We start from the raw sequence: 144,179 nt of genomic DNA on the forward strand, positions 1-144,179 counted from the left end.
GTATGTACATTGTGTACAATTTATGAAAAGCATAACCTAATTTGTTCAGCAGTTAACAAAATCTTAAGGGAAAAAGTGGACTGACGGCCGGACGAATGACAGACAAGCAAACTTAATTCTTCTTTGTATTACAGACAAACAAAAAAAACAGTTTTCTCTGAAAAACCTATATCGCTTAATATTGGTATAGTCTATCTACACGTTATAAGAACATAATAGGAACATTTCACCATGTAGCTCCCTAACTATACGTAGCACAGGATCCGTTCTTATATTTCCAAAAACTAGAGTTCATAACGGTTCTAACGATATGCATAAGAATTTTCTTTCTACTATTAACACAAGCCGCGCAATTTGAATTTTAAAAATGTCCGCATTTTTTTGCACACCCTTTATGTACTTAAAGGGCGAATATAGGTTGAATATAATATGGGCTCAAAAAAAACGTGCAATTCCATAGATTATAAGTAACTTTAGGATATTGACATATCCAAATGTATAAGTCTGTTATAGCTTAAAACCTGAACATTCTCAGGATAAATTTATGTAATAAGTGTGGTTCCCTAAGAACTCCAAACACCCTAGCATCACACAAGGCTTCGGTTTAAGGTTGAATCAAAAAGCTTTCGTTAAATGATAGTCGTAATAAAAGTGGAAACCAGTTATCAATCTATTTTTTTGTATTGTGGATTGTTTCTTCCTTGACAATATTCCCCAACAAAGTTTAAAGTATATGAATTTTATTTTTTTTTAAAAACCTTTACAGGAGAAATTTTATTTCATGTAAGTATGAAAATTGTATGGTAATTGTTATAATTAATTTAAAGAGGACAAAAATAATAGGTGAATAGTGTTTTTTTTTCTTATATTTTTTTCTGGAGAAAATCTGGCGATCGGTGCGTTTGTGTGTGTGTGTTGAAAAATGCGTACTAGGGTAATTATATCATCAAGAATTAAACATTGATCTTTATACAGAAAAAAAAACTTTAAAACGTATTATTTACCCTAGTAATTACTCCGGACGCAAATTGACGCAAATTATTTTATGCTTTTTAAAAAATCAATAAAATAGTATATAATATAAAAAAAATAAACACTTTAATTATCAATTAAGATGCATGCCAATGTAATAATCAATTAAACTTAAGAAAACTAGTCAAAAAAAGTCTTGTAAAGGGGTAAAATAAACGATTTTGTTGACTTTCTCATTTATCATATATTGAAGTAAAAGCAAAAATTGCAAAATCTACTTAAGGATTTTTTTGATTTTTTAAATTTAACATAGATATTTTAAAAGTATGTAATGGCACCTTTCATATAAGCTCATATCATATTGAAACTATATTCGCCCTTTAAGGATATACTTTTTTTAAAAAGTATATTCACTTTTAGTTTAATGCTGTAGAAAAAAATAAAGTCTAAATCACCCAGGATAATATAAAATACCTTTGAAATCATTTTTAAAGGGCGAATATAGGTTGAATATAATATGGGCTCAAAAAAACCGTGCAATTCCATAGATTATAAGTAACTTTAAGATATTGACATATCCAAATGTATAAGTCTGTTATAGCTTAAAACCTGAACATTCTCAGGATAAATTTATGTAATAAGTGTGGTTCCCTAAGAACTCCAAACACCCTAGCATCACACAAGGCTTCGATTTAAGGTTGAATTAAAAAGCTTTCGTTAAATGATAGTCGTAATAAAAGTGGAAACCAGTTATCAATCTTTTTTTTTGTATTGTGGATTGTTTCTTCCTTGACAATATTCCCCAACAAAGTGTAAAGTATATGAATTTTATTTTAAAAAAAAACCTTTACAGGAGAAATTTTATTTCATGTAAGTATGAAAATTATATGGTAATTGTTATAATTAATTTAAAGAGGACAAAAATAATAGGTGAATGTGTTTTTTTTTCTTATATTTTTTTCTGGAGAAAATCTGGCGATCGGTGCGTTTGTGTGTGTGTGTTGAAAAATGCGTACTAGGGTAATTATATCATCAAGAATTAATCATTGATCTTTATACAGAAAAAAAAACTTTAAAACATATTATTTACCCTAGTAATTACTCCGGACGCAAATTGACGCAAATTATTTTATGCTTTTTAAAAAATCAATAAAATAGTATATAATATAAAAAAAATAAACACTTTAATTATCAATTAAGATGCATGCCAATGTAATAGTCAATTAAACTTAAGAAAAATAGTCAAAAAAGTCTTGTAAAGGGCTAAAATAAACGATTTTGTTGACTTTCTCATTTATCATATGTTGAAGTAAAAGCAAAAATTGCAAAATCTACTTAAGGATTTTTTTGATTTTTTAAATTTAACATAGATATTTTAAAAGTATGTAATGGCACCTTTCATATAAGCTCATATCATATTGAAACTATATTCGCCCTTTAATGAGTTACAAATAAAATACTTTTCTAAAGAATAGTACTTATTAATATTTTATAAAATTTCTTTTTAAAAAACTAATACTTTATATAACAACATAAATAATAATTTTACAAAAGACATATTAAATTTCAAATTTATACTAAAGTAACAGGATGTTTGTGTGTCTGTGTGTTTGTTTGTACCTAAGGATATCGCTAACCGATCGGGTTCTCCTTAACAGTGTAGCTTCTCATAGGTCCCAGGAAGGTTTATAACTATTTTGGGGGAGGGTACCACCCAATAATAAATCGAAATTATTATTTTAAGTATAGAGACTCCTACGTAACATTGCGAGGTATCGTGGAAAGAGACTCTTACGCAACATATCGTAGAAACTTGAATTTAGAGGCTTCTAGGGGCGTAGCCGCTAGTTAATCATAAAACTGAAAAGGATATGACTGCTTTAATGAAATTAGGGCCTCTGTAAGGTGAGGGGTGAGGAGGGGGTCAGAAAATAATCTAAAATGGCCTAAAGCCATCAAAGGAGCTATAGAAAGCTTCCCAAATATGTAAAAATTATTAAGATTAATGAATGAATTCAATTATTTTTTTTATACAAAAAAATTACATAATCTAAAACAAATGAATGTTTTTAACACACATATTTAAAAGAATTTATATTAAATTTTCTAATTGTGTAATGTGCATAAGGTTTCTTGCGCAGCTACATTATAGTTACTAAACTATCTGTACGTCCGTCGGTCTATCAGTCCGTCCATCTCTATGTATCAGGGAATGGCTGATGAATCTAAAGTTCATGTTTAGCTATCTATAGCGTTGGGCACAAGAACCTATCTTATTTTGAATAATTTCAAAGATTTTGGGTACTAGAAGAAATTAGAAAATGTCTATGTAATTATTCTTCTACTTATTGACATGATCGTCCTTGTAATCTTCCTAATATAATCTTAACTATAAGCCTGTATAATTATATGTATGAACATCATGTGTCATTAAACTCTTTGTGCTAACAACAGATTTAAATAGAGATTAGTATTAGATGGTTTAAAATATTCTGTAGATTATAATCGTTTGAAAAATACTAGCTTGGAACCAGCCAATTAAAATTTAATTAAAGGACCCTAAGAGTTTGAGTCTACGAATGAGATAACGTGGTTATAAAACTTTGGCCCCAAGTTTAAAGTCCATTTTTCGCACTCTTACTGGTTAATTGAGTTTGATGTGATTATTAGCCAATTAGGGGAGGTCTTTAAAAAGATGGCTAAAACGGCGGATTGTTGATTTACTGGAGACAGCTGCGGCTGCAGATTACCTTAAAAGTGTGATTCGACTGCAGTTACTCTGTAAATATGTAAATTGATACGATTTTCCAACATCAAACTAGATAATAAAAAAGATTTTTAATAATAGTTGTTGCACTCAAACCTATTACGTAATCACTAAACCCTTTCCCCCCCACCCTTTCAATTTAAAAAAGAAAATATATTTCTGTATGCAAGACCTTTACTGACCTAACCTAAAATAAGCACCAAAAAGTTTGTTTGTTGTCCAGATGCAATATGAGGGAAGCTACATATAAAATTGCTATACTTTCTATATAATTGTAACTCTTATATTCAGCCAATCTGTGCTAGCCAGCTAGCTAGCTAGGTTCTGGGCCCTACCTCAAACTTTAATCTTAATTTTCATTCTTTCAACTTGACAAATTTATGCAAGATTAATGTATGCTTGTAAGAATTTGTACTGTATGAATCTAGGTTTAATTCATATACAAGTTTACAAGACTTTATTGGGGTATATTAGCTGGTATAATCTTATAATCTCATTTTTAGTCGTTGCCTCATTACCAAATTGATTATTTTCACCTGATTAATAATTATTGGGACTACTATAACATATTAGGACCAGATCTTTTGTGATAGGTCCCGAGGCACTAAAATTTTAACAATTGCAGACAATCAACCTAATATATTATAAAACCTAAACAAATAAAACATATTTTGTCCAATATAAATTTTAATCGATACCAAAACCGACGTTTTTTGTGTGGAAGTCCTAATTGTGCATGGTAATGAGTTGCGCCTGTTTGGGGATAAGGTATTGACCCTATTATTAAATTAATGTCGCGCACCTGACACAGCTGCAGTAGGCACAACTTTTTTATCTATTTAGATATAACACGGTTTGGGCAGAGAATCAGACATTCGGCGGTTTTAATACACTAGTTCCCAAAGTTGTATAACAATATTTTTTATTCGTCAACTTTACAACTTTGGGGACTTTTGTTCATCCTCACTGGGGTTGTACATCAATTTATCGGCCATTGTCATATCCATTTAGATCTCTGGTTAAATAAAGAACTTTACCATATGTATACTACAGAAGAAAAAATACTTCCGTATAAAATGTTTGTCTTTTATTTTATGCTAAAAATAGAGTATGTAGATTTTATTGCCAAAGAAATAGTACTAAAAGGATCGGCAGCCATAATAGAGTAAAACACTAGAGGGGAGAGGATTTAAATAAATGTATGTCCCCATCCCAAGGACCATGTGCCGACTATCAATTGGGCCTTTAAAAAATCAAATACTATTGTCGGGAATATTAACACATTCAAGTAGCAGAAAACAATTTTCTAGCAGACGAGAAAGGTACTTGGAAAAGGGAGACAGGTTGTTATATGTATATATACATCTATACTATAGATCTGTTGCAGCCATAACTAGCCGCACAATTTTACATAATACTATCAAGGTGTTCAGCCGCGAATATTCTGCATAACCCATTGACCGTCTTATTTTCGTTTAAAGAAGCTACTGCGGCCGCTAGATTAGATATCAGCTGCCATAATGTTACATCTAACCGCAGTTGCCAAGCCCTGCTGGTATCTTTAAAATAGCTTTTTTAAACATAAGGAAAAACTTGGTATACAATACACAATACACATACTATAAATACAACTGTAATAAAAATGCAATAAGATTAGATTAAGTACTTGAAGAAAGGAATATCACTTCCACAAATAGAACCACTGAAATTGAAAATTTTTCTTTAAGTCTTTTTTAAAAATATTAAGTTACTTTTCCCCTGTTTACCATTACTTTTTAACTTTTGAATGACACAATAAAGACCTATCGATAGTGTAATGCTTTTGTAAAATCGATATATTATTACTTGGATATTGCATCAGATTTTCATGTACTCTAATAAAATGTTACTCACAGCTGGCTAAAATTACTTAACCTCACATATACCTCCTTTATTCTATCCTCTATCCTTCTACTTGATGAACGAACTGAACAATAAATAAGGCTCATTAGCAACTAAAATTGGCGACAAATTTTCCCTCGGCAATATATTCACGTATTCTATATCCATCTAGTAAAAGAATGACATTAGATTTAAAATATAAACGTTTAATTCAATATTCAATAGTAAATAGATTGATAATGCGGCCATAGAAGATTTAAGAATGATAATACGCCACTGCAAACCAAATGTGTTGTTGAAGCAGAGAATTTTGATGATGAAAGGCAACAATGTATAAAATTTAATACCCCCAAACTCTTGAAATTAAGTATGTGACGTCAGTGTGAGGTCTATTCCAGGAATATAGTGACTAATGGAAACAATAATAAGCGAAAACAATTTTATAGGGTGACTGACTGTCTATCTGTTTGTATCTGTGTCTGTAACTTAAGATCTCGATAATTGATGTTTTTTACGGAGAAGGCTATAACTATTTTGGGGAGGGGTTCCTTACACTCTATAAAAGTAAACCTGTTGAACCATACTACCCTCAATTTACTATTCACCCCCGCCCCCTTCTCCCCTCATTCAAATACCCCTATAAGCCTCTATAATAAAGGATACTATAAATAACATAAGGTTATTTTTTCTGTACGCTAGGAATTCTCTAACCACTGAACCAAATGAGCTCTCCAAATTAGGTAAGATTTACATAGTTCCTAGCTTTTTGTTGTTTTCTGTTCCTCTTTCCTCTTAGGGGCGAAGTAAACTATTATTGTATTACTTTTCAATATTAAATGTGAAATTGTTGTTCTTGTTTTTTCTATCCTTATACCATGAATGGATTCCTAGACAAAAATAGACTTTAGTTTGCGTATGTTACTTCATGATTGATAGAGTTCTGCTGCTTACCAAAATGAAAAATTATGCTTTAAATATTCATTAACTTAAAGGAAAAAAACATATTGTTGAAAAATAAAAGTGCAACAAGAATGATTATGATAATGGCAGTAATGGGTAAGCTGATGATAGTTTACATCAGGGTGCCGGAGCCGTATAATTTTGATGCGGCTCCGGCTCCGGCTCCTACCTTAAAATTAATATATCAATTTTTTTTTCATTATTGAATTTGATAAAATAAAATAAATAATATAAAATATTTTGCTTTTATTTGATTAAAGCTATATAAAAGTAGAAGGATGTGTGTCTATTTGTTAAGTAACAATAGTTTTTCAGTTTATTATATGGAAATAGACCGTTGCCAAATTATAATATTACTTTATATAGAAACTGTTCTTTATAAACGTACTAGCGACTCTATATTCAAAGGAACCCGGTATTAGTGTCGGACTGATTATGACGTAACAAAAAAAATTAGCCAATAAGAGGCCACTATGAATTTTACCATTGGTCAATAATAACCTCTCATTGGCTAATTTTTTTTGTTACGTCATAATCAGTCCGACACTAATACCGGGTTCTATTCAAAGGTGTAGATAGGGGACATAAAAAAAGTCTAAAACCATCCGAAGGATTAATCTAAAATAAGAATAGTCCAAAACTATCCAGTTTCCTATGTTAAGCTTCCCTATAAAGGAGAACTCATTCAGTACTAATTGAAATCTTAAGCTTCTTACAAAAAAAAGGAGATATGAGTACTTTATATAAAACTAGCGGCTTCGCCCCTAGCCTCTAGGGGCTTTGCCCCAACAGCTAATTAAAAAAATAAGGTAGTACATGTGGTGGATCTTAATCTTCATCATATTATAATTATACATCAAAAAAAAAAAATTTGGATCCTCATCTTCTTCAAACTGTATATCAATTATACATAAAAAAAAAAAATTGGATCCTCATCTTCTTCAAACTGTATATCATCAAAAAAAAGAAAAGAAAAAAAATGGGGGGGATTTTTTTTTTTTTTTTTTGGGGGGGGGGGGTTGGGGGTGTCCCACCCCCCAAGAAAATAGCTTAAAACCACCACAGGACCAATAGGTATATACCCTGAAGAGTAGAATCCAATCGGTTCAGTGGTTACCGAGATCTTAAGGGACGGACGGACAGACAGACGGACAGACATCGTTCTACTTTGTATTATAGATAATACAAAGTAGAACGATAGCTGTCTGTTTGTTTGTTTGTCTGTCTGTTTGTTTCGGAAGGTCCCGGGAAGGTTTATAACTATTTTCTTGGGGGGTGGGACCCCCCCAACCACCCAAAAAAATACCCCCCCAAAAAAAAATTCTTTTTAAAACTAAAATTTAAAAAGTTGAGTCGACTCTCCCCCCCCAAAAAAAAAATTTTTATTTTTATTAAACCTAAAATACGAAAAATTGGTTTGATTAAACCTCTTGGGGCAAAGCCCCTAGAGGCTAGGGGCGAAGCCGCTAGTAGGATAAATAGTAAACTAACGGATAAACAAACCACACGTTTAGAAGCTGCGTTACTAAAACAAATTTTAAGTATGAATTAATCCTTTTAATAATGTGGATTTCCTAATTTTCTAATCTAAAATTTGAGATATAACCTCATATTTAGACAAATTTGCATAAAGTTTGAAAACCTCCATAATTTTTGCCCAAAATTAAGAGACAAATTAATCATGCTAATTATTTTTTTTAAACACAACTTTAGGTAAAATATGCAACTTACGAAAATGTTGCAGGGGAGTGGGATTGGTTGGGGAGAGGGGGGGGTCTTTGCTTAGTTTTTAAGTGGTGGATGGGACATATTTGTTAGAGGGGGACATGGGGATTGATAAGATGGGCCTTCCTTCCGACATTTACTAGAGAGAGAAACATAACAGCGTTCCCGGATTTTCAATGTTCAATACTACTTTACAATTAATACACAATATTTTATTGGTTTCGGGGATTTGTATTTTTTTTCATTTAATTTACGAAATCAAATCTTTGGTTGGGGGATTTTTTTATCTCCATGGAAGGGTGGGTGGAGGCCCACCACTATTTATAGCCTACACATTTAATTTACAAAGTACATCTAAAATAATAATAATTTATCAATGGAAAATAGTTATCGTAAGTTTAGCTTTGCTTTACTTACATAGGTCTCAGTATGTTTTTTTTTTAGATTTGAGTCTTAGGACGGTTTTGTCTATTTTTATATACTTCAAAATCAAAGCCTCTATATACTAGGGGCGCAGCCGCTATTGTATAATACAAAATAGTGCGATGTCTATATATCAAAAGCTGAAGATCTTGGTAACCGCTGAGCCGCCGGGGTTGTGCTTCTCAGGAAATAAAGATAATAGTCCCCACCCTCCCATTTGTTAATACAAACAAAGTCTCCAGGTATCATATGGTTAATTCACAATTCCTCTTAGGCCGAAGCCACTAGCAATCAATATAATTCATTTATTTTAATTAGAAGCAGTTTGAACTTAGCATAACATTTGATATTTAACTTTCTGTTAAAACGATAACATAAAAAAATGGTTTAGGTTAAGGTGGCTATTGAATCAGACCTATTACTTAAATACATTATACAGCAATAACTACGAAATAAGTTTTTTTCTTGTTTGTTTTGTTTATACGAATAAAAGTACTAAAAATGCTTACAATATTAAGATGTTATTAGTAATCAATCAAAGTTTCAAATAGCTCCTGTGTTGATTTAAAAATACTTTTTTTCGAAATTAAGGTCAGGTTATGGTATTAACCTACCTACTGATTTAAAAACAGTGCAATCAAATGTTATAGAGAGCAAGAGACATGTATTGTGTAAAATTGTAAAGTCTGTTTGAATAATAGTGTAAAATCTTTAAAAGAAAGTCTTAAATCGTTTTATCATTTATTTTATCATCCCTAGTTATCTTAACAAAAAGTCCCAAAACATTTAGTGGTAAAGCCTGTGCTATCAATATATACGAAACAGAATTTCATTGATAAATTATTGAAAATGTAAGAGAAAAGAGGCCGTGAGAATACTGTTTAGGTTGGCACCCACGTAAGAGGGAATACTCTGTCAGTTTCAAACCAGCCTCTGTTGGAGAAGGTCAGGCTGCTCCGTGCAATATTTTTGTGAAAATTTTTTCAATAATTTTGTTAATAAAAAAAAAGAGATTTATTTTAATATTTACCGTAATAAATTTATAATTAAAGAAATTGTGGTTTTATGTAATTTAATTCAGAAAATCAAAAATCTAAATTTTTTATTCTTATTTGTCTTTTAAAGTTAAATATTATGCAACTGACCACCGGCTATCTAATTAATTACAGGTTAAAAGTAATAATAAAAGTAAAATAAGAAATAAGTTTATTGTTATATAATTACTAATTTGGCAGAAAATACTGTGTTAGCAGCAAAGTAGTACCTTGGTTTTTTTTCCAAAAATAATTTCTGTAAAAGTTTATATATTCTGCAATTGACCGCTTAACCACATTTAATTGTAGATTATTTAAAAATAGAATAATAATGAGAATCGTTGATTTTTTAATAACTAATTTCTTTGAAAATATTATGATCTGTATAAAAAAAAATATTTAATGGTTATATTTGACCACATATGAACACCAACAGTTTACTTGATTTTAAAAATTAATTGGTTTGATTTTTTCCTGAAAATTAAGTTCTAAAATTTTAACTATTATGAATTGGCACTCTAATAAATCAATATAAACAACGTCAATATATGCAAGTTTTAACCATTTTGATAAAATAATTGTTGCTTTAGAAATGCTGTCAATGCGAAATAACATTCTTGTTATCGCGTATTGCAGTTTTATTTTAGCCGATTTTTGCAGACAATTTTCTGGCAAAAAAAGGAATATAATTTGTTTGTTTGTTTATATCTACCCTCGGGAGTTATAAATCAAAAATAAAAACTTTTATTATAATTTATGTCTATTCCACTTCACTTAAGCAGAAATAAAATATATTGTTAAGCCAGGAAGCATTTAGTTGACATACAATAATAATGATTATGTTGACTATGGAATTTGATAAAATTGACAAACAATACCCAATATGATATTGACAAGTAACTTTAATGTCGTTTACGTCGACATTACAACAAAAGATTAGACATTTTTTAAAAGGAGGTAATTTATTTAATATTCATTTCATTTATTAATAACTTATATGTACACAACTTTTTAAAAAGCTTGTAACAAGTGTTAGATTAGTTAGGAGCATATTTTCCTGATATTTACGTCAACATTACACCCACCAATGTTCTGCATATTTATCAACACTAATATTTACCGGATATAATGCTTTTTCCATTACAGCTTTCTATCCTATTAGATAAAGTAGTAAGGTTAAGATCTCAATGCTAAACTATTTCAATTCTAGATTAGGGCTTTTGGGTTGTTTTATGTGATTTTTCCGCCCATTATGTAATACAGTGGCCCTAGATGCTTGGGATGCAGCTGCTAGTTCAATATAAAGTATGAAAAATATGCAACTACCAAAAATATCTTTTAAAAATGAATTTTTTACAAAATAGAATGGGTGACAGTAGCGAGAGTGTGTACTGTTAATTTCTCATTCGTGCTTGAAAGTGCAATTTTAACCTTGGTCTTTCTGTCACAATATACATGTACGTGTGTGTATATATTAGAAGGTCCATGGATTTTGTGCAGTCGGAGTTTTGAAACCAGACAACATAATGAAAAATAAATTTCAAAAAAAGAACAATGTTTCTAACAAAATATATAGACTTAAAATTAAGTATTATGCCCCCTTTTTCCTTTTCTATGTAGTTTTAAAATTGTAAAGTTTAATCAAATGCTGCAATATTTCAAATATATATTCTTGGTTCTACATCCAAATATGGCAAATTTCGTGGATCCTCTACTGAATGTATATATGCTAAAATATTTGCTATTATTTTGCAAGTGTGGCAAGTTGAGGCTTTCAATTTTGCGCAGGTTAATTTTCGCGGTGATTTCCCATAAATAGCTATTGGATCACCCTTACTGTACCCACTCAAAGAAAAGTATTTCTGACAGTGATGATATTGTATGTTAGGTTAGGTAAAGTTGAATATATACACGGTAAAATTTTATCATAGTTAATTTGTCATAAATATTTACATTGATAATATATCAGCCACAGCCACTCTTGTATAATCCATTGTCGACATAAATAATGTCAATTCTATCATTGCATTAATTGCAAGTCTGTAATATGTTAGCTATAAGCATTGTATTTATATCGATTAAATCCATTCATAAAATTTAAAGGGGGGATAATTTATAGTCAAAAGCTTGGCCAAAAGGATTCTACCGTTTTCACTTAGAAATTTGATTCAAGTTTAAAATAGAAAATTTTGGTGCAATGCATCTCCCCCACACACGCAAAATTATTCTACATGCAGTTCAGGGAAACTGTCATACCTGCTTTTTTAAAAGTTGCAAGGACAAAAACCCTTTATTAATCAGCACGAAATTTAATGCCAGATAATCCTTATATTAAAGTAACAGGATGTCTAAAGTTGAAAACATCTATACAAGACCTTCGGGGTATAGTCCCTTTCGTGGCAACGCTCCTTAAGGGGCGATTCTTCGTATTTTCACAATAGCTTTTCTCCTATTTCTAGCCCCTGTGAGGGGCTCTAACCCTGCGCGACAATCACCTAACCCAATATAACCTAACCTAACCTAGAATAACCTATAAAAAGCCATTTTAAAAATATGACTAATCACCCCTTAAGGGGCGTTGCCACGAAAGGGACTATACCCGACCTTCTATGTAAAGCACAGCTTAGATGCATAATGTACAAAACTCTTTTTTTATTTTTCTAAATCTCAATATGTTTGTGTAATTGTAATAGAAAAGAGAAAAAGAAAGATAATGAAAAATAATTATAACAGACAAAAGAAGTTGAAAACAAGATTTCTAAGTTTGCTTTTAACCAGGGAGAAAGGAAGAATGATAATTATATTAATCAGCAACCTTTTACCTAGTTAATTACCTGGTTGGGTGGGATTCTCCTTCGATTTCAAGTGATCATCCAGAGCATCATCCGCTTGCAATGGGATACTTTAACACTCACAATAGGATATTAGCTTAAGTAATATTAAACAGACAACCAATCCTTTGATTTCATGACCGTTGTCTTGAAGTCCTAACTGTTTATGGTAATGAGTTGCGCCATCTTATAGGCCCCTACTCTTACTATTAGTGTCACGTGCCAGAAATAACAGCAGTAGGTTCCATTTTAACATCTTTAGTATGTCCTATAACATTTACTTTTACCAGCCATTAAAGACTGAATTTTACATATTAAAATTTGCGTGGAGAGATGATTTAATAGTCCATTTTCCAATCCCTGTATCTCTTGTTTTTACTACTGTAAGAGTTATTTGTTTGGAAACTTATTGACTAAGTTTTATAGTTAAGAAAATATTCTTATTTTAAAAAAAATATTTAATATGTATTAAATAATGCTAAAATGGTTGATTTTTTTCGCATTAAACAAGAATAACACCTTGCACAAAAAGAAAGATCAACAGCAAAGGGACAAATTATCATACCAATTTCCGAGTAGAATATCCTATAATAGATCCAATAACCCAGAGGATGCCTAATCAACACGGGAATCTCCAAGCTATATTTTAAAATATTTTAAAATAGATAAAAAGTTTACGTACAGACAAAAAATATGAGTACCCATAATGTAAAAAAGCTTTGCTTTATATAAAAAATACATGAAAGTATTTATTAATCTATAAAGATTCATACGATCATAGTAATTAATATCATTAATGGTCAAAATGTAAACAAAATCTATTATTGTAAATTAATGTAAACTTTTGTTTGAAACTAATGTATGCTATTTGTATTTTGGTAGATAAAGGTTTTTATAGAATTATTTTTTTATTAAACAGAAATAGCCCATAACAATTTGCCAAAAACGTCAGTTGTTGTTACTTTATGCCATTTATTCGACACTAACCGTTTTTCCTTGATTTTTTTTTTATATAATCTATTTCCTTTTAATATTTTTTTTGATTATGATTTGTTGCTATAGGAGTTCTCTAATGCACGTGCTTGTTCAACTTTTTTCAAAGAATTAATTTAAGTTTTTTTTAAAGTAGAGCGGAAGGGACAAATGCAATTTGCATATTACCCCTGTAATTTATCAGTGGGCCACAAATATGCCAACCTCCTTTATCAATCCCACTAAACCTATATGCTGTCTAACCTGTTAAACATTTGTATACTTCTCCAGCGAACTTTGAAATTACCCCTTTTGTAATTATTCATTTTTGGATCTACTAGTTTCGAGTCAACTAAAGTTTTTAAGCCAACGAATAAGATTTTAACACGATTTTAAAACTTTGGTTAAAAGTTTAATTTAAAATTTAATGTCAAATACAATGCTTTCAACGCCTCCATGGCTTTAAAAACCTCATTTAACTTAAAAGACATTTTTATATCACAATGATGATGGGGGGTGGTATTGGGACTTTAGTCGTGATTAATGGGACATTTGCCAATATGCACATAATGGTTTTAGTTTTCCCCGTGGCAACCATTCTTTTTTTTGCGTATCTAGGTGTCAAGCTCAATATATCTAGGGAAGGGCTATGACTTTTTGTTTGATACAAATAAAAAAAACTATCCATTTTTGTTCATTAAAACATTTCTTTGGCGCTATTGGAAATACAAATTCAAAATCTTTGTAAAAGCGAATATGTAATCCAAATACTTGTCTCGAAACTAACAAAAAATATTCACTTCAAGAAAGTATAATAAATGTCTATGATATGCTTTTTAAATAAAGACTGGATTATTAAGTTGATAGTATAACAGCTTCAAAGCTGCACTTAATTTGTAATTAACTAGTATACTATTTGTTTAACGAAATTATATTCTTTTACTGCAAGAGAAATAAATTTTCTTACAAATAACAAGTTAAAAGTTGAAAATAAAGCAAAATTTTGCAAAAACAGCAATTTGGCAATATTTTAGAATAAAGTTGAAATATTATAGAATAAACTTTAAAGAGAGTTTTCTAGGGAAAAATTTGTTTCCACATTTGACATTTTATAAGAAACTACTTTCATTTAAGAACAATTAGATAGTGATTATCCAATTTTATAAAGTAGTTTAGGTCCCGTGATGGTTTTAGGCTATTTAATTTTCAGGTTAAAGTCTTGGGATGATTTTAAGCTATTTTTCTATCCCCTTTCTGCCCCTTTTTATACAGAGCCCCTAGATGCTGGTGGTTTACAATGGAAGGGGTTAACTTTCTGTATGGTTTATTTCTGTAGGAGAGAGTAATTATTTAAAACATTCACCCACCCCTCCTTCACCACTGCGAATAGCTTAGATTCTGACTAATACTTAATTTCTTAAAATCATATCTTTACATATTTTACAAGTGGGGAATAGTCCCTTTCGTAACATCGCTCCATAAAGGGGCGATTTGTCGTATTTTTAAAATGGCTTTTTATAGGTTATCTTAGGTTAGGTTTACAAGTGGGGAATAGTCCCTTTCGTAACATCGCCCCATAAAGGGGCGATTCGTCGTATTTTTAAAATGGCTTTTTATAGGTTATTTAAGGTTAGGTAAGGTTATATTGGGTTAGGAGATTGCCCCACATGGTTAGGTAATTGGCCCCGCAGGGTTAGAGCCCCACACAGGGGCTAGAAATAGGAGAAAAGCTACTGTGAAAAATATTAAAATCGCCCCATAAGGTGTGATGTTACGAAAGGGACTATACCCCAAAAGTGGCTATCATATCGTTTGATGATAAAAAAAAATTATAAATAAATTAGCACATTCTATTAATATTCATATACTAAACTTAATGCCTTGAAAGTTATAAATTCAAATATCAAAAAATTAAATGTCTAACAATTCTAAACGTGGGAATGAATTCTCTTTTATACTGTGCCATGGAAAGTTGTTGTAAATAATTCAATAATATACCTACTTATAAAGTAAGAATCATTATAATAAGATATCTTCAAAATAAGTATATCTGTCATATAGATATATAGATATATCTAACAGATAGGAGGCTCACAACCACCACATAAAAGACTAAAGTCTATACTCGAACCTGAAACCTTCTGAGTTGGATATATTGTTACAACTAAGACATTTCGTTTCATATCATCAAGAAATTTTTACCATAAACTTTTTTTAAAAAGTATAATCTTACTTCAATTATCTTAATATCTTTCTCTGTCTTTGGTGTTTTCACAAATGGCCTTAATTTATTTGGAATTTATTAAGGCCAGCTGCTTCATTCTGAAGAGACATTGACAATTTTTATAAATTTGCACATTTTTTCCAGGTAAAGTCTTCAGTCAAGCATGCAAGCAAGTTCTTTTGTACAAAAAGGTTGGAGATAAACAGAGATTTTTTTGTAAAGCCTTCCTAAGAATTTTAAAGGATGCATAATTTATTGACAATTTTAAAGTTAGTATTTTATAGCTGTAGTATTAGTAACCTGGAACATATTGTTCTACATATCTGTAGAAATCTTACAAGTTCTAGTTTTCAAAAGAATAAATACATCCCTTGTGCTATGATCCCTTGAAGTATTCTAAAATGGTATATATCGGTCATAACATATTAATCAGAATAATTTTCAAATGAATATGCTAGCAATACAGACGACTAAGGGGGAGGAGGTAATAGGGTTAGCTTAGCAACACCTGTAATTAGATAAACCCAAAGTTTTACCCCTCATACCAAAAAAAATAATTAATCCAACTAAAAAAGGATCTTGGTTAAAAAAATTACATAAATAAAAGGCCCTCCCCCCCCCCCCACCCCTCAAAAAAAAGTTTTTTTTTTATTTTTCAACCGTTTTTACATTATCCGCACATGCAATGTCCTTGCAATAGTTATTTGGCCTTAATAATATTTGAATATCTGAAACCAATGCACTGATGAAGTCAAACCTAATGAAGCAGGGAAAAGAACCCTGAAAAAAGGAAAAAAATAATTTTGCCAATAAATAATACAAATTAATGAAATTCTTATAATTTAAGAAAATAATAAAAGAGAGAAACTTCATTCTTACTCTGTAACCTAACCCTTAGTTCATCCGCTCGCCGTTATAGGTTCCAATACCATGACAAACCGCGTCCTACTTACTGCTGCTATGCCAGATGCACAACATTATGGTAAATGTAGGGGGAATGGCTTGGCAAAAATCAGGCCCACCTGTTTATCATTTACAGATAGAACTGACATTCTAGGTCGTGCAATCAAAGGGTTGGTTGAGGTATGGTATAAAAATTAGACATTGGACAAAAATGTTTTCAAATGTTTGACTTCATTTTATATTGTCAATATTATTTACGTACAGATGCGCTCCATATAAAATCTACTATATTCTAGTAATTGTTTAATATTGCCTATCCCTATCCCTCTGATAATAGCAAACATTTGATTCTGATTTCTAGTTTATTGGCATTATGTGTACTTTAATATTATGCAATTATGCGTAGTATGCATCAAAATTAGTTCATTGTTTTATTCTAAGGCAAAAGCAAAGATTTGAATGTTGAAAAAAATATATTTTAATTATGTTCAGTAAAAAAAGACAATCATGTAAGATTTTCAAATTCTAGAACATCTTAACAGTAACAGGATATAACTAAGTGAGTTCTATCAGAATCAAACCATTCCTTTATCAGATTAGCGATATATTTTTGGTAAATGTTTTAGCAATGCTTCTTTCAAAGTACCTTTTGAGACCCCTTCAGTGCCCTAATCCTGAGGGGTTACCAAGTAACTTAGCATGACCTAAACTTAATCTTTATCTTTGCTTAATTTCATCAGTAATTTAAAAAGGTTTGAATTAAATTATTTTTCTCCCCTATGGTTTTAAAAACCGACTTTGTTAAACTTTTTATCAGATTTAGAATTTATTTCACAACTTTTTTTAACCTCAAAATCTTATTTAACAAAACACAAAGAAACTTTTGAAGTCTTGATTTTTCTCGATTATATTGTCAAAAACATAACTTAATTTATAATAAAGTTTAAGTTTTAGACAAATTAAAGTTTTTTGAAGTTTCAATACAGCTTCTAAGTTTTTTTTAAACAAGTTTGAAAACTTCCTAGAAATCAGGCCTATATACTTTTTAAAAATACCCTTTTTATTTTATGAATTTCATTGATTAAATCAAGATTTTTAAAAAAAGTGGATGTATGTAAACTTTATTTACATTTATAGAGTAAATTTTGCTACATATAGTGTGTTAGAGTTAGTACTTATAAACTTATTTATCTAAAAGACAATCAGCCAACCTAACCCGAAAGTACATGCTTAATTATAAATAGTTTTATGTTTTATGCAATTTTTTGCTTACAGTTAGAAACAAATAGGTTTATTATGATATTTTGAAATGGCTGTCAAAACCTGTTACGCCTAAAAATATTGGAAAACTTGTTTGTTAAATTCAAAGCCAAGGTAGGCAATGTTAGGCAATATTGTATGCAATTATTTACTTTTACTTAAACAAACCATATTTACAAGAAAAGTGCAGTAGTAACAAAATAATATATTGAATAAGAACAGTAAAGTATTAAACATATTAAATGAAATAAAAAAAACATTCATTTTAATGCCGAATATTCATTTTAAAAAGTCTATGTTAAATGACATTATGGAAATTTAAATGAAATTACTTTTTTTACTTTTTCCATTTGAGATAAAAGAAGTTTTCAATAAATTGATTTTGACCTAAAAGTTGCATGGTATTGGTAAACAATGAAATTGGGTCAGAGACAGGTGCAGGTGCAGTCCCATCCTGGTCCATCCATGTGTCCAGAAACAAGGTGGCCATGTGGGATAATTATATACACAAACATTCAGGTTATCCACAGTTTGATGCATGCATGGATTTCTGTGTATTGGAAAGGCTCATAGTTTTAGTAATTTATGATTGAGAAATTACATTTAAAAAACACATCATTTTTAAATCTTTTTATAAAAAGGTTTCAAGTTGTTCACTAGTGTAGAAATGTGAAAAATAAGATTTCTTTATTGCTACAATATTTTTCTTTAAACAGCTTTCAATTTATTGTAATTATTATAAATATTATAGAACTATAAATAATATTTTAAAAATCCCAATACAAGTTGTAAATAATGAGTTTGTGTACCTTGCTTATCAGCCAGTCTATCCTGGTTAGTATTGCAAAATTCCAATTGGAAACCATTCTACACCAACACACACCCACATACATTCACATTTATGTTTATTACAATTTTCAAGGCTAGGTGGGGGCAAATGTGAGGATGTCTGTGTTTTTTTGTGTGTGTGTGTGTGTGTGTGTGTCTGTGTAGGTTGGATATAATATTGAGAATTGTAGATTATGGAGGGGAAGGATTGACAGGGATCATGGAATATTTGTGTGTATTGTATTTTAAATACAGAGTGGGCTTCAAAATATTTTAAATTTAATTTTTTTGAATATTAAAATATTTCCCTATGTTAATTTTTCATATTCTACTAAAAATTTGTTTCTGAAACAAATAATTGAGAAATCTGACACCTATTATTGGGTTGTTTTCTATATCTTAAAGCAAACAAATATAATTTTTTCTTATAAAACTAAAAAAATAAACAATATACCACCTCCTCATTTCCTAAGAGTATTTCCCCCTGCAATACACAATGTAATGACAGGGTTATTATTGCATAATACTGTCTAAACTTTGATATTTGTTGTCAACATATAATTAAGGCAAAATTATTTTTATTTAGTGCAGTATTTCTTTAATTTTCATATTCATCACTTTGGGATTTATGTAAATGGTAAATAAAGTTAAATTTTATTAAGGCAAAATTCATTATTCAATGCAGAAAATTATCAAATGAAAATAGTACATATAAATTAAAATTACTTTTTTGACACTTTGTGACATGAGTAATGCAATTAAATAAAATACAAAGCCAAAATAAATTATAGCCTTCATAAATAAGTATGAAATTAGTTTAAATACATTCTTTAATAATAAATGTTCCAACAGTGTAAGTATTATAATTTATAACAGGATGGGAATATTGTGTCAAAATTATACAACAAATATAGAACACAATCAACAAATTTATTTTTCATAATAACATTCAATTCAATTATTTAATCAAGTTAAAATCTTTCCAATATGGCTACAAATCTTATTCATCAGCTGAATTAAAGCCACTATTGAGCCTTATAAAAACATTATGTATTCATATTTTTATTGACAATTATTCACAAAAAAAGGAAATACACATTAAGGTTATTCCTGATTTCTCAGCCCCTGTCAATTTCTAGTATTACATACTGCACGTTTGAAAAAAATATAAACTTATTTTATTATCAAGCTTACTTTTAATAAAAATTGTTGCAAAACATTTTAGGAGACACTGTATAAATTTTAAAACTTATATTTCTTTTAAATTACTACACTTCAGATCAAGGTGTAGGAAGATATAAGATTTAATATCAAATTCTATTTTTAACTTTTTTCAGAAACCTTTAAACAAAAGAAATATAAGGTTCTAAATTAATGATCTTAGAAGCAAAGCTACTCTATCAGTGTATGTGTCTGTTTGTTTTCCTTTTTATCAGTAATGATAGGATTGACATATTTTTATCATTGAACCTACAACATATGTAAATGTAAAAAAATATGCTTGATACCCTAATGAGGACTTGCTTAAACACCAGAAGCTCAGTGAATATGTGTTAAAGCCATTTATAGCTACAAAACTAATTATAAATTGTCTATTAAGAAAAGTCAATTTTCATTAAAATCAATAAAAATTTTGGAATTATAGTGCAGATAAGGATTTTAATTGAAATTTATCTTAAAAGTGTATTTTCTCAATATGAAACGCCTGAAATAAATATTCAAATAAAAAAAAACCTGGAATAAGACATTCTTAATTGGGAAAGATAAGATGAAAGAAAAGTGTGATTTAATATCAATTTAATATAATAAGATATTTTTTTTAATTATGAATTATTATTTATCTGTCTTTAATAAAGTTTCTGCAATATCATTCCAAGGAATAAAAAATATTGACTGCACCTATTGTCTATGTATGATCATTCACAAATTTTTTCTATTTTGTATTTTAATATTCATGTGCTTTCCAGTTTGGACATGTTCTACTGCTCTTCTTTTCTCTATGTTTCTTCTCATTTTATTTATTTTAACTTTCTGTTTTCTCTTTTATCCTTTGGTAGCACCCAAAATTGTTCACCATGCAATTTACTTTTAATTTTTAATAGCATTTCTACTCATGGATACAATTTTCCTTCTTTTTTGTTTTTTGACTCACCCTTTAAAATATTGTGTGAAGAATCTAAACTAAATGTAATGTAATGTGAAGGTGCATATAACTGTAGAGGAAAGATCTATTTTCCAATATGAGGAAGATTAGACAAGATTTACAATTGACTTTCTTTCCAGTGCAGATCAATTCAATACACAAAATACGAATTTTTTTTAGCATAATAAGGTAGGGATCTAAAGAGATAAGAAAATCGCAGATAAATTGATATTCAACCCCAATGATGATACACAAAATTACAACCTCTGAAAATTGTTAGTCTTGAACACTCAACTTAAAGAACTAACTATTCAAAATTTAATAAAAACCAATGAATAAGGAAACGTTACTCAAAAACTTTTTGGACTAGTGTAATAAACAGCCCAATGACAACTCTCTCGCTGAGAATTAAGAATAAATTAATATATAAATATATCAAAGACACTGCTTTTTTTGAAGGGAGGCTCTTATGCAATCTATAATACAAAGTAGAATGATGTCTGTCCGTCCGTCCATCTTTCTGTATGTCCGTCTGTCCCTTAAGATCTCGGTAACCACTGAACCGATCGAATTCTACTCTTCAGGGAATATACCTACTGGTCCTGTGGTGGTTTTAGGCTATTTTCTTTGGGGGTGGGACACCCCCTACCCCCCCAAAAATAAAAAATCCCAAGATTTCCTTGGTCCTTTATTTTTTTTTGCAGAAGATTTCCTTCTTCCTTTTATGAATTTCGCCTAAATTTTTTTTTATCACCTCTTTGGGCGAAGCCGCTAGTTTACTACAATATTAACTTTGAAATATAAGCCTGATTAAATATCAATATAAAATGCTAAAATCTTAACACATAACTAAAAATAACACATTAATATCGTTGGCTCTGTTTGCTTTCCTTGTCCATGAATTCATTACTAATTATCTTATGTTATTCTATTTTTGTTTCTATAGGTATGAAATATGTATGTACTCTTTTTTAGCAATGCAGGTATTATATAAGTTTACTTTGTCTAAATATTTTTTTAGATATATAAATTATTCATTTCTTTTAGTCTTAAGAAATAGTATGTGTGTATCTTTTGTTTTAAAAAAGAGAAAAAAATGGGTTTATTTTTAGTAGCGAAGCTACTCTATAATTCCAAATGACACAAATAGGGTGAAACGTAAATTTTTTGGCTCCTATAAAAGATATAAGGCTGAAACTTTTTGATTAGATTCCCATCAAATAGGAGTATAATCAACTATAAATCATCCATGGCTGTCGGAATGCAGCTTAGGAGGATATTATAATTAATTTTATTGTGAATATAATGAGCAGAAAATATTTTTTTATTGTGTGTATCAAAATCAAGTAGAGAAAAAAAAGGAATTTATTATATTTTTTGATGCATACCATCTCTGTAAAAACTTTCAATGTGTCTTTCATTGCTATTATTTATAGAGTGAATCTTTAGAATTGGTTACTAAATCATCTTTATTAGGTGTTTAGGTTTTATTAGAACCAATTACTACTCTTTATAATCTATAATACAAAGTAGAACGATGTATGTCTGTGTGTTTGTGTGTTTGTGTATTTGTGTGTTTGTCTGTTTGTTTGTAGCGAAGGATCTCGCTAACCGCTGAACCGATCGGGTTCTCCTTTACAGGGTAGCTTCTCATAGTTCCCGGGAAGGTTTATAACTATTTTCTTGGGGGGTGGGACACCCCTAACCCCCCCAAAAATGAAAAATACCCCCCCCCCAAAAAAAAAAAAAATTCCTTTTTTTTTAAATCTAAAATACGAAAAATTGGTTTGATCAAACCTCTTGGGGCAAAGCCCCTAGAGGCTAGGGGCGAAGCCGCTAGTATTCAATAAAATGTTAGATTATAATGCTGCGCTACTCATGAACAAATTGTCCTTGTGTAGAGTGTCTGTGTGATAGAAAGTGTGTGAGTGTGTATGTGTTTGTGTGTGACAAAGTATGTGTGAAAGTGTGAGTATGTTTGTGTGTTTGTGTAAGTGCTAATGGATGTCTTTTTCTTTTTTTCTCCCTGGATTATGAGGTAATGCCAAGGATTTTTGGGGATATGACAATGGATGATAAGGATGCCACCCGTAAAAATTTTGCAAAATAATCATATTGCGGCTGTGGATAATGTTAAAATTTCGGCTCTTAGCTGTCAACAGCCGACATTTCAAGCGATTAAAATGACTTTCAATACTAGTGCAGCTCAGCTGGAACTCTATATGCTGAATTTTACAAATATAAAACGGGTGGCTGAAATTGCAACTTGGCAAATTATTTGCAACATCACTTCATCTATTTTTTAAATAGCGACTATGTCCCTACCATCTAGTTGCTCTGTATTCTAGAGACAGAGGAACTATTTAGAAAATAGCTTAATCCAATATCCAAAGATTTCTATCTCAAAATAAAGTAGCCTAAAACCATCGCAGAACCTCTCTGAAGCTTGCCTAAAAAAGGGAACCCAATCAGTTAAGTTGTTATTGAGATCTTAAGCTTCAGATAAAAAAAAAACTTTACTTTACAAAATAGGAGAAATAAAGGTGAAAAGAAAGGGTTGTTAACACTTTTTATCCTTTACCTTCCCTGAGTTACTGTAAGAGGAAACCGAAACAATTATGTAAATATCTTTTATATAATATAAAAACTACTTATAATACTACAAGGATTTTTGTTTGTAATGTGTATTACAAAAAAAGCTTTTTTGTGTTACTTAAATACTAATGTAGTTGCGTACTTTATAAATAGACAACGTATTCAAGTTTTCATATTAATACAATATTACCATTTACTGTTATTTTTCTCTTTCAGATAAAAAATGCGATAGAAAATCCTAATTAAGAAAATTTGCTCCTTATCGAATAATCATTATTTGAACAAAAACTTCTGAAAAAAAAACAAGAATAAAACATGATCAAAACAAGACAATGTGGTTGTGAAGCATGGTGGAGATTTTAAAGGACTAAAAGCCTGAAAGTTATAAAGACCTATGTAAAATTAGAATTTAAAGTTAAAAGACTGTAAAGAAGCTACCTTGAAAAAGAATTTGCCTGGCCCTGGTGTCAATATGATTTTGAGAGTAGAATTATCAGCGCCATGATTCAAGTCATTGAAAATTTGACAGATTTTGTTTATGCTACAGGTCAGTTGTTTCAGATACTATATATTTTTTTTAGGGTTGTCTGTCTGACAGTTAGAACCGGATTAAAGGCAACGTAAATTGTCTCGGCTCCTATTCAAGATAGACGGCTGAAACTTCTTTGTCAACATTCACATAATTATGTAGAACATTTTATTTTAATAAATCCATGGCGGTCGGACTGCTTCAAATCCATTATATGCATGTTTTTATATTTACAATTGATTTTCACACATCTTTGGTGCTTCTGGTCCGATTTTTTAAATAAAATTTCCCGCCTTTTCTAGGGATTTGTGTTCAAGATGAACGAAGCTTTATTTTCATGTTTTTTTCACATAAAATTTTTGGTCCGATTTTCAAAATTTTTGTTCACAATTATATCATGTCATCCTTGTTTTTTCTATTTAGTACCTGAGGGAGGAGTAGTGAAATGCCGAGTATCAAGAAACAGAAAGGGTGTGGACAAAGGTAACAAATAATTCATAATCTAACATGGCATTCAACATAATGAAATGCCGGATATCAAGAAACAAAAAGGGTGTGGACAAAGGTAACAAATGATTCATAATCATACGCGGCATTCAAAATATTGGAATCTTAATAAACAAAAAAGCAATATAAATTTTCTGTAGGTTTGTTAATTTTTTTGGCAGTTATAATAATATAAATTTACCATTTTAAAACTTTCATTTATCCATTAATTTTTCTTTTGATAGCAGATCGAACATCCTTTTTTAGTTAGAAAAAATAAGATAAAATGTATAATATTTAAACTCAGGGCTCGGCAGCTCGTCTCAGGGTAACTGAAATTGAATTAGAATTGTTGTTCTTCATTCATACAAATTAATTTTCTCGATGCTGCACTGTTTATTGTGTCTGTACCAGCAGCATCATCAAGGCCTCGGCTGAAGCTTTCAAAAACCAGCGTAGCTGCGATTTAGGCTGCAGCTGTTAAGTGTTGCTTAGGGGTAGCTAAAGCTGAGAACGGCCTAGACTGAATATGCGGATGACGTTATTAGAACTGTCAGAGTCGCCCTGTTGACATTAAGCTTGTCTAAGCCACACAGCTAAATTCTTCTGCAAGTTGGGCTGCCGAGCCCTGTTTGACCTCGTATCTCTATTGGAAGGTTAATTAAGTTGAGAAATGAAAATTTTTGTGTTAATTTTCCAGTCACATTTTCTTTCACATATATTCATTTATTTTAGAGCAGCCATTTCCTTCTCTTTATATAGGTTCATTTTTTGGCTCTTTCAATTTTTTACCTTTTTCTTTTTTTCACTCTTTATTGTCATTTTTTGTCTCAACCTACTCCATGACGACTTAGGTCCAAACACTAATAAACTATGGCAATCAATCAATTAATAAATTTTGTTTGTTTATCTACACTTCTCTCTCTCTCTCTATTTTTTTTTTTTGATCTAACATATCTCGCTATCTATCTATTTTTATATAATATTAATCTATTTATATTCCTATCTAACTATCTCTCTCTGCCCTCTATCTCTCCTCTCTTTTTATCTTTCTCTCTGTCTCTCACTCTTTTTTCATCTTTCTCTCTGTCTCTCTCTCTCTCTCTCTCTCTCTCTCTCTCTATCTCTCTCTCACACTCTTATCTAAACGTATACTTGTTCTATCTATTGACTTTCAAATAGTTCTATCAATTTCTTGTTCACTTTGATAAGTTGAGCTGGCGGTTTCCCTCAAAGCACATAGTCGAACACACAACTCCCTCCTCTCCCCCCCCCCCTGTATTTTTAAATAAATTTACCATCAGGGGGAGTTGTAGTTTTTAGTTGGTTTGTCAGGTCAGGTTAGGTTATAGTGGGTACTCAACTATTAGGGACTCGAACAGGGATAAAAGAAAAAAACTTTCTCCCTCCTTATTTTTAAACAATTTAAAAAGGATCAGGGGGTTAATGTGTTCGATCAAAACTTTGAGGGAAATCACCGTTAAACTTGAGTATCTGTGTTGACTTTACAGTTGTTCCAAGTCTCCAGAGAATTCTTACCTTTATTTCAATGTCAGGGCAATAGATATAATAACAAATAGAGTATTCGTCAGAGTAAATATTGCCTCTGCTGTTTTAAAAATGATTGCATTGTTAATAATAATGACTGTTCCCTCAATTAAAATACATAACTGCTATTAGAATATAATCTATATTTTTAATAGAGGGACTTTAGAGCATTCTCTAGCGTAGTCTTCATTTGTGATTATCTAAATTAATAAATCTATTGTTGTTAAATCCTGACGGAAATACATCATAGGGGCTGCAATGCCAATTTATTTCACAGTTACTGCATCTCACAACTTCAACCTTTTCCTTTTTTTATTATAGAAAAATAGATACATTTTAAAGACTTTTTTGGTCCTAATATTATAATATCTATCTTATTTTTTAATAAAAACCTTTTCTTTCAGCCCTTAAGGTCTTCGTAGTTAATTTTTCCTCTGAATAATTTTCAGTGGTTCTAAAAGAAGTGTATGAAGATATTTGTTACAGGAATCCAGGGGACATGGGCTATTTGTTATACTAGTCCCCAAAGTTTTAAAATAACGTTTTCTTATTCTTTGGCTCAACAATTTTGGGGACTTTTATTGGCTGGTTCATTATGTTGAGTGTCCAAACGTTTCAACCATTAATTGTTATCTACATACGGTGTAATTTTGTGTTTCATCATTTGGAATGTACATCAAGTTGTCGGCCATTATCTTATCACTCTAGCCCCTTGCATTTGTTTTAAATAAAATTATTAAAATTTAATTTCTATGCAATGCAACTATAAAATAGCGGGTTATCTATTTATAAATTTTCTAGGGGTCTAGGGTTATAACCAATGTATTTACTAGGGCATTAGCAAGGATTTAACTATTTTATTGAATAGGGTTATAAATATTGTATTAACTAAAATTGTAATAAGAACGTAAACGTAGGATATTTTTAAATAATAGTTACTGTATTATATTTGATTGTGATTTTTTTTAAAGAGGATCTAAAGTTAAGAATTACATAATACCACTTTATTTTTAGATATTGAAAGAAAATTATATTTACCCCAGGGCGGTGGGGACTAAGGCATTTTAAAATACTTTTTATTTCATCATGCTTTTCACATTAACATATTACAGGGATCTAAAGGGTTAAGACTATGGCCGATAAATTTTGTAAATAACCAATGATCATAAATTATTTTACCCCTTCTGTAGATTACTCTTAGTGGTTGAAACGTTTTTCTACTCAATTTAATGAATCAACCAATTAAAAATACAACAAAAGACCCCAAAATATTTAAGCCAACGAATAAGAAAACGTTATTAAAAAACTTTGGGGACTGCTCAATAATCCCTCCCTCCCAGAACAAATACACTTTAATTTTGGTGAAGGACTAATTCATGTCCTATCCCTTATATCCCTGAATTACTCTGAGATATTTGACCTGTTGTCACTCAGGGTAGAGTTCCAGGGATCTTAAGGGATAAGACAATGGACATTAAATTGATATGCATCCCCAAAACTGATAACAAAATCACCCGTTCTGTAGATTACAATTAATGGTTGAAACGTTTGAACACTGAACTTAATGATCATCAAACCAATCAAAATTCACTAAAGTCCCCAAAGTTGTTAAGACAACGAATAAATAAAAATATTGTAAGACTTTGGGGACTTGTGTAATAAACATCCTAATGTTCCCTTATTCTCTGGTAGGGTTCACATCCTATTTGTTAAGAATTTTATACAAAATTTAATACAAATTCTGAGGAAAGAAGAGTATATCAAATATGATGAATTTTAAATATCTTACATAAAACGCGATATTAATTTGACCAAGAATTAGTACATTAAAAACATTATCACTGAAAAATTATTGATATATGAAATGATATTACACTTTTTTTCTAATGGAAAATGACATGTCAATAAATCAATGAATATGACATACTTGTTGCAAACTACAGTTGTTTGTAACAATGCATATTTTTAAAACGTTATTAATTTAGTAAATTTTTGTTTGATATTGTCAATCTTAAGCATATTCTATGTTTAAAAATCTAATCCTCTAATCAAAAATTAAATGAATATTACTACAAAAATGCATTCGATACATTTTTTATGATAACATTTTTCATAAATTATTAAAAATATTCATTATTTTTTGTGCTGAATATTTTACCAACAATATCAGTAATCGAAGCAGCAATAAGCCTAGAATATTAAACTGATATATGTCAAGAATTTAAAAAATTATATAGTATAGTGTGTTAATCCAGTGATCTAAAGAGATAAGACAATGGCCGATAAATTGATGTACATTCTCAATGATAAGAAAACAAAATTTCCCTCCTTTAATTTACAATTAATGGTGAAAACATTTGGACACTCATTTAAAACAGCCAATCAAAATTCATTCAAGTTGTTAAGCCTATGAATAAAAAAATTTTGGCGACTAATGAAATAAACAGCCCTATGTTCCCTGACTCCCAGGTGTCAATCTGCCTTTTGTTTGTTGTATGTTAAGCCGCAGCCACCCACATTGTAAACTCCACTCAGCCACAGCCACCATCAGCTGCAGCTACAAATCTATATTTAGCCGCAACCACAGACGCATAGGTGAAGGTGCGGCTGCAGAACCCTGATAATCTAAAAGCATTACAGACTTGCAGACAAACAGTAGAACAGACAGACACAAAAACTTCGAACAAATATGCCGCCAAAATTTTAGATAATGACACAGATTTTTTTTTATTTAGGATTATTCCCAACATATTTTCTTCACCTGGAACGAGAAAATGGCCGCCCTATTTTCCTACTTGCTGCCAGGTAACTATTAATCATTCCTACGGATTATAAGGTATAGGACAATGTCGGATGAATTGATCAAATTTAATTATAAAAAATAAACAGAATAACCTCTTATGTATATGCAAATTTTTGGTGTTAAAGGTTTGACATTGAAGGTGTTGACCAACCAATACCTTAATAAATGTACCCAAGGTTTCATACTATACAAATTTAGAACGTGTTTATAAAACTTTGGGTACTGTATAATTTACAGCCATAGAAAAGTTTTGCATTATAAAAATTTCTGGCGGCTACGCCCCTAGAGACCTCAATTTTAGTAAATAAAAGAAGGGAAAAAAGGGATATTTGCTCTTGTGGTGGTGGACCTTCCTTGGACCTATAAAAAGCTATGTTGTAAAAGAGAACCATATCAATTCAGCAGTTAGCAAGATCCTTTTGTACAGAGAGACAGACAGACAGACATGATCCTGTTACTAACTACAAATGCACTGAAGAAGTAATTAGATTCATAAAAGTATATAAAATAATAAATGTATTTTTACTTAATGTTCTGCATTAATTTTTGTACATACCATTGCATTTGCATATATTGTATTCTTTTTATGATTATTATGTAACTTTCCTTAAATTTGTTGGAATTAAAAATATAGCAATTTTTGTTTTATTACAGCTTTCGCTAAACTCTAGTTTTAGACCATCAAACTAATAAAATAAGTTTTTTGAAATGATAACATCCACAAAAGCGGAGCTAATTATAGATTTGCTACACAATTACAACTCTTACATTAATCATCATGCTTTAAATGGACGTGCGGACTTTCTGGTAGCGATTATTAAGTTGCTACCTTTCCTAAATCGTACCTAACTGTTATGGGAATCATCATGCAAAGTTTGAAATTTATAGGACAATTCTGGCATGCATGAATTACCTTAAATTAAAATGCTAACCATTGCGGACAGATGGATCGATCTAATTATTGAAAGGTTTAACTTGAAATGAAAATATAAAAATCGTTGATGGTCCAAATGCGATATAAGGGAAACTGTTGAATAAATTTTCTAACTATAGCAGCTATGCAAAATTAGAGAAAGAGAGAGAGAAAAATTAAATTTTGCAATAAGCAGAAAATCGACAATTTAAAGTCATTTCCAAGTAATTTGATAATTCCGCTTCATAAAACTGATGGTATGTTTTAGAAAATTTATGCTAGAAAAATTTTAAGTATATAAAATTAGTGTTTCAATTTTGCAAATGATTTTATTAAATGGTGCGCTTGCACAAAGTACCTGGGTCCCCTTCTTAATTTTGAAATAAATTGTAAATAAGGGGGGATTAGTTTTCTTTTGTTTGACTTTAGGTCAAGTTAGGTTAAGTTACATTAGGTACTGGGTAGCCCTGCAGGGTTAAGGAACTGCAGGTATTGGCCACTTGCAGGGATTAGGCATAGAAAAAAAAAATCTACCCGTACTCTTATTTACAATTTATTGCACATCAAAAGATGTTTAAAAGCCAATATGACCTATAAATGATATTGTAAATATCTCAAATATGAAATATTGTCACTAACTAACTAATTATTACGAAAAAAAGACTGGGAGCGGACGAATAAGATTGGTCATCTAGGGTATTAAATCTATTGTTAGCACAAAGTTTTGCTGGCAGAGATTAAAGGTGATGCCTATCAGGCACATTGAAACACAGGAAAGCATCAAAAAAATAAAATTCAAACAAAAACCTACATTTCTTATTATGTCACTTTTTGCTATACTGGTGGCTTCGCCACTAGCTTATTGGTGATTAAGAATGCACCACATTTTTACAGCACAGTTGAATCATATATTAACCAGTAGGTATTTGCTTTTGTTTTCAAAAAATATTTGAAAATTGGATTGTTCAAGAGCTTAAAACTACCACATGACTAGTGTATAAATTACCTGAAGACTATAGCCAAATTGGTTCTGCGGTTACCGAGATCTTAAGCATCAGACCTACGGACAGACATCATTCTACTTTATATTATAGATAGAAAAGATGAAGGGGTTACCATAAGGTTGGCTTTTAAAGAATCAAGCATTTCTTACAGAAAACTTTCTCAGAATAATTGCCCCTCTCCAAAATTTAAATTTAGCCAATCTTAACTTTGATCATTTTATTGGTCTAATTAGTTTTTATGCACTTTATTATTATTATTTTGACCTGCTTAAAGTTCATTTATCAAATAAATCAACTTTTGCAAGGAGGGAGGGCACATTAAATTACACTCTATGTATCATGTGTTTTAAATAAATAATACTCATTCATTAAAAACTTTGGGTACTAGTGATTTTAAGGTACTGTAGTGGCAAATTTGTGTAACATCTTGGGGATGTACTTTAATTAATCATGCATTGAATTATCCCTAGGATCCCTGAATATATGGAATCTTTAATGTTGATATTCACAACCAAAATATATTTTTTTCTTTCCTTGTCTAAATCATATAAAGCATACGTGATTAATTTACTCAGAATATATATCAAATGTCTACTAAACCATCCTCTATTTACGCCCTTGCGGGCGTTGCAGCTAATTAATGGGGAAAATCACATGATACATAATTAAAACATCCTATTCTAACACCCCTCCCCCCACCCTTCAAAAAACCGCCCTTTCAAAAATACTGAGATTTTCTTCAATCCTTTTTGACTGCCTATTTGCAAGGCAGCTATAGTTTGGCGGCGGATTGCTCTACAAAAATAGCATTTTGGCTGCGGTGCTGGAGTACTAGCGACAAATCATTTAATTTATTTCAAATACTAGCAGCTGTGCCCTTAGCATATTAAACTAAATAACTAGATCTACTAAAAATATTACTATTGTATGAATATTAATCTGCTTTATTTGTGTAAATTATAGTCCTTGTTTATTAGGATACAACATAGGTGGAGTCAATAGTGTTCCAATAAAAAGTTTAGAGGATTTTTCCGATTAATGCATTTTTATCTGCTGACCTTCAGGATGCCAGAGCTTACACACTCATGGACAGTTTAGATTTAGGAAAGGACTGATTTAGAAAAATATCATTACTTTTGTGACACAATGTTTGGGTTGTAAAGGTATTTTTAATGGCTCTACCTAGTGGCTACGCCCCCTAGAAGCCACTAGGGGCACTTGATATGGGGAGGGCTAAATTCGACAACTCTACTTTTATTTTTGTTTTAAAAAGAAAAAGTAACAAAAAAAACTTTGGGGTGGTGTTTTTTGGGGGGGAGGGAGGTGGGTTAATTTTTTTCTAGAGGAGTTTTCTCTGGGGAGGGTGATGTTACCTTCCCCTGAAATAGTTATAAACCTCCCAGGGTCTATGAGAAGCTAAACTGTAAGGGAGAACCATATCAGCTCAACGGTTAGCGAAATCCTAGAGTACACACACACAGACAGAGATCCTTTTGATTTATTATAATTGTCTTATCCCTTAGATCCCTGCAATTAATTTATGTTTTCATCCTTGTATATTAATTATTATTTTTAGGAAAAGAAGAAAGTTGGGAAGCTCAAACTACATTATCTCTACAGATCCTACAGACCTATCCAGGTACAGATTTTTAGCAGTGCAGCTTTTTTATAATTAGAATATGTCCGTACGTCAAATATGAAATTTTGCTGTAATTTTCTCACTTACAACCATGTTTCAAACAATCAAACTGTTTATGAAAAATGTCATATTAATTGATTTAGTAACAAAAACTGTAAAAAAGATTATTTAATTTTTATGCTTTATATAAAAGTAGTAGGATGTTTGTTTGTCAGTGTGTTCCGAAGAATCTCACTTTCGGCTAAATCAATAAAGTTTTCCTTTACAGTGAAGCTTCTCATATACTCGGATTGGTATTGGAAAGATATCTATTAAGGGGGAAGGTACCTTCACCCTATGACAGGAATCGCTCCTGAAAAAATTACCCACTATAAAAAAAAAATTTTACTAAAATTAAAATTAAAGAATCCCCTCTCTCTCCTCCCTCTTTCAAGTTTCCCTTTAGAGGCCTCTAGGGACGTAGCCGCTATTTGGAAATATAATATGAATTTCTATGCTTCCTTCTTACATAATGGATCTTGTTTGTCAAAAGATTTCTCTTGTTTTTTTAAAATGATATTTAACAAGAACAGAAACAGAATAGTTTTTTTTTTTTTTATCTGTCTCACTGAAATATTATAAGCTTTTATAAAGTATTATTTGCGGAGACTTTGGGGATTTAAGTGAATTTTGATTGGTTGATTCATTAGGTTTGGTATTCAGACTTTAGAATCACTAATTTTAACTACAGAAGGGGTAATTTTATGTATCATTATTGGGGATGTATATCAATTTATCGGCAATTGTCTTACCCCTTTAGATTCCTGCCTAATTGTCAACTTAAATCATTCATAGTTTGTTCTTGATCCAAAATTTGTTTTCAAACTGTCTCACTCAAGTTTTAAGTATCAAAATGTGTTTTTTTTTGTGAAAGGGAAAAATGCATCTTATATTCTTTTCTCAATTCTTAGGATTGTGAAAGGTATTCAAATGTTTTTACTGACAATTGCAATGGTTTATGTCGATTATATGGAATTTAAAGAAAGTTGTCAAGGCTGACCATATAACAAATGATGATTGTGGTTATGATTGTGGTTATATTAACGAATTAAAACAGGGAGGGAGTTGACACATGTGTCTTTTTTTTACACTAGTCCCCAAAGTTTCATGATAAGGTTTTATTATTCCTTTGCTTAACAACTTTGGGCATTTTTATTGAATTTGGATTGATTGGTTTATTAGGTTGAGTGTCCAGACATTTCAACCATTAATTGTAATTTATTGACCATTGTTGAATCCATTTAGATGTCTGAATTAAAGTAACTTTGTTGACATTTTAACTACAGTCTTAATTTGAAATACAATTTAATCTACCAAGAAAGAAATCATAAGATTGATTGAAAAAAGTACAGCAACTATGTCAACTATTTGTGCTAGCATTATGTCAACATAAGCCTGTATCAATTAAACTTGTTATATTGCTTAATGAATCTTAATCATGGTAATACTGTCGATGAAAACCGCAATCGAACATGCCAGACATTTTAACAGTCCAAAATTCTATATAGTTAACTTAAAACTTTAAAGTGTTTTTTTGTTGACAAAACTTGTCCATGTCAATGAATAACCTCAGAGATCTTCCACCTTTTTTGCATTTTTAAAATGGAACACATTCCAATTCAACAATCCACAGGGAAAGAGAATAATGTCGCTTAGATTATTCTACATCCCTTTTCTTCCCCCCACCCCCATAGATATATGTTAAAAAATCTAGAATTTACACCTAAAAATGTATCATCAATTATTGTCTTCCTTAATCCCTGAAAACACTTTCATTATTTAATTGACCAACTATATTCAATAATGGGAACGCTTTTGGGTAAATGGATGATTTGCAGGGCTCGACAGCTGCGCGTTGGCAGCGACAGAGCCTAAAATAAAACCTGTTCGGATGCTTACATTTTTTTTTAAAAGTTGGATGCCATAAATAGTTCAGGTTTAAACTTCTGGCTGATTTTTAAAATTGTAAATAGATGATTACCTTGAGGCTTACAGGTGGCTGGCACGCGGCTGTCCAGCTCTAATCGAGTTGACTAAAACGTGAAATTCTTCCCCCTCCCCTCCCCCTACCGAAAGCCTAACCAAAAGAATCAATTAATAAATATTGAATAAACGTATTTTGTCTACTTTCATTTGAAACTATTATTGAATCCTTTATTTTTTCATTTACTTGTAAAATTTTAGTTTTAGAAGATTTGACCCAAGTTGGATGAGAAAAGGACAAAAAAGTTCCTAAATTATCCCCTTTAATAAGTTACCAAAGGCATATTTCAGCATCCATTGTTCTATCCCTGTATCCCCGAGTTTTACTGCACCATCAACGTGTTCTGTCAAATTTTATTCTTCTTATATTCTACTTACTGGTCTATTTCAAGCATTGTTAAAATTAAGTAAAATTGGTGCTTTTCTGCATACTGCAATAAAACTGACAATTCCCCCCCCCCCCCCCCCCCCACCTTTTTTAATAATTTGAAAATAAGGACGGACGTTTCTAGAACTAACCCTTGTGGGGCCTATACCAAAGGTGTCTTAACCATACAAGACTGCCTAAACAAATGAAAAATTAACCTTTCATATATAAGAAATAAAGTGGGGTTTTTGTGCTGAACAAAAGATTAAACACGCATAATTATGTGCATTAGTATTATTATACAAATATATTATTAAATCCATTTTGATTCATTGGGAAAAATAAGGACCCTTTAGAACCAAAATTGAAAGTGTTAATTAATTGGTCAAGTCAAGCCAACCATCTATATCTATTCACTTGTTAGAAAGCTAAAAGCAAATTTCAAGCAATTGTAACGTAAATAATCGTCTGAGAGCTGCAAGTAAACCTTTTTCAATGTTAATGGAAGGAGAATGCTTAGTTTTTAAGCTGCAAGCAAACCTTTTGGAAAGCTAATTAATTTAATTACTGACATCTGCAAGTAAACCTCTTTTACTATTCAGGGAAGGAGAATCCTTGGTTGGAAAGCTGCAAGCAAACTTTTTGGAAAGCTAATTAATTCAATAACTAACAGCTGCAAGCAAACCTTTTTTACCATTCAGGGAAGGAGAATCCTTGGTTGGGAAGCTGCAAGCAAACCTTTTGGGAGCCAAATTCATGTTGATGGGAGGAACAACAAAATCTCGAACAAGATCTCAGAGCAGTGACAGGAGCAGTAGTGATTGTAGCTCTTCAGGTAAGAGGAAGTTCCTGGCCCATAAACAGGCTATACATATTATCTTACAACTAGAATATCCAAGTACTGGTCGTGCAATTAAAAGCTTGATGGTTTCTTATAGTCTGTATATTTTTTCTGTATTATTTGAATATTGGATATTATGACAGGGGGAAAACTGTTGTCAAATTAGGTTGCAAACATGGACATATTATAGTGGTCAGTTCGTTCATCAAGTAGGAGGAGAGGGGATGGCGAATAAAAATCCATTAATTAAAACTACTTAGTTAAGACAAATAAAAATGTAAGAATTTAAAGACACTTTGACTAAAGAATAACATTGGATACTCGAAATTTTTACGGGCCTTTAACATCAAAGTTTTTTTGTACTCCAATAATTAATACATATGTACATAATGTACATATGCATAATTCCATCCGTCCGTATTTTTTTACGTCAGTACGTTAAAGTACGTAAAATAGAGTAACTTTATACAATAACCTAACTTTCTCAATTAATCCTATTAATTATATCACAATTTCTCTCTAATTTTCGAGATTTCTTTAAAGACTAAAAATTATAAAAACGTTGGTGTTGCAATACTTCTGGACAATATTGTACTTGTTTATATAATAAATATGCCCTAAAATGCAATAGAGAAGTAGCTGCATAACAAAGGCTTGTACATATTTTACATATTATAGTGATTTATATACAGGGTGCGTTGATGAAATTTTACCATTTGTAAAGATTTTGTTTCTTCAATAAATGAGGGATCTTAATGTATAAGCCAATTAGGAATAGATAAATTTACATCCTAATGAAAAACTAAAAACAATTCTGTATAATTAAATTATTGGTTGAAAAATTTGGAAATTTTTGGTTAAAAAAAATTAAAATTTAACCAAAAAAATGTTTTTGGGTCATTATATTTGAGATCATATTTTTAAAAACTTTTGGTACTTACATTACGTTAATCTACATCTAAGTTTTAACATAGCTTTTATTATTTTACTTTATATCTTTAATATCAAATGCGGAAAAAAATGCAAAAATTTTATGTGAATCATTAAAGTGTATGCTAATTTCAATTCTTAGGTTTAAAAATAAAATAAAAACATTATACATATCATCCTATTATACACAGTGATAAGCTTTTATTGTCTGTAGCCAAGGATCTCGCTAACCGCTGATAAGATATATCTTTCCTTTACAGTGAACCCTCTTAGGGAAGTTTGCTAACTATTCCCTTAGTGTGTTCCTAGAAGCCTCTAGGGGCGCAGCCGCTAGTATTTATTCAGTATTAAAAATGGGTCAAATTAGGTAAATCATTCTTATATGTACCCTGTATATAAGGAGTAAGAATATAATAATATATACAATTGTGTTATTATGCACACCTTCAACAAATTTATTGTTTTTTTCCTACAAACACAAGTATGAGAAAAAATATAAAAAAAATCATATAATATACATAGGTTTAAGGGTTAAATTTGTAGATAAGAAAAGTGTCATGTTTGCCGCCATAAAAATACGTCTAAATCCATCTCTTTTTTAGGGGATACTTTCCCAATTCTCCTCTAATCCATCTCTTTTGGACGTATTTTCATGACGTCACACATGACACTTTCCGTATCCTGTTAAATTTGTAAAATCAAATAATATAGGTTGAAAGTGTTAGAACTTTCCCATGATCTAAAGCATATATTATAGAAAGCAACGAAGCTTTTATCTATAAATAGTGAAGCAATGGAGAGAATACCCTACATTTTTTAAACTGTAGATACTACAACCTTTATTGGGATAGGTTAGGTAAATGCTTTGTTTGTAACCTCAAAAAAACCTTATTTATTGTATACTATATATATGTACTACTTTAGGTACCAATGTGTATATATGTATGTAACCTTTATAGTATATTGTAAAGAATCCACGAAATTTAACTTATTATAGTACAGAAACCGGACCACTTCATATATTCAAAGTTGACATAAAAATATGTTTCGTAATCTGAAAGATTATTTAAGGGAGAACTTTACAAAGTGTCTCAAAAATCAGACACATTACGTCATAAAAATGAGGGAGATGACAGGAAAAGTGAAAAAGAAAACCCCTAAAAAAATATGCATAATCCCTCATTTTTACGAAGTCACATGGCTGGTTTTGAGACACTTTGTAAAGTTACTTTATGGGCTTTAAAATTAAAAAAAAATACTCTGCATTGAGAATTATAACATTACTTGTTTGAACCTTTACAGTATTATAAGGCTGGTTTCTTTTCTCCATTAAGCCAAAATCAGTGGAACCTGTAATATATATATAGTAAACTACACATCTGCATGTGTACAGTAGATAAATAGTGCAAATACTAGCACAAAAAAATACTTCTGGGGAAAGAAAATAGGATTACAGAGTCCCAATATACCGAGAATGTACTTAAGTTTAAAATGTACAAGGAAAAATAACCGCTTAATTAAATGATTATTCTAAAAGTTGATCTAATATTGGGTTGGTAAAATCTTCCTTAAATCAACCTTTTAAAATATTATTTAAAAATTTGAGAAACCCCCATTAGTACAGAATATATGCTGTACAAAATTGGACTCTGATTTGGCATTTGTTTGAGAATAGGGTTAATTATAGTCTAGCCCTACAAACTTATATTTGTTTTCATTAACTCTAATTGTTAAGGAAAATTGTGTAATTTAAGATAATTAAAAACAATATTTGCAAAAAAAAAGTTATTCAGCATATAGCAAAGCTTTTCAAATAAAAATTAGTACAATCTATACTTAATTTATGCGAAACCCTCTGATGCAACTTGGTAAAATAGCCAAGAGGGGTGTCAAAGTAAAGTTATAATCCCTTTAAAGTTACGGGGACTTAAAACAAATAACGTGGCTCTTTGCGTGTCAATTTATTAATTCAAAGTCGTCTGATTTTACTTTTGAGTATGTTGACAACCTTAACATTTTGGTTTTTACACCACAAGGAATGAATATCTTGGGTGTAAAAAAATTAGGGGAAAAAACCTGTGCACGCCACTGACAAATTTGACCATTAAAATGACCGACAATGTTGTAATGACCACTTTTTAGTTTTTAATGTTGTGGTCACATGAAATCCGTCCGTCCGTCACTTATTATTAAAATACATTTTAGACTGTTTCAGTTGACCGTTTAGTGTCCGTTCAGACAGATACTTAACACTACAGTTTCTACGCATTCTACATGTGTTTCTCTGTTTCAGAACTGTGTTGTTGTGGTCACATGACCACCCTGGCGGAGATACAGTACGAGATTGATATTCTAGGGGTCAAAGGACCAAGGAAAATATATTTCAACATTTAGAACATGATTTTTGAAAGCAAAAGTTTTCTATAATTAAAGTATGTACGGCCGTCCGTCCATTCTTATGTCCATTTGTCCGTAAAACTTGGCATGCTATAATCTATTGCTAATTCTCTAACACTTAGAATACGTGCCATTTGAATAATCATTGCTCGAAGGTCGTATTTGTTATTTTTCACCTATATTTCTGATTAATCAAGTTTTAATTTTATGGATGTTTTCTTGCTTGTTTTAAAATATCATATTTATTCTTAAATTAAGCAGTGCAGCATATGCATTTTAATTATGTTATGAATAAAAAACAATGAGTTAATTATTATTCAGAAATATTTGCAATTAACAAAATGATGTGTCAAAAATAGTTGAAATCCATTCATCAGTCAACTTCCTTAAGTTTACATGCAAAAAAAGAGCCATTATGGAGATCTTAATATACACATAAATATGAAGAAAAAAATGCGTACTATCTAACTAAATCTTTGTAAATGTGTGCAAAATGTGCTTGTTTACAACAAAACAAGGATGACAACATCCATAAAAGCGAAGCTCTGAAACGGTAGGACAAACGGACATTAACACTTGTATAATGTCAGAACTGAATAATCAGAATGCGAATGTATAAGAGTCAAAGGAAAATTGTAAGTAAATTTTTTGAAAAACTGCTTGATACAGGATAATGATTATGGACATACTTACATTTTTAGGACTTGATTATAGAGTTGCTTCGCTTATAATATTGTACGTTGTTGTCCCAGGAATCAGTATACCGAAAATCAGACCAATCGGATAATTAGGTCACATACAAATTTGTTGTTAAAAATGTAAAAAAAATCAACATGTTGAAAATGGACGTACGGACATTCTGGTAATGATTATAGAGTTGCTACGCTTTGTAACTCGTACCTAACTATTACAGGAATCACCATGCAAAATTTTAAATCGATAGGACAATTCTAACATGTCTAAATCAACGAAAAAAGCTATCCGTTACGGACGGACGGACGTACGGACGGACCGACCCTAATTATAGAAAAGCTTCGCTTTTAAAAAGAAAGCAACCTAATTTAAAACTTGTAACTTGAGATAAGTTAATCTATAGACAAACTTAGCTTTTTTCTCTTCTCAAGAATACTAATGAAATTTGTTTGTTGGAAAAGACTTCTACTATTTTACAATTATAGAACGTTTGTAAAAAAGAATAAGTCACTTTACTTTTATGTTGATCATTTTTACATAAATTTCAACAATGTTTTTAAAATAAATCCTGTTGAATTTCTTTCTTCAAATGCTCGATATTCTCTTGATATCTGTGTTTTTTTTGTGTAAATTAAAAGATATTTCAGCATTTTAGAAACTTTTAGCAAATGAACAGTTTTTTTTGTAAATCAAAACAAGAAAATTAACTTTTTGAAAAGCATCATCGATCCATATATTATATTTTATTTTGCTGATTTAAAAAAAAAAATTTTTAATTTGAAAAATGTCCTTTCTTTTAAAAGCAAGAATGTATGTATTAAAATTTCTAATTGTTTGCAAAGTTGTTCCAAACTGTTACAGAATATAAATAGGTGTCAAATATCATTGAACCGGTAGTGAAAAGCACACATACCCCCTCCTACTAACAGTTGATACCTTTTTTTCTGTTTCAGTTGGATGAGGTTAGGTTAGGTTAGGTTGGGTAAGGAGTGGCCCATCAAATCTGGAGCACACTTAGACAAAGAAATTGACTTAGTCTTGGCTTTACTACCTATAACCTTTGGAGAGCTTTACAAAGTGTCTGAAAACATGTGCTTTGTGACGTCATAAAATTGAGGAACATGAGAAGAAGACATTTTATTAGCACAAAATTTTATGATATTAAGTATTTCCATTTTCATAAAATCCAGTTTAAAAGAAGAGGGTATTAATTTAGGTCCACTTTCTAATAATGAGAAATCTTCCAAATAGGTTTCTATTTGTTTGGAAAATGATTATTTGCTCAAGTAAAAAACAAAACAATAACATTCAAATAGAATACTGATACCTTTGCTTTTTTACAGTAATTTTCTTTTCTTTTTTATATACATTTTAACCAGGATTAAAGCTTATAATTAATAATATTATTTTTTTGATTTAATTTCTTTTGATAAGATTTTAATTAATTTTTTTTAAATATTAGGATTTATTATTTTTTCAAGTTATGATATTTTTAACATGGAATTCAATAGATTTTATGGTTTTTTTAACCTTAAACTAATTTTCTAAATAGCGCCTTTAATTTATAATTAGATAAATCCAATATTTTGATATTTTCAAGAAGAGGTTCTTAAGTTTTATTTTGTTAAAAAATTACTTTGACAAAAGCATTAACAAAAGGACATTTTCAGTTATTTACTTAAATACTCATTAAATTCCAAAATGATCTGTCTTTTGAATCTTAAATAAATTATTGTTTTATTTCATTACATATATACTTATATTTTCTTTAAATTATGAGAGCGTGTAATTGCTAATCTGATTTAGGATGTAATTGTCTCTGTTTATCTAAATGTTGTAATATATGTTGCTTAGGCGAATAAAAGTGTTACTGCCTGGTCCACCACAGGGCATCCACAAAACTCAAATCATCCTCAAGAGCAAAAAGGAAAACAAACCTTATAAAGAAAAAAATCTTGCATTTTGTTCAAGTCAATTGTGCATAACTGATCTCTCTACTGATCCCTGTGGGGTTCTCTCTACTGCTCTCTGTTAGGTTCTCTCTACTGCTCTCTGTTAGGTTCTCTCTACTGCTCTCTGTTAGGTTCTCTCTATTGTTTTCTGTTAGGTTCTCTCTACTGCTCTCTGTTAGGTTCTCTCTACTGCTATCTATTAGGTTCTCTCTACTGCTCTCTGGTAGGTTCTCTCTACTTCTCTGTTAGGTTCTCTTTACTGTTCTCTGTTAAGTCCTATTCACTGTTTTGCTTTTAAAAAGAGTTCATATGTACATAGTTTTCCTTGTTCATTTAACACTATTTTATTTTACATAAAGTGTATAGATCAATATTTGATAGAACTGACTAACTTTTTATACTCTGCATACTGCTTCTATCACAAAGTTGTCAAAAATTTGCATGTACTCAAATTTTGTGCAGATTTTTAACTTCAACCTATACTAGTATTCCTAGTATTCATTTTTGGTTGCACAGCTACTCTACAAGTCAAGTAGGTTCTTAGTCGGTCGGCTTTAGCCCTCCTTTTTATTTGCTGTTTATTCCTTCCACCTTAACCTTTTTTTCATTTGAGGGCATTCAACTGTAAATTATACTTGTATCCAAAATTGTATTCTCTTATTCGTGGTCTTAATGTTTTGGATACTTTCATTGAATCTTGATTGATTGGTTTAAACTAACATGACACCCAATTATTTTAATCTATAAAAAGGTGAATTTTGTTTATCATCATGGGGAATGTCCATCAATTTATTTTTATTATGCTAACTAATACTATATTTGATAACACAGAAGCATTGGTACTATTGGACAAAATCTTACTTGTTTTACTTTTACAATCTTTTTTATTCCATAGTGACGCAGCTCAAGTGTATGGCTGTATAAAAATGCACTAAAAACATGCATAAGCTGTAAAAATAACAAAGAATAATTATGTCCAAAATAGGGCAGCAGTAACAAGCTTACAACAATTTTAAAACTTTGTGAGAATGACTCATATAAAATTTACAAAAAATTTACAATGGAAAAATGTTTTTGAAAATAAATCAAAATATTATCTTTGTCAATAAATCATTCAATATGACATTTTTGTCTTATGTTACTTTTTTTAGGCATAACTTTGACAATCCTTTTTCATTATTTCAACTCTAAACATAAGAAAAAAAATTTATACAAAATTATTAGTGATTAACGACAATAAAAATTATAGAGTAGAATAACCAATAAGAATGAATACACTAACTTTTCAGAGAGTGAGAGAACAATAGCTGTGAAATTATTTTTCAGTATTTGGCAAAATTAAAATTTGTGTTGAAGATTAACAGGAATAGAATAAGGGAGAATGTGTTGGTCAAATTACAGAACCAACTGATTACTATCCATCCACATTAGGACTTTGTGAAAAGTGTTTTTAAATCAAAAGGTTGTGAGGCCTGTAATGGTTAGGAGAATAAGAACCTACTTCAAAAGGGTTGGCTTTTATTTATCAACTATTGCCCTATACCTGTCCCCTGGTAAACTTTAGTATCTGTTTATAACTTCATGGCCTTGTTTCCTAAGGATTTTAATAAAAATTCTAACAAGAACAATTAAGTGCCTTAGCTCAAAATTATTTTAGTAAAAAAATTGTTACAGCCAAGAATAGAATGTAAAACCCAATCAAGATTTTTAAAAAGTCATTAAGCCTACGAATAAGGGGCTGTCTTTAAAAAACTTAGAGAATAACGAAAATTTCTAGTCCAACTTCCTATCCCCACATAGATTTCCATACTTTTATCTTTGCAAATGCAAGACGTACGGCCATGTAAGTAATATAGAGTGGCTACTCCAATAAAACTGGATATCTTTGTTAAATAAAATCAATGCTGTTTTGCAAAAATTTCTACGAATTTGCAACAGATATTTATCAGTTATTTGTCCACTTTTTTTGGCGTCGCTACTCTTCAGGTCTTGTATATTAGTCGGTATAACTATAATTCTCAATTACGATTACAGAGAAATGGTGCATTATGTTAATAATTAGACAGCGAAATGAGCGGTATGAAACAACCAAAAGATGTTCCATCTATTTGATACTGGTCGCCGGAAGGGAAAAGCAGTTTTTTGAAAGGGGCTATCTAAGATTATTACAGATTCTGATTTATACATATATAGACTAATGAAAAATGCAAAAAACGAAATCAAAAGCGTTCCGTCTTGGGAGAAAATCCGGGGAAAAGATTTTAGCTATTTTTAACCTAAAATTCACATTGGCCAGCCTGCAAAATATATAAAGACATTTTAAACAAGTCATTGCTCAGCACCTAGAAGTGATAGAAAAATGCTATGCATACCATTGGAAAGCTCATAACCTCTAGTTTTCATAAAGGTATATAATGTTTTTGTACTGTTATTAGCTTTTGAGCTATCCTCTAAAGTATACTCAAGTTTTAAAAATGCAGTTTTTTCATGAATTTTAAGTTTGATACTAGTTACACAAACCTTTTTAAAATTATATTGCTTAGCACTCAGAAGTTATATAATTAATTTATATAGGTACATTTATATATTTTGGGTAATTTCAAATTTAGCTTAATTAATGTTCTTATTTACTTTTATCTTCTTCACATCCAAAGCACATTACTGAGAACATCCCTTATTCACTTGCTCTTAGATTAAAAAGAATATGTAGTTTAAATGTAGATTTTGTACAACAATTAGATTTTTTGAAATGTAAACTACTATCTCGTGGTTATAAACTTAATTATATATTAAAAGCATTTGAACGTGTATCTTTAATCAGCAGAACAACAGCACTTCAAAAAGTTGAGAAAAAAGTTGTAAACAGGCCAATTTTAAGTTTACAATATGATCCCTGCCTTCCCCATATTTCAAATATTTTATTTCGATTCTGGAAGGTTATGATACAAAATCCCCAAATGAAAAAAGTTTTCCCAGAACCGCCGATGGTGTGCTGGTCTAGGCCAAAAAATTTAAGAGAATTTTTGATTCGAGCACAATTGCCTAAAGACAATAGACCTTCCAGAAATAAACTAGGGTTTAAACAATGTGGTTTCAATTATATGTTATGTAAATTTTCGCCTAAATTTGTTAATAATATTGTATCATCTGTACCACATGAAACTATTCCAATTTTATCTTATTTGACTTGTGACTCAGAGAATGTAATTTACTGTTTAACATGTACCAAAGACAATGAAAACTGTAAAACACACCCACAATATATTGGACAGACTGGCCGCAAAGCAGTCAAAAGATTTTCTGAGCATAAAAATTCAATTTCACCTAATGCAATCACAGCAGATGGCCAACATTTTTCAGAAAGTGGCCATAATTTCAGTCATTTACAATTTATTCCTTTTGAACAAATTAAAAGCAATAATCCTTGGGTAAGATTAGCCAGAGAAAAATTTTATATTAGAAAACTTGAACCTTTGTTAAATCGCAGAATGTAAATTTGTTATTAAAAATGCAGTTGCAATTTTTTTTTAAAAATCACCAGTTATAGAGCAGCTGTGCTACTATAGACACCCCACAAAACTCAAACCTTCCCCCTTCCCCTCTCAATTCACATTATTTTGACCGCTTCCCCTTCATTTTTTGTACAACCATCTTATAGTAAAGTCATACATATTTTTTCTTAGTGAATTGTTAGTACCTAAATGGCCTTTTTATCATATTTTTTTGTTATCAAAGTTAGGTTTAAATGTTTTACCCTTAAAGAATGTTTTATCATATACTTATTTTGTTGTTTTTTTTCCAGATGCGATTGATAATGAGTATTTTTTACTTGAAATATATTTCGGAATGATGATGTAGACTTTTTTCCTTTTAAATTGGGTTTAGAAAGATTTATAACTGAATAGTTAATTAAAAATTGTCTTTAAAATGTGTATAGTTTGTAGTAAGAACTAGGGAGGGAGTGCGTAGTTTATACACTTATAGGAAATGAAATGCAGTATAAAATTTTGCCCTTGATGTTTTTGGGCTTGTTGTTATAGTTATTAACCTGATTTTTTTTTGTAAAATTACATGCTTAAATATACCAGTAAAACTTTGAAATTGAGTTTTGTCACTTTCCTTCCAGGGGCTAATGGGGTAAAACTTCCCCCAAAACTACTAAAACTTTAAGTTCTGGGATTATTTTTAAAAATATTGGGCTGATTTTTTGAATGAAAACTTTTTTTTTCAAATAACTTAACTAAATAATCACTATAGTTTTCAATTAGGCACCTCTTTCAAGGACTAAATTATTTTTTTTCTATGATATGAAATAAGTTTTCATGAAAGTTCAAAATGATATCATTGAAAATAAGCTCAGAACTCATAACTTTTGTATTTTAAGGGTGTTTTACCCCACTAGACTCTAGAAGGAAAGTGCCAAAATGAAATCTGTAATAACTCCTCAGTTCAATCATGTGAAAAATATTTACATTAAAAAAAAGCTAAATGTCTTTAAAAATAATCTCATATCTTATAACCAAGAACATCAAAGAACCAACTTTAAAAAAATAATAATAACAACAAGTCTAATATGTTTTAGGAAGCCCCAAGAAGGAAAGTGCCACATATGGCTACATATCTAAATTATGAGAATAAATTTTAAGTTAAAAAAATCATCTTGATATCTTTTTAAAAAGGCTTCTACTTAAAATTTTAGTGTTTTGGAGGGTGAAATACCCCACTAGCCCCAATAATGAAAGTGCCAAAATGAAATATTTAGTGACTACATTGCTAAAATATGTCCAAAAAAATTTATATTAAAAAAACTAGCTTGACATTAAATATGTCCAAAAATGTTTACATTAAAAAATTTAACCTAATGTCTTTAAAAATAATCTCATATCTTTTAATTTTAGTGTTTTGGGGGCTGTTTTACCCCACTAACCCCTTAGAAGGAAAGTGCCAAAATTCAATTTTTAGAGTTTTACTGGTGAATTTAATCATTAAGATATATAAGTTTTCTGGAATTTTAATGTTAGGGGAGATTTGAAATCTGCATCAAATTTTAAGGATTTTTTATTAAATTCGTTTTTTGTATAATTCTTTATCTAAAAGCGGAAATGCATTTTAAGTTAATTAATTTTGACCAATAGGATAGGTGGATTTTAAACTACCTGCGCTCTAATTGGTTGAATGATGTACGCAATCCAATCAGAGCAGAGATTTTTTAAATCCACCAATCACAGATGCCAAAATTAATTAACTTAAATTGCATTTCCGCTTTTAGATAAAGAATTATAGAAAAAACGAATTTTATAAAAAATCCTCAAAATTTGATGCAGATTTCAAATCTCCCCCTAACCTTTAAATTCCGGAAAACTTATATATCTTATTAATCATATAAAAGATTTTACAAAAAGAATCCGGTCAATAACTATAACACAACCAGGGCAAAATTTTATGCTGCATTTCATTTACTAGTGTATAACCCCCCCCCCCCCCTCCTCCTCCTTGGTTCTTACAAAAAACTATACACATTCGAAAGCTTAAATTGAAAGTACCTAAAATATACAAATATACCTATATAAAATAATATATATAACTTCTAGGTGCTAAGCAATAAAGTTTTAAAAAGGTTTGCGTAACAAGTATCAAACTTAAAATTAAAGAAAAAACTGCATTGTCAAAACTTGTGTATACTTCAGAGGATATCTCAAAAACTAATAATAGTAAAAAAAGTTATATACCTTTATGAAAACTAGAGGTTAAGAGCTTTCCAATGGTATGCGTAGCATTTTTCTACCACTTCTAGGTGCAGAGCAATGACATGTTTAAAATGTCTTTATATTTTTTGCAGGCTTGCCAATGTGAATTTTAGGTTAAAAATAGCTAAAATCTTTTTCCCGGATTTTCTCTTAAGACGGAACGCTTTTGATTTCGTTTTTTGCATTTTTCATTAGTCTATATATGTATATATCAGAATCTGTAATAATCTCAGATAGCCCCTTTCAAAAAACTGCTTTTCCCTTCCGGCAACCAGTGTGGACATAATCTTACTTGAAATAAAAACAAGGATGACAACATCCATAAGTAGCGAAGCACAAAAAAATAAAATCATAGATGGAAATACGTACAAGTAGATTTAAAGTGTTTTTATTAATTGATTTATTGGAGAAAATAAACACGAAACCCTGTTTTATTTTGTATAATGATGACAATCAAAGTAAATAACATAAAAGATGCTCATAACAATGGGAAAAATCATTTTGATACTGATATCCCAAAAAAGTTTTAAATTTGGACCAAAAACACCAAAGATATGAAGAAATATGTAAAACATATAAAAATAGCAAAAACCTGCTAAAAAGCAGTCTCCGCCATGCTTGTTTTCTTAAAACGACAGGAAATTTAATTTTTAAATCCTTAACTTAAAAAAATTTGAAAAATTGGACTATATACATCAAAGATATGGAAAAATTTAAAAATAGCCAAAAACCTGCAAAAAGGAAGCCTGGCCGTCATGGTTGTTTTCTTTAAACAACAGGAAATTTAATTTTGATATGTATAACTGAAAAAATTTTGGAAATCGTACCATAAACACTAAAGATATGGAGAAAAATGTCAAAAATAAAAAAAATAGCCTAAAACCTGCTGAAAGACAGTCTGACCGTTATAGTTGTTTTCTTAAAAGGGCAGGAAATTTAATTTTGATATCTATAACTAAAAAAATTTTGGAAAACGGACCATAAACACCAAAGATATGGAGAAAAATGTGAAAAGTACAAAAATAGCCTAAAACCTGCTTAAAGGCAGTGTGATCGTCATAGTTGGTTTCTTTAAAGGACTGAAAATTTAATTTAGATATCTATAACTGAAAAAATTTTGAAAATCGCACCATAAACACAGAAGATATTAAGAAAAATGTGAAAAATACAAAAATAGCCTAAAACCTGCTAAAAAGAGGTCCTACCGCCATCGATGTTTTATACTTAATTGTGCTCTTTATTGATGGCAATGTTGTCAAATTTCAGCATTCTATCTTTTATAGGAGCTGAGTAAATCCCATTTCCCCCATAGCTTTACGGACGGACGGACGGACGGACAAAGTGAATTATAGAGTAGCTTCGCTACTAAAAAGTATTAGGTTATTTAAAATTAAATTCTAATTAATAGTAAAAAAATATTATTAACCTATACATTTTTTCTGCCCTTTCATCTTTTCTCTAATAAATCTGTCAATTAATGAATCGATATTATACTATTTTTTTTAAAAAGCTCAAAAAGTACAGAAGCCTATGAACAATAGATTTAATGATGATTTATTGATTTGCGATCTTTTTTTTTTTAAATTAAGATTTTTATTTATTCTTGGGGTCTTAATCTTGCTTGGCCTCTGCCGGGGTGACCCAAAACTGCGGGGCTACCTTGTATCTAAAATAACCTAACTAAAAGTGAAAACAATCAAACACAAAAATTTCCCTCATATTTTCAATATATTCAAAATAAGGCAGGGGGGTTATATGCTCGAGTAGGAACTTTCAGAGAAACCACGCATTTGATCTGTCCGTCTGTAATTCATGCGTAAGGTTATTTGTTTGTGTATGACTAGGCGCCCTGGGATCATCAACTCAACAGTTATGTGCTAAATTTCTATGGTAGAGCTAATCAGGTAACCAACATACAGGGAGGGAGGGCACATTGGACTGTTTATTATACTAGCCCCCAAAGTATTATAAAACAATTTCTTATTCATTGGATTAATAACTTTGGGGACTTTTATTAAATCAAAATGGTCAAAAGTCCAAACGTTTTAACAACAAATTTTAATATAAAGAAGGTATGATTTTGACTATCATTATTGGGGATGTACATTAATTTACCATCAATTGTCTCATCCCTTAAAATCACTGCAAAATAGCTGTATTTTCAGCCATCTTTAGGGATAAGACAATGGACGTCAAATTTATTTACGTACCAAGTGGTATGTAATATATGGTCTTTTATTGATATAATAACTACACAAGAGTTTGATAGCGTTAAAGGCCAAGAAAAATTATAATATTCATAAAAATAAAATAACAAGGATGACAACATCCATAAGTAGCGAAGCACAAAAAATCGTAAATGGGAATACGTACAGGTAGATTTAAAAGGTTTTTACTAAAATCAAGAATAGATTTATTGGATAAAATAAATATGAAACCTTGTTTTATTTTGTATGATGACGATGGTCAAAGTAAATTATATTAAAGATGCTCATAACAATGGGAAAAATTATTTTGATACTGATATCCCATAAAAGTTTGAAAATTGGATCAAAATAAACAAAGATCTTGGGAAATATGTAAAACATATAAAAATAGCCAAAAACCTGATAAAAGGCAGTCTGGCCGCCATGGTTGTTTTCTTAAAACGACAAAAAATTTAATTTTGAAATCCTTAAAAACTTTAAAAATTTGGAAAATCGGACCATATACACTGAAGATATGGAAAAGAGTGTTAAATATATTTATAAATAGCCTAAAACCTGCCAAAAAGGTAGTCTGGCCGTCATGGTTATTTCCTTTAAAGACGGGAAATTTAATTTTGATATCTACAACTGAAAAAATTTTGAAAATCGGACTATAAACACTGAAGATATGGAGAAAAATGTTAAAAATATAAAAAAAACAGCCTAAAACCTGCTGAAAAGGCAGTCTGGCTGTCTCGGTTGTCTTCTTTAAAAGACAGGAAATTTAATTTTGATATCTATAACTGAAAAAATTTTGAAAATCGGACCTTACACTGAAGATATGGAGAAAAATGTGAAAATATGAAAATAGCCTAAAACCTGCTAAAAAGGCAGTCTGGCCTTCATGATTGTTTCTTTAAACGACAGGAAATTTAATTTTGGTATCTGTAACTGAAAAAATTTTGAAAATCGGACCATAAACACTGAAGATATGGAGAAAAATGTGAAAAATATAAAAATAGCCTAAAACCTGCTAAAAATCGGTCCGACCGCAAATGATGTTTTATAGTCAATTGTGCTCCTTAATAATGGAAATGTTGTCAAAAAATTTCAGCATTCTATCTTTTATAGGAGCTGAGTAAATCCCATTTCCCCCATAGCGTTACGGACTGACGGACTGACTGACTGACTGACTGACGGACGGACAAAGTGAATTATAGAGTAGCTTCGCTACTAAAAACAGATTACTTGTATAGTAGTTTAAAAATTTAAAGTGAAAGTATATTTTAAATTAAGTAAATTTAATTTTATTTATATGCCAACCATACTACATTTGAACACGAACAATTGTCCACAAAAATTTAAGGCAGTAACTTATTTGGTATATAAAGAATACTCGAAAATTAAAAGATGCTCTATAAGTATTTGTGTTCGTCTGTCTGTTTTATGCATGTTCTGTTGTCTAACTTATATTAGGGTTGTTCGATTTTATTACTAACCAAATTATGCGGTTTACCCTTAAAACACATTCGATCAGAGCTACACTCTGCTTGGTAGTTGGCATATATTTGTGATAATCGGGATATGGCGAGCTAAATATGGTTATTAAAAAAAAACTTCTCTCTCTTTTATTTCCTCTCTAGTTGTACATTATTATAAATAGAATATTAACTTCCTTTTACCTCTTTTTCAAGAAAATTCTCTACTATTCAACGTAATTGTCCTTGTTTTGTTCACACTTGTTTTCAGAATATTTATCTCTTTCTACGTACACATTAGCCTGTCCCGGATTTGAAAAATTTTGTTGCCCCCAGCCAAAATATGGTTGATTTATGCAAAAAAAATGACCCATACAAAATATTTCTTCTGTAATGCAAAAATTGCGACGGTACAAGCACTGCAAAGTTTTTCAAATGTGAAAAAAACCTGTTTTTAGTGCTTTTTAAAGGCTTTTTTACCATACCAATTTTAGAGATTTTTATAAAATTTCAATGCTAGTGTGTCGATATAAACCTGAAATTAACCCAAAAAATGGGGGCAGCCCCGATTATAATATATGAAGGTGTAGCAAGTAATCTTCCAAAGTCAAAATTGTCAAAATTGCATACGAGTTTCAACTCTACATTAGCCTGTCCCGGATTTGAACAATTGTGTTAAAATTTTGGTCCCCAACCAAAATTTGGATTTTGGTCCCCAACCAAAATATGGTTGATTTATGCAAAAACATGACCAATGCAAAATATTTCTTTTGTAATGCTAAAATTGCGACAGTACAAGCACTATAAAATTTTGAGGCCTCCCCCCTTATGGAGGTGAAAAATTATCAAATTTATGGCATCATGGTAATCCCAGGAAAGGCCTTGAGGAGTAGAATCAGGAACTTTTGTCCGTTTCAAAGTATCTCGTTCCGAGCCTGAGAAAATCACAAAAAAAAACATCTAAAAACTTCTACAAATTGGACAATTCTCAATAAACTCTAAAAATGGTGGGTTTTTTGTCATTTCTAAAGCTAGGAATGAGATATTTTAAAAAGGACAAAAGTCCCTGATTCTACTCTCTAGACCTTTCCTAGGAGCACCATGAAGCCATAGTTCTGATGCAATGGATTTTTTACCTCACTGAGGGGGGCCTCAAAATTCCAAATTGCTTGTACCGTCGCAATTTTTGCATTACAGAAGAAATATTTTGCATTGGTCTTTTTTTTTGCATAAATCAACCATATTTTGGCTGATGGCAAAATTTTTACCAAAATTTTTCAAATTCGGGACGGGCTAGTACACATAGCGAAATTTGTATCATAGCAAATTAAATTAGAACATACTAGCAATTTTAATTTAAAACATTTTGCCAGATTTTGTAGTCCAGACAGTGCAGTGTAAGGTTCGAGTCATATTAAAGATATACTATTAATATTTCTCGTATTCATTCGAATCCGGTGGATAGGAACCGGTTCTCATCCATACGAAAAAACTATGTCTAGCATCGTATCATATCCAGTTTTCTACGAATATAGAAATGTACAATTCTATATCCGCGGAAAGCCGTTTATAAAACAATACGAGAAATAACTATTCTTGCACTTCCCCTAATATTGGAAATATCTTGACCTTTAAACAGGTGCATTTCAACTTTGCACAGACTAAGTCGGTTCCATTAAAGCGACCTACAAATTCTAATGAATTATATTTATTGATGTTTGATCATTTTATCACCTCTTTTTAATTTTTCATTTATCATAGGTAGGGCATCTATAGGTAGGTTCTAAGTAGCAACAACTAATTTAAAAGTTGCCGGTTTGATAATAAGTTAATATCAAACTAATTACATGATATTTGAAAACAAATCTCATTACTATATATTTTAGTAGCAAAGCTATTCTACATGAAACTGTGTTTGTTTGTACTTCAGTAAGGAATGTTTTTTTCTGACTATCCTCCTTGCACTTTTCTCAATTTTAAGACGTCCGTTTTAACGTAAAAACGTTCTTATTTTTATCATATTTTATTTTATTTTATCAGCTCATCATTCAAAAACAGACATTAAATGCTTTTGATTAAATTATAAGGTACCCAACGAAAATGGCATGTCCATTGAATTACAGACAACAACTACCAAATATGATGCTTTCTGTCTGTATGTTATTACCTGTCACCTTTTTTTGTTACGTGTGGATATTATTGTCCTTGTTCAATCTAAAAATCTAATAACGGGGGATTTTTTCCGCAATATTCCGTAAAGGTGTGTGTTATAAGACGTTTTACTCCATTAAAGCAACTGCCATGCCAATTTTAAAGTTCTACTTCTATTTTAAAGTCTTAAAGCACACGCCATTACGGAATATTGCGGAAAAAAATCACCCAATTAGTTTTTAGTCAAATAGCTATCAAACGCTTTGTCAAGTTCAAACTGCTCCTAAATATATATTTTTGAAATATTTACCAAATATATTTTCCAAAAATAAAATATAAAATAAATTTATTTCGTGTTAGGATGAACTGTGTCAATAACATGTTTAGCTTTGTCCAGTGATTAAGGACAGTTAATAGGAAAAAAGAATGAATAAAATATTTTATGAAAAAAAAATTCTTTTTGATAACTCAAAATGAGTATGAATATTTTGACTTTACTATGAAGGAGAAAGGCCGTCTGATCTGCCGATAAACTGTCAAAGAGCGCAAACCATAGTTGTTTGTTATCGAATATTAATTAAAGAATTATTAAGCAAACAAACAAAAAGTCCAATCTTTTAATCGATGGAGGGGCGGGTTAAAGAGGGGTAATTAAAACTTTGATAGGAGAGTTTGGGTATAATTGGTGAATTCTAAAAAAAACTTTTGCCTCACTAAAATGTTAGTGAGGCAAAATTATCCCCTCAAAGTTTTTAGCAAGCCTAACTGATTTTAGTGGGGCAAACTGATTTTAGTGAGGCAAATATTTTTAAAGAATTCACCTCTAATTTTTAAAAAGATAGAGGCATTGAACTATGGGGAATACTCCTTCCAACTCTTAAACACAAAAATATACTCATTCAACTCTCATTATAATTTTTTTTTTCAAACACTTTGTCCCTTCCTCTGATATTGTCCTTCACAATTCAATTTTCTCCGCTCAGCTTTTTATTGAAACTTTGAAAACATTGTCAACAAGACGAACAAATTTTATCCAAAAAAAATCAAAATTAGAAAATATAAAATAAAAGGTTTTTTTTGAATGTTTCTTAAATTATTAAGAAAAAAAAGATTAATTAGTAATTTACTAAAAATTTGGTGTAATATTCAAAATAGTTTTTTTCTTCTTTTTAAATAGAAATTAATATAACTTATTCAAAAGTAAAAAAATAGTCTATTTATTGTTTTTTATACTCTACTTAAAATCTTATTATTACTACTTATTTAGTCATTGTCCCCGTTATTTGGTAAATATCTTTAAAAGTACAAAATTTTAAAAAGCATCACATTGTAAGACACTAGCGGCTTCGCCCATAGTCTTTAGGGGCTTTGCCCCAATAGGTTTCATCAAACCAATTTTTCGTATTTTAGAATTAAAAGAAAATTTTTTGTCGACCCCACTATTTTAATTTTAGTTTTAAAAAGAAAACAAAATTTAGGTTTTTTTCATTTTTTGAGGGGGTCGCCCCAAGAGGTTTGATCAAACTAATTATTCGTGTTTTAGATTTTAAAGAAAAGTAAAAAAAAATTTTTTTAAGGGGGAAGATTTTTTGGGGGGGGGAGGGGGCTAGTCGACCCCACTATTTAAATTTTAGTTTTAAAAAGAAAAAAAAAATGGGGGGGTGGGGTATTTTACAATTGGGGGGTTAGGGATGTCCCACCCTTCAAGAAAATAGTTACAAACCTTCCCGGGACCTATGAGAAGCTACCTTGTAAAGGAGAACCCGATCGGTTCAGCGATTAGCGAGATCCTTCGCTACAAACAAACAAACAGAAGACGGACATCGTTCTACTTTGTATTATAGATATAATTAACGTGGGAGGGGACATTGGCTCAAAAATGTTGGGCACTTTTATGGAAAACTAGCGGCTAAACCCCCTAGAGGCCTCAAGTGGCACTTTAAATGTTTGTTTTTTATGTCAAATATCTAATTTGAGAAATATTTGTCTATGTTGCGTTCAAGTCTCTACGAAAAGCGAGAATATTATTTTAATGTTTGAGTTTTTGTTTTTCTCTTAAGAAGCTACCCTGCAAAGGAGAACCCGATCGGTTCAGCAGTTGGTAAGATCCTTCGGTACAGACAAACAGACATCCTGTTACTTTATTATAAGGATTGGTTGGTTCCTGACTAATTGTGTCCATACTTTTCAACATCAGAATGGATAATTTTGTTTAGGGATGCATTTAACTTTATCTTCCTTTAAAGATCATCCTATATAACAATGCTATCGACTGTGTCCTTAGCATTTAGGGGCTTTATATTCGAAGGGTTTAGAAGGTAGAAAAATAGCCTAAAACCATAACCAGAGGTACCTATTTATATAACTAAAATATCCTATTATCATCCCGGGACATTGTAAAGGAGAACCATATCGGTTCATCGTTTAACGAGATCCTTCACTACAGACATAGAAAATACTTTGTTACGTTATTACTTTATTTAATAGGATTTGTCCATGAAAAAGTATATCTATTATACAAAGTAAAACGATGTCTGTCTGTCTGTTTGTTTGTAGCGAAGGATCTCGCTAACCACTAAACCGATTGGGTTCTCCTTTACAGGGTAGCTTCTCATAGGTCCTGGGAAGGTTTATAACTATATTCTTGGAGGGTGGGACATCCCTAACCCCCCAATTGTAAAATACCCCACCCCCCCATTTTTTTTTTCTTTTTAAAACTAAAATTTAAATAGTGGGGTCGACTAGCCCCCTCCCCCCCAAAAAAAATCTTCCCCCTTAAAAAAAATTTTTTTTACTTTTCTTTAAAATCTAAAACACGAAAAATTAGTTTGATCAAACCTCTTGGGGCAAATCCCATAGAGGCTCGGGGCAAAGCCGCTAGTAGATAAAAAGCTAGGTATGAATGGGGTTGCAATGAAAAAAATATGACAAAAATGATTAAATGACAAATAATGATTATTTATCTCATTTCTATATAATTTTTAGTAGGTATTTTTAAAATCATCAAATACTTTTATTACTTTTATATAAAGGAGGGACAAACCTTAGTGTTTAAGTAGCTGCTGTGCTAAAAATGAAAAATAAAAAGACTACCTCCTTTCCAACCTTCACATGAATTCTAACTAAATGCATTTACAAATAAAAATATGCTCAAGTTCAAAGAATATAAAATATATTTTTTCCAATAGAGTAGCTACTTTATATAGCTTAGAGTGTTTATGTGCAGCTGTACGACAGTCTTTTCTGCCAACCTACAAACCTTTTAAACCTTCATCCACACCCCCACACCCCAAAAATAACCTTGGATGTCCCTGCGGCTAGTAATAATTTGAGCAAATATTTTTAAAAGCGAAGCTTTTCTATAATTAGGGTCGGTCCGTACGTCCGTCCGTCCGAGATAGTTAGCTTTTATTCGTTAATTTAGGCATGTTAGAATTGTCCTATCGATTTCAAACTTTGCATGGTGATTCCTGTAGTAGTTAGGTACGATTTAGAAAGCGTAGCAACTCTATAATCGTTACCAGAATGTCCGTACGTCCATTTTAAACATGTTGATTTTTTTACTTTTTAAAAGCGAAGCTTTTCTATAATTAGGGTCGGTCCGTCCGTCCGTCCGTCCGTACGTCCGTCCGTCCGTACGTCCGTCCGTCCGAGATAGATAGCTTTTATTCGTTAATTTAGGCATGTTAGAATTGTCCTATCGATTTCAAACTTTGCATGATGATTCCTGTAGTAGTTGGGTACGATTTAGAAAGCGTAGCAACTCTATAATCATTACCAGAATGTCCGTGCGTTCATTTTAAACATGTTGATTTTTCTACTTTTTTAACAACAAATTTACAAGTGTTTTAATTATCCGTTTGATATGATTTTTGGTATATTGATTCCTGGGACAACAAAGAACAATATTATAAGCGAAGCAACTCTATAATCAAGTCCAAAAATGTAAGTATGTCCATAAACATTATCCTGTTTTTAAGCAGTTTTTCAACAAATTTACCTACAATTTTGATTCGACATTTATACATTTATGTTCCGATTTTTCAGTTCAGATACTATACAAGTGTTAATGTCCGTTTGTCCTACCGTTTCAGTGCTTCGCTTTTATGGATGTTGTCATCCTTGTTTAATAACAATTTTTTATGTGATAAAATCATCCGATTGATCTGATTTTTTGATTACTGATTCCTATTACTATAAGTTACAATATTATGAGCGAAGCATCTCTATAATCAAGTATTAAAAATGTCAGTATGTCCTTAAACAGAATTCTGTATTTAAGAAGTTTTGCAACAAATTTACGAATAATTTTGTCAAACCTTTTATTTTCATATTTTGTATATTCAGTTCTGACACTCAACAAAAGTTAATGTTCGTTTGTCATATCGTTTCAGAGCTTCGCTTTTATGGATGTTGTCATCCTTGTTTTATTCTATTATAAAAGATTCAAAATGCAAAATTTTATTTTTCTAATAACTTAACTGGAACTGACGATTTATGAATTAAGTAGGGAAAGAATTATTTTACAAATATAATTAGAAAATACAAGTCAATTGTGTTTCTATATAGAGTTTTATAATTTCCTGAACTTAAAAAACATTTAATAAAAATGCTGACTTAAGCCTTGAAATTTATATGTTTTGTTTAAAGGATTTAGCAATGCAATATAAGCTTTTCTATTCATATAATTAAGCTTCTTTTTTATAGTTCTTATTTCAACAAGGACGTTAATAATCTAAAAGTACATTATATTCTTAAAATTAACTTTGTATAATCATATTGGGCCGAATTCTATAAATTTCACTAGACTAGCCTAGGGGTTGGGATTTCCTTAGCATTAAAAGGGAATTTTGTAAGACTAAGGGGATCCTAACTCCTATGCTACCCTAAGAAATTTATACGATTTGCCTTTATTAACATGCAGTTGTCGCAAGAATAACATTAATAAACAGACATATTCATCTTTGGACTGAGATGTAGAATAGGTGATAAGCGACAACATATTAGATTTGAAATTTAAAAAGTTAAATGATAACAATTATGGTAGATGATCTTGGCCAGGCCTAGCTATTGTAACAATCAATTCTACAAAAAAAAATCACGAAACCTGTGGAAATTAGCTGGGGGTATATCTTGCTTTTTTTCATATAACTGAAAGGTAGTGGGTAAGAAGGGGAGGAAAAGGGGAATGGGGTTGTGGGAAAATTTTCCTTAAGAATTGTTTGTCAGAATAGCATTCCCTTTTCATTGGATCTTGGTATTTTCCCTAAAAGTGTTTGGTTAAGCTCTACCCACCCCCCACCCTCAAACTCATCTTTGGAAATAAGCCCCTTATCACCATAAAAAACGGGGGTTTCAGTGCTGATAAGCTACTGTGAAAAATACGAAGAATCGCCCCATGTTACGAAAGGGACTATACCCAAACGTAACCCTATCGGTTCAGTGGTTAGATATAACTCAGACGACAGACAGACGAACATTTTACTACTTTTTCCTTGGATTAAACCCGCGAACGTATCTCAACACGTCGCTGGGGAGGTGATAGGTTCGAATCTCGGCCCGACACCGCGTCATAACTAAAGACGTTAAAATTGGATCCTACTGCTGCTATGTCAGGCGCGCGACATAAATAGTAAGAAAAGGGGGAATGCCTTGGCCAATAAACAGGCGCAACTCAATACAATTCAAGGTTAGGACTTCTCAGACAAAGGTCGTGCAATCAAAGGTTGGTTGTCTGATGGATGTTACTAAACATTATATCCTTGGGTGTTATCGCATCCAATTACACATGGATGACGCTCTGAATTCTCTAGATGATCACTTAAATCGAAGGAGAATCTCGCCCTTACGAGGTAATGGTTATTCATGGATTCTTTAAATAGAGGAAAAGGAGGTGGAAGTAAAATAGCCTAAAACCATCCAAAGATACAAAGACTTAAAACTATTACTACTCAAGTCTGTAGAGTTTTTTTTATTGAAGTAAGAAAAACAAAACTAATATTTGGAATAAGGACAAAACTAGTCACTAATCGTAGAGATTCTATGCTTTTAAAAATGCAGCCCCCCCCCCCCCCCTACTATACTTCACTATATTGTATATATCTCTCATCTTCCACCCATTTTAAAGAGAAACTCTCTGATTTTTATATTCTTATAGTGTATATTATTTCAGAGAGAGAGAGAGGGGACAATAGGTTGTTTAATACACTAGTTCCCAAAGTTTTTTTATTCAATGGCATAATAACTTTTATGTATTGATAAGTTGGTTAATTAAGTTGAGTTTTTCAACCACTATTTTTAATCTACATTAGGGGTAATTTTGGATATCATCATTGGGATGTACATCAATTTTTCGGCCATTGTCTTATCCCTTTAGATCACTGATATTATTATTAGCTAATTGTATAGAAAACTTTATTTAGTTTACAAGCATATAGCTTGATTCTAGAGGACAGCAATATTTTTTTTTAAATATAAAATTATGATGCCCATTTTAGAGCAGTATTTTAAAATAGGCCTTCAATATTTGATACGAAATGAAGTATTATTACAGTAAGATAAGAGAAAATATCATTCAAATAATTCTAAATTTGTAATTCTTTAAGACAAATAAAGCATACTGAATATAAAATTGTCTATTAAAAAACACAATATAATTTATATTTTTTTAAATTCATAAGTAAACATAGATATAAAAAAAAACCAAGGAGAGTCTCTTAAGGAATACTCTCCCCTTCATGATTTGACCTTCTCTTCATATATATAAGACCATCATACAACCCCTTATTTCGTTTCTTCATACAACCATAATTGGGGTGGGGGATTGATAGGGGTTGATGGAGGGTGGATGCAGTTTAGTTTTGCTTTAAACTATATAGTGCATCTTATGTTCTAAAATAAAAGAATGATTGCTTAAAAATTTAAGAATTAACACCAAGAATTTTGTATAAAAATTTATTTTTACATGAAGTTATTTAAAGACGTCTTTTCACGAGAATTGCGAAAAAATTAACGTTCTTCCATAATTTATGTTCTAAAATAAAAGAATGATTGCTTAAAAATTTAAGAATTAACACCAAGAATTTTGTATAAAAATTTATTTTTACATGAAGTTATTTAAAGACGTCTTTTCACGAGAATTACGAAAAAATTAACGTTCTTCCATAATTTATGTTCTAAAATAAAAGAATGATTGCTTAAAAATTTAAGAATTAACACCAAGAATTTTATATCAAATTTATTTTTACAGGAAGATATTTAAAGACGTCTTTTCACGAGAATTGCGAACTAACTAACGTTCTTCCATAGTTTATCACGATCTATTATTTCCATTACATGAAAAAACAGTAATTTCTAGTCAAATAATGAAATACTAGAACCTGCGCACTTATCATCTATAGGTAGGAAATGACAGAAAATAGCCTAAAACTATCAAAAGACTTTAATCTTAATAATAAAATAGCCCAAAATCATTCAGAAACCTTTGTGAAGCTTCTAATTTAAATATCAAAGTGTCATAGTATAAAATTAAATTTCCTGCAATTAAAAGCGTCCTCTTTATTCCTGCAAGAATTGCAAGGTATATAAATGTAAATATTTTTGGTGTGCATACACTTCCGCACTCATTTGATCCACCATATTATTAGCAGCACAAATTGACCCCTTATTTTTGATTCTCATAATCATATACTCAATGTATATTGAGCAAAATAAAAGTTTTACGTTAACAACGAAAACTTTGTCAGTAAACATATCTAAATTGAGTAGAATTCTTTATTTTTTAAGAAAGTCACTCAAAAATCAGCCATGTGACGTCATAAAAATGAGGGATTATCCATATCTTTTTGGGGTTTTCTTTCCCACTTCTCCTCTCATCTCCCTTAATTTTATGACGTCATGTGTCTGATTTTGAGTCTCCCCCCTACACATTCTCCTAATGCCCATATATATTTATTTGCACAATGCACAATGCAGATATGATAATTTGCGGGAGTGAATTCACACCAAATATTTTTAGGTAAAACAGGATCTTGTGGAACACTTTCACATTTATTTCATATTTGTTTCATTTTTCATATAAATTACAAAAACAAAAAATATCTACCATTAATATTATATCGAAGCTTTTCTGCCCTACGGAAATGTCAGTCAGTCTTTAACGAGTATCTCTCATCAATAAATGTTCTATTTTTTTAAGTTATTGCATAATTTCCACGGAAGCCAAGCAGCTCTTCATTTATAGCCAAAAAGCACATTTCAAATATCATTAAAAGCGTTGTAATCTAATAATGTTAGTTTGTTCTACTGATTTCATTAGCTTTACCTTTATATATTGTTTTCATCCTTGTTTTAAACAAAGGTTTTAAGTAAACCTCTTATTTCCTTATTTATTAATGGACTTACAAATTTAATATCATAAATCAAATAAAAAGTTAATTTTAGTAATTCAATAAATTCTACTTTCAATTGTAAATTCTACATTTTATACAGAAACTTGATATTTTCTTAGATTTTAAAAAATTAAATAATAGAATTTTCTCGTATTCATTCGAATCCGGTGGATAGAAACCGGTTCTTATCCATACGAAAAAACTATGTCTAGCATCGTATTATATCCAGCTTTCTACGAATATAAAAATGTACAATTATAAGATTAAAACCAGTTTTTTAGCCCGTGCCTACGGCACCTAGGGGCTAAAAACTGGTTTTAATCTTATAGTTGTACATTTTATATCCGCGGAGAGCTGTTTTATAATAAGATGTGAGAAATAACTATTAAATATTTTAAAAATGCTGATTAAGATTTATTGAAAACATCCTTTTGTTAATTCCTAATAATATTTGGATAAACATTTTATGATTTTACTTTTTATTATAACAAGCCTCTAGGGGCACTGGTAGAAGGGGGAAAAGTCGACCTCATCCTATTTTAAATTTCAAAGGAGTTAAATAAAAATATTTTTTAGGGGGAGGGGGGTGGAGACACCCTCTCCAAAAATAGTTTAAAACCTTCTCAGGACCTATAAGAAGCTTCACTGTAAAGGAGAACAATATCGGTTCAGCTGTTAGCGAGATTCTTCGGGACAGACAAAAAACGCTTACTACTTTATATAATAGGATTAGCGGCTACGCCTTCCTGGAGGCATTTAGAGGCACTTTAGTATTTCTTACTTTAGGTCAGGATATGTTAGGTTAATTTGGATACTTGGAAGCACCGCAGGGTTAGGGCATCGCATGTATAGGCCACTCAGGGGTTAGGCATATAAACAAAACTATCTCCCCTTACTTTCTAATATCTTGTGGCAGGTATTGCCAACCAATCTCTTTATTTTCCAACCTTTATAACAAAGCAACCTTGTATAGTCTCATTGCATACATATAATATATATATTAGCGGAAGTAAATGCAGTTCTGCTGCCAAATTTGTGCCAAACTGATGGACTTGCAGTGCAAAAATATTACCCCCCATAATTTGGATCAAGTCAAATTAAGAGTGAAGGTATTTTTTTCTTTAAAGACTTTTTACAATCATGGATATCTTCATGGCATAAATAAAAGAATAGAGTAAACAGGGGTTAAATAACCGAATGTACACTGGATTGGAAACCTGTGTCGAATTTCAATTTGGGTCTTTTAATATCAGCCAATAGCGTCAATAATATTAACACAGCCAAGTCGCTACAAAAGATTAGGGAGTAATTTGCTAGCAGACGAAAAACGTTCCTACCCCTAGAACTATGTTGTCTGGGTTATACATGTATACTTGTACAATTATTGTTTACACTTAAGAACCGACTCAAGGCCAACAGATAATATTATAGGAATTGAGGAGACATTGAACTGTACATAATAAAGGTTTTTATAATGACTATTTTGTCTATCATCTTCGTGGAAGTACATCTCTTTTGTCTTATTCTCCAAGAATCTTTAGGAAAAGCCAAGGCATGAGCATTATTTGATCTTGGTTATTTATGATTATTTGATAGTCAGGGTTTGGTATAAATGTACAATCTTGGGCTGCCTAGATAGTTTTATGAGAAAAATTGTATAAAGTAAACAAATCCTAATCAAGATAGATTATCTTGAGGCAATCAGGTACTTGTCTGAAACACTGATACCAATTACATATGTATAGTTTACCATTTGGGTTTAATAGGGCTTTTCGGCCGCAGCCGTGATAAATTTACCCGATTGTTTAGAATAGCTTGCTGTATATGTAACCATCATAAATTAACTTCTAAAAGGAAAATCGTAATGAAATGTATAAAAATCAGTACCTGTTAGTCTTTCCATTTTTTAGAATATCTAGCCACTGCAATCAAAACTATTGGCAGCTGTCAGCCTTTCGCCATATTTTTTTCAAAATTAGCAGCTGCTCTTTTTGTATTCCTGCATATTGTCAAATTGTACATCAGACGCAACTAGCACCTCTAAAAATCAGCGGCTGCTAAAGCTTGCATTAAATATCTATTACCATGTACTATTTACCAATTAGGTCAATCTGAAATTTGTTTACTGAAGGTTCTTGCCCTGATATTCATTCTACCAATAAAGTAAACAATTCAGGGATTGAAGGGGATAAAGGTAAAAAAGAAAAATTTGTATATGAAATAAGTTTATGACTACCGATAGTAAAGTTAATTGAATCTTGGTCATTTGATCTATCTTGTCTTGGACATTTACTTGATACCATTAAAAATATTTTTTTCATTGTAGTATAAAACAGCAAATATAAAGGTTTTACAAAAACCATCAATAGCACAAAAATATTAATATATTTTCAAAAACTAAAATTAATAAACTTTCCAATGATTTCTTGATAGTAATATATCTGCTATTGGATTAAGCTTCTTCTACCTAATCTAATTATTTTTACACTTAAAATAACAGCTGTTTCAAGTATACAGTGTCTACACAGTCTTGAATATATAGTGTTTCTCTCTACGCAGTCTATAGTTTGTAAGTGCTTCGTTATCTAAAATTTTTTTTTCTTCTTGCTACATGTGAAAAAAAATACATGAATGTTATTTTGCATTACTGGAAAAAGTGGGCGTATTCAGCTTGTAATCAACAGTAATTGTTTTCTTCAATATACATGTCTACCACATACACATACATTCATGTGCAAAGGTCTAGGGATGTGACAGAGGAAGACTAAACTACATAACTTTTGTGTCACTTTTTAGACAATTCCTGTGACGTCATATACATTTCGGAAAAGAAAAAGGGAAGGGGGGAAGAAAATCTCTTCAAAAGAGTTGGGAGAAAAGGGAATCGTCTTTCTCAAAAAAGACACAAAAGTTATGTAGTGTAGTCTTTTTCGGATATGACAATGAGGAAAGAAAATACTTTCCTAGATAAATATAACATGAAGATAACATATTCAGAAGATTTGCATAATATTTTAACTATGAAAAGGACATACAAACAGACTATTAGAATGTGTGTGATATTAAAAAGCCTATAAAAATCTGCAAAAATAAAATAAAGAAAGTATTATCCCTTTTCCCTGTGACATGGAAGTATTCAGATTTGTGTTCTTTTTTCCAATATGAGTTAGGTACATAAAGCAGATTAGATGAAATTTTTTTTTAATTTTCTAATTGTGTGTTTATTAAGTTACAAAAATACTCGATGAATCGCCAGGTTTATAATTATTCTGAAAGGTTAAAATTATTAAAATTTATATGATAATGTCCAAACTCAGCTTTCATTTATTTTGGGTAATGAAATTTACATACATATCCACTTATTTTAAAGAAAACCAAGCAAAATAGTAACCTGTATAGTATATAGTGTTTAAAGATTATCTGGGTATAGTTCCCTTCGTGGCAATGCACCTTAAGTGACGATTCTTCTTATTTTTCACAGTAGCATTTCTCCTATTTTTAGCCCCTGCGTGGGGCTCTAACCCTGCGTGGCCAATGCTAACCCTGTGGGGCAATTACCTAACACAATATAACCTAACCTAATCTAAAATAACCTATAAAAAGCTATTTTAAAAATACGACGAATCGCGCCTTAAGGGGCATTGCTACGAAAGGGAATATTCCCGATTATCTAAAATAAAAGAATGTTTGAAAGTTTAAATATAGTACACACAAAATCCTATCAAGTACCCAACTTAGAGGTTAGAGGTCAAATAAACAATGAGTGTAATATATCATCTATCTTGTTTACCTATTCCCAGGGATTTAGGGATAAGACTATTATATATAAGAGTATATTAATCAAAGATGTTTTATAATGAGGGTATGGACCACTGCAACTTTTATTACTTTGGCAAATTTTTCTGCTTTTGGTGAGATACCACACGAATGCCGCTATCAATTTTATCATTTTTAATATATAGATAGTTTTTTAACAATATTTCACTAATTTATTTTTTGTTGATCATAAATTTTTATAGGCAATTGAAATGAAAATAAAATGGAACAAACATCAAAGTTAAGAATTAATCTCTCCTTTTTCGAGCTACTTTTTGTTACAATTTCTCTTCGTATATTTTGAAAATGTATAAAACCACAGGAGTTTTTATGATAACCTTTAAACTACAGATAAACTACAGATTAATAGGTATATGTCTGTATTTGTATATTTTTGTAAGTTTGTATTCTAACTTTGTTTTTCCAAGCATTTATTCTGATTTGTGGTATTGAAGGGATGTCCTAACAAAGTAACCAATTTTTTACATTCCGGTCAATATCTACAAGATTTATTTGCAGATGGCTCAAAAAGAGTTTTAATGTTATCTTAGATTTGATTGTGGCTTCAAAAGGGAGAAGATATTATTCCGCTATTTTATTAACCTAAGAAAAAGACACAATTTTATACAGTAATATTAATAATATCATTTGAAAACTGAAATTTTGGCAATAGGTCTTGATTTCAACGATTTTTGATCAATGCTTTGTTTGTGTCTTTGTTTCTTCCGAAGATGATAAAGTATAGAACAGAATCCAAGAAATATCTATCCCTTCTTATTCTATGATTTCTACTTTTTACTCATTTGTTTTGATATGAACAACAACCAAACGCACAAAATAACAGTAAGACTTTTTTTCTTACTTAGAAATTTCCATAAAAGTAAAACTTTTTGGTCAAAAAGAGTAACATCCTATTATGTTAATAATTTCTACTGGTTTGTATGGTAGACTTATGAAGGAAGCAAATAGGCCTTCTGATTAAACAAAGCAATCATCAGTCAGTACTCTTCACAGAACTATGTATGTATATACAAGAGATCCACAGATTTTGACATGATGTAATATAGTTTCTGGTCTTTATAGATAGACTGCATATTAGTTTGTTAAAAAAATAAATATATTAGAAAATAGATCATAGCCTTTTGATTTTGAATTTAGATTTTAATACGCTAAATATAATGTCTAAGTTTAGGAGGACTATCTATTTTTCTTAAGTGGTTCAGTTTTAGTATTTTAACTTAGCAAAATCAGTGGTTCCCTAAATGTATATACTCAATTAACAAAACTTCAAGCTCAAAATTATGTTTCTCTCTTAAGAGATACATTGTGCTGTTTTTCATAAAAATAATTTGAAAAGGTTATAAAAATAACTTCTTAAAAGGATATGAAATCCTAATAGTTTAGAGTATAACAATATTATTTGTTTTAGAGTGATAAAGCAACAAATTATGTTTACATTTAAAAATATTTGGATGACAAATAAAAATAACTTTTGGTTTCTTAAAAAAAATTAATTCATTTTTGCTTCATTAGAATATAATTTGTGTAAGTTTATGAATAATTCATGAAAATATTTTCAATAAATGTTGTTTGTTTATTAATAAAAGGTATATAAATAATTTTTAACCAAATATATAATGACTTCCTAGCATTATTAAGCATATTTATAAAAATGTATTTATAAAATTGGATTGTTCTATTATTAAATATCTATCAATCTAAATGGTACTAAAAGAAATGTTGTTGGCTAGAAATCAACCTTATTCGACATTCACTCAAAGCCCCAAAAATAATGGACTTAAAAGTGTATTAAACTGTATATAAGACATTTGCGAATATATTGGTACCATTAATTTGCCTCTGAGATAAAAAAAGTATGTTTTTTTGATATTTTTCTCTTGCAACAAATCAAATTTCAAATTTGAGTCACCAAAAATGCTAAACTAATTTTTGCTCTAGAAGAATCAATTTTTGGAGTTAGAAAGTGCTTAATACCTCGTTTTAATCGTCTGGCATTGCTTTATAATATACAGGTAATGACTTGGTTGTTTATAGAACAGCTGACTAAAAAATTGAGGTTTTGTGATAAACCCACTTTTGTTGTTGCTCCATAAATGATATTTTTTTTCCCAATTTTTTTGGCTGTAAAGAAGCTTTATGTATTCATATAACATCCACCTAAATTTGACTTTTGATATTTTATTTATAACATCACCAGAGGGAATTGAATTTTGGAAAAAAATATCAATTTATATTTTACACTGCTATGCATTGTTCTTGTTCTTGTTTCTAAAAAAAATTTATATTATAAAAAAGAGAATTATTTAACGCTTCTATAGGTATGTTTATTATTTTTCTAGGCTTAATATAACTATAATTACACCATTTTAAAGTTAGACATCTTAACATATTAACACAATTATTGAATCGGTCTGTATTATTAAGCTGGCAACCCTTAAAACAGCTGCATTTCATTATCCTATTATATATAGTAATTATTATATGTATAAACACACTTAATTTTTTAACTTTTTATTGATGGAATACATATGTTTCTCTATAAAAATAGATCATCAGTTCCAATTAAGATGTATAAAATAAGAGTTAAAAAAAATATATATATGTCAATGCATTTTGAATCCTTTTAAAAGACTAAATAAGAAAGAAGTGTTAGAAAATTGTGCCACCTGGGGGGTTTTTACTGCTTATATCCTCTTGGGGTTAGGGGGGAATTAGCATCTTTATATAAAAAGGGGGAGGTGTTTAAAGAGAATTTTTAAAGAGAAAAAAATAGGTCATATTTAATCATTTGCAGTTTTACAAATTAATACATGTTATATAAAGCTTTTTTGTCTGTAGCTTAAGATTTCGGTAAAGTATAAGGCTATTTTACTAATTTCCTTACTCCTTTAATTACAGAGCTCCTAGATGTTTGGAGCGCAGCTGCTAGTAAACAAACAAAGTAAAACGATTCCTGAATAATTGATTTACAATTTTAAAAAGCAAAACATTTTTACAATTAGGATGTGTATATCCACACCATGCACAGTGCCTTCTAAGGTGCTTTGACTTTAGTGTCAGGACCTAAATTGGGACATAGTGCATTTCATTACCCTAGGTTAGGTAACTTTATTTCACTTTTCAATAAAATCTAAAATGCAGCGGTTTTTGAGAAAATTAAATTTGAAAATTTCAAGTTCAATTTTCACCCACTAGGAGTTACCGTATAATCATAACAAGAAAAGCAAAGATTATTTGTTTTTAATTTTGACGAGTTTGCTCTAATAAATTTCTTCATAAAACCACTCCTGAAGTGATGTAATTAATGGCTATTTTTATCAATTGCTTTGCTAAGGTCACAGAAATTCAGCCTTAAATAAATCATACATAGGGAGGTTTTATGACTGACTTTATAAAAGCAAAGTTGTTCAAAATATTAAATAAATAATCTTTGATTTTCTTGTCATGATTATGCGGTAACTCCTAGTGGGTGAAAATTTAACTAGAAATGTTTAAATCTAATTTTCTCAAAAACCGCTGCATTTTAGATTTTTTTGAAAAGTGAAATGAAGTTACCTAACCTAGGGTAATGAAATGCACTATGTCCCAATTTAGGTTCTGACACTTAAGTCAAAGCACCTTCGAAGGCACTGTGCATGGTTAGCTCTTATTGTTAATTCAGGTGTTTTAGAATTAATCTTACATGTTGGAAGATGATTTTTGTAGCAGTAAGGTACTTAGCAACTTTATAATCATTACTTTATGTAAAGGGATGTCCCGGTGGGGGGGGGGGGGAGTTAGGGGGTTAAGGGTTATTAATTAATTTGGGGCAACCCCATAATTTTTAAATTTTTAATTTTTAATCTTCCCCTCTCCCCCCCCCCCAAAAAAAAAATATAAAAAGCTTTGACGTCCTTGCCTTTTTTATATAAAGATTACCCCACAAAATAAACATGGGGATGCCCAAATTTCCCTCCCCCCTTCCCCCCCAAATCAAAAAGCTTGGACGTCCTTGATTATGTAAGCTCATTTAAAACATACTGAAATCAATTTGTGTACAACAATTATCCTATTTAGTTTTTTAGTAGTGAAGCTACTCTATAATTCAAAATATTTGTCCCTCCATTGTCTGTCCATTCATCTGTATGTCTGTCCATTGGTATGTCTGTCTGTCTGAGACAGAAAGGGGAAAACGAGATTTTCTCAGCTTCTATAAAAGATAGAAGGCTTAAATTTTCATGGATTGAATATTCTCTCTCTCTATCAATACTCCATATTTTCATCAAGTTTCATTAGGATTTGCCAAAAAACTGGGGTGGGCTATATCAATTCCTACAATTCAAGTTTTCATGATTTTCTCTACTCCTATTCAAGATAGATGGTTGAAATTCAGGGATTGAATACTTTGATATTTTGCATAATTTTATCAAGTTTTATTGAGATTTACTTATTGGGGTTCTACCTCAAACATAGGAGTCCCAAAAATCGGAGTGGACAAATGCAGGAGTCCCAAACATCGGAGTGGATAAACGTAAGAATGGGACAAACGTCAGAGTGGACAAACATCAAGGTGGACAAACATCGGAGTGGAAAACATTGGAGTGGACATTGCTTAAATAAAACCTAGGAGTGTCTACTATTTTAATAATATTACAATTTTGAAATTTTTTATACCCCTGTCTACAAAATAATGACTATGGCTGCAGCGCTCAGCCCCCTAGCCTATATCCTAACCTAACCTAACTAAGAAAAGTAACGGGACGAAGGTAGGGGGGGCTGTGTTTGTAAACAAAAATTCAAAATTGAAAAAAAAGTTTGGGACTCCTGTGTTTGTCCACTCTGACGTTTGTCCCAAAAATCCTGCGTTTGTCCACTCCAACGTTTGTCCCACTCCTGCGTTTGTTCCACTCTGACGTTTGGGACTCATGCATTTGTCCCTTCAATGTTTTTCCACTCCTACATTTGGCATGGAACCGATTATTGGTTGGGGTGCTAGTTTGATTCCTAGATTTGTAAGTTTTAAGGATTTTCTTTACTCCTATTAAAAAAAATTTAAAAGGCTGGGTTTATACCCCCCATAATATATTAAGGGGGGTGATTACCCCCATCCCTAAAAAAATTACCCTTTTACAAGCACCTCCCCCTGGATACTCCTGCACTCCCCCTTGTAGTTACTAGGCCAACTTTATGGTCTCTGGTTTCAGGAAGCCCATTCAATTATGAGAAGTTCACATTATAAGAGCACTCTTATAGCATCCTCTCTATTAGCATTACATGTGTAATGCATTATAGACAGACAGATAGATATTGTGAGGGATCCTACACTTTATAACACCTTGTTTTGCATGGTAAAAATTGTTCCAATAGTTCTTGATATTGATATTTTATTTAAAAATTACAATAACTTGAATATAATGAAAAATGATTAACATACCTATAGAAGCATTAAATAATTCTCTTTTTAATTATAAAAATATTTTTTAGAAACAAGAACAAGAACAATGCATAGCAGTGTAAAATATAAATTGATATTATTTTCAAAATTCCAAAACTATCCAGGGTCCTATAGGAAGCATCCATAAAAAACAGAACTCAATAGGTACTGTAATTGTCGAAATCTTAAGCTAAAGACAACAAAGATTACTACTTTATATAATAGGATAATGAAATGCAGCTGTTTTAAGAGTTGCCAGCTTAATAATACAGACCGATTCAATAATTGTGTTAATATGTTATGATGTCTAACTTTAAAATGGTGTGATTATAGTTATATTAAGCCTAGAAAAATAATAAACATACCTATAGAAGCGTTAAATAATTCTCTTTTTTATAATATAAATTTTTTTTAGAAACAAGAACAAGAACAATGCATAGCAGTGTAAAATATAAATTGATATTTTTTTCCAAAATTCAATTCCCTCTGGTGATGTTAAAAATAAAATATCAAAAGTCAAATTTAGGTTGATGTTATATGAATATTTAAAGCTTCTTTACAGCTTTACAGCTTTGAGTGAATGTCGAATAAGGTTGATTTCTAGCCTGTTGATATTTTAAATCATTTTAAATTTAGCAAAACATTTGACAAATAAATTATAATAATATTTTAATCACATTCTATTAAACAAAAAAATAACAAAAAGTGTTCCCATGTCAAACTTTTGTGGTGTTGTTATATCAAAATAAGCTGTAGTAAAAATGTCATTTTTAGATCAGCGTTATATTGTGGATATGTGTCAAAAATAACCTATATGGATAGGGTAATATATGTACACCCAAATTATAATAAACAAGATTATTTTTTTGTTTGCAATTTAGACAACAAATCAGAACGATGTCTGTCTGTCTGTCCGTCCGTCCGTCTGTCCCTTAAGATCTCGGTAACCACTGAACCGATCGGATTCTACTCTTCAGGGTATATACCTATTGGTCCTGCGGTGGTTTTAAGCTATTTTCTTGGGGGGTGGGACACCCCAAACCCCCCCAAGAATGAAAATTTCCTCCCCCACCCCAAAAAAATTGTTTTTAGACAGTTACTTCACAATAAAGGGCAGCACCATAAATACTTTTAAAATCACCTCTTAGGGCAAAGCCCTTAGAGGCTAGGGGCGATGCCGCTAGTACTATTTAAAGTAAATGTAATAACATTAAAATCATACTGACGTTAACAAAACATTTGATTTTAAAAACTGACACAAAACAATCAGATAGAAGGTCAAGTAAACTGGGGTAATTAGAAAATTGCGCAACTTTTTAACACAATCATGATATTCTTTTTTATGAGAATTTACAACACATGATAAAGAACTAAATTGCCTCCAACTTATCTGCTGTTTAGAAATGTAGTTACTCTTTCAATATTTTGTTTATTCCAATTACAGCTTGTAATTTAATTGCCGAGATTATGACCATATTTGAATTTCATACAGGTTAAATGCAAAATAGTTGTTCATTTAATTTTATTTACAGGCAAGTGTAAAGAACTTCCAACTGATCCATGAAAGTCAACCCGAGTCCGTGCTCCTCCAGTTTGGAAAGCTCACCGATGATACCTTTATCCTTGATATCAGGTATTATTAATTATCTATATAGGTATCTGTAGCTGCCCATTTATTACTCTTATTTTCTTTGAAAGCGATCTTTATCAATAAGTAAATCCGCCAGCTTTGAAAATTTGATTGGTTAGACAGACGACCATAACTGAAACAGGTTCAAACTTCCAACTACATAAATATATTCTACATACATTATCAATTCATTATTCTATCTTTCAATTTTTCATTCAACAATCCACTCATTTGCCTATCCATTTATCAGCTTATCCATTTATCAGCTTATCCATTTATCAGCTTATCCATTTATCTATCTATCTATTTACAGAACCATAATAAAATATCTGTTTATCTATCCAGTTATCTAATCATCTATACAATTATCTATTCCAATCTATCCATTAATTATACATCCATATAAACATACTCAACAATTTTTGGGAATTTTTGTCTAAAAACAACAGATCTATAGTATAGATGTATATACAGACAACTACCTCCCTTTCTTTTTTAAAGACCTCTTTCGTCTGCTTCTAAATTATTTTCTGCTACTTATCTGTGTTAATATAAGCGACATCATTGGTTGATTTTCAATGACCAAATAGAAGGGTTTCACAATGTGGTTACGATGGGGAGATACAGTTATTTAACCCTTTCTCCCTCTGTGTTTTACTCTAATCTTAAAACAGTACCTTCCTTTTTTACTTTTGTTTAATTTCAGGTATCCACTGAATCCTGTACAAGCATTTGGAATAGCACTGTCCAGTTTCGATTGTAAAATTGCCTGTGAATAAATTATAATAATAAACAAACATAGATTAAAAATCATTATTTATATGCATATACAATCATTATTATTCACTTTGAAGTTTTTAAATTATTTTTTTATATGACAATAATTTCTATAAATGTCGCAGCAATAACAGTTAGCCAACAAAGTTAAAAGAACAAAGAAAGAAATAAAATTTTTCATTATTAAACGATGATTTGACATGCATTGCCAAAAAAACAAGAACAATATAATAATATTACCCAAAATGAGAGTAGCTATGTTGTTAATTATATTTTCTAATACTTCTTTAAGGACACAATTAGATCATATGTGTCTTAAGCCAAAAAAAATTTTTTCATTTTCTTTAAAGACTTTTCTTTCAAATATTTAGAAACTTATTGACTTTTTAAGCAGAATCAATACAAAACGAGCGAATCACTTAAATTTAACAGTTTAAAATTTGTTCTCTTAAAATATGATTGTATATTGATATAAAGTATAAAAAAGCGAATCTGTGAATTATGAATATTATCATTTATATTTAAGAATATAACTATTATTCAACTTGTGTTTTTTTATTGTTTATTAAGTAGCAAGGCTACACTATAATTACTTTTGTCTGTCTGTATGTGTGTCATTCTGTAACGCTATGGGGGTAAAAATTATTCACGCCCATTACCAATGTAATTGATTATTTGTTCAAAAGCTTGGTTATGACTTTTATAAATCAATGTAAAACAAACAAAGATCTTTGATTTTGAGGGGTTTTATAATTTTTTGTCCAAGACTAAATCAGTTTAATTTGTAAGTGAATGGTTCTTAATCTAATACTAATTAATAAGTGTCATAAACAAATATTGAAAGTTTCATAATACACAAGGATGACATTACCCATCAAAGCGAAGCCTAAGAAATCAGACTCTTGGACTAACGAGTATAAAGTGACTATGCTTTTTATATAAAAGTAAAGAAATATTATTTGAAAAGTCTAAACAAAAATCCGATTTAAATCTGAAGTAAAACTGCTTGAATACAGCGTGTTCTAACTTTATGCTTGATAATATAGATGCTTTGTTAACCATTGCATTGTGTCTAATCTCCCTGGAAATCAACATAAAAAAAGTCAATATACCTGCTTGTCCTGTGATGGTTTTAAGCTATATTTTTGAAGGGTTGGCACACCCCCAACCCCCCAAAAAATAAAAAAAATCCCCCACCAAAATATTTTTTTTAAAACTAAAATTTAAAAGGGGGGTCTAACTAACCTTCTCCCCCCCCAAAAAAAAAAATTTCCCCCGCCAAAATAAACAATGTGATAATTGTAACATGATGAAATAACGATCAGAACCAAGCGTTACAGACAGACCTAGAAACCTAGATATAGAAAAGTTTTAATTTATCTTAATGTATCTTATTGACGCAAGAGTTCAAGTATACTGATAAAAGATAGTGCTCAATTACGTGAGGAAGAGGGTCAGTCATATATCTAAAGAAACTCAAAATCATAGTTGCTCTAAATTGAAAACCAGAAAGTTCGATCGAAAACATTTTTGCCACACTGGTAACGTTATTTACCGCTAAAAGTGTCAAAGGTACCATGTGATTTAGTGTTTTTTGGTACCTTTAAAAAGGTACATATATTATGGATGGTTCTTGAGGCCGACAGGATCTAGGGATTCATGCACCAGGGTTAATGATTTATTCCAGTATGGCTTCGTAACCGATTAATATTCGCTGGATTAGAACTATAATACTATGCGATAAATAACTATTATTCACAGAGAATTAAATGAAAACAAAAGAAAAAATACGTCATAAAATTTTCTTTCAATTAAGGATTAATAAAGAAAATATTTTAAAGGAGATGAAAATTAAAATCTAATTTAAATCTAAGGAATAAAAATATTAACCCATCTCTTCTCATTTCCAGAATAATAATTGGATCTAGTATGTAACACAATAATATGTTACTGGAATCATACCTTAGAAAAAAGTAAAACTAGCTTATGTGGCAAGACGGCTAAACGTATGTTATGTATTATAATTTATCATATAGAAAGTCTTACAAATCATTATATAAAGATAACACACGACAGGCTACAATTGAATCAAGACAAAAGTAAGTGCCGAGCTCTGGGACGTATGTATGGTGAAATTAGACATAAAATCATGATGATTCCAGGTAAAACCAAAATATTTCAGCGAGGTCTTTATGAGAAAATTATATTTGAAAATTTTAAGTTCAATTTTCATTCCCTAGGGGTCACCGCATAATCATGACAAGAAAAGCAAAGATTATTTATTTAAAATTTTGAACACGTTTGCTTTTATAAAGTTCTTCATAAAACCACTACTGAAGGGAGTTAATTTATGGCAATTTTTATCAGTTGCTTTGCTAAGGTCACGGAAATTCAGCCTTAAATAAATCATATATAGAGAGAAAGACTTCATCAAAGCAAACTTGTTCAAAATTTTCAAAATATATTTTCCCTTGAGAGCCCTGAAATTTTTTATGATAAAATTTAAAAGTATTGATTTTCCGAATAATCAATGAAAGAATATCTGATTAAAAACTATCTATTAAATTTACAGACATACTTGCTAATAAACCAACGATAGAGACAAGCTGCGATTCTAAAATTATTAAATAGCATAGTAATATTTTATTTTAATACATTTTATTTTAACTTTTATATAATTTTTTATTAGTTTTCCAATCAACAAACTCCTCTTGGAAATCAATCAGTCTTTCATCAAATCTAATCTTTTCAAATCTTTCAATGTTATCATTTGGATTAGCATATTGAGCTAGATCTGTTATCTTTTCCAGGTTGGTTTTGGAGCGAGCAAAGATTTCGTCGTTTTCCACCAGTAAATTACCTAAAAACCTTTTTTGTTATTATGGAGCTCAAGAAAAAAATAACATTTTACTGGTATTATAATGAAGCTTTTTATAGTGCCAACAAAAAAGACGTGATACTGGCCTATCATTGGTCATTTAAAATGTACATTGGCCTGCCGTTGGTAATTTAGTCTGTGTATTGGCCTATTATTGGATTTTTGTATTGCATGATGTCATTTTTTATTGGCACTATAAAGAGCTTCATTAAAATTCAACGTTGTAGACACTGGAAAATGACATGGTACAAGTAGGAAAAATTAATTTACGGACAAAGTAAGCTATAGAGTCGAATTATTACTTTCAACTAGCGACTACGACCATTTATTTTTTTTTTTGCTAGAGGCGATTTCTGTTAGAATCCTTCCCTTTAAAAAAGAAATAAACATTCCGTAGAGAAACTTCACTGTAAAGGAGAATCATGTCGGTCCAGCGGCAATACAAACAAACATACAAATATACATACTGAAAGACATCTTGTCTCTTTTATAAATGGATATAAAAAACAAACATACTCATATTTTTCATCATAGAATCTCTCATCCCATTTATCTAAGAATAATTTTAAATGTATAAATTTCAAATTTATTTTTTTCCACTTTGTTATGTTAGGTTTAATTTAAACCTCAAGCTTAGTTTAAATTTCAAAACAAATATATATCATAGCCAAAAATAGCCTGAACCCTGCCCTTGACCATTACTAGGCTTTACTGTTTATTATGAACTTATTGGAAAAGCCGTTTGATTTTTATATAAATATATTTAGGTCCATACTTTATTACTATACATAGAATATGCATTTAAGCAAAAATATTAATTAAACGTTAATGTTATCTAATAATATGCTAATATTTGCCTCATCCAAAGCTCTCCATTTATCATCCAAATCTTCTGTATTCTTTACAATCTAGTAAAAAAAATATGGGGAATATGAATATTGTAAGCGGGTTTGCTCCCTAGGTCCGGTGGGGAGAAGTCCTAGAAAACTATAGATTTTATGTTTTTAAAAAAGGATGACGTCTTGAAGAGTGTTAGCGTAAAAACAGCAAGTTTTGAATGGACTTACTGACGTTCTGGTAACGAAATCTGTTATAGAAATCATCACTCAAAGTTTGAAATTTATATGACGATTTAAACATGAATTAACGAAAGGAGATAACTTTTAAGAATGGACAGATGGACCGTCCCTGAACATAACCCATGAACCTCCCTTTCAAGAAAACCTAATTGGTCCAGTGGTTTTCGAGATATTTTAATACATTATACATCTCATACATAAGGTTAAAGGGCATATAAAAAAGAGAAAATTATACAGCGCAGCAACAGAATCTATCACTATTAAAATCGAATAAAGAACAGTAAACTGTAAAGCTGCATAAAGCCAGAAACCCTGAATTTACAAAAAGTCAAGTAATGTTTTGGGAGAATTTCATTTTAAAATTAAAGTTTATTTTTATCTTAAGAAATAATAAATAACATTTTTGCAAAAAAAGTTATTTTATCATCCAATTAAAAGTTAATTTTACTTTATCAAAGCAATTATTTTTATTTCTAGAATAAGTTAAATTTACTTTTGATGTGGACAGTTTTAATTTGGTTTAATTTTTTTATAAATATAAAAAGAATTACTATTCACTCTATATTTTTGCATCAAAAGTTACACTTCCCTCTTTTTTTACTTCTTTCTTTTGCTTAAGGGCAGGTTAGGTTAGTTACCTGGTAGCTCCAAATGTTTAGGGACTCCGATGGGGTTAGGCATAGGAAAGACATTATCCCCCCCCTTTCCTTATTTTCAACTTATTCTATTCAATTCAACAACAGACACTTTGATTAAAAGCACCAAAAACATATATGATATAAATTTTCATTTTTGATCTAATGCAGATTTTCCATAATATTTTAAAAGTTTTTTTTATGGACAGTATGATTAAAGAACGGCAATGTATGTAGAATATACGTGGATGATATAACAGGAGAAAAGTTGTCGTCAATTTAGGTTGCAACTTTACCCCCGCTTTTATTGGTCAGGTCATATACCCAGTAAGAGGAAAGAGGATGGAGTACAGGGTAAAGATCGGTATTTTAGCCCGCTACAGAGTAACTTTATTTAAGAACATGAAACTCTTGTGTAAGATCCAAGTAATATTACATCCATTTGAACGTGTAAAAAAAGACCAACAAGAGGGGGGGAAGTTTTGACACATTTGCGTAAACAGTGAGTATAGGCTTTATCTTTGGACTGAGAGGATAGGTTATTAGGGATAAAATCATTCTTATATGATAAATTTTCCCAAGTTTTGCGACTTTTTGTATATGCCTCCAGGTTTAGGAGCTGCAGGCCTTCAGGTTCAGGTGCTGCAGACCTCCAGTTGCTCTGGACAGGTAAAAATCAAAACTAAATTTTTTTAAATTTCTTTGTTTTAAGAGTTAGAAGACATTTTATATAACAAATATGCATATTTTTAATGTTATTTACATATTTGAAGAAAAAAGATGTATATTTTGTTTAATAAGTTGACTTCAAAAATACATTTATTTTTTATTTTACCTGTCCAGAGACCAGCTGGAGGCCTGCAGCTCCTGAACCTGGAGGTCTATCCAAAAAATCTTAAAACTTAGGAAAATTTATAATATAAGAATGATTTTTTCTTTTGTAACTTATCCTCTCAATCCAAAGATAAAGCCTATACTCACTGTTTACGCAAATGTGTCAAAACTTACCCCCCTCATAATTATATTTTAACAGCATTGATAATTTAAAAATGTTACCAAAGTTTCTACAATCGGCACAGCAACTGCATAATATACCAAAGCAAAAGGACCTAAAAATAATTCTTAATAAAGATGCCCAATAAACTGAGAAATTGTAAGGAATTTTAAAAGGTGCAATGGCAAATAACCACTAAAATACTGGTTCTAAACATTGAATTAATAATTGGTTTAAGAATATCTTTCTTTTTTATATTTTAGTGAAAAAAAACTAAGATTTGGTAAATTTGAGGGAAAAAAAACATTTCCATACAAAGTATGTACTGTACAAAATCGGAACCTGGATTAGCCTATTATCGGAAGTACTTTTATTCTAGAGTTATGGGAATACTAGCGGATACGCCCTTTAGAGGCCTATTTAATACTGTAAAGGATAACTATATCTTATTAGCGGTTAGCGAGATTCTTTGGTACACTGAGACAGACAGACAGATAAACATCCTGTTACTTTTATATAAAAAAAGGATAAATAGAATTAAGATACGTTTACCTAAGAGAACGGAAAGTACACCGCCGCCATAAACCCCAGCTCTTAGTTTGTGTTTCCAATTATCATGCGTGTGGTAATCCAAGGTGCGTGCACTTAATCATTGTTTATATAGAAATGAGCATTTAAAACATCATTTTTTCTATCTATTTTATGATGGGCAGGTTTATAACTATTTTTGGGGAGGATACCTCAACCTTCCAAATAGCCCCTAGAAAAAAATCCCTTCCCTTTTTTACGTTTTCATTTCTAAACTAAAATAGAAGGTGGCCGGTATTACTGTAAATTATTTTAATCCGGACGTAAATATAAGACAACTATGATCCTCAAATTAACCCAATTTAAAAATAAATCACCTCCTAACATCCTTCAAACCAGTTCCTGTTATTTCCTCTAATAACAAAAAATTTATTTATTTTTAAATAAATTTCAAAAAGAATGATTATATCAATATTGTTGTTTTCCAGTATTTGATTTACTTGGTCCGTTGATCTGTCCTGCATGCTACACATGACATAAATAAATATATAAAAGTTCAGTGGTTTTCAATTTTTTTCCCTTGTACTATCTCTATTTTTCTCCCTCTCTTTTTTCACAGAACATCTACTGATGAAGGAAGATGCCGATCATAACTATTTTCGGATCTCTTCAAACTAGATTCACCCCCTCTCTTTCTGCATTCCCTTTGAACTGGATAGTTCTGGATTATCTATTCCAAAACTTGTTAGCGATAAGGTGTTTATACAAGTGCGCCAATGTTGTTTTTTTATAAAATTGTTAAAAAATGACATCTGTTTGGTTTTCCTTTGCAATTAAGCTTTTTTTAGGTACAGGGAAGGTTTTTAACTATTTTGGGTGAGCGTATCTCCACCCTCCCAATTTAAAATCCCCCCCAAATTTTTTTTCTGAATATTTCTTATTAAAACTCAAATTAAAAAGTAGAAGGGCGGTTGACTTATCCCCCTCCCACCTTAAGAACACCTAGAGGCTTCTGGGGGCGTCCGTTGCCCCTAGTCTTTCTTAAAATAAAAGCTATGTCTTGCATTTTTTTTCAATTAGGTGTTTGATCACGAATTTCATATGGTAAAAATATTTTTCTTATTTGATTGTTATCCTAATAAGCTAAAAGTTATGCTTGAAAATTGTTTTAATAGCTATTATTATATGTTGCATTTTTAGATAAACGTGAGAATTGTGAACCGAATTGGCGTATCATTTGTACTCTTTTGCGTCATTGCGTATTTTCAGATATGTATTACCCGTCATCACATCTACTCCTTATATAACTACTTAACAAGTTTCTTTTATTTTTTTTTATATTTCAGTTCTTTATTTAAACATTGTACAAAAATATATCTGACATAAATTTTGAGGATGACGGGTAAATAAAATCTGAAATATAAATGACGCAAGTGAGTACAAAATATATACGCATATTTTGGTCAATTTTGGTGTTTTTTTTAAAAATGCTAAATATAATGATAACTATTAAAACAATTTTTAATTATAACTTTTATCTTATTAGGATAACATTTAAAAAAGAAAAATATTTTTACTATATGCAATTCGTGTTCAAACACCTAATTGAAAAAAATAATGCAAGATATAGCTTTTATTTTAAGATAGACGAGGGGCAACGCCCCCTAGAAGCCTTTAGGTATTATTAAAGTGGGAGGGGGATAAGTCAACCGCCTTTCTACATTTTAATTTGAGTTTTAATAAAAAATATTATAAAAAAATTTTAGGTAGGGGATTTGAAATTGGCGAATTTGTATAAACACCAGTTAATGCACAAAAATAAGGGGGGGGGGAACAAAACAAGTTTTAAAAAATCCGAGATTTCGAACTACTGTCATCATTTTGAGAACCTACACAAAGATGATTTACCTATTGTTTGTTTTCCTGCTTGGATCAAATCTGTTAATTTCTCCTTTCTTTCTTCCATTAATCCTAGATTCATTTATTTTATGATCAAAACAAACAAGTTTTTTTTGATGATATAAGAAGTATGTTTTATTAAGCATTTATTCATTGGTCTGAAAAATCTTTACAGAAAAAAAGCCATTTATTTATCATACCAGTCAAGATAATACATATCTATACAGAAATGAGATGTTTTCCGAAAAAACCTACAGATCAAATTAATTTAGGAGTACCCTGCGCTGAAAACAGATTAACAGAAATCCTGTTAGTTTCATTTAAGAATAACTTGAGCACCTTTTAAATTAGTGACTGTTTCCAAGAGTCCCATCCAGGTTGTAGTCATTAATCTCAGAAAGCTCTTAATTTCTAATCAATTATTGATTTTGAATTCTTGGCCAATTTAGATTAGTAAAATCTTAAAGAAGGCGTCTTAACTTTTTTTATAGCTAGCCAGTTCTTTAAGTAAGTAGTAGATGTAAATTTTTCCATAGAATTCAGATATGCAATCGGTTTTTTTGTTGACCTCTTATTTTTTAAGTATTTTAAGTTTTTAAAAAAAATTAAGTCGATTTTAAGGTACTAAAATGCAACAAAAAAAAGAAAGAAAATGGCCATTGTGGACAAAAATAGTAAGATCTTTAATTTGACACCTTACTTTTTCAATTCTGTCAGGTAATTATTGAAAAAAATCGATTTTTTAAAACCCACGAGAATAAAAACTTAGAACTTGATTTTATCATTACCCAGGCATAAGAAATAGGCGTTATATATACTGTTAGAATGAGAAAAATATTACAAATCCATTCTAAGCAAAATTGAAATAAAAAGTTTACAATATAGTATATTTATTACAATAAAAGGAATTATATGAAAATATCATATTATATTATACAGGCAACCATCTTATTTCTTGAATTGAGAATAAAAATGGGAAGGGGGTAAAGATAAAATTAAATTCAAAGTTTTTATTTTCGTGGGTTTAAAAAAATCAATTTTTTCAATAATTACCTGACAAAATTCAAAAAGTAAGGTGTCAAATTAAAGATCTTACTATTTTTGTTCATAATGGCCATTTTTTTCCTTTTTTTTTGTTGCGTTTTAGTATCTTAAAATCGACTAAATTTTTTTTTTAAAACTTAAATTACTTTAAAAATAAGAGGTCTACAAAAAAACCGATTGCATATCTGAATTCTATGAAAAATTTTACATCTACTACTTACTAAAAGAACCGGCTAGCTATAAAAAAAAAGTTAAGACGCCTTCTTTACAATCCTATATTTTATTTAACAAGGACGATAATCTACAAAAAATCAGAGATCTAAAGGGATAAGACAATAAACAATTCATTGTTGTACATTCCAAATCCTGATACACAAAATTACCCCTTCTGTAGATTACAATAAGTGGTTGAAATGCTTGTACACTTAACTAAATGCACCAACCATTCAGAATTCAATAAAATTCTCCAAAGTTGTAAAGCCAAAAAATAAATCAATATACAACTTTGGGGACTGGTGTAATAAACAACCCATTTTCTCGTTGTAGCTACGCTATTAAAAAGCCTACATAGAAAAACGTACCCAAGGTTTAGACTATAAACTTTAAACAATAAAATCAATAAATCAATTCCTGATTTAATTTTAACAGTAAGTTGTTTAAAATCATTTTTAGCAGATTTAATTTTGTTGACTAAAATCTCAATTTCAGGTATAGTAAGAGTATAATCTTCACCAGTGGTATCAATACTTATTGGATTTCCACAAATAAAAACAACCTTAAACAAAATATTTATAGGAATTTAGAAAAGAACATGTCCCAACTTTTGTGATTTTAAAAACCCATTAGTGACGAGCTCCCAAAGTTCAAAGTTTTGATTCGCCGGGCTTCAAAAAAATAGTTTTTTTTTAATAATTACTCAACAGAATTCAAAAAGTTAGGTGTCAAATTAGATATCTTACTATTTTTGTTTATAATGGTAATTTTCTTCTTTTTTTGTTGTGTTTTAGTTAATTTAAAAATAACTTAATTAAAAAAACTTAAATTACTTCAAAAATAAGAGGTCTACAAAAAAAACCGATTGCATATCTAAATTTTATGGATCATTTTACATCTACTAATCATTAAAAGCACCGACTAGCTATTTTTAAAAAAAAATATCAAAAAGTTAGGACACCTTTTTTGTCAAAAACTAAAACTAATCGTCCATATGTAAAATATTAACATTTTTTCAGGATTTTTACAAACTATTTTAGGTTAGGGTAAGTAAAGGTTATCAGAGCCCCGCAGGATTAGAAACAAAGCAGAGGCTAGAAATATTATTTTCATCATTTACTAAGTATATTTGCGATAACTTTTATTTAATGAAATCTTCCAATTTTTAACATGTACAAAACGGCCTGCTTAATTGCTTCAAGATCCATGTCAGATCTATATAGGAAATAAATGTCTATAAACGAGCACAAGTTTTCCAAGGAATATTTGTTAAAAACTCATAGTGCTCCAATAATCCATAATAAACTCTCATTGCCCAGAACGATAAGACCCATTATTTTACTTTATTAAAAATAAATTCCTTTTTTTAATTTCATGTTGCTATTTACCTTATATTGATGTATTTAATTTCTAATAATAAAAAAGAAAATTTAAATTTATAATATAATAAATTTAAGAAAACTCTGTTTTAAAAGAATTCGATTGTGGCGACACTTTGTGTGTTCAAATATTAAACTAAAATTGTAATCATCATCATTAACCCTTTGGTGATGGTAATGTAAAGAAAAAATATAATTTAAAAAATCTTTTTAAAATCACTTAAATTATTAAATATTCACTTTCTTTTAGATAGTAATGCCGGGTGAGGAAAATAGATTTATTGAGAAATAGATATGCATACAGAAAACTAGCCAATAGGGAGATAATTATATCGAGCCAACTCTAGTAATTATAAATAAGAGGAGCGGGTTTCATGGAACAATATACTTTAATCAAAGAGAAGTATTTTTTATTAACTAAATGCTACTCTTTATATTTTTTCTGATAATCACTTTGATAAAAAAATATAAATAACAAAACCTGGAACCAAATTAGTAATTCTAAAAACATAAAAACACTAAATCTCATTTTCTATGAATATCTGATTGAAAAATAAATTGCCAGAAAAAATCCGGTAACTATTTTAAATGCATTAAAGGACAATTTAATAATAATTAATTAGTTAAAATAAATTAACAGGTGTCTAATTATTTTAGAATTAAACTAGCGGCTACGCCCCCTAGAGGCCTCTAGTTAAATTCGTTAACCCATTTTTTTTTTTTGGGGGGGGGGGAGGGGGGTATTTTTTTCTACTGGCGATTTTCTTAGTGTGAGAGGGTGCCCTCCCCAAAAATAGTAATAAACCTTCCCGGGACCTATGAAAAGCTAATATGTAAAGGAAAACCATATCGGTTACGCGGTTAGCGAGATCCTTATGTACAGACAGACAAACATACAAACATCCTGTTATAGTTAAAAATTTTCGCTGAACCTACAGGAAGATTCAAGTACATATACATTTATTTAGGAAGTTTCACTGTAAATGAAAAGTATATTGATTGCGCGGTTAACGAGATCCTACACACAGACAGATAGAATTCCTGTTACTTTAATCTTCAAGTAACAATAAAAAGCACACAATGAGAAAAAAACAATAAACTTTAAAAAGCAACTAAAAAAATTTATTTTAATTTTTTTTTTGATTTGTATGTTTACAAAATGAAAATTAGTTGAAGTAAAAATTCTTGATTCAATACAAAATTTGTAGACAAAAGAGATCTTATTTCAAAATACTGAAAATTTGATGTTTCAAAATTTTATAATTTTGATTAAAATTTATTCTTATTTATTTTTGTGACTGAAATTTAAATATAGTAAATATAACAAGAATGATTACGTCCAACGCTTTTCATCTTTTGTTATATATAAGAAGTATATGAACGGCCATTTTTAGAGTAGCTTTACTACTAAATAGGGTTGGGCCGGATTCCGGATATCAGGCCGTTTTCTAATACCGGATAACCGGATATTGAAGAAGCAAAAATTATTCTTCATAAACTGCCGGCTGTGGCCACTGGCAGCTGCCAAGTACAGCTGCCGCCACCAAAAATAATGTTTTGTGATTTCTAATATATAATTTTCGAAAAAATTTACATTTCCTGACATAAACAATTGTCTTCCACCTTCAAAAATAAGAAAATTACAGACATTTAAAATTAAAAAGTAGGGATTTTGTGTAGTGTGATATAAAAGATTACATTGCCGGATATCCGGCCCAACCCTAAGTCTAAATATGTAACTAACAATTACTAACTTAATGGCATGTTTTACATCCATGGCAGATTTGATTTTAAATTGGACAACAATGTACTGCAATATTAAATAAGTTAATGAAACACAGACTTTTTTTTTGTATCAAAGCTTCTTAATAAGTCGAAATGTCCGTTTGTCTGAAATAACATGTAGTCGTAATTCAAAGTGTGCAGTTTTGCAGGGAAAGTGCCTGTCCGTCTGTATGTCTGTCCGTCTATTTGTATGTTCCTCTCGCCCTTAACCAAATGGTCTCTTATTATACTTACTGATCATACCAAGGTTTTAAGCTATTTTATTACCCCAATGTCTGCCTTCTATTTGTTTATCCGTCTTTCTGGTTGTCTAAAGGTGTTAAGCTATTTTAATGTCCCAAAAATTTTTTTTTATCCCCAATAAATGTGTTTCTTTCCCCAATGGAATAAAGTCCCTGGAGAAGTGGAAATGGGGTGACTGGAGTTTTCTCCCCCCCCCCCAACACAGAAAAAAAATAATTTATTTTTAAAGAACCGCCCATTACCAAGTCACCTCTAGGGGCCAAGCCACTATTATATATTTATGTACATTTTACAAAAAAAAATTGTAGAATAGCTTGACTACGAAAATAAAACAAATATATATTAAAAGCTATACAGGATCAATATTGTATGAGACTAATATAAAGTTTTGATGGTTAAGATATGGTTTTCAAGTGCTCTTAAAAGTTGTGTGTATACTGTATATGTTAGAGGGTTGCAAAATTACATAGAATTTGGATTTATGATTGCTGAAGATACAAATGTGACCGCTAATATGCTAGGAAAAGCATTTTTTTTATCTGAATACTTTATACAGGACTTGATAATTTAAAGTTCTTTACAGAAATTAGGTGCTTTCTCTCAAGTTGGTTATCAAGCACTGAACCCCACTCATATACACTGAACACATAGGTTGAATAATTATTGGGAAGGGTATTTTTTAACTCGGGTTATTCTTCGGGGTTACCATGCTTATAGACTTATTTTCAATATTTTTGCATGACGCGGCTCTTTGAGGAAAAAATAATACATAAGTATTTTTATGTGTATATTAAGCAAGCGTGAATTCTTTAGTTTAATTTACTTTCAATTTTGAAACAATCTACTTTGTACTAGGCTTTAGGTCAACCCACTTCATATCACATTAAAAATAATATCAAAACTTTTCTTTAGAAAAAAAATGATATTAATATTAATGACTAATCCTAAAGTTCTTTTAACTCACATTATCAACATAAGATTATTTGGAGCAAAGCAATTCTAAAATACATCCTATCCTCTGCTTGACGTTTTATTGGCCTGACTCTATTGTAATCGTGGAGAGAGACATTCGGGTACATTGGCCTGTAAATTCTACTGGTACCCAAAGTTTTAAAATCGTTATCTCAAAATCGATATCTCAAAAATCCAACTTATACTTAAATTATAAACTAGCGCATTCGCCCCTAGCCTCTAGGGGCTCTGCCCCAAGAGGTAATTAAAAAATAGATAAAATAGGGGGGGATTTTTTTGTTTTAGAAGGGGTTGTGGGTGTCCCACCCCCCATAAAAATAGCCTAAAACCACCACAGGACCAGTAGGTATATTCCCTGAAGAGTAGAATCTAATCGGTACAGTGGTTACCGAGACCTTAAGGGATGGACAGACAGACAAACAGACAAACATCCTTTTACTTTATATTATATTTTAAACCAAGATAATCTTCATATGAAACATTAATAGAATTTTTCCAATAATTGTAGACACATAAATTTTAAACTCCTACAAAATTCCGGACACAGGATACCTTCAAGGATACATGGGTAGCAAAATGACTGATAAATCAATCACTCCCCCGTTCATATACACTTCTGTCTTTCTACAGGCAGGTTTTCTGCTATTTGTGTTTTGTTGTTCACTCTTGTAATTAAAGATCCATTTCCTTACCTTATGTAGTAACGACGACATTTTCCTTTAAGAATAGGACGGTGTATTGATGATAGGATGGTGTCTTTAAATGGTTGTTTTTATGTGATAAGAATTGAAGAATTTTTCTGCATTAATTATCCCTCTCTGGAAAAAGTTTAAATTTATGTAATTTCTTTACACTTTAACACTAATGTGATGTACAACTTTTTTTAGGAGCGAAGCTTTTCTACAAAAGGTATGGATGGTCTGTTGGTCAGTAATGTTACAAAGAGTTGTCAACTTTCCATGTTTCCTGGTCATAACATATAAGTCTTTGACATTTTGTTTAAGAGAGTATAAACCATTAATATTATTATGTTTTAAGTGTTTTCATTTTCATTATGTCTTATAGCTTACTTTACAATTTAAATCATTAAGTTTCTAATATTCAAAGCGCATTCGCTAGTCGTGGGGGAGGTGATAGGTTCGAATCTCGGCCCGACACCGCGTCCTAACTAGGAACTTTGAAATTGGTTCCTACTGCTTCTATGTCAAGTGCGCAACATAAATAGTTAGAGTAGGGGGAATGCCTTGGCCAATAAACAGGCGCAACTTTTTAACCATGCAAAGTTAGAACTTCTCAGGCACAAAAAACGTGAAATCAAAGGTTTGGTTGTCTGTTGGATGTTACTTAACTTAATATCCTTGGGTGTTAGAGTATAACATCCATTCAAGCGGATAATGCTCACTTAAAAATCGAAGGAGAATCCCGCCCTTACGAGGTAAGGTTCTAATATTTAAAAGACTACGTTTTAACATATGACGTAACTGTTTTTCAATGCAGATAAGTACCTACATAAAAAGTTTAAGAATTTAACAAAAAAGTAAAACAGCATTCCATCTAATAAATTCTTGTTGTTGTTTTTATTTCTTACAGAACAAATTAGTGAATTTTGAGAAGCCTTGAAATATATACTTTTATATTGAATCATATTTGGTAAACACACATCTCTGGAATAAAGATGTGGTTATTGCACACTCACTTGCTTCGTGGATTAGCTATGCTTATATAATTTGGTAAATGTTTATTGGTGATTAAAAAAGCTTTAGAAAATCTAATTTCTAGTGTAAAAGAGATATATGTATTAAGTATATCATTCTTTTTCAATAAACTCAATTCAGATTGACAAACCTGTTTCAGTTTTAGATAAGTGTTTATGTGGTATCCGCCTAGGATAAATGGCAGACACCAGAGTTCAAAATGACTACGGCAGTGTGAACAGACGTGGACACCTATACTATAGAGAAGCTACGCTTCTCTAGCAATCACTAAATAACAAACAGCATCTATTCAGTTGTTCCTTTATTGAAGGTCTAAGGATTACTAAAGTTGTACAACATAATATAAATACATATGGATTAGGAATAAAGATAGTTAAAGGTAAATCATACAAGTAAAACATAGATAGTTGCAATGGTTAGGTAGATGGCTATCCCTGTCCGGGGGAGGCAGGATAGCCCATGGAACAGCACAATAGGTAGATAAGCATAGAGGGGTTGAGTGGTAGGTCTGGGTACTAAAAAGGGAAGGTTTGATGATTACTGTGACAACAACAGTCTGTGTGGGGGTGATTCTATCAGGTGAGGGAAGGCTTAGATCCTTCATCCTCAGGGCTGAGGTGGTGCTGATAACTTGGTGGTTGAAGGGGAAGGTTCCGGTGCTTAAGAAGGGAGAGGGAGGGGTAACACCCCTCCCTCCATTTGCAGGACAACTGAGAGATGAAATCAATACCGTTATCTGACATATTTTCAGGTGGCTTTACAATTGTAGAATAACAGGATTTAGCTGGGTGCGTAGCATCACTATAATGTCTTGGTTTCTGCATGGCCCAGAGTTGCCGCATACCACATTTATTTGAATTTGAAAGAGATTATCAACTAGTCCTTTAAAGAGAACTTTAGTCAATCCTATTTCTTGTTTCATGGAGGTATATTTTTTAATTATATATTCTTTTGCTTTAAACTCAATTCAGATTGACAAACCTGTTTCACATTTGAGATCTGTGTGTGTAAGAATCTGACCCACATTATTCTGTAGGAGAAGGAGGAGAATAGCTGTATTATTGTTTACATTATTCTACACAATTTATCCATCACCAAGGAATGGAAAATTTGGCTAACAATATTCAGATAAAGTTTGAAATTTAAGTAACATATTTATAAGATTAAAAGGCTGCTATTTTTCAAGCTATTGACCGCGCAGCAGAATTTAACATAAGTTAACAACTGAGCAAAAGGTCATATGACTCCCATATGCGCCCCATGCTTCTTTTGGAGGAATGGTAGTAAAAGGCCAAACACATCCCATGACCTAACTATAAACTTAAACCAGCACATTTAACTACAAGACCTATGTGAAGCTCCCCTAAATGGACAACTTTAACGGTATGGTAGTTAGATCTTGGCGGAAAAACTAAAAAAATTACTTCATTAAGGTATTATATTATAGAATTGTAATTTAAAGTATTAAGATTGGTCCATTGAAATATATTCTATATATCATTAAAATTGTTCCTAAGTTATGTATTTTATTCCTAGCGGTTAGTTAGATCTTAAGCTACAAACATACACACAAACAGACACATCCTGCTACTTTAATATATTTAGATCTAAATTTGATAAATTTTCCTATTTATCTGTCCATGATATTTCTATAGAATTGAGGCATTTGGCAAACTTTTCCAGATTTATTCTGGCTTTATATTTCTACCTATATACACTAAAACATTGGATATGTAGTCTGAGAAACAGTTTGATAACACCCATTAGACAACCATCTTTCTGATTCCACAACAATGATAATAAACAAAATTATCCCCTTTAAAGATACTAGTATAATTTATAGTCCAACTTTTTTAAAAGCGAAGCTATTCTATAATTAGGGTCGGTCCTTAGGTCCGTACGTCTGTACGTAACGAGTAGTATTTTTTTCGTTAATTTTGGCATGTTATAGTTGTCCTATCGTTTTCAAACTTTGCATGGTGATTCCTGTAAAAGCGTAGAAAGCGTAGCAACTCTATAATCGTTACAAGAATGTCCGTACGTCCATTTAAACAGTTGATTTTTACCTTTTTAACAACAGTTTTTTATGTGATATAATCATCATAATTTTTGGATTACTGAAGCGAAGCATCTCTATAATCAAGTTCTAAAAATGTGAGTATGTCCTTAAACATTATTCTGTATTTAAAAAGTTTTGCAACAAATTTACGCCTAATTTTTTTTTAAGGGGGAGGGTATTCGTTTTTTGGGGGGGGGGGCTAAAATGGCGCGCGAAGCGCGCTGCAAAATTCCCCCCCCCCAAAAAAAAAAAAAAATTTTACCCCGGGTGTAAAATATGCTTGGGGGGGGGGGAAGGGGTAATTACCCCCCCCTGAAATCTGTTGGAAGGGGTAAATTTCCCCCCCCCAAAAAAAAATTTACCCCTGGGGTAAAATAGTTTTTTTTTTTTTGGGGGGGGGGGGTAAATACCCCCTCCTAAATGGTTTGGGGGGGGATAATCCCTACTCCCCCCCCCCTTGGACGTCTTTGCTACAAGAGTTAATGTTCGTCTGTCATACCGTTTCAGTGCTTCGCTTTTATGGAAGTTGTCATCCTTGTTTTCATTTAAGTTGAATCCTTTCCTTGTGTTCATGTGCCTTTCCAGCACCACAACTCAACTTTCAAATAAATTCAATTTTAAAACAATTTTAGGAATTCTAAGTTATCAGCATTTGCTTAGAATAAACTTTTATTATCAGTAAATCTTAAAATAAACCAGAAATCATAAAAAGATTACCTATACTATTCGGAATAATGTAAAAGCTACGATTTGAAAAATCAAATATATTTTATTTTTGGTCATCATAATTTTACAGTTTTTGTCGCATCTGTTACCCACCCGTTACATAGTAATTTCATTAATTTTCCTATTTAAAAAGGCTTCAGTGAAAGGACAATCAACGATAAGTTTGGATGAAAGATACTGCTAATATTAATATTATAGAAATTGAAAAATATTTTCCAGTAAGTCTTCGAAAACCATTAATAACTGCAGGATTAGAACCGGTTCTCAGAATACCAAGAAATCATGTATTATATAGAATTACAGACGATTTTCCACGAAAATTAAAATAGAAATCATATTATAGATACCAGTTTGCCTGGGCCATCGGCCCCTAGGGGATAACAAAACTTCCTTTAAACTTAAGTAATATTTCATTTTAAGATCCCCGAAAAGCTGTATACCATGCGATAAATAACTATTTAAAAAAATAATTCTGAGTGTAGACATTTTAAAGTAAAATGTGTGGATAGTTTGCTCTCATACACAGCCAGGAATACAACGAAAATTGAATAGGATTTATAAGGTTTTATAGACAGCTTTTCGCTGATATCAAAATGAAAAAGTATAAAATTACAACCAGTCTTGTTAGCCCAGAGGGGCTGAATGCCTGGGCTAACAAACAGGTATTAATTTAATGATTTTTAGTTTAAAATTCGTGGAAAATTGTCTGTAATATGATCTTTCAGTATGGCTAAAAAACCGGTATGATTTAAGCAGATATTAATCGGTTTCGAAGCCATACTGTCAATAATGTTACTTCAAAGATATTTTATTATTTTTACCAAACTCTCATATCCGTTTCTGTGTGCAATTTTAGTTGTAAAGTTAAAGTTGTATAAAAAAGTTTTGATGATCAAGGTTCAGATCAACTTAACCAGATTTTCTGATTGGCTCTGGGGGCAGGGAGTCCCACAAAATATCAAATACTGTGTACATAAACTAAAAATCAAAACAAGTTGTCTCAATAATGTTTATTAGCTGTCAGAAAGTAATTAGATATTGGGCTGTTTATTACAATAGTCCCCAAAGTTTCATAATAACGTTTTCTTATTTATTTGCATTACAACTTTGGGGACTGAATTTTGATTGGTCCCAACGTTTCAATCGGTAAATGTAATTTATCTACAGAAGGGGTAATTTTGTGTAACATCATTGCGGATGTGAATCAATTAATCGGTCATTTTCTTATCCTTTTAATTCCCTGATTGGCTAGAACATTCTCTAAATAGATATAAATTTATATCGACTGTATAGCTATAATAAAACATGTCATTTTTAACCCCATAGACCATTATTTGAACTTAATTATATTATAACAAGGATGACAACATCCATAAAAGCGAAGCACTGAAACGGTAGGACAAACGGACAGAGTCAGAACTGAATAATCAGAATATAAATTAAGAGTCGAAGCAAAATTATAGTAAATTTGTTGAAAAACTGCTAGATACAGGATAATGTTTATAGACATACTTACATTTTTAGGACTTGATTATAGAGATGCTTCGCTTATAATACTGTACTTTGTTTTCCTAGGAATCAGTATTCAAAAAATCAGATCAATCGGATAATTTTATCTGATCAAATTTTGTTGTTAAAAAAGTTGAAAATCAACAGGTTAAAAATGGACGTACGGACATTCTAGTAACGATTATAGAGTTGCTATGTTTTCTAAATCGTACCTAACTACTACAGGTTTTTATCATGCAAAGTTTGAAATCGATAGGACAATTCTAACAACGTCTATTCTTAATGGACTATATGTTTTAAGGTGAGTACATTATCAGGGATCTAAAGGGATAAGACAGTGGAAGATAAATTGATGTACAACCCCAATAATGATACACAAATTACCCATTCTGTAGATTAAAATTAGTGGTTGAAACGTTTCAAAAATCAACCAATCAAAATCACAAGTACCAAAAGATGGTAATTTAATGAAAAAAAGCGATATATGTGTAATAAACAGCTTTTTGTCCTCTCTCTCTCTCTCTCTCTCTCTGGTATATTATATATTTTGTATCTCTCCCTCGTTGATTACAGTCATTGTTGAGATTGAAAAGTTAAGAAAATCAAAGATTTGGTTAGTCTGGCTTCTCATACCTTTACTTTATAACAAGAAACTAGTGGCTTCACCCCTAGCCTCTAGGGGCTTGCCCATGAGGTAATGGAAAGTCAACCCTCCAGAATAATTGTATTGTTATATTTTCAAAAAAGTTATTCTTTGCCGAATTACTCTTTGGTAAAATTAAACCCAGGTTGTGCATGCACAAAAATTTAAATTCGTAAAAATTAAACACAGGTTGTTCACCGTATATCTCGTACGGGGTGAGCATAAGCGAGTACCCCGTATGCGGCGCAAGCTCCGATAGTCCCACTGATTGGACCACATATACACAAAAATTGAAAACTCTCCTTTTTTATTTAATTTTATTTAATACCTATAATTGCAACAACTTTTTAAAGATGTCAATTTTTAAAAGTTACAAAAAGTCCAAAAAAAATTTTAGGTGAAATTTTTTTTTTGGGGGGTGAGGTTCATGGGGGCTTCGCCCCATGGTGCAGTGGGGTTCCCCCAACCCAATTACTGGTTTTTGTTTACAAAAATAAAATAAAAATTTCAAAATTTGGAAATTGGGATTTTTCTATTTTTAGGGGGGTTGGGGTGTCCCACCCACCTAAAAATAGCCTAAAACCACCAGAGGACCAGTAGGTATACTCCCAGAAGAGTGGAGCCGAATTTGTTTAGCAGTTACTGAGATTTTACAAAAGATGTAAAAAAAAAATTTGGGGGGGGGTGTTTTTTTTTAGTTTTTAGGGGGGTTAGAGGTGTCCCACCCCCCAGGAAAATAGCTTAAAACCATCACAGGACCAGTAGGTATAATCCCTGAAGAGTAGAGCCCAATCGGTTCAGCAGTTACTGAGATCATAAGCTTCAGATGGACAGACAGACGGACAGACATCAAGCTACTTTGTATTATAGATATGTAAGTATTTATAACAGAGTTCCTCAAGAGACATATTGTCTGATTCCACCAATAGGAGAATACTAAAAGAACAAACAAGAGATCTCATTGGTTGAAATTGTATACACGTTTAGTTACACACAGGAATAATTTTTCATTTCGTTCGTATTATGAGTCCGCTATAAATTATTTTATATATTTTAGGATTATGATTTTCCTGGGTAAATAAATTCGTGTAAGAAATTTTACCTCGTATAATGTGAGAATATGGCAAAAAATATATTAAGTTAGTTATAAAATTATTTTAATAAAGTTAGCTTTCTAAAAATTATATCATCTCAAATTTCGTCACCCGTGTCTAGTACATAAACAATATGTAAACAATAGATTCTGTCTGCAATATTCCCTTTTTTAATTTTGACACAAAATGGGGTCAGTTGGACTATCTAAATATACTATGCCTATTGCATTTATATTATGAATAAATTTTAAATACACAGCCTTATCTTCTCTATCTTTGACCCATGGAACTCTAAAATCAGTTTTTAAAAGCAAAGCTTTTTATAATTAGGGTCGGTCCGTACGTCCGTACGTAACGGATAGCGTTTTTCGTTGATTTAGGCATGTTAGAATAGTTCAATCCATTTCAAACTTTGCTGAGATTCCTGTAGTAGTTGGGTATGATTTAGATAGCTTGACAACTCTATAATCGTTACCAGAATGTAAGTATGTTCGTTTTAAACAAGTGATTTTTAACTTTTATAAAAACAATTTTTTTATGTGATATTATAATCATCCAATTGATCTCATTTTAGGTATTTACCCCCCCCAAACAATTTTGGGGGGGTAAATACCCCCCCCCAAAATAAAAAAAAATCTGTAATAAAAATTTTTAATACTATAATTTAATAAAATTTAAGTTACCCCCCAAAAAAATTTTACCCCGGGGGTAAATTTTGGGGGGGGTAAACTAAATTTACCCCTGCCAACAGATTTCAGGGGGGGTAATTACCCCCCCCCCCCCCAAGCAAATTTTACCCCCCGGGGTAAAACTTTTTTTGGGGGGGGGGGGGTAAAAAAAATAGTAAGATCTTTAATTTGACACCTTACTTTTAAAATTCTGTTAAGTAATTATTGAAAAAATCTATTTTGTTAACCTCGAATTAATCAAAACTTTGAAATTAAAAATATCCTCTCACAGGCATAAAAAGTATATGTTCATATATACTTTTAGAATGAGAAAAATAATACGAATCCAGTCTAAGCAAAATTGAAAAACTTTTATAAAACTAAAATAAAAAATATAAGTTTATTTTAAGAATCATAATTTTCGGCTTTAAAGGGTTAGCTTGAATAAAACCTGAACAAAACCTAAACAAAAGACAATGCAATGTAGCAGATATTTTTTAAACACAAGAAACAATAATGTATTTTTAACTGCATTGTTTTGAAGTTTATAAACAGATTAATGCATATTTGTTCATAATTTTTCATTCTTTACATGTTCTGTAATATCACTATATTTATTTTAGTATCTATTGTAAATATTGTATGAACGTTCTCCTTTTTTTTTGGCAATTCTATTGGTTAACTTTATAGGTTAAGCTTCGCGATTCGTCAATTTTCGCGATTTGTGATTGGCTAGTTTAGTAGTTACAATTCTTAAAATAAACTTTTTATTTTTTTATTTTTTATTACAATTTTTAAAAACTTTTTCAATTTCGCTTAGAATGGACTCGTAATATTTTTCTGATTCTAAAGGTATATATAAACCCATATTTTTTATGTCTGTTTGATAAAATATTTAGGTTTAAAGTTTTTATTAAACTGAGATTAAAAAAATTGATTTTTTCAATAATTACTCAACAGAATTTTAAAAGTAAGGTGTCAAATTAAAGATCTTACTATTTTTGTTCATACTGGCCATTTTCTTCTTTTATTTTGATGCGTTTTAGTACCTTAAAACCGGCTTAATTATTTTTTTGTTAAACTTAAATTACTTCAAAAATAAGAGGTCTACAAAAAAACCGATTGCATATCTGAATTCTATGAAAAATTTTACATCTACTACTTACTAAAAGAGCCGGCTAGCTATCTTAAATAAAAAGTGAAAAAGTTGATACACCTTCTTTAAATTTTTTGTACCCCATTGAGCAATGAAAGTTTCCATTTTTTAAATACATTAAATAGAATTAATTGGGTAGGGTGGTAGTTTTTTTTGGTCAGGTTAGGTTGTATTGGGGTACTGTGTAGCTCTTCAGGGTTAGGAATCCCCGTATGGATTGGGCATAGGAAAATCAAAGGACAGTGTAAAGGTGAAATTATGCCAGCGAGAAGAATAAAATTGCCAATTATACTTCTAAAACTTATTACTTGTTTTGTAAAAAGAACGCAGTGTCTGTACTTTGACTAAATGTAGAATGGCAGCACCCCTCAATAAATCAGTTAGAACAACTGATACTTACTGATAAACGAACCTAAACAAATTATGAAAAAGCTTCGCTTTTTTGAACAAAATATTATAATGTATCAGAGAGAGAGAGGGGACAATGAGCTGTTTATTACGTTAGTCCCTAAAGTTTTATGATAACGTTTTCTTTTTCGTTGGTCCAATAAATGATTTTAATTGGTTGGTTGCGTGTCCAAACGTTTCAACCACTAAATGCAATCTATATGTGTATTAACATCAATTTTTCGGCCATTGTCTTATCCCTATAGATTCATATTTTGTACAGAATATAATCGATCTGAAAAGTAAAAACATTGAGATCCTGAAAGGTATTTTATCTAAATCAATTTTCAAGGAAAAATAATATGTTTTCGTCAAAGAGGTAAAGACGCAGAAAAAAACAAGGAGGATCTTATCAAAATAGAAAAGTATATAAAAAATTTTTAGAAACATTTTGTGGTAATTTGACTAATTTTTTAGTACTATATATTAGACTAGGGGGGGTAATTTTTTTTTCTAGGGGCGATTTCTCTTGGGATGTTGGTTGGTACCCTTCCCTAAAATAGTTATAAACCTTCCCGGGACCTATGAGAGGCTACCCTGTTAAGGAAAACCCGATCGGTTCAGCGGTTAGCGAGATCCTTCGTTACAAACACACAGATACACATCCTTTAGTATAAAGATTGTATCTGTACAATTCATCAGGGATCTAAAGGGATAGGACAGTGGCTGATAATGTACATTCCCAATGATGATACACACAATTCTAATGTAGATTACAATTATTGGGTGAAATGTTTGAACACTGAACTTTTCGAATCAACCAATCAAAATTCATTAAGAAGTCCCCAAAGTTGTTAAGTCACCACAAAAGAAGACGTCATTAAAAACTTGGGGGACTAGTGTAATAAACAGCCCATTGCCCCTTTCTTTGCTGACAATCTATTTTGTTGTTGACGTTTTTGTCTTCATTCATACAAATATCCCGAAGCAATCACTTCATAAAAATCTATGTAAAACAAAAATAGATTTTGGTGTTGAATATATTCATCATAAGATACTAGAGATGTGCTACGCCCCTAGAGATTTCTAGAGGCACTCAATGTGGGAGGACGAAGTTCGCCCCCTGCCATTTTCAATCTTATTTAAAAGGAAAAGGTGAAAATATTTATAAAGAGGCCAATTTTTCTAAGTGCGATTTCTCTTAAAAGAGTGTCAGTACATTCTCCCCAAATAGTTATAAACCTTCCCAGGACCCATGATAAGCTACATTGTATAGGAGAAAAATGCCAGTTCAACGGTTAACGAGATATTTCATAGGATTTGTTCAGGTTACCAGCCATTACTTAGATCATTTACATGTAATAAAAAGTTTTACTAATCTATTTGGTTGGATTAACCATTTCAATATTTGCTGTTATTATTTCTAGTAGATAATTGTTCATGATAACGACGTAAATATTACGGACAAATTTTAAAAAAACATCAGATTATTTAGTGTTTTTGACATAGATTATTGTCAAAAATAGTAAGAGGCTTGTTTCAATGTTTATCCCCTCTGAAAGATTTTCGTTAATTTATGTAGCCTTGACTTGAACAAAGCATTTGATAGTAAAACAAGGATGACAACATCCATAAAAGCGAAGCTCTGAAATGGAAGGACAAACGAACACTAACACACGAATAAGCAGAATATTAATACATCAGTACAAACAATATTTTAAGAAAATTTGTTGCAAAACTGCATAAATAGATGATACTGTTTAAGGAGATACTTACATTTTTGGGACTTGTTTATAGAGATGCTTCGCTTATAACATTGTACCTTGTTGTAATAGGAATCAGTTTTCAAAAAATCAGAAGAATCGGATAATTTTAACATACAAAAATTTGTTGTCAAAAAAGTTAAAAATCGACATGTTTAAAATGGAAGTACGGACATTCTGGTATTGTTTATAGAGTTGCTACGCTTTCTTAATTGTACCTAACTACTATAGGAATCATCATGCAATGTTTGGAATCGATAGGACATTTCTAACCTGTTTAAATTAACGAAAAGAGCTAACTCTCTGTGACGGACGGACCGACCCTAATTATAGAAAAGCTTCGCTTTTAAATATTTAAAATAATGAGATCAATGGAGCTGGCTATTTACCGATCCTCCAAACCTACTGGATAAACGAACTGACCACTAAATGATGTCCATATTATCAACCTATTTTGACAACAATTTTTCGTCTGTTATAGTATCCACGTATTTTCTAGTATCATATGGCCGCAAAAACCGCTTCTAACGTCTTAAGTTGTGACAAATTTCGAATCATCTAACCGCAGCTGAGCTACAATTTATACTAATATCTCGGTTGAATTAAAAATCTTTAAATTTAAATTTAAGTAGCGGAAGCACCTCTAGCGTTAAGGAGCTTTGGTTTTCAAAGGGGTTTTGAAAGTGTCAAAAAAATAGCCTAGAACCATCCCACGATTGAAACCTAAAAACTAACATAGCTTAAAACCATTCCAAGACCCACGTAATGCTACCCTGAAACAGAACCCAATGGGCTAGGTGATGTTCGAAATCTTAAGCTACAGACGGAATAAACCATACCACTTTATATAATACCAGCGGTTTCGCCCCTAGCCTCTAGTTTAAAACTTTCTTTGTCTCTAGCCCTTTTGGGGCTTTCCCCATACAGGCGAAGAGAGGTATCCCAATCACTTTGAATTTGAAAAAGGTTAAAAAAGAAACAAATAAAAAAAATTAAAAATTATAGAAATTATTTCTTGGGGGGAGGAGGAAAATTTGATTTTTGAGGGGTGGGGGTGTCCCTAAAACCTAAAACCACCACCGTAGATATATTCCCTGAAGAGTAGAATCCAATCGGTTCAGTGGTTACCGAGATCTTAAGGGACAGACGGACGGACGGACAGACATCAAGCTACTTTGTATTATAGATAGTATCTACCATCTTTCTATCTACCAAAGTATAAAGAAGAATATTTAGTCACTGTGTTATATTTTCAGGTACTTAGTGAGTAAGTTATTAGTTTGTTATCAACTAAAATCACAAGTAAAATAAGCCTAAATTATATACATTAGCATAGTCAAAATATAAAAAATACATTATAATATTTGGATCATGAAAACAAAACAAACTAAAGATTTTCGTATTTTCACAATAGCTTTTGGTTATTTTAGGTTAATATTAATGATTGCCCCGCATGGTTAGAGCCCCCCGCAGTGGCTAGAGATAGGAGAAAAGCTACTTTGAAAACGAAACCCGCTACTTCGTTCTCTTTTCATAATCCTAATTTTATTTCTACTAACTCAGTACATGACGTTTGTTAGAAAAATATCACAAGAAAAGCCCATTCTTGCGAACAGAAATAAAGAATATGATTTATTGTTATATGATTTCTAACACATGTACGATAGTATATTATATAACTTATACGGAAAATAACTATAAGACGAAAAATGCTCAAAATAAAATTCTTTAAAATAGAAGTAAAAATACTGGGAAGGTTTAAACATGATTTATACTGCACAAGAAATTCACTCATAAATTCAGAATTTGTCAAAATAATCCGAGAAAGAAAAGTGTTGATTCTTTTTCTTCAAAACAAGTACATGTAGGCATGAAATATTAGTATAACTCAACTCTTAAATATATACAAAAAGGTTATTTGAAATGTTAGAAGCAACTCAACAATTATCTTCTTATTGTTGTTTACACTCTTCAGGGTTTCTTTTGCTGAAATAAAAATAATAAAATGAGTTGCCATGAAAACGTCTTTTGAAAAGAATTTGAGAACTAGGTATTCTCTCATGATTAAACAACTAACGAAAAATGAGATTCAATATTCATAGCTAGTAATTTTTTTAACTTTCCATAAAAGTAACAGGAAATTTGTCTGTGTGTGCCGAAAGATCCTGCTAACCGCTGGACCGATATGGTTTTCCTTTACAAATTATGTCCTGAGATGGTTTATAACTATTTTTTGAGGGGGAAGGTACCACCGACGTCCATTATCGCCTCTAGATAAAAAAAAATTCTGTGTATAGTGTATGTGTTTGTCGCTTTAATGAATGTTGTCATTCTTGTTTTTCAATAATATAGCCACTGAACTGAAAATCTCTTAAATAACCTATAATACCCTCATAGCTAAAAAAAGATAATTTTTCATTCGTTATTTATTATGTAGCCGGCTTATTGATTATTCCCAGCCTGTCCTGTTTAAATAAATTCGTTGATTTTCTACAGTTAGGATCTAAACGTCACAATCAACTTCATATATTATTGATAATCTAAATTTATCTTCTTAGAACAGATTATGAAGTTTCAAACAAGAATTTTTTTAAATTGAGCATCAAAATCTCATTATCGTCACAAAAAAGATTAAAAATTACCCCCCAAAAATCATAAAAGATATAAGTAAGGTTCCAAAAAACATGCATTTCTCCAATTATTTCATAGTTTTAGAATTAAAATTAAAGATATAATGTTGGTTACACATAGAGAACATTTTAGAGGCTAGGATTAAACAAAGTTAAGTCTATTTTGCCTTGATTTAAGCTTCGATTCTTTTTTGTTATCATTCTTGTTTTATGTAAAGTTTATTTTCTGGTTGACATGTTGCTATGGTATGGTAAGTGTGCATTCATTTCCACACAAGAATAATCAAAATCGCATGTTTATTAATACAGCACATTCTCCCTTTGTGCTGTACACAACCCCCTAATTTATTTGCTACTAGCAGGTACACCCCCTAGAAGCCTTTTAGAGCACTTGACCTGCAGGAAATTTTGAAAAGAATAAGCAAACGATTATTTTTTTTTTTTTGGGGGGGGGAATAATTTTTTAAGGGGCGATTTCTCTGGGAAGGACGAAGAAATCCTCCTCCAAAATAAACCTTCCAGGAACCTATGAGAAGCGGTTAGAGAGATCCATCCTTACAGACAATACAGACACAGAACCTGTAACTTTTATCTATGGGTTGTACTTTTTTGCGAATATGAAACACTGGGCAGAAGTGAAGTCCCACCTTCTATAGTACTAAGGGGGGGAGGGAGGATATTTCAATTTTGTCAATATTAAAATTCATTATACAACATAATGGGTTGTGGAAACACAACAGAGAGTGAGATAAAAAATCTAGAAAATAATTTGAATGACTATGATTAGTGGGTCTTATTGGAAACGTATAAAACGGCTGCCGAATCGCCGCTTTCTGTGATTTTTTGTGCTATAAATCGCAAATTTTAAATCATAGACAAACTTTTCCCCCTATAAAAAATATTATATAAATTATATTATTATTTATGTTTAAAATATTTAGAACAAAATAACATATGAAAATATAAGCTTAACTTTTATAAGAAAAAAAATAACCAGAAATAAAAAAATAACGAGAAATTGCAGTTTCTGGCGGCATTGCCGTTTCTTCATAATTCCTTATTTTACCCAATTAAAGCAACTGCTATGTCAAATATTAGCGTTTCTAATCTTGTTTTAAAATCTTGGAACACATACATTTACGGAAAATAAGCAGAAATGACTCCCCCGTCCATTGGACAGACGTTAAAACATACACTACTTATAGAGTAGCTTCGCTACTAATAACTTAAGGTTTTGTGTGGGGATTTAGATTGTCAATATAATGAACTTTTAAGATTAGAATTTACTTTCTCTCTATAATAAATGAATTCAGCTATAGGATGCACAGTTCTCCAGGTACAGTTTTACCATGTTAGTCTTAGTAAGATTTAAAATTAATAAAGTTTATAAAAAAAAGAACTTAAATGAATATTTTAACACAAAAGATGTTCAAAAAGCCTAGCTTAAAGCGTTTTCAGTTTAGGTAATAAAAGTTCGCGCATAAAAGTAGTAAATTTACCTAGATGAGCGCGGTTTGCCCGCAGAAGTAGCAGATACTGCCGCCTTTGCTACGGCAAGTTTTTCGGCAGAAATATTCTCTTTTAGAACGGCGGCCGATGCGGTTGTCTTGGACCCGCTGCTGCTTGCGGCCAAAGTTTTAGATCCAGACATCTTGTGCATGGTTGAAACGCCTGTGCGAGTTACCACACCACTTCCCAAATCGTCTCCAGCCTAAAAGTAAATTTTTTTAAAATCTACTAAAGTATGAAGCACATCATTCGTCAATGCAATCAAACCAATTTAATTTCGCCAATAAACAGGGAAGATGCAACTAAACACTTTAATTCATAACTAAGGTTGGCAATCCAGATCCGGAATCCGCCCAATTTTTGGGCCAATTTTGGAATCCGAATCCGGAATCCGTTTTTTAATAGCGGATTCCGGATTCTTAATTGGTAGGCTAATATTGCAAATACAACTACAAATAACAGTTTTTTTTACACAAAACTTATTTAAAATGTGGCAGACATATACCTAAAAAGTATTTTTATTGTTTCTACTCAACTACAGGTATAATGGTAGCTAGCATCCAAAGTTGCGTTTTTTTGTAAGTATTTATTTTCATTTCACAGCTTTTCATGCTTCATTTATTTTTTTAAGAATCCGGAATCCGCAAGGAATCCGCCACTTTTTTTTACGGATTCTTTCAAGAATCCGGCCTAAAAATTCGACGGATTGCCATCACTATTCATAACAGCTGCGTACGGACGGCTAGTATAACTGTAGTATTAGACCTACAAACATGAGATTGTAGAGAAGCTGCCATCCATAAATGTCTTTCTATAATTTGATTTAATGTTTTTTTAATATTAAAAAAATACCAGTTTATTAACTCCTAAAAGCACCTAGATGAATAGGTGAATTCTCTATTTTAGGCGGTGGTACTCAGGTATAAGGTATAACCAACAAGTGAAATAAATCTAAAATAATATTTGGGGGGCAAATGGAGAGGTCGTCAATTTTACGATGTGTTGCCCCCCAACGACAGCTGAAAACCACGTATAAGTTTCGTGATTTTTTTTCGAATTTATTTCGTTATTGGTATAAGCTGGGTGGTACTATACCGTCCATTTAAAATAGTAAAAGCCTCCCCTGGACCAAGAAGAAGATACACTATAAAGGAAAACCATATTGGTCCAGCAGTTAGCGAGAAACTAAGTTTCATACAGACACACATCCTGTTACTTTTATATCATGATTAAATCTGACTATATTGTTTACCTCTACATTAGGTTTAGGTTTCCTAATAGGACTGTTGGTCAGATTAGTCAGGGCTGATGGGGCTTCTTGTCCACGGATAGCCTTGATTCCTGGTAGGACCTAAACAAATATATTTAATTATTTGTGACAGTCGCAGCAACATAAAAGACCACCGAAATCATAAAAAAATGTAGTTACAAGCCTGCTCTATTGGCTCTACATCCTAGTTGAAAAAGCAACTATTTAGTTTTTGTTTACACTCATACCCAGCTCTATATACTTAGGGAGGGAAGGGACATTGGGCTGTTTATTACACTAGTCCCCAAAGTTTTATTATAAAGTTTTTAATTCGTTAGCTTAACAACTTTTATCAAATTTAGATTGGTTAGTTTATTGTGTCTAGATGTTTCAATCCTAATAAAAGTCGCAATTTTGTGTTTTATTAATGGAGACGTACATCAATTTATCGGTAATTGTCTTATCACATTAGATCCCTGATATATAATATTCTACTCGCCTCCGTAATTATTCTAGTTTGTTACAAATGCAATAACTACAGACAGACCGAACAACTATATTTAAAGTATTTTTTCCTTGTAAAATAGTAGAAATGTGGGATGTATGACGCTTTCCAACCACTACCATCCTTTCATCTTAATTCTAAATGCAAATTCAACTGAATATATATTTTCCTTACACAACCCCATATAGAATTCAATCAATTTTGCAAATGAACAAAGACAAATTTGTGGTTTACGATGGCTGACATTTTGATGAATTTATATTATAGAACGCATCGAGGCATACTAGGACGTTAAAACTGACACATACATAAAACTACTATGTATAGTGTATGATATTAATATATGTGTATATGAGGAATGCATTGGTCCATCTTATTTAACTTTTAACAATTTGCCATGCAAAATTAGGGATGTTTATTAAAAATCCGGCAATAAAAAGATTATTAGTCTATTGGGTAGACCTTTAAATAGATAACTTACTTATCAAATAAAGAACTTTCAGAACAGCATGATTCTATTACTTTACAATTTTATATTTTTTCAAAAGATATGTCCTATTTTTGGCTAATATAGTACGAGAATTTAGAGATATTTCTATACTTACAGAATCAATAAATGCAATTTTTATATAATTATCAAGAGTTTAAACATTTTTTCTATCTGGTGACATTTTAAAAAGTTTTTTGGAAGGTAATATACCTATTGATTTTGTCTGTTATAGGTAATAAATCCTTTAATTCTTTTTAACTTACTTTCCGAACTATATTGTATTAGAATAGTAAAAAAATGTGTAGAATTCAGACTAAACAATGCACCAAAAACGATGCTAGTCACTTTGGTATATTTTAGAAACAAGATATGATTTTCTTTAAACTAACGGCATAAAAAGTGAAATGTTAAAGTAAAAAATAATATCGAGACTCTGCTTCTTGCATCTCATATTTCTTGGGGTTTTAAGCTACTTGTAAATTAAATTGTCCATATAACTAACTATTTAGCTGATTTAATGCTTATTTATTGTTATTCTTGGCTGCTATTCGAGATAGAAGCTGAACTTGGTTGCAATAGAGGATCACGTAAATTGAGCTTACAACTTATTGCATTGTCATCCTTGTTTATTTTTAAGAATTTCTTATACCAAAATATAATAATATTCCTCATATCCTAGCCTAGGAAAAAAATGAATACAATTTTTCCCAAGAATTAATGCGTGCCATCTATTGACCATAGATAACCAATATAGGTAAAGGTATGCATGTATACAATACACATATCAGGAATACAGCTATAGGACAATGCCAATGGATGACAACAAAAATTTTCAATTGATATTCTAAAATTCAGGAACTGTAATTTCTTTTTGATTGTGAAGCAGATTTAAAGAATCAATATAAATCATGAGGTATTTGGTTAAATGTATTACCAGAGCTGGATCTTAAAATCATTTTAGTGGTGAGCCAGATCGGGGTGAGCCAATGTTCCAACAATGAGAGCACAGCATTTTATGAAATGCCGCGCTGTGATTGGCTGAAATTCGGCTCACCCCGATCTGGCTCCCTACTAAAATGATTTAAAGATCCAGCTCAGGACATGAATGCCGTAGAGAGCTAGATATCATAACCATTTTCAAAAATAAATTACATGTTTGTTCTAATGTTAGTTTAAAAAAAACTAACATAATAAAAAGCGGCTAAAGAACAGTCAATGAATAGCCGAATGCAGTTTTGTATGGTTATTTGTTTGAAGAAAAAAAAGATAGACTATTTTGATAGTAGATGCAGAACTGTAAATATGTGTCTACAGAGAACCATCTAAAATATATCAACAGGAGGAACATAAAAAGAAAAGAGAAATTAAATAACTGTCAAATAAAATAGAAAAGTAAACACAAAGTATTTTGCATCTACTAGAAGACAAGGATTTTTATGTAAAAGTTAGAAAACAGATTCCAAAGATCATTATGCATTTGAGAACCTTGGGTTACTATAGAGTACAGAAACTTAACATGAAAAATATCATAGAAATATAAATTCCTTCAAAATTTAAAGTCTTAAAATTAAGTATTGGGCAATTTTCCACCAAGTGCCTATCAAGCGTTGAAATCCCTCCAGTGCATATTTCTCAAATGTTGTTCTAATAATGGAAAAAAAACATTCAGCCATATAAAGCAAAAAATCATTAAATCCTGACCGTTTGAATTCTGCTTATAAGATAATCGTCCTACTACTGACAGATTGTAAGTGGTTGAAAAAAAATAATCAACTAAGAAACTATAAATCTTTTAATTTGCCATGGTTAAATTACAACAGTATTACTTAAATATTCATTATCAATATTATTAGTATAATGTTTTGCATTATCCATTTTGTTCTGGAACTTTATTTCATAGACTATAATAAAATCGACCATGTTTTGGGTATGCAATTTTGTTTAAACATGTTTACCTTTATTGAATACCTGTCTCCATACATACATCATTTAGTATTTAAAATAACATTTTTTCACCCTGCAGGACAAACTATCCATATTTACATAACCTAACCTGACCTAACCTAAACTGTGTACTAAAAAACAAATAAGATATGAGGCTTAACAAAGTACTTTGAGGTAAACGCCAAAAGTCTTCTTAAAATTATAATATCATATTTTTCATTTGCATGGTTCAAACAAAATAAATAGAAGGAAGTTAAAAGGTTTAAAAATCTTAATTCATTTTGAGCGCCCAAATTATTTTCTAACATACCCAGGGGAGGATACTTAAATGGAAATGCTAATCCTTGTTTTTTACCCAAAAATGCCATTAAATATTTGATTATTTACATTTCAGCATTAAGATTCTTGTTGTAATGTAAATAGGTTTACAAGGATTCAATATCCTGCGTCAGTATTTGTTATTCTACTCTTGTTCCTAAATACCAGTGTTTATTTATATTCTATTTATTTTTAGCAGTGCAGCAACTCTATGGTTATGGTTTGCCAGTAGGTTAAGTTTTCAATATCCTGCGTAAGTATTTATTATTCTACTCTTGTTCTTATATACCAGGGTTTATTTCAGAATTGCTTTTTACAAAGTTAAATCCTACAAGCTATTACCCTAGGACATTATTAAATTGATAGGGAAATATAAACTTTAAAAAGTAGAAGATTTTTTTTGGATCTACTGCCTAATTAAATCTTTTGAAAGCCTAGCGCAGTAAGGTGGGGGGGTGGGGGGGGGGGGTGGGGGGTTGGAAACATTAGCGTAAACCTGGTATATAGGCTTTATCTTTGGACTGAGTTTTAGGTTATAAAAGATAAAATCATTCTTTATATGATGAATTTTCACAAGTTTTAAGATTTTTTGGATAGGCCTCCAGGTTACGGAGCTCCAGGCGGTCTCTGTACAGGTAAAAATGAAAAGAAATAATATTTTTTTAAGAGTTAGAGGTCAACTTATGAAACAAAGTATGCATGTTTTTTCTTCAAATATGTGAATAAAATTCAAAAAAATGCATATTTTATAAGTTGACCTCTAACTCTTTTTTAAAATTTTTTTTCTTGATTTTTACCTATACAGAGACCACCTCAAGGCTTGGAGCTAAGAAACCTGGAGGCCAATCCAAAAAATCTTAAAACTTGGGAAAATTCATCATAAAAGATTGATTTTATCTTTAAAACCTATCCTCACAGTTCAAAGATAAAGCCTATATACCAGGTTTATGCAAATGTGTCAGAACTCCCCCCCCCCCTTGTATTCCATGAAGGGAAATGATTTGTATTATGTTGGGTAAAACCCAAAGATTTAAAACTTCTTTTAAAATGCGTATTTCTTTTGTTTGTTGTATAACTACTGCACTGATCCTGTAAGATGCATTAACCTATTGGAAGGATTAGTTTACTCCTCTTTTTATAGAGTGTATTTGGTTGTGGGTAAATGGTAACAGTTTTAGTATAGTACAATTAAAGTACAAACAGTACAAAATAAGAGATGCAATTAACCGATTGAAAGGATTAATTTACTCCTGTTTTAATGAAGTGTATTTGATTGTGGGTAAATCTCTCTTATCCGCGTCTTTCTGTTTCAGCAAATTCGGCCACTACATGTCTCCAGGTGTTACGGTCTTTAGCTTGCTTTTCTGCTTCTCCCCATGTCATCTCCATCTTTTCCAGCTCATCTTCTACACTCTTTCTCCAAGTTGTCCTGGGTTTACCCCTGCTGCGCTTACCAGGAGGTTTCCATCTCAAGCATTTCCTGGGGTTTCTTGACATGTTCATTCTAAGGACATGTCCTAGCCACCTAAGTCTTTTAATCCTTATCTGTGTCTCTAAGTCCTTCTCATTTGTCTTAAAATGCAGGTCTGTGTTGGAGATTTTGTTTGGCCAAAAAACTCGACATATTTCCCTCAGGCAGTTGTTGTGGAAGGAGTTGAGCTTGTTCATTTCTTTCTTAATCACTCTCCAACACTCAGAGCCATAAAGAAGTACAGTTTTTACATTACTACTGTAGACCTTCAACTTTGTTTTTAAACTGTATTTTCTTGACCTCCAGATAATTTTTAGGCTTTTGAATGCAATTCTTGCTTTGTTTAATCTTGTTTCAATGTCAGCCTTAGCTCCATTCTCACTGCTTATTACACTGCCAAGATAGGTGAACTTGTTGACTTGCTTTACTTCATTCCCCTCAATCTTGATAGGTTGGGCAGGAGCCTTGCTAATGTTCATAACTTCAGTCTTTTTAACATTTATGAAAAGACCAACTTGTTTAGCAAACATAACAAGTCTGTCGGTTTTTGTCTGTAGATGTTCAGTAGAGGAAGATAGCATAGCAAGGTCATCTGCAAAGTCAAGATCTTCTAACACTCCTGAGACACCAAAATTAAGACCTCTTGGTCTATCATTCGTTTTTCTCATAACCCAATCAATTACAAGTAAAAACAAAATGGGTGACAAAATGCATCCTTGTCTGACACCTGTGCCTATTTTGAAGAATTCTGTTGTTTTATTGTCGACAGCGACACAAGCTTCAAAGTTTTCATAGAACTTGCTGATGATGGTAACAAGTTTAGGAGGAATACCATAGCTTCTTAAAATTTTCCATAGTGTTGATCTGTGAATTGAATCAAATGCTTTCTGGAAATCTATGAAGTTAATGTGAATTGGTGTATTCCATTCAGCACAAGTCTCTATTATATTTCTTAAAGTAAAAATCTGGTCAATACAACCTCTTCCCTTTCTGAATCCAGCTTGTTCTTCTATGAATTTTAAATCAAGTTTCTCGTCAATTCTGGACAAAAGTACTTTACTCAAAACTTTACTAGGAATAGACAACAGCATTATTCCTCTCCAGTTGTCACATATGGATAAGTCTCCCTTTTTTGGAAGTTTAATAATAATGCCCTTAGTCCAATCTTCTGGTAATTTTTCTTTCCTCCATATTTTATTTAGTAGATCAGTCAGCACTTCAACAGCAGTGTCAAGATCAGCCAGTAGCATCTCTGCTGTTATCTGATCGCCACCAGGTGATTTATTCAGTTTAAGATTCTGAATGGCATTTCTGACTTCTCTCTCAGTTGGAGGATCTGAATTTATATCAAGGTCGTTACCTGGCTCTGGATTGGCTGCCAGCTCCGGCTCTGGCCTGTTCAGAACCTCTTCAAAATGTCTTCTCCATCTGTCAATAACATCTCTCTCAGCAGTTAGGATTAGGCCATTTTTATCCTTAACAGCTGCACTTTGAGGTCGACTCTTGCCACTTAATTGTTTGGTGATTTTGTACATTTTCCTTAAATCACCTCTTTCAGAAGCTTCCTGAGCCTTTTCTGCAAGATCTTCAACATATTTCTTTTTGTCTTCCTTAGCGCTCTTCTTAATCTCTTTGTCTTTTGAAGTATAATCTGCTTTAAGCTTGTCTTTCAACCTGTCTGATTTTGCTGCATTTAATTTACTTTTGATTTTCTTTCGTTCTTTAATTTTCTGCCAAGTTTGGTCAGAAATCCAGTCCTTCCTATCTCTCTTCTTACAACCAAGTACATCTTCAGCAGTCTTGATGTAGTTATCTTTAATTCTGTGCCAGGTTTTCTCCACAACTAGCTCATCATCCGTCTCTATATCTTGTAATATTCTGAATCGGTTTTTGAGCTTGATAGAGAATTCATGTCTGGTTAGTTGATCTTTAAGTTTGTCAGTATTATAAACCTTCCTTAGCGATTTACCTTGCTTTTTAACTGCTTTAAGACTGAGTTTGACATTGCAGATAACTAGGTTGTGGTCACTGCCAACATCTGCTCCTCTGAATGATCTTGTATCTCTTACTGATTTTATCCATTTTCTGTTGACTAAAATATGATCAATCAAATTTTTAGTCCTGCCGTCTGGTGAATTCCAGGTGTGTTTGTGTATGTTTTTGTGCTGAAATATGGTTCCTGTGACAACTAGTTCATTGTCGACACAACATTCAAGTAGCCTGGAACCATTTTCATTTCTGTCACCTATGCCTTCATGTCCCATGGCAACTTCATAACCATGTCTATCTTGGCCAACTTTAGCATTAAAGTCTCCAATAACAAGCAGCATATCATGTCTAGGAGTTTTCTTGATTTCTCTGTTGAGAAGGTTGTAGAATTCTTCCTTAATATCATCTTCCTTGTCATTGGTAGGTGCATAAACTTGTATTATTGTGGTCTTGCAATATTTTAAATCAAACCTTGCTCTGATGATTCGTTCAGAGATTGGTGTCCATTCAATCAAAGCTTTAGAAGCTTTGCGGTTCATTACCATTGCAACACCATGGATGTGATGGTCTTTACATCCTGAGAAGATAATTGTATGTCCAGATTCTGTATTCTTAAGTCCTTGTCCGGTCCATCGTGCTTCTGCTACTCCAAGAATAGATATATTATATCTATCCATTTCTCTAATAATCTGAGCCTGCTTTGATGCTTCAAACATAGTTCGAACATTCCAGCATGCAAATCTGATGTTAAGCTTTGGATTAAGCACTCCCTCCCTCGACCTGATGGATTCCTCACGGCTTTGTCCACCAGGTGTCATGTTGCCAGGTATAACCTGCCCTTGAGTTGTGCTTTCTCCTGGTATAAGTTTGTTTGTGGATAATGTGGGTAAATGGTAGCAGTTTTATTATAGTACATTTAAAGTAAAAAAAGTACACGAGAAGAGTTGCAATTAACCTATTTGAAGGATTAGTTTACTCCTCTATTAATGAAGTGTATTTGGTTGTAGGTAAATGGTAGCAGTTTTACAGTTTCACATGGCTTGACAAGAGTTAAGGATAACTTTCTTATTTTATTCCTCATCAAAAAGAGTATTTATGGTAGATTCAATAGTATAAAACCGTACAAACAGTACAAAAGCAGAGTTGCAATTAACCTTCTTGAACGCATACAAATCTAAGTATATATAAGGGGGGGGGGGGGTTTAATGCAACCATCTCGTAATCAGTGAGCAAATGGCACTTATAATTCGAATTTCCATCTGAAATTTTGCATGAGTAATCCTTGGTAGGTCTATTTTCCCTAAATCGAACAAAAAGTTGGAAAAGTAACGGCTAATGGCTGGTGGCTCAGCAGTTTTGCCATTTTTTGGATGTCTATAGTACAAATTTTTCACGAAACCTATCTCCACCTTATTCTTATTGAAACTCCAAAACGCTATCAAACGGTTCTAGACGGTAGCTGTTGGTACTAGAAGTTTCAAAAATGGTTATTGCTATTATTTAACATGAATTAAACCAAAAATATGTTTTAAATAGTTGATTCCTGCGTAATTTATGATGAATTTACCCTGAAAATAGGCAAAAAACGGCTAAACGGCTGAGCCGCCAGCCGTTACTTTTCCAACTTTTTGTTCAATTTAGGGAAAATAGACCTACCAAGGATTACTCATGCAAAAGTTTAGATCAAAAATCGAATTCTAAGTGCCATTTGCTCACTGATTACGAGATGGTTGCATTAACCCCCCCCCCCTTTAATAATTGATTATTACATTCTACTAGAACACAAAATGAAACCACCTACCCTTAACCATTTTCTTTTTATTTAGAATATGTACTTTTCTTAGAGCATGTTTTTTTCTACTTAGTGCATTATGTTCAGTTGTCTCTTTCTTTTTATATGTGCATACATTATAAAGGATAAAATAATGTTTTTTCACTCGCAAAGCTTGTTCTTAACAGTTTAGTTTCCCTTACTTTTTTCTGTCTATAATGCTTAGATTTCGTTATGTGTCCTTTTTGCTTATTAATGGATATTCTTAGATTTTTGTCATTTATACGCCTTGTAGTCAGATGCAAGTTCCAACACCAGCAACATTTTGTGTCTGTACTTGTAGGCTAAATGTTTAAAAAGGTTTTAAAATGGGTGGTTGCAAGAATTGCATTTAAACTTGCATTTAGTAAACTGCATATTTTTTCCTGTTCAATGATTTAAACTACATTTATTTTTAGTTTAAAATATCAAGACATGTAAACCTTATCCTTGTAATATACCTATTAAATTTATATAGCAGCCTAATTAGTGATGTGTAATTGTTTGTTATTTATGGTATTTCAAAATTATATAGGTATGTTTTGTTGGTTTACTTGTAACTTATGATTGAAATCATTTTTCTTCAATGCACTTCATGCAACTATCCCTTTTATTCGTTTTTTTGCTGTTTTTTTAATATTACAACCGTATGTGGTAGGTATTGTTTAATGCCTTATTAACAATCAGCTAGATTATTAGTGGTATTAAAACTAACCTGTTCCTCTGTATTATCATCACCCTGGTTGTTGAAAGCTCCAAGTTTTGATGGACGCAGCAGGCCTCCAGTCATACCACCTCCACGAACCTTGGACATGTGCACCACACGGGCTGGAGACTCAGTTTCTGAAAAAAAGGATAATTAAATTGGTGTTGAAAGTTTTGAAAGACTTTTTTTGATATAAATTTCATATTTTACATCTTTTGATCAGGGAGGGAGGGGACATTGGCCTGTTTATTACACTAGTCCACAAAGTTTTAAAATAACGTTTTCTTATTCATTGGCTTAACAACTTTGGGGACTTTTAAATTGGTTGGTTCATTAAGTTAAGTGTCCAAACGTTTCAAAAACTAATTTAAATCCCTGTCTTATGTTCGCATTCTTTAAAGTCAGGCCATATGGGGTTAATAAGAAACTTGCGGGTATAATGAAGAATAATTTATTCTGCAAGGACCTGTTTAAAATAGCATTCGCCATGATTTACATCCATGAGTTGCACATTTTTATATTTTATGCTTGAAACTAAATGTATAATGTGATAGGCCCATAATAGTGGGTTTTATTTGCGTTGTTAAGGCTTCCTAAAGTGTTAAAATTTGTGAATTTATCGTGTTTTCTAAAAAAGTGTAAACAAATAGTAAACAGAAATATCCTCATAACAACAATGTAAATAATGAGATCTGCATTTTTTCAGGGATGAAAGGTTAGGACAATGTACAATTAATAAATCTTCTCATAAAATTTTAAGTAAAACAAGATTTCTGACAGAGGATGCATTATCAAGAAAAAAAACAGGCATGTATTTCAATCTTTTTTTTATTAATCTTTTGGCAATAGTTTCTTAGTGTTTGAACCTAGGCCGTCATAGAGTAGGTTAGGGGCGGTTTTTTTTTATAGCCACCCCATGATTCAAGTTGGAGCTAGTAGGGAATTGAACCGCTTTCTCAGATGAGCTTCTAATTGTTAATTTTATTGTTCTCCTGTCCTGCTATTTTTTTTTATCCAGACAAAATCAGATAACACATAAAAACAACAAAACAAAATTGCAAATATTTAGACAGAAAAAAACATAAGATGAGTCTTTTTATGAACTAGCGGATCATTTATAATGCCCCCCCCCCCCCCCTCCCTACTTTATAAAACTTATTTCTATCAACACCAGGTAGATTTAATCCAGCAATAAAAACTTTTTTTATTTGAACATATATTATGGTTAGAGTAATGGGGAAATTATGGTTACTCCATTTAAAATTGAGTGAATTTTGCTAAAACATCTTGATGGTTTATTGAACTCCTTTTTACAAATAAGATTTACAAAACTTTGAAAAACTGTTAAAAACAGAGTTCTGCAGCCGCCAAGTTTGGACTGCTGGCTGTAACTGCCATTGAATTGCCAAAAATAGCGAATAATTTAAAATAACTGGCAGCTGATCAGAAATAAATATAGAGGATAGGTCTAAAGACATGAATAATTTGGGATTAAAACCCCTATGTTGATAAAACTACGGATGTCGCCTGGTTAAAAACTGATAGGTGTTTAATCAAAGAAGTTTAGAACTTATATAAATACATCAACCACCAAATGTAAAGTTTTTAGATGGAAAGAGATAATTATTAACAATTTTTAAATTTTATGTCAATCTATTAGAATTATTAGTGTTTATAAATGGCATACCGTAAGCAAGTTTATGTAGGGAGGAAGGGGACATTGTTCTGAATATTACACTTGTCCCCAAAGTTTTTAAATAGTATATCGTTTTCTTGTTAGTTGGCATAAAGCTTTGGAGACTTATCAAATTTTGATTGGATGGTTCTTTAAGTTTAATGTCTAAACGTTGCAATCACTAATTGTCATCTACAGAAAGGGTAACTTTATATATCATGATGACTAATTTCTATGTTGATTTGATAACAACGTTATAGATTCATTTGTAGTAGTTGAATTAAAGCGGTTCACAAATCCAATCAGTCATAAAGAATGTTTAGTTAATTGACTGCATATTCCTTTGATATCCAACGTTAGATTTAAAAAAGCTAAATATAACCAAATTTAACCACTCATTGTAAATTTATCTCCAAACATTTGTTTCTCTAAACAATTGTCAGTGTTTAAAGTTTTTTGAAGTATGAAGTGAAAAGAAAAAAGTTTTGGTTTACATTTCCTCTGCATCTTTTAAATAATTTCCCATCGGATGTTTTCAAGTAATATGAATATGCCGTATGTACCAGGAATAAAATGGATCATTGTATTAGGAATATTTAAAAAATTGTTTCCTTATGTCAACAAAAGTATGTAATTAGATTATGGTAAGCCATGACTTTTAATTAGAGCCATAACATGGCGATTATATTTGTCAATTTTAAGAAACAATAAGTAGGGGATTAGTGAAATTCAGCATAAGTAATGCAATAAGTTATTAATTGGGGTAATAAAGGTAGTAAGACAAGAGAGGTAATGTCTGATTGAACCAATAGGAGAATCGCATCAGAACCTACATTAAATCTCATTGGTTTAAATTTTGTACACATTTCATTACAAACGCATGTTTTTTTCATTTCATATATAGATAAAAGTCAGCTGTAAACAATTATATCATTTCTTACTGAATCAAACTTACTTGCTCAAAAATTTCGTCATAAATGAGAAAGCTTATAACAGAAGTGGATTCTTAAAAAAAAATTAGGCTTGCTACTGGTGAGGCAAAACTATTTTTGTGAAAAATCCTCAAAAATCGCATAAAATTAAATAAAATCATAAAAGGGTTATTAACATATGATTTTGTTTATTTTTTGAAAATTTTTAAGAAGCTTTTGGATGATTTTTTACAAAAATAATTTTGCCTTACCATCGAGTAGCGAGTCTATTTTGAAAAAAAGAATCCACCTCAGCTTGAGTCGAAAGGAAACAATACTATCGTCTGCTAATAATGTTCCTTTTAAGATTTGACAAAAAATCGGGTCAGAAGAGTAATCTAGATATAGTATGTCTATTATTGGGGTGAATTAAGCTAAGACACCTAAAATTAGGCCTGTTATTAGGCTTAAATTAGTTTTGGATTATCCATTAGTCATTTCAATAATTGAAGAATAGAAAACAAATTATATTTTAGTTATTTTTTTTACCAAAATAGGGGTTACTTTTTGCGCATTTTCATAAAGTTGGGTGTCAAACGCTCTTATTAAATCAGACTCTTCTTAATTAAGACCATTTCATATATTCAAATTCCCTTTATAACTGACTATTTATGTACTAGGTAAAAGTATGAGATATGAAAGTTTGGAGTTACATAAATAATTTTTAAACAATTCTAAATACTTTTTTCTTCTGTATTATATATTGTTTTGACTAAATTCAAGATTATTAAATGTTTGGGCATCATTTTATTTTTAATGAATCATTATTAGTCCTTAAAAAACAGATCAATGTCAATTCTAAAATGATAAATTTTTTAGTTAATTAAGCCAGGTAAAGAAGGAACATTGAACTATTAGCTATTTTCTTAATTTTTTGTTGGTTAGCTCCAGGATAGTAGTGTTTAACCTTCATCACAATCTGTGCAATCGTTAATTTTAATCACAAAAGTTCATCTAGTTCGTGATGTATGGGTATGTATTTAAATATATCTACCATTGTCTTATCCCTTGAGATCCCCGTAGTTGGGCCCATTATTGAAATTAAGATAAAGAAAGAGGATATTGATATTCGATTGTGTGAAGCAAGAAAATGTCCCTTCCCAATAAAGGATAAAGGAACTGTTAAATTCAGAAGTTTGCTACAAAAACAGCAGAATCATTTTATGATATGTGATTTTAAAAAAGTTAAGGTAATATTGAGTAAATAGTAGCCCCGAAGGGTTACGGTTCCTCGCAGAATGTCTAATAAAATCAAACAAATTATTTTCAATAAAATTATTAGGTAGTATCAATTGGGCTTGAATCTTCTACAATCTTGAATTTTAGATTTCATCAGAATGTATGTAAGCATATCAAAAAAGCCAAAAATTGCAAAGTATATCTTTCTACATGATTTTCATGCTTTTTATAAATGATGTGTACATTTTTTATTGGGTTAAAATAAGAGGTAAATATTTGTTACGCTTCAAAATAAAATTCCTTTAATCCTATGCATTTAAATGCTATTTTTAAAATCTTTTGTTTTATATCATGTATGCTATGTTATAATGATGGTAGCTGCAATAGACTTGATTAATTACACGATCATTTATTTATCCCTATTCCCTGACACATCTAGACATGTCAGAATATGACATAAACTCCCAGATTCCTCACATAAAACAATATTTCTTCTTGAGATAAAGTATTCGTCTCCCCATCATCTGACTATCCAGCCAAAAATAACTAGGTAGACAATAGGCATGTCACAAATATAAAACAATTTTAGTGCTTTCACTCATCCATATAATTGGACCATAAAAATTCCATTTATTTTAAATTTATAAATAGGATATATTTTAAATTATCTTTAAGCATTTTCCCAGATATCAGCGGGGCCCTTTTCATCCTCATTTAACCTAACCTGATTATACAACGGCGTAAATACTTCTTTTTCTATGTGGTCCATATGTAATATTGGGGAAAACACTTCAATTTTAATGTTTCAAATGGCTAGTCGTATCTACAAATCTTTGTACAAGTATACCTTATATTACCAAGAAAATAATTTTGCCCTAAATTTTCTACAATTATGGATGAATATAAATGAGACAAAATAGCCCATTTGTAATTACAAATCTCAAACCTTTTCCAATAATAAAAAGTATAATAGAAAGAATTAGGGATAGGTCCATGGATAATTAATTTTTCCCCATTAAATTCCAGTTTTAATATTTTAATTCCTATTGTCCTATCCGTGGAGAAGGTGAGAATGTGTCAATATTATCTTATCCGCCAATATTCAATATTTCAATTCCCATAGGACATGAAAATACAAGATAAGTATACTAAAATATGTACCATCCCCCTCCCCCCCCCCCCCACTAGGCGCTATCATACAAACTACCATCTTGAGCAATGAAATAAATTGAAAATTATGGAAAGAGGATCATTTTTCATTTGTTTGATTATTACTTTAGTTTAAGTTAGGTTATATTAGGTAATGGGTAGCCCCGCGGGGGTTAGGCATAGAAAAAATCCCCCCCCCCCTTAACTATTTACACCATGTTTTTAAATAAGGGATGTAGAGGGGTACTATCAGTGCCTATTTAGCCACTTGTAAGCAATTACCCCAATATCATTTCCTTAAAAGTTACGATATCTTATCTCCCCCCGTATTATTTTTTTTAAATATTAGTACCTGTCCTTACGAAAAGTCTTAGTGATAGATTATCCGTATATCAAACATGACTGTCTCGGATATTTTTAATATTAGTACCTGGCCTTGAGAAAAGTCTTAGTGATAGATTATCCGTATATCAAACATGACTGTCTTGGATATTTTGAATATTAGTAGGTACATGTCCTTGAGAAAAGTCTTAGTGATAGATTAACCGTATATCAAACATGACTGTCTTGGATATTTTGAATATTAGTACCTGTCCTTACGAAAAGTCTTAGTGATATATTATCCGTATATCAAACATGACTGTCTTGGATATTTTGAATATTAGTACCTGGCCTTGAGAAAAGTCTTAGTGATATATTATCCGTATATCAAACATGACTGTCTCGGATATTTTTAATATTAGTACCTGTCCTTACGAAAAGTCTTAGTGATATATTATCCGTATATCAAACATGACTGTCTTGGATATTTTGAATATTAGTACCTGTCCTTACGAAAAGTCTTAGTGATATATTATCCGTATATCAAACATGACTGTCTTGGATATTTTGAATATTAGTACCTGGCCTTGAGAAAAGTCTTAGTGATATATTATCCGTATATCAAACATGACTGTCTCGGATATTTTTAATATTAGTACCTGTCCTTACGAAAAGTCTTAGTGATATATTATCCGTATATCAAACATGACTGTCTTGGATATTTTTAATATTAGTACCTGTCCTTACGAAAAGTCTTAGTGATATATTATCCGTATATCAAACATGACTGTCTCGGATATTTTTAATATTAGTACCTGTCCTTACGAAAAGTCTTAGTGATATATTATCCGTATATCAAACATGACTGTCTCGGATATTTTGAATATTAGTACCTGTCCTTGAGAAAAGTCTTACTGATAGATTATCCGTATATCAAACATGACTGTCTTAGATATTTTGAATATTAGTACCTGGCCTTGAGAAAAGTCTTAGTGATATATTATCCGTATATCAAACATGACTGTCTTGGATATTTTGAATATTAGTACCTGTCCTTGAGAAAAGTCTTAGTGATATATTATCCGTATATCAAACATGACTGTCTTGGATATTTTGAATATTAGTACCTGTCCTTGAGAAAAGTCTTAGTGATATATTATCCGTATATCAAACATGACTGTCTTGGATATTTTGAATATTAGTACCTGGCCTTGAGAAAAGTCTTAGTGATATATTATCCGTATATCAAACATGACTGTCTTGGATATTTTGAATATTAGTATCTGTCCTTGAGAAAAGTCTCAGTGATAGATTATCCGTATATCAAACATGACTGTCTTGGATATTTTGAATATTAATACCTGTCCTTGAGAAAAGTCTTAGTAGTAGATTATCCGTTTATCAAACATGACTGTCTCGGATATTTTGTCAGATTTTGATGTATTTTTTAACTTCAAATCAATGTAAAATTAAAGCATCAATACTTCTGAAAATCTTGCCCAAAAGATTTAAGAGACACATTTATAAAACTTAATTATGTTCCATCCAAAGTATTTTAAAAATCTCAATGAAGCTGCAATTTTTTACACTAAGTCTTAAAACTGAAATTATGTATTTTTTTGTTACATAATTACTAAGAAACTGAGTTACATGGGATCTTTAAAGACGTAAGAGGTAAACAAACATTATTTAATGAATTGAGTTAAATAGCTTCACCTGTAGCTTTAAGTTTGAATCTCTTGTCCTCATCCTCTTGGCTTGAGTTTGACAGGGTTCTCTTTCCATAACTAAAATATTATTACGTTAATACAACAATATTAGTTCCAATAAAACTTAGGTCTTTGGTAAGTTTAATAGACGTCCACAAAAGCGCAAAAAGAATTCGCAGCTTCAAATAAAATTGTACTAGATGTCTAGATTTTCACATGAATAGGAAGAATAGACGGGTTCCCCTCAAAGTGCCTTGTTGATCACAAAAAGCTTTCCTTACATAAATGCAGACTAGTCTTAGTTGATAATGGTTCTAAATCATTTAGATATTACTAATACAAACTTAATAAGATCTGGAGTTAAAACTGAATTCTGATATCAAAACAATTTAAATAGATTCAAAATGTTAATATCGTAGACACACAAAGACAGATTTTAACTTCGAATGCTAATGTGATTTTATAAAAGGTTTTCTACGCATACGAAAATTAATCTACGTGTTCAATTATTTATAGTAGGCTAGTAAATATTTTCATTCAAAATTATGCATATTTTCACACTTAGACAAGCATGATTATTGAGAGGGTTTTAACATGCAGATGCAAAAGAAAACAAGGTTGACAACATCCATTAAAAGTAAAACAATCTTAAAATAAGAAGAAAGGACAAACTCTTGTAATTAAATAAGCTGACCATAAATTTGTATGTATAAACAAATCTGTACTTAAATTTGTTGCAAAGTTGATTGCAAAATAAAGGATACAGTAAAAAGACATACTTTCATTTTATGATTTGATTAATGAGATGCCTCGCTTATAATATCAATGGTTACTACGCTTTCTGAACTGTTAGAGAAATTATCATGAAAAAGTTTTATATCATTAGGACAATTATAGCATATCTAAATTAACGAAAAAAGCTGATCGTCTAAGCGGACCAACCCTAAATATAGAAAAGATTAACTTTAAAGAATTTACAAGCCGTAAGGAAATACATATAATATTTGTCTTCAGGAAAAATATTTAAAATATTTTCCTACTCAGACCTAGGTGAATATAATTTCATTTAAAATTGAATGAAATTATGAAAAGCAAATATTTGATTTTAGTTCATACAATTTGTCAATTTTCAGGACGAATAAAATAAGTAAATTGAAAAATATTTGACTACCAGCTGCTGCGCCCCAAGAATGCATATATTTTTACTTGCACCTTACACCAGATTTTCATTTTCTCTAATAAAACTCGAAGCAGGCTAAAATAACGGTACCCCCTATCAAACCTTGTTACCCCATTCCTCGATGGATGAACGAACTTACCAACCTAAATTGGCGACAATTTTTCCCTCTCATGATATCCAGTCCACGTATATTCTATATTCATTGCCCCAAGATACCCGTAATGCATCTCATATAAAGGAAAATAGGATGTTGAACGTTCCTCCAACTACTGTATATTTTCAGTAAATTTTTAATCTTCTATTTCATAATTTCTGTAATATTTGTATCAATACAACATATTTGACACATATATTTCAAATTATCAGGAAATCCTGGATATTGTAATGGACGAAAAAATAATTTTTATTTTAGATTTGGATGTAAAATTCTACCTATAAGAGCTCTTTTTGGGTGGGAGGGGGGGGGGGGATATGGGTGTAGATAGATTCTCCCCCTCCCTGTCGAATATCATTTAACATGAAATTGTTAAAAACAGAAATATAGATGTATAACAGATAACTCGCTTTTCCAATGTCCTTTTTCGTCAGCTGGCAAATTGTTTTCAGCTACTTGGCTGTGTTAATATTACTGACACCATTAGTTGATTTTCAATGACCCAATTGGCAGTCGGCACAAGGTCATTGTGATATGAATGTATGCCGTCCGTCAGTCCCTTAAGATCTCGGTAACTACTTAACCGATTGGATTCTACTCTTCAGGGAATACACCTACTGGTTCTGTGGTGGTTTTAGGCTTTTTTCTAGAGTGGTAGGACACCCCAAACCCTCCCCCCTCAAAAAAATGGTTGTATTGTACAAAGTAACAATATCAATATTTTTCCAGTAGGACTTCGAAACAGATTAATATCCGGACAAAACCGGTTCTCAGATATACTGAAAATTCATATATCGTATTACAGACAATTTTTGACGATTAATAAAATAAAAATCATAAGATTAATATAAGTTTTATTAGCCCGGGTCTTCGACCCCTGGTTCTACTCTTACAATTTTATTTCAAAATTCGCGAAAAGCTGTCTATAATACGATGCGATAAATATCTCTTCCCTAATGATTCTTGTTATCCTTGAAATAAAAAACCAAACAAACGATTTTGCGATAAGCAAAATTAAAATATAAAAAGAATTGAAAACTATCTTTATTCGCAAAAAATTTTGACATTTATAAAAAGGTTTCTAAAAAGAAAATAAATGTTTATGTAAAAGAAAATATAAAAGCCTATACATATTTTATATCAATGTCATTTCATATTTACTAGGGAGGGAGGGGACAATTATTTCTATATTAGTTCAATATGCTTTGCTATTAGCAACAAAATTTTACTTGTTTATTTATAACTGTGCTAGAATATAAATGATACTGTCTATAAACAATACTTGTATGTTGTTTTATTAGTTTAATATACTTCGTTATTGTGAACAAAACTGTTCTTGTTTATATTTAATTGTGCTAGAATGGTCAGGGAGTAAGGGAGGGGACAATGGGCAATTAATTCAATTTAAGAGTTGTCACTGAAAGACTATGAAATCCAGACAATATGAGGGAAATTATAAAGAGTTAATACAATACAGAAAACTATAAAATAAAAAGAAAAGAGTTCCAAGAAAAAAGAAAATAGCATTCATTTGAAAAATTAGATTACAAGCACATCAGACTGACACAATCATTCTGTAATTAATAACTATAAAAATCTCCCTGGGACCCATTCAACCCATAGCACCATAACCCAAAATTTAATTGGGTTCTTTGAATGGTTATGAAACAAATATCACAATAAAGTTTTTATCTACCTATGAAATTATATTTTCCGGAGAGAAAAAAATTGTTAAAACCAGCCACATCATAACAAATTAAGTTTATTGATACTTGTCTGCAATATTCAAAACTAACACACGAGTTGCGGCATTTGTTGCGCTAGTACCCAAAGTCTAAGACTCCTAAAAATTGAATATTCGATCCATTGTCCCCTCCCTTACTCCCTGTAGAATGGTACTGTTTAGGAATAGTGGTTGTGTGCATTTAGATATCCATGAGATTAAGATAGATCTCTGATAGATACTCTGTATTTGTTCAATAAGCTTCGCTATACTAACAAAATTGTTCTTGTTTATTTAAAACAGTGCTAGAATACAAATAACAAATGATACTGTCTAGAATCAATGCTTGTCTGTCTTTAGGTATCAAGGATAAACAAATTGGTAAATAGACAAATTTATGTGTTTGTCTAAGAATCTTGTTGAATCAATAATATTATTTGCTTTATTGTGACTTCAATTTTTAGCAAAGCATCTAATCTGAAGTCCGCCCATGTAGTTCAGTAATATAATTTTTTAATATTTTCTTATTAATGGGCGGTATTTTAAGTTTTATCATTTAAACCATTAATGCTATAATACAACTCATAAAAATCTGTTTGAATTTGGTTTATATTTACAATTGATTTAATAGATATCTTATCTAAAGGGATAGTTCTATGAAGTGTATTTAAAGAGTTAAGGTACTTAGAGTAGTGAACTTTTATATGTCTTAGTAGAATATATTAGGCATTGGATAGATATGATTATATGTTAAAGAATTTTTAACATTGACCAGACCAAACTTTTTTTATTTGACAATATCGAAAAAAGTTTAAGTGATTTGCCACATAAATTACATGAGAATGGTCTATTTTTTTCCAAATATGTATAGCCAAAAGACCAATCTCAGAGAATCTTTTTCCACATATTTCACAAGAGTTATAAAAAAATTGAACAGGGGTTCCCCTTGGAACAAGTTACTTAAAAAACATAAAAAATAACGTCCGGTTCATTATAGGACAGGTTTTCTATAGATTCTCTTTAAAAAAATTAAGAAAACCGTCCAGTTTACTTACAATATACACATTATCTCACGCGGAAATACCAACTAACCATACAACATATATATATATATTACCCTGTCCCGTTTTAGAAAAATTTTGTTAAAATTTTTGCCCCCAGCCATAATATGGTTGATTTATGCAAAATAATGACACATGCAAAATATTTTTTCTGTAATGCAAAAATTGCGATGGTACAAGCACTGCAAAATTTTTAAAATTTGCAAAAAGACCTGTTTTTAAAGCTCTTGTACCATCTCAATTTTAAAGACTTTAAAAAAATTTCAATTCTAGTGTGTCAAAATAAACTTGAAATTTACCAAAAAAAATGGGAACAGTCTCAATTCTAACATATGAAGGACAAATGTGTAGCAAGTAATCTTTCAAAGTAAAAATTGCCAGATTTCATACACAAATAATAGGGTTAGGCCGGATTGGATGGATACAGATATCCGGCTGATCTATAATTCTGGATATCAAGTATTTAGGTTTATATTGACACACTAGAATTGAAATTTCATAAAAATCTTTAAAATTGAGATGAAACAAAAGCTTTAAAAACGGTCTTTTTGCAGATTTTAAAAAGTTTGTACCATCTCAATTTTAAAGATTTTTACAAAATTTCAATTCTAGTGTGTCAATATAACCCTAAATACTTGATATCCAGAATTATAGATCAGCCGGATATCTGTATCCATCCAATCCGGCCTAACCCTATTATTTGTGTATGAAATCTGGCAATTTTTACTTTTACTTTTACTTTTACTAAATACTATAAGCTTTAAAAAAATCACAATTTTCAGATTTAGACTTTCAATATAAAGATTTGTAGAAAAAACCTAACAACAAATTCTAACATATTTCTGATCAACTTAGCAATAAAACGTCTTTTGCAAAATCTTTATCATCAAAAATAAATAGAACTTACTAAAGACTTTTTTTCATTTAAACTTATACTTTTCACATTAATTAACTTTAAAGATTGATTTTTTTAAAAAGAAAGATTGTGTGATTTTTTTATTCATAATTAATTGCCTAATTTTGAGATTCGAATAAAAAACCTTACTGCTTTCTATCATTGGATACTCTACTAGCAGCGGCTACGCCTCTAGAGGCATATAGGGACCCTTAGGTTGGGGGGGAAGACGAACCCCCCCTTACAATTACAGTTTTTTTAATGAAAAAGTAAAAAACATTTATTTTGGAGAGTTGATTCTCTTGGGATAGTGATGGTACCCTTCCCAAAAATAGTAATAAACCTTACCAGGACATATAAGAAGCTACCATGTAAAGGAGAACCATATTGGTCCAGTGGTTAGTGAGATCCCTTGGTGCACAAAGACTCACATAGAACGTGTTACTTTATTATAAAGATACATAGATACACAGAAACTCTACAATCAGAGTATGTCTGTTTGTTCATCCGTCTGTATAAAAACATTACAGAATATATTTATTTGGTACTAGCGGCTACGCCCCTAGAGGCCTTTAGGGGCACTTGAGAGGGGAAGAAGTGGTTGAATTCTACAACTAGATTTTTATTTTAGACTTAAAAAGAAAAAGTTATTTTTTGTGTGTGAAATGGGGTCCTTTTTTAGGGGTTGATTTCTCCTAGGATGGTGGAGGTACCCTCCCAAAATAAGTTATAAACCTTCCAAGAACCAATGAGAAGCTACATAGAAAAAAAGAACCATTGATCATTGTTAATTACTATTCAGGGATCTAAAGGGATAAGACAATGACCGCTAAATTGATTTACATTCCCAAATATGATACATGGATAACCCTTCTGTATGTTTCAGTTAATGGTTGAAATGCTGGGCACTTAATTTAATAATCCAACTAAACAAAAATCGCAACAGGTCCCCTAAGTAGTTAAGCCAACGAATAAAAAATTCCTATATTAAACTATGGGGACTAGTATAATGAACAGCCCATTGTCCCATCTTGCTCTGATTAATATATTTTTGTATCTGTATGTTACACTTGCTATTTTCTTTATTTGTATTCTTTTAAACTTAAGAGCTTCACTAATTATGGATGTTGTCTTTTTCCCTTGTTAAATCCAATTACCTAATTCTGGATATTCTTTGAGGTTGATAATTACAATTATATTTTATTAAATGGAAAAAGAACAATTTAATCATAATTCAAGATAAAAACTATTTTATCACTAGTGGTTTTGCCCCTAGAGGCATCTAGGGGCCCTTGATAAGTGGGGGGAAGTTGACCCCTCCCCTACTTTCAGTTTTAGTATGTAAAAGAAAAAGTTTTTTTTAAATGTTGGGTAGGAACAAGAAAAACTAAACTCAAAACTTCTCAGGACCATGAAAAACTTGAACAAAGAAGAACTATATCAGTTAAGCGGTTACAAAGAATCTTCGGTACCGACAGACACCCTCACACACACACACAAACAGACAGACACAGAAACTGTTACTTTTATATAAGGATTAATAGACACTAAACTACTCCTTAATATGTTAATCCTATTATCAGTCTAAAAGATAGGTCAATAAAGAAGAGCCAAATTGGTCCAGCGGTTAGCAAGAACTTTAGGCACAGACAGAAAAAACACACGGACATCCTATCTTTTTTATACAGGGATATAACTTTTTTTTTCCAGATGATATTTCTCTCCCTGCTTTAAAGCACTATTTATGATACAAAATAGATTGATGTCTGTTTGTCCATCTTTCTGATGCTTAAGAACTGATATGGTTTTTGTTTACTTCACTATGTAGCTTCTCATTGGTCCTTGGAAGGCTTATAACTTTTTTTGAGAAAGAGAAGAGAAATCGCCCCTTAAAAAAAGACCACAACACACAAAAAACCTTTTTCTTTTTAAGCCTAAAATAAAAATATAGTTGTTGAATTGAATATAGCAAAATAAATATATTCTGTATTGTTTTTATACAGACGGATAAACAAACAGACATACTCTGATTGTAGAGTTTCTGTGTATATATGTATCTTTATAATAAAGTAACAGGTTCTATGTGAGTCTTTGTGAACTATGGTTCTCCTTTACATGGTAGCTTTTCATATGTCCTGGTAAGGTTTTATAACTATTTTAGGAAAGGGTACCACCACTATCCCAAGAGAAGTAACTCTCCAAAATAAATGTTTTTGACTTATTCATTAAAAAAAAACTAATTGTAAGGGGGTTCGACTTCCCCCCCAACCCAAGAGCCTCATATGCCTCTAGAGGCGTAGCCGCTGCTAGAAGATTATCCATTAATATAAAGTAGTAAAGTTTTTTATCTGAATCTCAAAATTAGGCAATTAATTATGAATAAAAAAATCACGCAACCTTTCTTTTAAAAAAAATCAATCTTTAAAGTTAAATAATGTGAAAAGTATAAGTTTAAATGAAAAAAAGTCTTTAGTAAGTGCTATTTATTTTTGATGATCAAAATTTTGCAAAAGACGTTTTGTTGCTATGTTGATCAGAAATATGTTAGAATTTGTTGTTAGGTTTTTTCTACAAATCTTTATATTGAAAGTCTAAATCTGAAAATTGTGATTTTTTTAAAGCTTATAGTATTTATATAAGTTGTTTGTATCTTTAATTAAAAAAAAATATTAAAAATTATTTTTTGTTTGTTTTTTATTAAAGATTTTCATATTTTTTTCCATTTTTTTTCAGAACTTTAAATTGAAAAAAATCCAAAAGACCCCACTAAAATTTTTTGTCTCCACCTGGAATCATCAAGGATTTATGTATATTTTCACCCTACATAGGTCCCAGGGCTCGGCACTTACTTTTGTCTTGATTCAATTGTAGCCCACAGTGTGTTATAATTCTTTATCACAATCATATCTATCCAATGCCTAATATATTCTACTAAGACATATAAAAAGATCACTACTTTGTTGTATAAAAAGTTTGAAGTTCTATTAACTAGTAAATGCTATCTAAAGTTGTATTTATGACAAAAAAGTTTTTGCCATATATAACATGCATCGAAGTTGAAAATAAAAATGAAAAACTCATTTTTTAAGGAAAATCCCTGGTCAAATCTTTTAATTTTAATCAATAACTTTATATTATGCACTACTACGTTATTTAAAATAGAAAAAACTTACAGTTCACTATTTTTTTTTAAATGCACTTCGTGAAACTATCCCTTTAAAGGAAACGAAATAAATTATATGCTTTAGGCATTTCTATCTAATATAGGGATATTCCTAAACAAAAGCGATATGTATCTCTATTTTAGAAAATCTATTTATTTTGAACCACTTTACCTATTCTTATCTAACCTCTAGCTTGCAGATAACACTTTTTATTTTAATTCAATTCCTTTCTTTATTATTTTTCCTTTTGTTTATCAATTTTGTATTCTTAGAAAATTAAATTAATTTCAAAACTTTAAATGTAATTTATTCAAACAACTATAAGAAAATATTCTGCAGTGATTTTTAAATATTTTTAGCGGTTTCCCATAAAGTGCCTAGTCGAGCAAAGGCCCCCTTATTTTTATGAAAAAAATTAAATAAGAAGTAGGTTTTCGTAGCTAAGTTTAGGTCAGGATAGCTTCAGTTACATTGGGTACAGAGCAGGGTTCCACCTCTTAGGTTTAGGCAATAAGATAAATAATACCTATCCTTCCCCAATGCATATTTTGTACAAACCAATCAAGTTGTTTAATTAAGGCGGCATTTATTGTAGACTCTTGTCATATAGGTATGCAAAAAAACGAAAACTACAAGAAAAATTAAAGGTAACTTTTGTTAATTATTTGAACATTATCCGCACCTTCAATGGAAATATCTTTTTAAGTAATTCATATTTGAATGTAAACAAACATAACAAATTGAAGATATTAAAACACAGTATACACTAAATAGATGCAATATTTACATGAATTTAATGCTAAGTGTTTACATTTGCCAAATACGAGATTGAGTAAAATAGGTCATATTTGCAAGGACTTATTTCATCTAGCAATTTTAATCTAATTCAATAATATAATGTTTGTGTGTTTAAACTACATAAAATATGTATATGTCTTAACCTCTTTTCGAGGAAGCTTTGTGTTTATCAAGTACGAAATTAATTCCTTATCATTAATTCTAAAACTAAGCGCAAATGTCGTCTTTTTTGGCTTTCCCTTCATAATGTGACGCAGCATGGATTGTTTATATGCGCCCACGTTTTTCACTTTTGAATGAGATATGAGAGTGTGAAGATTTCGGAGAAGAAAATTGGGCCTATCATTGGTCTCATAGTGTGTGAACGACCCTAGTATACCAGGGATTTGAAACCATAAGAGCTTCAGGTAGAATTTGTTAATTTTATTAGGAAGAATGGTGTATAGGACGATCATATGTAGTTTTAAAAAGGCTTTAGCCAGCTAAGCATGAAACTTAATTATGATTAATATATGTTTTAGTAATTTTTATGTGCCTTATTGTTGCATTTAACAATGATTTATTAAACCAAATAATTTTCCTTTAAAGCCAAAGTTTCCAAAGATTTTTACCGTAGAGAAAAATGATTTTAAAAAAGCAAATAAGATTACGTGGTTATAAATAACTGGAATTATGAACTAATTGATATTGTAATTTCAGGTCTTTGAAATAATTTCATCAATAAATCTATATTCAAACCTGCTGTTGAAACTTGATGGTTCCTGGTATTGGGGGTTTGTATGTTCGCCAACTGATCTCCCGCTAATTCGGAAGTCAAGCTCAACCAAAGTGTCATGGTTGAGACAATTTCAAAGGAATGGAGTTTGAAGGAGCTGCACAAGCGAATTTCAAATAACCTGATGGTTGAAGGCGCTGCACAAGCAATTTCAAATGGTTCTGAGGAATAGGCATTAGCATTCTTCAAAGAATCTGAAGAATAGGCGTTAGCATTCTTCAATAAATCAATAGCATATAGTGTATTGATGAAAAAAAAACATTGACAATTTTTCTGTGAAATAATTACCTAGTGAATCAATATGGTGCTCACTAAAAAGCAGAAAATTGAGCGAGCTATCGCTATTGGCAATGAAAGGCTAGAGGTGTTTGACGAACAGATAAAAGTGTTTTATGAAAATCTAAAAGCCTGCCAAAGTTTTAGTTCATGTGAAAATGTGAATTTAAAATCAATTCGTGACATTTTTAGTGAGGTCAAGGACCAATCTGACCTAATAAAAAGTCTAAAACCTGCCGTGGATACTAGTGAGCTGCGCGAGTTCAAGCGTGATTTGGATGAAGCTAGTGAGCAGAAAACTGTTGCAGATAAAGTTTATGCGTCGTTGGAGCAGTGTACAAAAATTCTGTACTGGCTTGACAATGATTCAGACGACGCGAGGTCAAGCACTGTCGCCAGGAACCTCGACGTCATTGAGAAGGTGAAGATGGACATGGGAGTGCTTAAAATTTCCATGGAGTTGCGCCAAGAAGTACGTGATATGTACCGAAGGCTTAGAGAGATGGAACGTCGTTCATCTAACTTGGATGAGAGTGGGACACCTGCCATTCTCTCCAGAAGTATGTCTGCCGTGGATATTCAGAGTTCCAACCCGCAGTATGGGCGCTGGGACAACAGTTTGTTGCCGTCGTTCGACGGTACTGACACGGATTACCCTAATTTTAAACAGGTCTTTAAAGATCTATGCTCTGGTTATGGATTTGCTGACCAGAGGTTAAGTCTGATGTTGTGTATGGAGAAGGTGATAACCAACCCGGAACTACGCAAGCAAGTGTCAGCGATTAGAGATCATAATGAACAATGGGCGTTTCTTGATCAGATGTTTTTATCAAACACTCGCCGGTTCATGAGGATTTTAACTAAGTTGAACAAGATGAAACCTGTGGATAAACCTGTGGACGTGGTTAGCGCAATTGCTACCTTCAAGAGCATGATGCAGGAGGTAGAAGCCATCGTTGGTTCTGCAGCTAAGGATTACAATCACCTAACTCTTATTCATATTTTTAAAGACAAGTGCCCTGAAAATTTGAGAGACAAAATTATGATGGAGCTAGGTAGCATGAACCAACCAAACATCCAGAAGATTGTAGAACTGCTGGAGAGGACCAGGGGTGCCATGTTGGCCGGTGATATGTCCTATGACAATGGCGCCGGCAAGAGAAATCGTGATAGAGCTGCCGCCGCGCAAGTGTCTGGCCGCAGTGACAATGAGAATGGAAAGGCTGGAAAGGACAAGGCTTCCAAGTGGAACAGTGCATGTCCTGTTGAAAATTGCGAGGATAAACATCCTATTTTCCGTTGTCCCACATTTAAGAAGATGGATGTTGTTGACCGAAAAAAAGTTGTCCAGCAGAATAAGTTGTGTGAACTCTGCTTGTGTGATGGTCATGCTGCTGACAATTGTAATAAATCGGATAAGCTTGGTGTCTGTGGCACCAATAATTGCGACGGTTATCATAGTCGTATGTTGCATGAGGCTAGTGCTAGTGTGAATACAGTCTACAAATCAAGTTCTGCGCCTAGCACCTGTACCTTCCTGCTGCAAATAGTTCCAGTTGTAGCACCTGGCGGCGGCGCCTGCCATGCCGCCGTCATGTTTGATACTGGTGCGAGTCTACCACTTATATCTGAGAAGATGTCCCACAAGTTGAAGCTGAAATCTACCGGCAGATATACAAACATTTCTGTTGCTGACGGTAGTGAATCATCCTGCCGCAATGTGGTGTTCTATCTGAAGGACAGGGATGGTAACTTGAGAGAATTTGAGGCAGCTGTTATGCCTAACCTCGGAGGTGGCAACGAGATGCGCTCGGTCCATCCGGAAACCGCCGCCGAAATATTTAAGATGCCCCCAGAAAGATTTACATATATTAGTGGAGGCTTAGATATCATCATTGGAAATACACATCCTGACGTGTTTCCATCAACCTACCAGAAAGTGGGCCAGTCTATGTTGTGGCGAACCATTTTTGGTAGTGGTTTTATCTGTACAAGTGCTGACTATGGAGCTGGTCAGCAGAAATCTGCATATAAAGCTGCCGTAGCTGTTGATGAGAGTGCGTGGCCGGTTGGTTCTGCCGTAGCTGTTGATAATGAGCCGGTTGGGTCTGCCGTAGCTGCTATTATTGAACCTGTTGGTTCTGCTTGTAACGTTGCTGATGAACCTTTTGGTTCTGCTAGTGCTGCAGCCGTTGACAACATGGCTACGGTGGGTGTTGCCGTGGCTAATATTGATAATGATGTTAGTTGTGCTGCAGTTATTCCTGATGATATTGGTAACGATACTGTAGCCGTTGAGAATATTGTTACGGCGGGTATTGAGCCGCTGAATGATTCGGTTCCAGCCGGACAAGAGCCGACGGGAGTTTCGGTTCCGGCTGGACAAGAGCCGATCAGAGTTTTGGTTCCAGCTGGACAAGAGCCGACGGGAGTTTCGGTTCCAGCTGGGCAAGAGCCAATAAGAAATTCGGTTCTGGCCGGACAAGAGCCGACGGGAGTTTCGGTTCCGGCCGGACAAAAGCCGGTAGATGATTCTAAATTTTATGACAGTCGCACTTTTATTACTTGCCCTGGTGCTGTCATGAATCAAGAATCGACTTGGCTGCTGCCAACCTTGCCGCCCGACACAGGGTAAGAGGCCTGCAAATGGCGGGTGGAAATATGGCGGGTGTTGCCGCCAGAAAGTCATTGAAAAATTTCAAACCACACATATCTAATCTACAACATAAACTATTTATGTGAAAATGATCTTTAAAGAAAAAATATTACAAGTTATATATTAAGCTTGTGAAGGGAACCTAAAAAGGTTCTGCAAAGAATAAGTATTCATTATTCAACTAATTTTATTGTTCATATTTAAGCACAAAAATTCTACAAAATTGTTTAGACTTTTAAAGCAGATTTTAAAAGATTTTGTTTCTTTAAGTATGATTTTGAAAAGCAAAAGTCTGTGTGTATTAACTACAAAGTGATTTTTGCAGATTTTTTCAGATTGAGAAAAATAGATTTTTAAAAGTATTTTTCGAGGTATTTTTTTCATGGTTCACGGTTGCTTAAATATGTTATTCTCAGAGTCTCATATGAGATAATGCATTAAAGTAAAGAACACAACATGTAAAATTATTATGATAATGGTTAAAATAATTTCTTATTATTATTTTAAAAAGATTATCGCAAAAAATCAAGATATTTGTTTTAATTTGTAAGCAAATAAAGTTTTTTCTTTCACTCCGGAGGCAAGGATTCCTAATAATCCACGCGTAAAGATTTTTTCTTCATTCCGAGAGCAGAGATTCGTAGTAATATATGTACCTAGCGACTTCGGACAATTTTAAACTTTGAGAAGTATTTTATAGCAATTATTTCCTAGGTACATATATTTTCGTTCATGTTTAAATATAAACTCTATTTTCTATGAGATAAGCATTTATAATAATGAACACGATGTATGATATTATTAAATTATTGATTATTATTTATATGAATATCACAGAATTAATTTAAGATAAACTATGCATATTTTAAATTAACCTTTCCTTCATTTTATCGCAGATATTAAAATAAAAGCGGTTATTAAAAATTATGATTAATAATTGATTCTTATTTTATGAAAACTAAGAACATTTTCTTAGTAAAAAGCTACATTTTCATATGCCTATTTTTATGCCTAAAATAAGAATCAAATGAAATGCGATAAAATTTTATTCTATTTCATATGCTCAAATTTAATTTTATTGAGTTTAATTTCTTTTCAAAAGTACAATTCATTATAAAACTTACCTGAAAAGTTTAACAAAAAGGAATAAATGTGTCGAGGTTGCGTGATTCGATATTTATTCTAAGAAAAAAATCAAGTATTTTTTTAGCAGATTTTTTTAAAAATTATATATGAATTTCAATCAAGCAAAACATTTTTATTCAGATCAAGGAATGATTGAAAATTCATATTTTAAGTCTCATATTTTTTTTACAAAGAAAAATTGGTATTTTTTTCATAATTTCAATGAAAATTCTAACGAAGATATTATTTTGCTATTCTTTAAGTATTAAAAAGTTTTATTGTTGATTAAGATATTACAGTTCTTATTCATTAGGTTTGAAAAACTTTCTGCCCAAGGATTTTGAAAAATTTTTTCTTACTACTCTTTTTGATGCTTAACAAATTTAGTTTTAAGTACCTATAAATCTTAATTTTCTTGTCTAAGATTTATTTCGTTTTATTTTACCATTATTGTTTACATTTACATTTCAACCTGATTTCGTAGGTACTTATTGATTTATTAATAATGATTTATTACCTATTGATTATGAAATGATTATTATTTAGTACAGTTGTTATATTTACAACATCATGATTAATAGGATTATCTATTTTAGGATTGTGTATGTGATCTTGTGATTGTCATGTGCATGGAATGTTGTATGGTACAAACCAATCCCCATCCTTCTATCCTAAAATGTGAGGTATTATGAGTCCTAGTGAGGAGTATAATATTGTGTATGCATTTCACGGGGTTTCATTTAGTTAGGAGCAAAATTGTCACGTTTTCGGGATGTGGACATTCTCTTGTGATTATGGTGAGTTGAGTTTAGTGAGAAATGTTGCTAGTGCTCAGCGCAAAAAACCTTGAATCTCGTTAAGGAAGTTAATTTGACTTTCAAACGGGGGGTGTGTCTTAACCTCTTTTCGAGGAAGCTTTGTGTTTATCAAGTACGAAATTAATTCCTTATCATTAATTCTAAAACTAAGCGCAAATGTCGTCTTTTTTGGCTTTCCCTTCATAATGTGACGCAGCATGGATTGTTTATATGCGCCCACGTTTTTCACTTTTGAATGAGATATGAGAGTGTGAAGATTTCGGAGAAGAAAATTGGGCCTATCATTGGTCTCATAGTGTGTGAACGACCCTAGTATACCAGGGATTTGAAACCATAAGAGCTTCAGGTAGAATTTGTTAATTTTATTAGGAAGAATGGTGTATAGGACGATTATATGTAGTTTTAAAAAGGCTTTAGCCAGCTAAGCATGAAACTTAATTATGATTAATATATGTTTTAGTAATTTTTATGTGCCTTATTGTTGCATTTAACAATGATTTATTAAACCAAATAATTTTCCTTTAAAGCCAAAGTTTCCAAAGATTTTTACCGTAGAGAAAAATGATTTTAAAAAAGCAAATAAGATTACGTGGTTATAAATAACTGGAATTATGAACTAATTGATATTGTAATTTCAGGTCTTTGAAATAATTTCATCAATAAATCTATATTCAAACCTGCTGTTGAAACTTGATGGTTCCTGGTATTGGGGGTTTGTATGTTCGCCAACTGATCTCGTGAACTTCCCGCTAATTCGGAAGTCAAGCTCAACCAAAGTGTCATGGTTGAGACAGTATATTTTCCCTTAGGTCTAATATAAAAAAGATTTTTCATGTGAATTCAACTATCAGTTTACAATTGCAAGCAAGCATCGTTTTGTTCGTTATTAAGTTTAGGCTTATTCAAGAAAAATATCTCAAGTCATCCTTAATCAAACAAAAATAGTTAACTAACTTTACATAGATTCAAATAATCAAATTTAACTTACTCTTCTTTTGAAACATTGACATCAGCAGCAATCTTAGAACTGGATTTAGACTTCTCTAAGCTTGCCCGGGAAGCTTTCCTCTCCAGGCTAGTCCTTCTGGCGGTAGCTGGACGCTCCAGGCTAGTCCTGCGGCCAGAGGCTGACCGCTCGAGGCTACGGTTAGCGGATGCATCTCTGCTTTGGTCGGGATCTCGGCTTCTAAAACAAAAATTAATTTTAGAGTTAACACGCTAGCCTCTAAAAAGACATTTGATTACCCTAATATCCTATCATATCTTTATGTTTATAAACCAACTAATGATTTGTTAAAATTAAACAAGGAAATACTGTTTATTTGACTTATTACGTGAAAATAACATGTCTAGATAAACTACATTAATCACTATATATTAGGTAAGTAAAGTAGTAAGGTTTTGTTTGTAGCCTGTAGTTTCGATAATAACTTCACATAGGCCTATATAGGTTCCGGGATGGTTTTAGGTTATTTTATTTTTAGATTTCAGTCTGGTGGGGACAGTTGGTAAAAATATAAGATGCTAAATGTTATGAACAATATAATGGGCGATAAATTAATCTTCCCCAAAAATATCTAGTTAAGCTACTGCCTTTGGTAAACTGTAAATATTAGAAGACATATCATCTGCTCTTTTCTCTCTGAAAATTAGTACTTTAATAATCAGAGCTACGCATGTTGATATTATTCTTCATTTTTATGTTAAGTTTTCAATTGTGCATCATTATGTTAAGACCTTGAAATTCCAGCTTGAATGAAATAATTGTCTTATCAATTTAAAATGGGCCTTAAAATTAGAACCCCTTTTTTCAAAGCAGCTGGATGTATGACAGTAATAAAAAATGTGTCGAATAATAATTTTAAAATGATTGGAGAACAAAATCTACAATATTCAGATTTGTACTAGACCTAGGCAGGTTTTAGTCTAGATATTACACCCAACCCCCTTGCCCATAAAAAATGAATCTGTGTTATCACACTAGTTTTCTAATTCGTTGGCTTAATAATATTGGGGGCTTTTCGCGGATTGTGATTGGTTGTTCATTACGTTGAATGTCCAAACGTTTCAACCAACAATTGTATCTACACTAGGGGTAATTTTGTGTACATCATTGGTAATGTACATTAATTTATCTGCCATTTTCTTATCCCTTTCTTTCTGAAACATACGTTGTACAAGCAAGACTTGCTGCAAAAGAGGTAAATACAATGTCCACTCGGCTTTCTAAGGAAATTGCTGCTTTAAATTGTGCAGCAATGTTTATAAAAGAAACAATTAAAAGTTTTGTTTATCTACATAAACATGTAAACTATTAAACAGGGCCCGTCATGCAAATTGTCCCAGACTTAAAAGAAAACATTTCATTTAAATTACTTATTAAAAGGTAATTCTAGTTCATGAGTGAGGCACTTTCAGTTTTATCTTTACACGGTCCAAACTGTGCAGTGGCACCCGGGGATGTGAATTTCGGCCCTACACCGAGTCATAAGTAAAGACGTTAAAAACAATTTCTACTGCGCGACATAAACAAGCATCCCATTACAAGCAGATGATATTCTGGATTCCCTTGATGGATTTAAGGAGAATTCCGTCCATATGAGGTAAGGTAATTTTATTTTTAACTCATGGTCAATCTATATGAAACGTCCTGTATATGTAAATTGTGCATTGCATATTAACATTTGCATTACAATTATAAATTACACACTTTCACTTTACTCTCATTATTACTAAACTTTATTTCGTAGCATACAAATTGTATTTTTCATATTTGTACATTTCAGTGTTGGAAGAGGAGCTACTTTATACCACATGCCTTTCCTACAATCACTCCTTTTTATATGTTATTTTTTAATGAGATATATTTTGAGAATCTAAAGCTTTATCCTATTATTTAAAGTAGTAAGTTGTTTTTTGGTCTTTAGATTTCTATTTTACTCAACCGATTGAGGTTCTACATTTAATAAAACCTTCAAATAGGTCCTATGATGGTTTAAGGCTGTTTTATTTTTAGAATTAAGTCTTATAATAGCTTTAGGCTATTTTTCTATCATTCCCTATATATTCAGATAAGAACCCCTTGATGCTAAGAGCACAGCCGCTAGTATACTAAAAAGGAGGGTTATGACAAACCTATCTTGGCAGGTATTGTCACTAAATCAATGCACATGACATTTTTGTGAATAAGCTAATTAAATCATCAGTATTTTTATGCCATAAAAAAGGAAGTTATCACATTTTGAAGAAAACAACATAAATGTTTAACAATTTAAATCTACAGAATAAAAGTTTGTTGAGAAAATGTGTAAAAATAACACAGAAAATCTCTTCAGATTTGAAAGTTTTTGCATACAGAAGTGTGATACTGCAAATACATTTTTATATTCAAATTATTTTTAACAGATAAGATTCTTATATAGTAAGGTCTGTATGTCCGTCCGCACGTCACGGTTAGCTCTTTTCGTTAATTTAAGCATGTTAGAATTGTCCAATTAAATAAAAAATTTGAACGACGATTCTTGATAACAGTTAGGTACGATTTAGAGAGCTAGGCAATTCTATAATGAAAGTCTGTATAATGAAATAACAGAAAGTATGTACGTCTTTTTCAAAATTTGTAGAACAATGATTTTTAGGACAACAAGGTACAATATTTCATATGAAACATCTCTATAATCAAGTCATAAAATGTGCGTAAACAGAGTCCAGTTTACGTAATTTTGCAACAAGTTTATATTCTATTTTAATTGTTTATACCTTAAAATTAATATTCTACTTATTGAGTTCTGACACTCTCTACAAGTGTTCATGATGAACTATGTGCTTTACTTTTATGGATGTTGTCATCCTTGTTTACTCACTATTTTAATTAAATATTTTCTTATAGAATAAAAATAGGTCTAATAAATTTATGTCAAGGATTATAATATGATTGAACTAATTTTAAAAAGGCCATACATCAGATTCAAACCCTTTTCGATAAAAACAACGAGGGTTATCTCACTGACTTTATGCCATTAATGCAAAATTTTGAATATTGATAGTACATTTCCATGTGAAATACCTATATTTTATTCATAAAAAATACCTACTTTTAACAAAGCATGTCCACAAAATAATGTGCAATGTATTATTAAACAATCTCAACAATCAATCAGTTTAAGTTCACTAATTTTTCTAATTCATTTGCTTAGCAAGGTACATATCCTTTATGTTGAACCTACAGTTGATCAAAAAAAAATAATTAACATTCTTTTCTTTAAAACAGTTTAATTTTGTTGTGATAAAATTTTTTGCTAGTACAGGGCGTTACACACATTCAAATGACATACATGAAGTGAGGAAAGCAAGGCTTTTTGTAGATACATATTAGCACATTACCTATGTAAGAAAAAAATCCGTTGCACAAACAAACAAGCATACAGGAAGGTAAAGGTATATATTTTGTAGGCACATGTGAGGGGAAAAAGATATTTACCCTTTTAAGCATATATGTATATTGACTAATCTAAAAGGTATAAAAAAGCATTACACACACAAATACAGACGTACACAGTGAGGGAGGTAAAGGGTTATATTTTTTAGATACTCCGTATATTAACAAGGATGACAACATCCATAAAAGCAAAGCACTAAAACGGTAGGACAAATAGACATTAACACTTGTATAGTGTCAGAACTGAATAATCAGATTATAAATATATAAGATTTGAAGCAAAATTGGAAGTAAGTTTGTTGAAAAACTGCTTCATACAGGATAATGTTTATATACATACTTACATTTTTAGGACTTGATTATAGAGTTGCTACGCTTTCTAAATCATACTTAACTATTAAAGGAATCACCATGCAAAGTTTGAAATCGATAGGATAATTCTAACATGCCTAAATTAACGAAAAAAGCTATCCGTTACGGACGGACGTACAGACGGACGGACGGACGTATAACGAACGGACGAACGTACAGACGGACCCTAATTATAGGAAAGCTTCGCTTTTAAAAATAGATAGTGAGGGATCTTAAGGATTCCTTTTAAGCAAGAATGTACATTTCTTAAAAAAGATATAAAAAAAGAGTTACACACATAAATACAGACATACAGAGTGAGGGATGTAAATATTTTTTAGACACTCCGTAAATGTATGCAATTATTTCTAAGTAGTAACAATAAATAAAAAGGGAAGAAGGCAAATATATACACTCTTAAAAGCATATTTGTATAGTAACCAATCTAAAAGGTATAGAAAGCGTTACATACATAAATACAGACATACAGGGTGAGGGAAGTAAATATTTTGTAGACACTCCGTATATGTATGCAAGTTTACCTGTGTAGAAATTTATTGTGTTCATATATTTCTTTTGTCATGTAAATGTGATCAACCCTCAATAGAATCGGGAACACGAATCAATTTTCAGCCATTTTATTTAATTTCATTTATGTTATGTTATTGTCCACAAACTATTCAGGGATCTTAAGGGATAAGACAATTAAATGATATATTGATGTATATCCCCAATTATGAGAAATAAAATCATCCCTTATGTAGATTAAATTCATTAGTTGAAAAGTTTGGACACTTCTGGTTTTGAATCAACCAATTAAAATTCATTAACAGAACCCAATGTTTTTCGAACAATATAATGTGATTATAAAACTTAAGGTACCAGTGTAAGTTACAGTACAATGTCCCCTTCATCCCTAAAAATTATTACAAACATTCTCTCTCTTTAGTTGGCTTAAAAACATTTGGTTGATTTAAACTATCAGTCACCAAACTTTTAAACAGAAGTTTGTTATTTTATATATCATTATTGGGGAATATATATCATAATTGGTGAATATCTAAAATTTATCACCCGTTGTCTTATCCCTTAAATTGTCAAGAATTTTGTTTTTCGTATTCATTCGAATCCAGTTGATAGGAACCGGTTCTCATCCATACGAAAAAACTATGTCTAGCATCGTATTATATCCAGCTTTCTACGAATATAAAAATGTACAATCATAAGAATTAAACCAGTTTTTTTTAGCACATACCTTCGGCACCTCGGTGCTAAAAGAACTGGTTTTAATCTTATAATTGTACATTCTAAATCAGCGGAAAGCTGTTTATAATACGATGCGAGAAACAACTATTCTTGATTATAAATCCATGTCACTGGATATGTAAAATCAAGAATTTTAGTTCTCCATTGACTTGACACGAATACAAACAATTTTCATTGTTAAAATCTGCAAAATTTTACACTGCAATTCTTAACATTATTTATTGATTATTGTAACTTTGGTACTACAATTTATTCTTTGAATGTCTGTCAGTCTGACTGGCATGCTATAAAAAATGCGTTATATTTCTTTAATATATGAAAGATCTAGATTCATACTGAGTTTTTGGGCCAATAGGAAATTAGTTGAGAAAGAATCCTGCCTTATTATTGGTTTTACAACATTCTCATCATTAAGGAGCACAGTTAACTATACAACATCAATGGCGGTCAGACTGCTTTTTAGCAGGTTTTAGGCTATTTTAATATTTTCCAAATTTTCCCCATATCTTTGGTGTTTATGGTCCGATTTTCAAAAATTTTTCAGTTAAAGATTTCAAACTTAATTTTCCCGTCGTTTGAAGAAAACAACGATGACGGTCAGACTGCCTTTTTGCAGGTTTTTAGCTATTTTTAATTTTTTTTACATTTTTCTCCATATCTTTAGTGTTTATGGTCCGATTTTCGAAATTTTTTCAGTTAAAGATATAAAAATTAAATTTCCTGTCGTTTGAAGAAAACAATAATAGCGGTCAGACTGCCTTTTAACAGGTTTTTGGCTATTTTTATATGTTTGACATATTTCCCCAAATCTTTGCTATTTTGGTCCAATTTTAAAGCATTTTCGCATTAACAGTTTTAAATTATTTTTCCCATTGTTATGTGCATCTAGTATGTAATTTACTTTAACCGAATTCATCATCCTTATACTAAAGTAACATGATGTCTGTGCATCTGTGTGTCTGTACCGAAGGATCTCGCTAACCGCTGAACTGAAAGGGTAGCTTCTCATAGGTCCCGGGAAGGTTTATAACTATTTTCTTGAAAATGAAAAATCCCCCACCCCAAACAAAATTTTAAATTTTTTTTTAAAAACTAAATTTAAAAATAAGTGGGGCCCCCCCCCCTCAAAAAAAAACAATTTTTTTTCGCCCCCCCCTAAAATTTTTTTTTTACTTTTTCTTTTTAAATCTAAAATAAGAAATTGGGTTATTAAATTCGACTTTCTCCTCCTCAAGTGCCCCTAGAGGCCTCTAGGGTGTAGCCGCTAGTACAAAATAAAACAAGGTTTCGTGTTTATTTTCTCCAATAAATCTATTCTTGATTTAATAAATACACTTTAAATCTACTTGTACGGATTCCCATCCACAATTTTTTGTGCTTCGCTACTTATTGATGTTGTCATCCTTGTTTTATTCACACAAAAAAGACACTTCAATTGTAGTTAATTAATTAATAAATAAACAAAATTATTTTTCTGTATTTTTAGTTTTTTATTGCTGCGCTACCTATGCATAAATAGTATTCTTGTAATATTTCAAATTTGCGTCATTCCATGAATTGTTTGTCCATTTATTAATAGTAAGATAATTCTATTTATTCCATATATCATTCTACCATTGCACAGTGGGCCAGCAGGTGTCAAAATACAAAAATTGGGGGGGTATTTGGTTTCTTGGTATTAATATTTTTTTCTTTATATGACTAAATTACATACATTAGGGCTTTTAAAAATGATATTTTCAAGGTCCAGGTGTATTTTCGAGTGCGTCCAGTGCCTAACAAAGTAGAGTAGGGTCGCATTCTTTAAAGGTTATTTTTGACCACTACCAACCCTTCTTCAATTCAAGATTTCTCAGGCTGATGATGGCCGATTTTCGAAAAATCAAGCTTCAGATAAACGTTACAACAATTGTAATCAGATAATAAAAGTAAAACTAGAAATAAATAAATAAAATGGTATTTAAACAATCAATTATATAAAAAATATTCCTAAAATTTTGCTTACTTTTAAGCATAGGTCAACTTTCAAAGCTTGTAGCAAATTTTGCCCAGACTTGCCCGGTCTAAGATCTTAACTCTCATAAAATTTAGCTCATTCATAGGCCAGGAGAAAAGATTTTAGCTGCAGCCGTGCATTCTAGAAAGTTTTAAAGTTTGCTGGTTGAATTTTGAAAACTACAATTTTATACGTACGTTAATAATTTAAGTTGCGCATTTTTTTTTCAAATAAACCTAATAGGTATTATTTAATACCTATATTTGCGACAACTTTTATTTAATGAAATCTTCCAATTTTTAACATTTACAAAATCGGTGGCCCTCTCGGACGGGATTCGAACCTGGGTTAGCCAGATAAGAAGTCACACATTCTATACATAAGCTATATGCAACTTCAAAGATTGGAAGTAAAAATAGATAAGGTAGTAAAAATAGTATGATTCACGAAACCTCGAAGTTTTATTCACGAAACCTCCAAATACAAATTTTTAGGTACGGAGGTTTCGTGATATACTCTCTTTGAGTATCGAGGTTTATTGATAATTGGGGTATATGTATTTTGAAGATTAAAAAATTTAGACAAGTTTTTGAACAAAAAAAAAGCTAAATATAACCTAAAGAATCAAATTAAAAAAAAAATTACAAATCTACAAAATACAAATTTTTAGGCACGGAGGTTTCGTGATAATCTTTAACTAAGACTAATTCAAATATTTTTTTGTTCGGTTCAAGTCGGAAGGTTGTCAGTTCGAAACTACCCAAACACTAAATATCATTTTCACTCTCTGATATAATAAGTAATATTTGGTAAAAGTTTACTTATTTACATTGTAATAACAGTCACTTAAAATATCAAAAAGCTATTTTTTTAAATTTGTTTTTCGTAAGGTAGACAAGGAAACGAACTGAAAAAAAAAAAATCAACTCCGGGAATTGAACGCCCGATCATGATAACCAGACACCACCACTTTCCCACTGAGCTATGGAGAACACCAAGAATCGTACATAAAATTAGAAAATGTATAAAAAAATTATGTCTTATAGTATACAACAAAAATTTGGTGTAATTTAATATCGGCGTAATAGTTTTAGCTATTATAATAATTTCAATTTTTATCCCCTCTTATAATATTCAGAGATTAATAGTCGGGGATTGGAAAATGGAAGAAAAAGATTAATAGTAGGGTAAAAGACAATGGAAGAAAAATATTAATATTCAAGGAAAGTTCAAGGAAAGAACAATGGAAGAAAAAAAA

General features: G+C 31.2%; 3 protein-coding genes across 3 annotated transcripts in view; 1 reads left to right on the forward strand and 2 right to left on the reverse strand.

The window, feature by feature from the left end:
* The first annotated feature begins 23,732 nt into the window (after positions 1-23,732).
* On the forward strand, positions 23,733-73,795 carry LOC145325123 (tubby-related protein 3-like). Its single transcript, XM_080167975.1, has 10 exons — positions 23,733-24,065; positions 24,471-24,530; positions 28,817-28,886; positions 32,378-32,440; positions 35,531-35,664; positions 38,894-38,970; positions 41,543-41,615; positions 49,232-49,293; positions 72,377-72,477; positions 73,181-73,795. Exons 1-10 carry the CDS (start codon positions 24,020-24,022, stop codon positions 73,251-73,253), a joined length of 759 nt encoding a protein of 252 aa, XP_080024101.1. The 5' UTR covers positions 23,733-24,019; the 3' UTR covers positions 73,254-73,795.
* A 2,101-nt stretch (positions 73,796-75,896) lies between these two features.
* On the reverse strand, positions 75,897-81,719 carry LOC145324224 (uncharacterized). Its single transcript, XM_080166847.1, has 8 exons — positions 81,604-81,719; positions 81,274-81,336; positions 79,743-79,779; positions 79,390-79,481; positions 78,900-78,952; positions 76,987-77,037; positions 76,646-76,682; positions 75,897-76,111 (listed from the first exon to the last, which is right to left on the reverse strand). Exons 1-8 carry the CDS (start codon positions 81,650-81,652, stop codon positions 75,915-75,917), a joined length of 579 nt encoding a protein of 192 aa, XP_080022973.1. The 5' UTR covers positions 81,653-81,719; the 3' UTR covers positions 75,897-75,914.
* Positions 81,720-99,849: 18,130 nt separating this feature from the next.
* LOC145324465 (uncharacterized) overlaps positions 99,850-144,179 on the reverse strand; it is a 70,188-nt gene continuing 25,858 nt past the window's right edge. Inside the window, exons 12-17 of the mRNA XM_080167052.1 lie at positions 135,859-136,056; positions 120,253-120,323; positions 113,251-113,378; positions 104,012-104,110; positions 102,750-102,961; positions 99,850-100,606 (exon numbers count right to left, since the gene is read on the reverse strand). Of these exons, the coding sequence (XP_080023178.1) occupies positions 100,573-100,606; positions 102,750-102,961; positions 104,012-104,110; positions 113,251-113,378; positions 120,253-120,323; positions 135,859-136,056 (742 nt within the window). The 3' untranslated portion in view covers positions 99,850-100,572. The remainder of the gene's footprint in view (positions 100,607-102,749; positions 102,962-104,011; positions 104,111-113,250; positions 113,379-120,252; positions 120,324-135,858; positions 136,057-144,179) is intronic.

This window comes from Acartia tonsa, chromosome 7, assembly GCF_053477335.1.
Source record: "Acartia tonsa isolate MP-2025a chromosome 7, ASM5347733v1, whole genome shotgun sequence".
NCBI lineage: Eukaryota > Metazoa > Arthropoda > Copepoda > Calanoida > Acartiidae > Acartia > Acartia tonsa.

Excerpts from the sequence above, each read along its gene's own strand:
- LOC145325123 (XM_080167975.1), top strand. The coding sequence starts at position 24,020 with ATGATTCAAGTCATTGAAAATTTGACAGATTTTGTTTATGCTACAG. Across the intron at positions 38,971-41,542 it reads TTCTAGGGGTCAAAGGACCA|AGGCGAATAAAAGTGTTACT; the intron begins AGGAAAATATAT and ends TATATGTTGCTT. Across the intron at positions 41,616-49,231 it reads AATCATCCTCAAGAGCAAAA|AGGCGCCCTGGGATCATCAA; the intron begins AGGAAAACAAAC and ends TTGTGTATGACT.
- LOC145324224 (XM_080166847.1), bottom strand. The coding sequence starts at position 81,652 with ATGACTACAACCTGGATGGGACTCTTGGAAACAGTCACTAATTTAAAA. Across the intron at positions 79,482-79,742 it reads GGTTTGAAGGATGTTAGGAG|TGCACGCACCTTGGATTACC; the intron begins GTGATTTATTTT and ends ACAATGATTAAG. Across the intron at positions 76,112-76,645 it reads TTCTATGATGAAAAATATGA|GTAATTTACTGGTGGAAAAC; the intron begins GTATGTTTGTTT and ends AAAGGTTTTTAG.